Source organism: Telopea speciosissima, chromosome 1 (genome assembly GCF_018873765.1).
Source record: "Telopea speciosissima isolate NSW1024214 ecotype Mountain lineage chromosome 1, Tspe_v1, whole genome shotgun sequence".
Classification (NCBI taxonomy): Eukaryota; Viridiplantae; Streptophyta; class Magnoliopsida; order Proteales; family Proteaceae; genus Telopea; species Telopea speciosissima.
In genome coordinates this window covers 40080566-40212728 of record NC_057916.1, presented here as the reverse complement: position 1 = coordinate 40212728, position 132163 = coordinate 40080566, and the positions used below count along the sequence as shown (strand labels likewise).

General features: G+C 40.9%; 4 protein-coding genes and 2 non-coding genes across 7 annotated transcripts; 4 read left to right on the top strand and 2 right to left on the bottom strand.

Annotated features, from left to right (window-relative positions):
- Window positions 1-23623: 23623 nt before the first annotated feature.
- LOC122669047 (formin-like protein 5) lies at window positions 23624-75258 on the top strand. Of its 2 annotated transcripts, XR_006333958.1 has the most exons (7): window positions 23624-23871; window positions 23982-24522; window positions 24623-24828; window positions 29157-29392; window positions 58321-59194; window positions 59344-59454; window positions 75246-75258. XR_006333958.1 is itself a non-coding variant. In XM_043865678.1 (6 exons), the coding sequence occupies exons 1-5, from the start codon at window positions 23763-23765 to the stop codon at window positions 59182-59184; spliced, it is 1956 nt and encodes a 651-aa protein (XP_043721613.1). In that variant the 5' UTR covers window positions 23624-23762; the 3' UTR covers window positions 59185-59194; window positions 59344-59717. The 2 variants fall into 2 exon arrangements, 1 of the variants encoding a protein (XP_043721613.1); XM_043865678.1 differs by lacking the exon at window positions 75246-75258 and having other exon boundaries at window positions 59344-59717.
- TRNAL-CAA lies at window positions 61847-61930 on the bottom strand. The gene has a single exon. It is a non-coding gene; the product is annotated as a tRNA-Leu (tRNA).
- Window positions 68579-77152, top strand: LOC122649444 (STOREKEEPER protein-like). Its single transcript, XM_043842613.1, has 4 exons — window positions 68579-68584; window positions 69971-70820; window positions 77027-77037; window positions 77129-77152. Exons 1-4 carry the CDS (start codon window positions 68579-68581, stop codon window positions 77150-77152), a joined length of 891 nt encoding a protein of 296 aa, XP_043698548.1.
- Window positions 77153-91113: 13961 nt separating this feature from the next.
- LOC122657392 (probable histone H2A.3) lies at window positions 91114-91734 on the top strand. Its single transcript, XM_043852089.1, has 2 exons — window positions 91114-91374; window positions 91512-91734. The coding sequence occupies exons 1-2, from the start codon at window positions 91186-91188 to the stop codon at window positions 91731-91733; spliced, it is 411 nt and encodes a 136-aa protein (XP_043708024.1). The 5' UTR covers window positions 91114-91185; the 3' UTR covers window position 91734.
- A 26289-nt stretch (window positions 91735-118023) lies between these two features.
- On the bottom strand, window positions 118024-118130 carry LOC122649322. The gene has a single exon (XR_006331281.1). It is a non-coding gene; the product is annotated as a small nucleolar RNA R71 (small nucleolar RNA).
- A 12302-nt stretch (window positions 118131-130432) lies between these two features.
- Window positions 130433-130951, top strand: LOC122649420 (uncharacterized protein YagA-like). Its single transcript, XM_043842599.1, has one exon. The coding sequence runs from the start codon at window positions 130433-130435 to the stop codon at window positions 130949-130951; it is 519 nt and encodes a 172-aa protein (XP_043698534.1).
- Window positions 130952-132163: the final 1212 nt, after the last annotated feature.

Sequence of the window (132163 nt, the reverse complement as noted above, 5' to 3'; positions counted from 1 at the left end):
TTTGAACGCTTTTCTGAAATTGAAAATCTCTAAATTCTAATAATGTATACAGACGCAGGGATGATCCTTGGTTGCACCTACTACAAAAGAAATCAATTTGCTATAAGACCTCAAACAAAAGGTTGAGAGTTGTCATTCTAAAATTACTTTAACTAACTATGCTTTGAATGTGATGAACCCAAATTCACTCCAACCAATCAGACGTCGCCACGTGTCCCGGACCAAGAAAGGAAACCAAAACAGGGCCAGTGAAGGACCAACCGCAGGCACCATCCACCAACACCCACGGGCGCTGCCACCCTTGGGCGCCAACCCCCTTGGGGGTGTGGACCTCCCTGGGCGCCAACCCCCTTGGGGCGCGGACCTGGGTGCCAACCCCCTTGGGCGCCAACCGCTTGGACAAAGACCCCGGGCACGACTTCCCCGAACACGTCATCCCTGGGCACAGTCTCCCTCGAACATGACAGTCATCACCGCCATCAACAAGACACAGATTGCATCACCAAGGACTCTAGGCCACCGCCTATCGAGTCACGTACTCTAAACGGACTCATATACTGAGAATCTCATCTACCATATAGATGAGGTCTATCCATCAAGGATACCAAGTCTGCCATGACACTACTTCTTATGGGAAGACAACTACCAAGTCTATCAAGGACACTACGTCTCACGGGAAGACAACCTATCAAGGAGGAGCCCTGTTACTCAGGGACTCTATCACCTACGGCAAATACTCTACATCAACTGGGACTCTCCACTCCGCCATACACTACTATAAAAGGCAAGGTACACAGCCCCATCAGGGAGAGCTGAAGACATCTGAACTCACCTTGAATACTACTATTCATTCATCTGTTTGCTCAGAGAGATCTAACTTAGGCATCAGAGAGTCCAAGGCCGGAACCACACCAGTTCTCCTTTGTCACCTAGGGTCTTTTGCAGGTTACGGCACTCGAAGGACCATTGAGCGATTTCTTGATGCAACAGATTGGCGCCGTCTGTGGGAACGACGCTATCCATCATCTCTACTAGGTTGTTTCCATATCTGATCAGCCATGGCACCACGAGGCAAGAAGACCGCTCCCTCCACCAACAATGCCCAGAGGGAGGGGAATGGATCACCTCCTCCAGAGAGCTCACGTCGCAGAGTCAATAACCAGGACCATGTCTCTCTAGAGAGGGAGATCCCAGACGATGATCAAGTTGCGGTGGTCGAACCCAACAATGAAGTGGTGGTGGAGGTGGTACCTAACCCCAATGCCCCAGCAACTATGGGTCAAATCAATGACCTACAGCGACAGAAGATCAAGGTCAATCTGCTGAACGTGATCCAAAACCCTCGGGAGTCCCTCAGGGAGTATGTCAGTAGGTTTACCAAGGAGTCCTTAGAAGTCAGAGACCTGGATGACCAGACCCAGCATGCTGCTTTAGCTGGGGGCATCCGTGACATGGAACTGATCAAGGACCTGGCACGTCATAAGACCAGGACCATGAAAGAGCTCCTGGAGCGATGCAATGAGTTCGCCAACATGGCCGAGATAGTACAGTCACAGACGAAGGCAATCGAAGGCAAGACCCAAGACAACAAGAGGTCAGCACCAGATGACCGCAAGGAGAATAAAAGATCAAGGACTAAGCGATGACAAGAGAAAGGTGATAGCCCATCGGGAAGAAGTGATCGTCGATCAGAGAGAAGTAAGAGGACAAGCAGCCCAGAGTTCACACCCCTCAACACCACCAGGTCACAGATCCTCATGCAGATACAAGACCATGACCTAATCAAATGGCCACGACCCATGCTGGTAGGACCTGAGAAGCGTAACCCTTATAAGTACTGTCTCTTCCACAAGGACTATGGGCATGACACAGAGGAATGCTACCAACTGAAGAGGGAGATAGAAGGCCTTGTGAAAGTAGGAAGTTTGAACAAATACGTGAAGGGGAGACGTGATGGTCGTTCGGGCCAAGGAGATCGAGGACGTGACTGAGAAAGAGAACCAAGGAGGGAAGAAAGGAGAGCGGACCAAGATAGGGAGAGAGACCGCACTGATGAAAGAAGAGAGGTAGCAGAACCTAGCGGCACCAAGGGAGCCCCCATCCTCACCATACTTGGAGGACCGGGGCAAGAATCAACCAGAAAAGCCAAGGCCCACACCACATTCGTGGGAGTAGCAAAGAAGCCAAGCAAAATAGCAAGGACCAAGACGGTGATCTCCTTCTCGGATGCAGACTTGGAAGGCATAAGCTTTCCACATGAGGATACCCTGGTAGTGCAGGTGGAGATAGCCAACCGACCAGTGCACAGGGTGTTGATTGATATAAGGGTGTCCGTGGACGTACTCTCACTGGAAGCCTACCACCAATTTGGGTTTGGAGATGATCAACTTAAGCCAGAGCCCACCTACCTCCATGGATTCTCGGGCGCCACAGCTTCCATCAGAGGCAACATAGAACTACCCGTCACCTTTGGAGAACACCCTCGACAGGTGACCATCATGGTAAACTTCATGGTCGTCAGGTCCGTGGTGTCATTTAACGGCCTCCTAAGGCGACCATCTTTGATGGTCCTTAGAGGCATCGTATCTTCAATCCACCTGAAGGTGAAGTTCCCCACTGACAATGGAGTGGGTGAAGTACGAGGTGATCAGAAGAAGGCCAGAGAATGCTACGCCACCTTTATGAAGAAGAACAACGGCAACACCCAAGGAATGGCACTGTGCATGGAGAAACTGGTCAGTGACCAAAGAGATGAATTGACAAAGAAGAGAGGAAGACCGGTCGAGGACTTAGTTCCATGGCCACTCAGCAAGGATGACCCTTCCAAGGTAGTACAAATTAGCACACTCTTGAGCAATGAACAGAAAGAAGAGCTGGGGAACCTCCTCTAGACAAACATGGATGTCTTCGCATGGTCGACTGTAGACATGCCAGGCATACCCAGATCCATAGCAGAGCACAGACTACATGTAGCCCCAACCAGGAAGCCTGTCCAATAGAAGCGAAGGAATTTCGCCCTCGACCGACAGGCAGCCATAAAAAAGGAGGTCGAGAAGTTGACCCGAGCAGGGTTCATCAGAGAAGAAAAGTTCCCTACCTGGCTCACAAACGTGGTCATGGTACCCAAGCCTAACGGGAAGTGGAGGATGTGCATCGACTACACTGACTTGAACAAGGCATGTCCCAAGGATGAGTACCCACTACCCAGGATCGATCTATTGATCGATGCAACTGCAGGACATGAGATGCTGAGTTTCATGGACGCCTACTCTGACTACAACCAGATCCTCATGCATGAGGATGACGAGTCTTACACCGCCTTCCAAACGGACAAGGAGAATTATTGCTACCGTGTCATGCCGTTCGGACTGAAGAATGCAGGGGCCACCTACCAGAGGATGGTCAATAAGATGTTCGAGGAACAGATTGGGCCCAACATAGAGGTGTACGTGGATGACATGCTCGTGAAAAGTGTCTAAGCTCATCAACACCTGGTTGACCTGGAAGAAGTATTCGCCGTACTGAGAAGGAACCAGATGAAACTCAACCCTGTGAAGTGTACTTTCGAAGTAACGTCCAAAAAATTCCTAGGGTTCATGGTCTCAGTACAAGGAATAGAAGCCAACCCCTCCAAGATCAAGGCCATCCAGGAGATGGCACCCCCGAGAACAGTCAGGGAAGTACAAAGGTTGAATGGAAGGATCGCCGCCCTATCAAGGTTCGTGTCACGGTCCAGAGACAAGTGTCTGCCATTCTTCAAGACGCTGAAGAACCTCCGAAGTCCTAAAGACTTTGCATGGACGAAGGAGTGCTAGAAAGCGTTTGAAGACTTGAAGGTATACCTCGAGAACCCACCATTTCTTGGGCGCCCAGAGCCCAATGAAGAATTACAGATCTACTTGGCAGCAACCCCCCGTCGCAGTAAGTGCAGTGCTGCTAAAAGAAGAGGGCAAAATACAGAGGCCCATCTACTATGCGAGTCATGTCTTAATCGATGCAGAGACCAGGTATACAAGAATAGAGAAGGTAGCATACGCACTGGTAATCGTGGCAAGGAAGCTCAGACCATACTTCCAAGGCCATACCATCACAGTCCTCACTAACTTGCCACTGAAGAAGGTATTGCACAAGCTTGACGTCTCCGGACGGTTGATCGCCTGGGCGGTTGAGTTGAGTGAGCACAACATCAGGTTCCAACCCAGGACGGCCATTAAAGGCCAAGCTCTGGCAGACTTTGTAGCTGAGTGTACCCTGCCTGAGAACGAGGCAAAAGCACAGGAACCAGAGGAGCAGGATCGAGGATCGTGGGAGATGTTCGTGGATGATTTGAGTAATGCCACAGGAAGTGGAGCTGGTTTCATAATTACCAACCTCGAAGGATTCCGAATACAATATGCTCTTCGATTTGCCTTCCCAGCATCTAACAATGAAGCAGAGTACGAAGCACTATTGGCTAGACTCCAGGTGGCCAAAGCAATCCAAGTCACACATCTATCCATCTGGAGTGACTCCCAGCTTGTAGTGAACCAAGTGAACGGGGAGTATGAGGCAAAGGATGAGCACATGACATCATACCTAGCATGTGCTCAAGAATTGATTGGGCAGTTCATGAAGTTCGAGATGGTTCGAGTACCCAGGATTGAGAATGCTACTGCAGATGCACTGTCTAGGCTAGCCAACGATGAACTCAAGAACCTAGCCAGTGCAATGTATGTGGAAATATTGCATGAACCGGCATACCAGGAGAAGCTGGTCAATGAGATTGAGGAAGGGCCTAGCTGGATGGACCCTACACTCGACCACCTACAGAACGACGTCTTACCAGAAGATAAGATCGAGGCAAGGAAGATAAGGATGAGAGATGTAAAGTACACTATCCTGGACGGGGTGCTATACATGAGGGGGGCCACGGCATCGGTACTTCTGTGCTTAGGACCCAATGGAGCCCAATATGCCCTAGCAAAGGTACATGAGGGGATCTATAGAAGCCACATGGGAGGAAGACATCTAGCCTATAAAATCCTCCGCCAGGGGCTCTACTGGCCAAGAATGCAAGAGGAAGTCATACAGTACGTCAAGGCTTGCGAGTAATGTCAATTGTTCACCCCAGTACCCCATCTACCCGCCATCAAGCTGACATCAATCCTCAACCCCATTCCCTTTGATATGTGGGGGGTGGACATCTTGGGTGACTTCACAGCAGCATCAGGCAATCGTAAATACTTGGTGGTAGCCATCGACTATTTCACCAAGTGGGTGGAAGCCAAGCCACTAGCAAAAATTACAGAGAATGAAATGGAGAAGTTCGTCCGTGATGACATCATCTATAGGTTCGGCGTGCCAAAGATCATAGTCTCCGATAATGGGAAGCAATTCAACAACCCCAAGTTCAGCGCCTTCTGTCAGAGCTACAACATTGACTATCGGCCTGTTTCGGTAGCCTACCCACAGGCCAATGGTCAGGTGGAGGTCACCAACAGAATCCTGCTGGACGAAATAAAGAAAAGACTGGAAGGAGCCAAAGGGAAGTGGGTCGAAGAATTATTGAGTATTCTGTGGGCATACCGCACCACAGTAAGGACACCCACAGGAGAAAGCCCATTCTTCCTAGCCTATGGAACAGAAGCATTGGCACCGGCAGAGGTCCTCGCCATGTCCCACAGAGCACTACACTTCAATGAAAGAACTTACACAGATGGACTGCGAGCGAACCTAGACTTCCTGGATGAGGTGTGTGAGAAGGCACTGTTGAGGAACGTAGCCTACCAACAGCGAACAGCCAAGTACTACAATGCCAGGGTACGTGAACTGTTATTCCATTAGGGGGACCTAGTCCTAAGGAGGGCGAGTGAATCATAACCAAAGAAAGAAGGGAAGCTATCAGCAAATTGGGAAGGACCCTATATAGTTTCCAAGCAGATACGCCCAGGGACATACCACTTGAAAACTCCGGGGGGCAAGAAGGTAGACCATACCTGGAACTCAGAACACCCAAAGAAGTATTACCAGTAGAAGTAATAGCAGTAGAAGCGACAGCCCCATCGGCAGTAGCAGTCAAGTAGCAGTAGTAGCAGTAGCAGTAGATGGCATCACTGTTTCAAGGGCAATTTGAAAGATTTTCATTCAAAATAAAGAGTTGTTTCAAGAATACTTGTCTTCTTCTACCACTCAATCGAATAACCGCCACTGCACCAAGGCGTTATGTCAGGCGTTATGCCACCAAGGGCCCGTTGGCCACCAAGGTCCGTACACCACCAAGACAAGACATCCCTAAAGGACTACCGACCACATGGGGTGGCACAGATACGAGAACCATCAAAGCAACAAAGATCAAATGCAGGTCATATCAACATCACCAAAAGAAAAAGTCAAGTACATATAATCCCAGGAAGACAAAAAGTAAGCGTCACAATCCAAAAGTTCTCATCCAAAAAGTTCTCATCCACAAATTCAACATCCAAAAAGAACATCTATAAAATCATGGCGCATCTGATGGAGGAGCAGCCTCTGATCCAGTAGGAGACATCAGGTCAGCCTCAGCAGGAGAAGGAGCAGCACTAGCCTCTGGTGCGGCCACACCCTCCTCTGTCGTCATAGTACCATCCTCATGGGGGACGCGAGCCACTGCAGTAGTCTTGGGTAGTAGCGTGATAACCTCTGGGAACCCCGAGAAGTCATAATCAAGGGTCCTCTCTAGAATGCGAACCGCCAAGTCCCTAATGCCTCCATCATATATCTCCTGGTTGTACTGATGAAAGTACGCAGTGATCTCAGGTGAATGCCAATACGCCGCCACTGCCCGCTCCCCAGCCTCAGACAACTCTACCTCGTGCCTCTGCCTCAAAGCGCGAAGCTCCTCCTCTTAGGCCTGAACTCTAGATGAACTCTGAGCCGCTGCAGCGGTAGCCACCCTGAGCTCCTCCGACACATTCCGCTCATGTGCCACAGCCTCCTCACGGGCAGCTCTATGCCCCCGAAGCTCCCTCTCCACATTCTGCAATGCACGCTTTATCTGAATCTCACGGAAAGCATGACTCTCCAATCGAAGCACCGCCTCAGTAACATAATGCTGGACCTACAATCAACATAGCAGACAGTAAACATCCCAAGTACAAGAGAACCAATGACATAAAGAGAACGAGAAGAGTAACTCACAGAAGCCATGTCCTGGTAGAGACTCTACGAGAACATGGCGTCACTGAACCCCTGGAGAACAGAACGCTCTGCGGGAAGCCTTCCCATGTCCAACCACTCTCGACTCACACCACGAGTGGCCAATGTCGCTCCGTCCAGAAGATCCCACGTCAGCACCAAGGGGGAAGAGGTCGGTGGGTCGGTAGCAATTTCAGCGAAAGCAGAGGGCACCCCTTTCCCCCTAAAAGGGGGTGGAGCAGCAGACCCAGGGGTAGAGATAGGAGGAGACATCCAAGGAAGAATGACACGTGGCCCCGTCCTCACCGAGCTGGGGGGATCAGGACCCCCCTTCCTCTTGGTCCCAGCGATCGCAGGAGGAGAAGTAGAAGCTGGGGGTACCACACCAGGAGAACCACCCCCAGAAGCAGTAGCATGAGCGCTCCTCTTCTGTAGGTTGGAGCGAAAGAGGCTAAGATCCGGCCTGATGTCCACTGCACAACAACATCCAATGGAAAATACAAGGCAGGTCAAGCCAGGAGTACATAGAAGGAAGGTACATAAGTAAATACCAAAGAAGTCAAGTATCTTACCAGGACTCAACTTCCAAAGACACAAGAAGGCCTCAGAATCCAACTGACGGGCGTCGAACGAGTCGCATCCCTGACATCGCTGGAGGGAGTCGCGCTCAAAGTTGCTCAACTCCAGAGGGCGGTTCACCCTCTTGATATCAATAACCTCCCAGGTGGACCGCAAGGCACATCGAGGGACTATGGCAAAAAAGAAACGATCCCTCCAGTACTTCACTGAATTGGTGATCCCCACCAGAGGATCGAGCGCGGTAAGAGATCCCCTAGGGAGACGACGGGCGAAGTGGTAACACCCACCCTCCCCCTTCTTCAACACGTAGAAGTAAGAGAACAAGGGAACTGTAGCAGCGCGCCCCATCCGGGCAAAGAACACATAGAAGCCCAATATGACCCGCCAAGAGTTGGGCAACACCTACCCAGGGGTAAGGCACCAATGCTCCAACACCAGCTCCATAAAGCAGGAGATAGGGAAACGAAGACCATGAACAAAGAAAATGTGATACAGGCAGACCTCATCTCCTCGATGGGAGTAAGCTCGGTCGTCCGGTCCAGGGACACGAAGCACGACCTCAGGGGGTATATGGAACTCCCGACGAAGAGATGTCAAGTCCGAAGAAGTCAAGATGCTAGCAATATGGGCCAACTTACTCCTAGGATCGCCGACAGAAGTGGAAGCTTTAGAGGCCTGACTGCCCCTACTAGGGGCGAAACCTCCAGAGACCTCCTCCTCATCACTAGCGACGGGAGAAGGCAAAGAAGCAGAAGTATCTGCAAGGGAAGACGACCCCAAAGAAGACTCCTCGATAGATCCGACCCCGACCGAAGTCGGATCAAAATTGTCAGACGAAGACATGAACAGACAAGGAAGCGAACTGGCTACTTACTCTGAGCGAAGGACTCCCCAAAACCAAGCAACCGAGGAGAAGAGAAAGGAGATAACCTACAACCACCAATGCAGAACCAATCAGGAAAAAAAAAAAAAGAGGAGAAGAAAGAAGAAAAGAAGAGAAGAGCAATACACACCAAACACAGACAGGCGCAGATCGATGGAAGCCCACCACCTGGGCCCGGATCGATGGACGCCAACCACAAGGCGCGGACTACGGGCCCGAATCATCGGGCGCGGACTACGGGCCCGAATCATCGGGCGCGGACCGCTTGGGTGTAGATAGCCTGGGAGTGGATCGCCGCCTGGAAGCCAACCCCTAGGCGCGGATCGTCGGGCGCGGAAGCAGGTGGGGATCGTCGGGAGCGAACAGCCTGAGCGCGAATCGCCTGGGCATGGATTGCCATCGGGAAGCCAACCCCTAGGCGCGGACCGCTTGGGCGCGAATCGCCTGGGCGTGGATCGTCACTAGAAGCCAACCACCTTGGGCTCCGACCGCGGATGGCAAACGAATGTCGAAGCAGCAACAAGTGCAAGCCGATCGAGCAATGGGAAAACGTCACCAAGGGCAAGGCTAGTGTCTAAGAACTAAGCAAGATGCCCCTCATTATGGCCAAAGATCAAACACTTGGGGGGCACAATGAGTGGTCACCAGATCCAAAGCTCAAGTGAAAAGTGGAAGAGAAAAAGCTAGAAAGAGAGAGAGAAGTGAAAAGCAAAAAGTGAAATGATAGGATGAGGTAAAAGCATATATCTACAAAAAGAAGGAAAAAAGAAAAAAGAGACAAAAAGATGGAAAATGAGGAGTTTGAATCTATAACCTCTCCCTCACCAAGTTATTAACAAGCACACCCTCAGAGAAAAAATTATTCGCAGGGAACCCTCCAGTTGATACAATGAGGTGGAGGATACTCTCTTGAACACTCCGTTCCAAGAGAGTGGGGGGCAAATGATGAACCCAATTTCACTCCAACCAATCAGAGGTCGCCATGTGTCCCGGACCAAGAAAGGAAACCAAAACAGGGCCAGTGAAGGACCAACCGCAGGCACCATCCACCAACACCCATGGGCGCAGCCACCCTTGGGCGACAACCCCTTGGGGGGGTGGACCTCCCTGGGTGCCAACCCCCTTGGGTGCGGATGTCCTTAGGCGCCAACCCCTTGGACGAAGACCCCGGGCACGGCTTCCCCGAACACGTCATCCCACAGCACAGTCTCCCTCGAACACGGCAGTCATCACCACCATCAACAAGACACAGATCGCATCACCAAGGGCTCTAGGCCACCGCCTATCGAGTCACGTACTCTGAACGGACTCATATACTGAGAACCTCATCTACCACATAGATGAGGTCTATCCACCAATGATACCAAGTCTACCATGACACTACTTCATATGGGAAGACAACTACCAAGTCTATCAAGGACACTACGTCTCACGGGAAGACAACCTATCAAGGAGGAGCCCTGCTACTCAGGGACTCTATCACCTACGGTAAATACTCTACATCAACTGGGACTCTCCACACCGCCATACACTACTATAAAAGGCAAGGTACACAACCCCATTAGGGAGAGCTGAACACATCTGAACTCACCTTGAATACTACTATTCATTCATCTGTTTGCTCAGAGAGGTCTAAGCACACCGGTTCTCCTTTGTCACCCAGGGTCTTTTGCAGGTTACGGCACTCAAAGGACCGCTGACCGATTTCTTAACGCAACAGAATGGTTGAATAAAAAGCGTTTTAGTGGATTTGAACCACTATCTCTTAAAACATACTTATGTTCCAAATGCTCTACGAACTTGAGCTAAAGACCCATCAAGTAAAGTTTGTAATTTACAAGTAACCCTGAAACATTGACACAAAAATGATCCTATTTGATAAAATCTGTCATTAACCTACATAATCACCAACTTCTATCACTCAGAGACTTAGAGCCTTAGAGGTGAGTCTATACGCCATATAGACTGAAGCATTGTTTTCTTATAAGCCATATACAAGATGGACTCTAGTAAGGCCACAAGGAGAACAATAAATCAAATTGAAGGGTCCAAGAGCCTCAATTTTCATAAAATACTAGGATACATCTTACCCTCATATCTTAGAACAGAGAAACTACAAACAGAAAAACAAATAAAAGGGAAAGGGGAGGGGGAGATGAACTAAAAGAAATTACTTTCAAAACAGATGGTGCTTCTTCCCGAAAGCTGATTTTTTTTGTTTTTAGCTTCTTTCTTCTGATGATGCTCATGGATGGCAAATCCAACACTGCCCACTGCAACTATTGCTGCAATTCCCTCTTTGATCCAGCTCAGTTACAACCCCAACAACCCCCCCCAAGGTAAAAAAAACAAAGACCAAAACTGCCTCCTTTCCTAGTTAGATCTGCAGATCTAAGGCCTGAATATGTACTGGCTCAACCATTCAAATGTTTCTGAAATTTATAAGTAAAAGCTATACGCAGGTATTATATAGGACTCCCAAGTACCACTCCAAAAATGCAAATTCAAACTCTGATTACCATTCATCTCATTCATGCTCATACTTTGATGATAGTGACAAATTTAATGAAATTTAATGAAGTTCAATGAGGCCAGAGGTATAGATAGTGTAATTGGGCTTTGGGCTTAGTATTTTAATGGGTCAAGTTTTAGTGTTCTGGTTCATAAATCCCACTAATGGGGTTAAGTAGTAGACACATATCTAATGTTCTTTTGTCATATTTCTTTAATTGTAGGTTGTTGAGTAAAAGTGGGAGTCAGTCGGACCTAGTTTGATTATGATTTCTATTAGTTACAAAAGTGGTCTATATGAAAAGGTTTAAATGTGGACGTAAGGTTCTGTGCTGGTGGGTTTTTATAAAGGTTAAATCACGAAACACCCTCTGAAACCGAAATGAATCTTAAGTCATCCCCTCTTATTGAAAAATACCCATCCGTCCCCTTCTACACTAACGGCGTTATATTCAACCAAACCAAAAAATGAAATATCATATTTAACTTTAACCCATCCCTTTGTAACCCAACCCAATCCTAACTATGGTTTCAAACCCAACTCTCTCTCTCTCTCTCTCTTTTTGTAACTCTCGGAGATGGCAGCGACGGTGGTGGGATGGTGGTGCTTGCGCAACAACAACCTTGCCAACATCAACACATGCGATTTAATGAACTCATCCAATTTCTCGTCATCGTCTTTGAATCTTTTCAGACCCAGAACTACGAAAAGAGCTTCTTTGCCTATCAGTTTCTTTTCCCTCCAAAGTGGCCATCTTGGTCTACCATCATGGTAACTCCTGAAACTTCACCATCGATTCGATCATGAACCCCTCCTATTGCAGGACATGCCATAGTCTCTGAACATAATTCTATGGCCTTTTCTGGTACAGTAGGTTTGTATCTCAAGAGCTTAGCATATTCATTCAATAAATGAAACATGTAATCATACACATAATCCATCTTCATCTCGTCTTGTATGAACTTGCTTGCTGCCTTCCCAATGGCTTCTGCCTGGTAATCATCATTCAATGGCCGTTTAATGTTTCCAAATTTAAGAGAGAAGGGGGGGGGGGAATGTCACACAGAGAGAACAGAGACAGAGAGAGATTCACCTCTTTAGTGTGATAGTTTCCCCATTCCACGACGAACTTAAGGGATCTGCATTTGTCATCGTCCCGCATTTGCCAGTATTTCCCTTTGACATCGATTCCCTTGAACCCCCAACCCCATCCCTATTTGAATTCGACTTTTTTTAGGGCCACCGCTGAGTTTTACCCACACTTGAGACAACAGTCGTGGTCGCAGGAGGAGGATGATAGTTCGCCAGTATTTTCCCAGGCCGCCGGCCCTCTCATTCGACCACTACAAAAAGTGGCAGTGTGATGTTAAAACCCTAACTTCATTCTCAGTTTAGAGATTTGGGGAAGGACAAGAGGGAATATTCCCTCTCCGATTTCTTGTTTTAATAAAAAAAAAAGTTTTTTAGATTCAAGGGTAAAATAGTAATTATATACTAGTTAAGGGTAGTTTAGGATTTTAAAAAAATATAACCCACTAACTTCATAAGTTAACGGTATAAACCTAATGGCAAGGACTAATCTGTAATATAGGGTTCTAAAGCAAGGGGTGTTCTGAGTATTTTCCAATAAAATGAGGTGACTTGAGATTTGTTTCTGTTTTAAGGGGTGTTTTGTAATTTACTTTTTTATAAATTGAATTGTTTGAAGAAGGTTTTTGGTTTTTGTTTTGCTGCTCTACTTGCTGATGGTGCATAAATGAAGAACTATTCCAGGTTATAATATGTTCAACTGGTTGATCTGTTTCACTGTTCTTCCAGACCATATTGCCATTTGTTAATCCTTCCCAATTCCTCTTTACCTATGATAAAATAGTGGTAGTTTAATCGGTTTCAATTTCTTAACCCTACAAAATAGGGATGGGGACCTCAGGTTTATAAAATCGGGAGGGGGATGGAGAGGGAGAGGGCCAACGAGAGACTGCTGGGAGGAGGACAACTGAAGACCCTAAAATCGGGAGTAGCAGGCAATGGTTTCTCAAGCGTGCGCGCGCATACACACACATAGCGAGAGAGAGAGAGAGGAGTTCGTACCTGCAACAAAGGCGATGGAGACGAGTTGCAGGAGTGGGGTGAGGTTGCTTCGAGTGAGAGACGATTCTTCTAGTTCGTACCTTCAACAATGGCAGAGACAAGTTGTAGGAGTGGGGTGAGGTTGCTTCGGGTGAGAGAGGAACAACGTGTTAGAGGCTTGAGAGTTGCAGCGAATACCCCAGTTGAAGGAGAGTTGCAGGTTGAAGGAGTTATCCCAAACCGTCGAGTGAGAAGTGTGTGTTGAGTGAGAAGTGGACAGATATTGGGGCACACTTTTGTCCAATTGTTTTGAAAAACGTAAAAACAACTCCTACATGTTCCATCAAACCTATTCCATGGCCCATAAATTTCAATTTATGATTCAAAAACACTAAAAACAAAATAGGTTTATCAAGCGATTTTTAAGGTGTTTTTTCGTTTCTCAGAACAGGAAAACACCAAAAACAGTTTCTGAGAAGGTTATCAACTATCAAGCGGGCTCTTAGGTTTTTGAATGTAATGCAAAGTATGGCGCACCCTACTAGTGATGTAGTAGATTTATGAGATGTAATTGAGTTGGTTATAATTTCAATTTTAGTTTGAGAAGCCTTGTAAAGGGATGCCTCCATACTGTGTATTGCATTCTTGTATTAACTCAACATGTTACTTTAAATACCAAAATTAGGTTCCTTGAATGGAATCCTTACACACTTGATGTATGTTGCTTATTTTAGTGGTTTGGAGATGTTCATTCATCCTTATATATTTGTTCAAAAACGGTTGAACTCATACGTTTCCAAATCCGCACACCTGTGAGATTTGATTATGAGCATAGTGAAAATTTGTCTCACCGTGTGGGGTAGGGAACCATTGATTTTAATCAGGGTTTTTTTAACAAATTTTTTTGGGTGTACTAAATGTCCCTTTTGCACATTGTTAAATGTGGTGATGATTACCAAGAGTATTGTTGTTGACCTTACCAAAGGTAACAAATTAGATGGAACCAATTATGAAATGTGGCATCGCAAGATTCAATATTTGCTCAATGAACAAGACTACCTCGAACACTTGACCTCTGAAATGAAAACACCCGAAGAGGGTAAACATGGGCTAAAAGGGATCATAATGCGTACTTTATTATATTAAGCAGTATGCACGGTGATCTGATTGGTACATATGAGAGATGTACCATTGCCATGTCCATGTGGGACCAGGTAAAGATAGCCTAGGGAATACATCAACTACGATGTTAAGGGCCATGACCTTGAAGATTGAGATGTACTATAAGGATCCCAAACATACCATGCCTGAACACCTTAAGGTTGTCAAATACATGATCAGAAAATTAGAGGATGCTAGGTGTACCCTTATAGATGAGCAGTAGGTTCAAGTGGTCAGTAGGACAGTATCTTCAATAATATATTTAAATACCTGATTTTCGGGATGATCTCCCAAAGTATCAAAATGCAGTGTCTACTATAATATATTTAAATACCTGATCTAGGGTTGATAATTAGGATTAAGACATTAATTCTAACTAACATAAGCCTTAACCAAGGTAAGTCAAATCTCCCAAATTAGATTAATTAGGTGCACAACATGTATAAAAATAGTATACAACAAGAGTACGCATGGTTTATAAGAAGATTGGTTCCAACCAGGCATTCTGGAGGTGTTTAACATCTTCCCCAAACGTAATATGACACTTACCCAACAATCAGGAGCAGACCACAACCGTCCTTTAGAGTTAACATAGTCTCCTTCTTACAAAGGAAACATATCATTTGTGGGCCCTAGACCTTAATCTAGGTGCCAACTCCCTATCACCCCCTTTTACCCTTTCACCCTTTCACCCTCTCATGACGTGAGAGGGTACCACCATCATAGAGTGCAAACCCTAGGAGACTCGGTTCGCTTTGCTCCCCTAATCGGGTGCAATTGGATTTTCATCCATTGTTCCTTCATTATCAAAAGTTGGAACAAACATCCAAATATGGCAAATTGAACAAAGAATAGTCCATGGAGGTGACTTATTTACCTTGACAAAAGATGAGATTGGTGGAGTCCGTTTGAATCTCCATCTGTTTAAATCCCCTATTCTGTGTTCGCTCCACAGTTTTTTATTTCTTTGGGTAGAAATTTAGCTACACACTTACATGGTCTAGAAATGAAGTCGGCTAGATTTGGTATGATTTCTATTTCAAATTTGGATTGATTTCATGAAATAATCAACATGTTGCCAAATATTATTGTTACTGATTTTGGTATGATTTCTATTTACAAATAGATTTTTTGTCAAGAAATTGAAATTGTTTTGGTTACAACAATCTGAAATATTTCAAAAATAAGAAATCCATTTGGCAGTTCAACTTTTGAGAATAAAGTCTCTATATTTCTTTGGGAGAGGGTGGTCACGGTGGTGGTGGTAGGAATCGTTATCCTCTCAGGTTCCCTACCCAGTACAATTATCCAGTTCCTCTCATAGGGGGGCAGAAATGACGAGCTAACCCTCTGCCTGGGTGGGGTCCATCCCCCCCTCTTATTAGAGGCACCGGACAACCGTACCGGACAGGAAACCTGAGAGGAAAAAAATTCGTGGTGGTAACATTATTAGGAGATGAAGACTGGTGATGATTTATTTTTAACATGAAATTACTGTTTTACCCATCATAACCATCTCCTCATTAAAGAGCAAAAGTGAAATCAATTTTGAATTTCAAATTTGAAACAGCTCCTCAGTTATTTCAGAATTTCAATTTCATTGAATATGATGAAAATATCAAACCAAAGAATTTCTGAAATAGAAGTCACCCCATGAAATTGAAATAGAAATCATATCAAATGAGACAATTATCCCTCCAGGGTAAATACCATACTTATTTGGGCTTTATTATCATACATATAGATCATATCCCTGTCAACACTGGTAAAGCTGTTTGTAACCAACACGTTGTTGTAACCGGACATATTTGCCTATTCCATTCCACTAATCAACCTCTTAAAATATAGTGCATTTTTGTAATTTTACTCTCAACCTCCCTCTCCTCTCTCCTTCTCCCCATCTTCTCCGTCTGCAGAGATCTCCGTCATCGGATCCGGCTCCCCTGCCCTCCCTCTCCCCTCCCTCACCGGAACAGCCAACCACTTCTACACCCAAACAAAGATTTTCAAGCTATTCCAATACGCCGACAACTGTGCGATTTCTTCGAGGAATTCTCAAATATCAGAGAAGATTTTATAATGCTCATTGTAGGGTGGGTGCTTTCCCGAGAAGACTTGCCGCTGCAAGTTCACCATCTATCAATAAGGCATACAACCTTATATCGCTTGTAGCAAAGTTAATATTCCGATCCTCCTAGGAACCTCTCCTGATTGTGTGAAAGAAACAATGGTTGTAAGCTCTTCAAATATGTAAACCAATTAGGCAGTTGGAATGAAGACGTTTCAAGATCTCACTTTTTCGACCCAATTGCAAAAACAATTTGTTAACGCAAACCCAAGCTCGAAATTGCTTCGATCTTAAAAGAGAGAAATAGAGGGCTGAATAGACTCTTCCCAAATCCCTTTCTTGAGAACCCCAATTTCTGAACAATAATTGACACAATCCCTCACAAGTCTGCTGCTGCTGCAACCCCCATTACTCTCCATCTCCAACGACCTCACAACACCTTCGGATTGCCAATCGATCCTCTTCGCCTTCCTACCCTGTCCTCATCGGCCATCCTTGTCACCGTTCCTCGGAGAGAGCAGCTATGGATGGAGACAGGGGAGGCGAGTTGGGAAGGGTCCATTTCTGAAACAAACACAGGCTAGGGTTTTCACGCCGGCGGGAATCAGGACTCAGGAGGAAGAAAAACGAAAAAATAAAAAATAAAATAACATGTAAATGTGAAATTACATCAGGTGCCCCTCAACTAAAAACAATGCATTCTATTCAAGGACAAATAAGTCCGGTTACAGATCGCACCCTTTAACTTTTAATTAATTCGTGATTCATGATGGCATGGTTTGACCTGATTGAAATACAAGTCCAATCCAGGCTTTTAGAAATCGGATAAGAATCCGTCAATCAATTGTGATTCATGTCGTTTCTTACAATCTATTGTGAAGTTGGCCGTGAATGTTCTTTCTATCTATAAATTTTTTTAGGGTTTTTTACAAATGCCCCCTTAAAAATATTCATTTGTCCAAATGCCCTCCTACAACTTTTCTAATTATAAACTCCACTTTACTTCAAAACATTGTAGCATTTTGGTCCAAACCGTTAGAATGGAACGTTATGCACAAACGGTTGGACTTTTTTTACCATTCTACCCTTAATAGGGTAGAATGACCAACTTGCCCTCACTAACACTCAACCTGCAACTCATCTTCCAAACTCTAGCTATCTCCACCGTAATCCATGGCCAGAAACCCTTCCTCCCTAAATCGATTGATTCTTCCCTCCCTAAGGTCCATGCGATTTCTCCAAAATTCCCACTTGGCTAACAACGGTTTCACATTTCTGTCACAGTCTCAATAGAATTGGGTGAAGAAAATCTCTTCTTGTTCTCGAACATCTCGTTAGGGTTTATCCTAGCTAGGAGGAATAAATGTTGCGTCTACATGCATCTATGAGTGGAATATAGATTCCAGTTCCAAGTAATGGAACATGGGATGTTAATACATGATATTCAACTCGTTTCTTGAAATGTGAATTAGTTGATTCCCTAGTAATGATGAGCAAAACCTAAGGTTCTTGTAAATGGAGCTCCAGTAGGTTCTAGTGGCCACTCCTGGTTTACGCTAAAAAGAGAGGTTCTTAGATTGTTCAGATTCATTTCCATTCCCAGTTGCATGTGCCTCTAGGAAAGAAAATAGCTTTCGCTTCATCATCTTTGTCTTCTTATTACCTTTGAGACTCGATTTATAAAATTTTGTTCAACGTCAATTGCAGTTAGGTTTTCATCTAGGGAAACACTTAAGAAACTGTTTGCAATCCACTTTAAGTGGATTCAATTAATTCATTTTCGTTCATCAAAAAAAGAAAAATTAATTCATTTTTGTATCATTATCCAATCACACATGATGCTGATATCATGTAATCCAAATTCAAGAAGTCAAGTAGGAGTGGAGTCCATGAGAAAAGTTTTGCCATTGTTTTAACCTAAATTGTCAGTCTTGGTTCCTTAATTCGTTCTGAAATCTTAGAGTTTCTGGAAAGTAAACTTGCAATTTTTCACCCAATCTTTGCAAACCCCTCTTTCCCCAACCGAATCGAGATCGTCAACATAGGATCTCAATCTTTTCATATTTAATTACAGAAAAGTAACCGAAAAATCACAAAGAGAAGATTTAAACAGAACAGGAAAAACTAGATGGGAGCTTATAAAGTCTAGTTTGTCACATCTTTGCAAAACCTGCAATTTTTCACCCAATCTTTGCAAACCCCTCTTTCCCCAACTGAATCGAGATCATCAACATAGGATCTCAATCTTTTCATATTTGATTACAGAAAAGTAACCAAAAAATCACAAAGAGAAGATTTAAACAGAACAGGAACCTAGATGGGAGCTTAGACCATAATATAAAACAAATGGATTTGGGGAAGAAGGGTTTCTGGCCATGGATTACGGTGGAGATAGCTAGGGTTTGGAAGATGAGTTGCAGGGTTGAGTGTTAGTGAGGGCAAGTTGGTCATTCTACCCTATTAAGGGTAGTGGTCAAAAGTATTCTACCCTATTAACGGTAGAATGGTCAAAAAAGTGCAGCCGTTTGCACATAACGTTCCATTCTAATGGATTGGACCAAAATGCTACAATATTTTGAAAGTAAGGGGGAGTTTATAGTTAAAAAAGTTGTAGGGAGGCATTTGGATAAATGGGCATTTTCAGGGGGGCCATTTATAAAAAACCCATTTTTTTATTGTTTTTTTAATTAGTAAAATAACATAAAAAATCCAAGAAACTTATTTTTTTTTAGCAAGATCTATAAGTTTTTTTGGATAAAAAACTTTTAAAAAAATCACATATATACGTCTTTGTTTCTTTTATCTGATTCCAATTTTTAAGGCTCTAATGATTTTGATAAATTTTGATCCGATTTAATTCCAGATTTTTAAAATTGGGTCCAACCAGTCAACCTAGAATCTTAGCCCTATTATTCATTTACTCATCTTCTTAAAATAAAAAACTCACAAATAAAAAAACGGAACAAGATCGCTAACCGACCGTGTGATTCCTGTTCCCAAACATAGGACCACATGCTTTTATTGTTCAGCCTGTAGTGAACTAAAAAATTCCATTTCAATCGATACCCTTACGTGTGCTCTCATTGATCCCCACATTGGTTCAGACACTGCCCAAAAAAGATCTCTTGCCCAATAAAAATAATCAATGCAAATCTACACTGATTCATTTGACCAAGCTAGAGACTCCATTCTTCGTAAACAAGGATCCTGATATTGGGATTTAGTATTTGCACAGGTATCAATAACCGTTGATATAGATATTGATACCAGTATAGATATGGATTAGCAATATCAGGCCAAATCAGACGATTTTGCCCCTCAATAACTGTTGATATGTATTGTTTTTGGCTCTGTGCACCGATTCTAGGGTTTTTTAAGGTCAATTCTGACCAATTACAATCCGATCCAGGCCGGATTCCATCTTCGATTCCACATTTTAAAACCTTGATCATCTCCAATAATTCCATTTATACGCAGAGGGGATTTAGATCATCTACTGCTGAGCTGCCCGATAGGATCGTGCTGCCCAGACATAGTGAGGCAAGCAATGATTGCTTTACCCTCACTCGGATAAGGTGCTTGAATAGGGATAAGATGATCATTGCACGCCTCATCGTGTCTAGGCAACAGGATCCTACCGGGCAGCTGGGCAGTAGAGGATCCAAATTGTAGCAGAGGAGAAGAGTAGAAAGCAGAGTACATAAAGCTATGCAAGAGTATAAAGTCCAACTCAAGTAAAAAACCAAGGCGAGCACACATGAGGGAATGAGGAGGAATAAATCGTCCAATATAAAATAGTATTTAGTTCAAAAAATCAATTATTAAAAGAATAAGCTTTTTTGGATTTCAGTGTCGCTAACGATTTATATATATTAATAGGGTCTCCTCCATTACACTTTTCCACTTTCTACACGTCGCTCTCCTGATCTCCTCATCGCGTCGTTCCGTCAGTCGAAAAAAAGACAAAACTTTCTTCATCTTTTTTTCTACGGCGGCATTTTACGGCGTCGAAAAATCTCACATTTCAGACAATTTACTGGACAAAGAGTTTTCAGATTCGTGGATTCAATTTCTGCTCCGCCCTCTGCTTCTTCTACTTCTTGTTTGATCTGTTCAGAAAACCATTGTTTTCAGGCGAAACCGGTGAAATGGCCAGGTGTTTTGTGCTATTCTCTATGTTTTTCAAGGGAAAGCAGGAGCATTGTTGATCCTGAGGATATATAATTTCAGTTGGTTGCAGCTGGTTTCCATTGAGTTTTTCTGAGATTCTGGATATTATTTTGAAGGATTATAAACTCTGAAATTTCAATTCATAGAGCGCCATCTTTGTATTTCTGGTTAAATTTTATCTGCAAATGTTGAAGGAATGCAGAAGAGTTTGAGTACATAATCATATTGAAGATTCAGAGATTTTGCGGGCTTGCTTTGTTTGGGGAAAGAGAAACTCTCTGCGGTCATTTATTGATTCGTTTCTCAGCAACGCCTTTCGAGGCTTCCTTGTTTGTTTTATTTATTTCAGTTCGTTATTGGAGATTGAAGGAAGAACGTATCAATTTCAGTTCTTTGCTCGTCAGTTTATTTCATCGATGAGATGAGAAGGATAATATGCTTTTGGTGCGCCGATTTGGGAAGGGATGGATTTGAGACGAATAGGTTGTCTTATGATGCATGCCGTTCTTCTTTTCACGTTGGCGACAGGAAGTTCGGAAGGAGACAAGAAAAAGGGGAAATTCTCAGTGGGTGATAAAGTTGCTCCAGCTTCTCCAGAGATGGACGAAGAAGTGGTAGGAGCTCCCCCACACCTTCCCCTTCTCCTCTTTTTTAATTTTTCTTTTCCTTTTAACCATTTTCACCTTTTCCCCTTTCTCTTTTTCTTTTGGTTGCTTGGTGCGTCTTTTCTCATTTAAATGTAGCTGCTATTGTTTGATGCTGGTAGCAACATGAATTCTTAAATGGGTTTACTGTTTTGAGCTTAATTCAATCTTAACTTTTAACACTAGATGTCTCCCATGGCAAAGGATGCTGATTGCCTTTCTGACAGAAGCACTCTTTATTATGTTCTTAACCATCCTATGTGGTGTAAGCTACTGTATTTCGAAGTTTATACAACGGTGGAAGATGTATAGCATAAAGTAATGCACAAAAAATGACTTAATACGTCTAGGTCCTAGTTTGTAGGACCTGATAATCTATAGCTTCTAAGTTCTACAGTAGTTCGAATGAAAATCCTTCCACACTTATTCTCTACTTTGTTAGAAGTTGTTGACATTAAGTCTTTCCCAAGTTCTTAAGGAATTTTTGAGATTACGCAGCGCAATTTCATGCATGGATGTATCTTTTATTTGGGATGGGATTTTTTTGTTGAAGCAGCATCCTGAGTGATTGGTTATACAGTCACCCAAGTCAAAAGAATGTTTTTGACAACTTCAGTATTTTCATTCTTAGGCATAATCTATTTCAAATAAGATAGTTATGTGTTTCATTTGGGGAAAAAAAAAAAAGTTGGAAATGCTTGGGTTTGATTCATGCCAGGAATCCTACTAAAAGATAGACAAACATATTTTCTAATCTTAATTAGTGTTAGTAATCTGTCTAATTTAATCTAACTGGATGGGCCTTTCCTTCAACAAATCCTGTTTGCCAGCCTACTTTTGTAACTTACGAAAACAACTGCCTTTAATGCCTAATTGAGGTTCCGCCTAGAAAATATTAAACTTTGCCTTTCCTTGCTAACTAAATCTTTGGAAAAACAAAAGCTCAACTCATTTATAGCTTTCCTTGACCCTTTTCAGTTTTCAGTGTCTGAAAAGTTCATGCTGTGTCAAATAAAGACCTGCATGGTAGTTGGGTAGGCTCCATCTTCTTTCATCTCAATAAAGCTATGCTGCATTCCACACTGGTGTAAAAGGCCAAAAATGAGTGCAAAGTTACTCTCAATTTGTGCAAAAATAATATAAATAAAAGTGAGAGACAACCAGAATAATATAAATTATGTTGTTTTCACCAACAACGGTATTGTAAAAGAAATGATTGGCCCATCCAAAAAGAAAAATCTTGATATGCACAGAGGATGGGTTGATCCAGTGTATCGGTCCCATCCCATACCAATTTGGAAAAGGTGATCTGACCAATCCAATAGTAATCCTTAAACCCATAATTATCACTCCATCCTCAGTTAGAGAATCTACAACCATTAGATGAGCATGGAACTGAATGACACAAGATGTAATGTTTATCACTTGACTTAGTCATATGCCTCAAATTCGTAGAAAAGGCATATTGTTTGTTCATGTTAGACTCTCTTGATAGCTTCATAAGAAATTACTTTTCAAGGTTGCTTACTGCATGTGCATGAATAAGCTACATCTTTTAATGAGAGGAAGAATTGGTACTCTGGTAGTAGGCACAATACCATCCATTTGGGTTCTATATTTGTTCGAATAAAGTGCTTAGCTAATTTTAAGTGTCTAACTAACAAATCCTTTCTTATTCCAATTTTTTTTTAAAAAAAATCTTCCCATTCATTACCTTTTCGGACCTTTTAATTTTTTTATTCTACCAATAAAAATTCTATAATAATTTGCAACAATGGCTTTTATTAATGCATGTACCGATGTATGTCACATTTGACAAAGCTTGGTATTTACCCCACAACTAAGTACTGCTTTATTTATTTGTAAATTGGTAAATAAATGATAGGTAGAATTTCATTGCAGGCAGAGCAGTTATGGATCAAATGCAGGTCTGATTTGATGCACTTGAAAGAAGCTAATTTACTTCATCTGGAGGAAAGGGCCAGAGGCTACTCTGAGGTCAATTCAGAAGCATGGTTACCGGAACAAGGAAGACTACAGAAAACAATTAATTTGCTGCCTCCCCAAACAAAGCGAACTATTTTGGGTTGCTTAAGAACTAAAAATCATCTTTCTTACATTTCTGGAGATGCAAGGGTCTCTAGGAATTGGTACAAAAAACATTTTGGGTCTCTTTTTGATCGGCATAAATCTTCTAGACCCCATAAGGGTAATGAGATACTTCAAGACATTGCAATAACCCCTCGCTCTGCAGTTGAATTGCCTGCCTACAGTCTAGCACCATCTTCTGATCCAGTCCCTGCCAGCTCTCAGGCTCCTGATCCTGTACACCCTGTTCAACATCCAACACAACCATTTCCCCAACCAAATTCAGGAGATTCAATTCCGCAACCTTCAACTATTCATCATTCTTCTGTGAGTCCAGATTTGACACAACTACCATCAAAAAAGAACATTAGTAGCCCGAAAGCTGTTGTTGTTGCTGTTGTTGTAACTGCGGTGGGGACGTTTGCTTTTGCTGCAATGCTCTTTTTTTTCTATCGTAAATGTCATAGAAACAATGGTGGCTTCAAAGATGAACAAAAGGATGACTGGCCCCTGCTTACCTTAAGTTTAAGTGATTTCTCTACTGGTATGTATATACTTCTATTTTTGTTTTTATAGATTTTCAGTTGTTCAAGTTTAACTTCTATTCATTCTTATTTCCCCCCCTCCCCCCCACTAAATATATTGGACTTTCAGGTTCTTCACAGAAGTCTTTTGCCTTAGGAAATTCAATGAAAAAAGAGAAGATTGGAAGTCAATCTTTTAGTACAAATAGCCACAATGAAAGGGGTTCATCTTTGGATGGTAATTTGCCTATACAGGCTGATATTAATAATTCCTCAGTAACAGAAGCTCCTTCATCAGGAATGGTTGCTAGTGCTCCCAAGTCTAGTCATACCAGCAACATTCAAGCTGTGATTCCTCCTCAACCTTTAAAGTCTCCTCCTGGCCGGGCTGCTCCACCTCCTCCTGCCCCACCACCTATGCCACCTGCTATGAAGCCTAGACCTCCCCCTCCAGCCCCTCCACAAGGTGTTTTCCCTCCCCGAATACCACCACAAGCACCCATTGGCCCTAAGTTGGCTAGACCTTCAGTTCCTAAATCAAATCATCCAGAAAATACAGCTTCTGAAGGAGAAGCCCCAAAAACCAGGTTAAAGCCATTCTTCTGGGATAAGGTTCTCGCAAACCCTGATCATTCAATGGTCTGGCATCAGATTAAGGCAGGGTCCTTCCAGTAAGGGTCTAAATCTACTCAGTGTTTCTATAACACAAATAAATGATTGGATATCATAGGTTGTCAAAGAGACTGATAGAATTTATTCTAAATTTAACAGGTTCAATGAAGAGACGATAGAAAATCTATTTGGGTACAATGCTGCTAATGTGAAAAACAAAAATGAGCCCAAGAAAGGGGCATCATCTCCAGATGCTCCTCCTCAGTACATTCAGATTATTGATTCTAAGAAGGCACAAAACTTGGCAATTCTGCTGCGGGCATTGAATGTGACAGCAGAAGAAGTCCATGATGCACTTCAGGAAGGTACTGAATTGGATCTATTGCATTACTAAACAGTTGTCATTGGTTACTATATCTGCTCAACATGGCCAGGCCAGAATTCTAGAAAATCACTGATACTCCTGATAGAATTCCAATTTGCTTCTACTCTACACAACCTATAAAGAATAAAGAAATGGTGGATTATGTATGTTCATTTTCCAAGAATCTAAATGTTGAATGTTCTTTAAGGCATGTAAATGAGTGTAATCTGAAATGCATAAAGCTTATGGACTTCAATTAGAAGTTGTTAGATCAAGTTCTATCCATACAAAATGGATTAGTCTTTTCACTTATTTGGAATTTAAAGCTCATAGCCTTATGAGCCATATATAACTATCTGAAACCAAATTGTTTGTGAGCAGATTCTTTTTTTTTTTGGTGAGGTGTAAATTATTGTTCTTGTTCTCTTCCTTCAAATCTATCATTAAAAGGATGCAAAGTGCATATGGAGGCACACATGGTACACATACTGACATCAATGTCTTAGTGATGCAGTAAGGTAGGCTGAAACAAAGTCAACACTAGCAAACCTATGAGAAACTAGAATCACAGTGAACCTAGATCTGAGAAATATGGCAGAAACTTGAAGTAAATAGAACTTGCAAACAATAAACCTGATGAGGCTGAAATTAATGTATCATAGAGGTCCTATGGGGGTGAATGTGTGGTAAAAAATATCAAAGGAAACTAATGGTTAGATTAGGAGATATGATCATGGATAGAAAATAGAAACTAAGAAAAACTAGAAAATATCAAATAAAGAAAACTTGAATAGCTTTCAATCCACCAGTTGGTCGAGTGGAGTAGATGAAGTAAGGAATAACATAATCAACACTCAACCCAATCCAATGGATAGATTCTCAGAAAACTTCAGACACATATGCTGTAAAATACTCGTATCGCAGATCTGAAACAGTATGTAAAATTAATAGAAACAAAGGAGTCTATGAAAGCAACAACAAAGGATTATTAAGACACAAAACAAGTATGGAGCTCACCCAATAACAGTCCACGATAGAGGGAGAAAGTTGCTCGAAAACCTGCAGAACAGTAATGGAAGAAAGAGAAAAGAGAAGAAGAAGATGAGAAGATTAAAGGAGATATGAGCTACAAACTTCACCACCTATGGTCTGCAGGAAAGGCTTCACCATCAATCCCAAACCAAGGATTCGCCACCTTGGGTTGCCACTTGCTTCACCACAAGTTTTGTGACTGATTCACCACAGTATACACACTCAGATAGACGTAGTTTTCCATAACATCAAATCTGTGGGCTAGTGCACCCTTTGCTCTTTATTTAAATAACTAATGGACTGATTACAAGAATAGAAACCCCTCATGTGTAGGGAACTACTTCGCTGCAAAGCCAAACTAAAAGGTAATCCATCTAGAAAGGATCCTTAGCTATTACAAGGCAAATAGAAAGCAACTAAAATAGAAACTTCTACTAAACATAGCTTTTCACTAAGTAGCCTATTACATGAAATTAGATACTAAATATTTAGTTACTACTAACTTCCTTCTAAGAAACTATTACAAAATAGAAACTAAACTAAAGACAATCTCTACGAGAATATATTCAGCATCATCCAATCTCCAAGTGGGAACCACGCAAGATTTGATCTCCCCCATCAATCCCACACATGTAAGATAATAGAGCTGGTTGACAACCAGCCCAGCTGTCAAGGCAAAACCAGAACCAAGGAACCGTGAGCTGGTTCAAGTGGGCTTCTTCCTCCTATGGTAGCCCTGTACTGTATCACTTAGTCTGTGTATATAATACTTTTATAACATTCGTATATCCATGGAGGTTGATCAATCATCCTTAAAATCATGACGGAAGTCATACACGATAAGTATGATGAACCATACTGATAAACCCACAGAATACAGTTAGCAACTACAAATAATCAGACTGCCTAAAGGAGTTCATTTCAATCCACAGGGTTATGGGCAGAAATTTATAAGTAGAAGAAGATACTAAATCAACAATTATAAAATAAAGAGTATTTATAGCTTTAAGTTCCTCCTCTTTCTCCGGCCCCACCAGATAAGGATCATGCTTTAGAATATCAAATCAATTGACAACCAACTGTCCCATGTTTACTAGTTTGACTACATTTTTTTCCAAATGCATGAAAAGCTTTACTTTGGAGTGTATCCTAAAAAATCATAGTTGGCACGGCGACAAGGTGAGTCAAGGCGGTGGCCAGGTTCCTAGGTGACCTAGGCGTGCCATGTAAAGTTGGGGCTTTAGGCATAAAATACCATATTTCGTGTCCTTTAGGTTTAATTTTAAAGGAGGACTTGTGTGTAAAATAGAAAATTTGTTTCATATACTTATAAAAATACAAGGACTTCTTTGTAAAAGAAAACTTTCTCTTTTCACTCACTAATCACAAATAATCATTCGCCTTTGACTCCCTCTCCTCTGATGTTCATTGAAGGCCTGACTAGAAAGCAACAGGTATACCTCTCTCTCTTCTGCTTTCTTCGTCCTCCTCCAGCAGTGGCAGTGATGGTGGTTGCTGCTGCTGCTTCCTCCTCTTCTTCTTCGCCAGTAGTTGCATTAATAGAGGTCACTGCTGCTGCCGCTTGTGTGCTTCATCGTCTTCTTTTTCTTCTTCAGCACTGGACGGTGGTTGCTGCTGCTGCTTCCTCTTTTTATTCTTCCTCGGGACTGGCAGACACAACATCTTCACTGAATTTCATCTCTATCCACCAGAATTTTTATTCTCTACCCCCCAAATTTTCCCTCTGGATTTCAAGTTTGGATGCGTAGACAACTTTGCGACCGGTTGCATTAGAACTTGAAAGCCATCTTGTTGCCTAGGCGGCTCCTAGACAACTATGCCTAAAGTAAATCAATTTAAGATGTCTCTCCCCTCCCCCCCCGCCCAAAGATTCACTATGAAAATATATTTATCTAGAAAGGGCATACCCAGTGCAAGAGGCTCCCACCACTGCGGAGTTTGGGGAGGGTCATACTGTATGCAGCCTTACCCCTGTTTCACGGAGAGGCTGTTTCCTGTCTCGAACCTAACCAATATAATTTCAATTTTGGACCCAGTTTCTCTTCAACCATGGGATCTGACCTCTGATTGGACTAGAGAAGGTATTTTTGATCTCATACAATAGGGGGTGGGAGTTACTGATGTACCCAGAGTCCAATCATAGCGTCACATCACCACTGGTGAAGAGATCTAGCCATGGGTGAAGGAAACTTAATCTTTCAATTTTTATAGAAACAATATTTATGACTGGGGAGGATTAAATCCTTGCAATTATTTAAATTTTTATAACATCAGTCTTTAAAACTGTTTCTTAGACATATATTTTAGCATAAATCTGTATCTTGTAATAGATTTCTTTAGGTACTTTCAAGTAAGATAAAAGGTTTAGTGGACGGCTGTCTCAAACAGAAACCTATGGATGGCTGCACCTAGTTCTGCCTTTTGGAAGTGGGATGTGGCAATTCTGACTGTTGAATATCTGGGGAATTGGTCTGGATTGGCCACATGCCAACTTTCAAATCCAATTATATCCTCCCACGTAATGGCATGCACCCTTTTGGTAGTTTAAGCATTGGCGTGCAGTGTGCACCCTCTTGATATTTGGTTGGTATGGAATTTCCAATGCTATTTTGCCTCTTGCTCAACTCTGTTTGAGCTGAAACTTGATATGTGATCATGGGACATTTGGTCTACCTGTTACTAAATTTGAGAAATATCTGACCTGCAATGTGGCAGAACTAGGTACGCATCTATATATTCCATGGTGGGTTAGCCACTCAAGAAGCCTGAACCGAATATATAATATTAACTGTGTAAATGAATGGTTTTGTTGGTGATTGATTTGCTGAAAAGTGACTGTTAAACAAGAATTGTTGAATGTAAGTGGAATTAATCCATGAAAGTTTTAGAATTACTTAAGTTTGGGAAATTCTATTAATTCAAAATGAATCTTGTATATTTTTTTAATCTGACAAATTAGTACCAGTTTATAACTGGGGAGGTTTGAATCCTTACACTAGAATTATAAAAAGAAAAATGAAAAATAAAATGTTGGCCAATATTTAAAAAAAAAGGACTGAAATGTAAATTGTGGAATATTTCCAAAGATATTTGGGGTCTTAAATAATGAACATATGGTGGGAATAAAAACCATTTTTATGTTGAGTCAATATCTATGTTTCAGACATGTTTATATGAATCTTGTTCTTTTGGGTACAAGAGTACTTGTTTGCAATTGGCTTTAGTGCATTAGTAACATGTACTAACTACTAACTATTGTGCTTGTAACAAAATCAGGAAATGAGCTTCCAGTAGAGTTCCTCCAAACTTTGTTGAAGATGGCACCAACGGTAGATGAAGAACTGAAGCTCAGGCTATTCAGTGGTGATATTTCCCAACTTGGACCTGCAGAACGGTTCCTAAAAATGTTGATTGAAGTCCCTTTTGCTTTTAGACGCATAGAGGCTTTGGTTTTCATGAGTTCACTGCAAGAGGAAGTCTCAACTGTTAAAGAGTCTCTTGCAACTCTAGAGGTACGGTTTGGATCTCCTGATTGAGTCTGTTATCAGGTATCTATTTCATGTCTCACTGAGTAGAACTTCCTACTGTAATTCCATGGATGACTTGGCCCAAAAATCCATAGTTGTCAAAGTGCCATGGCGAGCCAGGCCCTGGGAAGGAGCCTTGGAGCTTAGGGAGAGAGCTCAGGCCACACTTTACTGGTCAAGGTATTTAGAAGACAGGTTTAGTTTATGACCTTTCAGACATTGTTAGTTCTTACTGTTTGCTAGTATCCTGAGCAAGTTATGTCAATATTTAACCTACATAGTAGTAACTTAAACCAAAGAGATGACATCAAGCATTCATAATCAATCAATGATCATCCAACATTCATAAAAAAAGCCATAAACAATCAAGGAAGCATTCATTTTTGCAATTATTACAATTTTAAGGCTTAGTTATATTCATTTTTCCTATTTTTCCAATTTTAACTCCCTCTAGAAATAGATTACCTGTAAAAAGGTGCACTATAAAAGCGTAAGACCATACATGAAAAAGGGGGGGGGGGGGAATGACGCAGGAGCACTTCCTTGGACTGGGTTGAACCTGTTTGAGATCCTATATTGAGAACTGGGTCCAAATTTGGGTCTTTGGTCTAGTAGGATATTAGTAGTCTATTTATTTATTTATTTGGATTTATCTTTTAATCTTATTTTTTTACTTTGAATAGGCTAGGTAGTGGTAGAGTTCCATTATACTTCAGTTTTAGAGGTTAGTTAGGAGTCTTTATTTCCCTCTTTAAATACAAGGTTGTAACCAACAAAAGCTTGAGATTGAAAGAATGAATTGGAAAGTTGAGTTTGCTACGCCTGCATGGACCCCTCCCCCTGTTCCAATGCTACCTAACATTCCCTCCTTTTGATTTTGATCTCTCTCGTCTCTCTCCTTTTCTCTCTATGATTTTGGGTGTGAGCATTTTAAACCTAAACGATCCAAACCCTTGAATCTCATTCCCCAAATCCGTTTCTGCTGGGAGTTATTGGTCTGCAAATAAAACCAGATCTAACCTATCGCCAGTTCAGATTTCAGACCTTAAAACCCTTGTCTTCACTTCCTGTTTTGAGTGATCATTAGTTGCATCTATTAGGGTTTTGATCAGAGAATCATACCTTGAAATTTCAGGCCAGTCCGTGACCATATGGGTGAGTTCACTAACTTGAAATCTTTCCTGACTTCCGCTGGTTTCAGGATAGCTCTTTGCTCGTTCGATGGTAGAACACATCCTATCGTGGCTTGTTTCTTAAAGTCCCCCTTTTGTAATACCTAGACTTCCCCTCCCTTCTTCCTTATTTCTAACTTGTCCTTATTTTAGTCTTTATTCCAAGTTTGCCCCTTCTATACAACTTCACTGTTACCCACATATTGTTCCTTTTCTTTGTTAGCTTAACATCCATTAATTACAAATTTGCCATCTACTTGATTATTTGAGTTGTGTGGTATCTGGGTGGGCCCATAACGAACCTGAATCGGGTTTTGTGACCTGGGTGTTAGAGTTATGTGTGTAAGGGTAGTTCTGTCATTGTCTTATTATAAGACATGACTTAGTTGTTATTTACTCGTTTTTTCTTCTTTCCTCCCTAGGGAGGCTTATGTTATTTACTCAACACACATAATCGATTCTCTCCCAATCTCTCTTCTCTTCTCTCCTTCTTCTTCCCTTTCTCTTAGCTGTTAACCCTTTGATATCTCATTAGAATCGATCCATTGAAGATTTAACTTGGTATCAGAGCTAGCATCTCTGGTTTGAGAGTCAGCTGAGCTCAGTGGTTGTCTTCTCCTCTCTTTGGAACCCAAGAAATGTAAAGGGTTCCATTAGAGGCTGTACTATGTGAGATAACTATACTTCTTACAGTCTTTGGAGTGCTATTCTTCAAACCAAGTCCATATGGAGAGAGTTTAGGAGCTGCTGAAGTGGTTTGAAGCTTTAGAAGGTGCCTGCCTAGCTACTGCCAGCTTGTGGAGTGATCGTCTCGATTCTCCTTCATCTCTCCATCTCTGTGAATGAGATCTAGTGCATTTGAATCGCCTAGAGGTGCTCTCTCAGACCCCTGACCTCTCAGTTGTTGAGAGGAGTGTTGCTTGGCTGGAAGCTGCTGTGAAGCCTTTGAAGATTACCCAGAATTTCCGCCAGCCTTGGGATGTTTGAGTTTTGATTCTGCCTTTGGCAGACTGTTTTGCCTTGAAACTAGGCTTATTTGAGTCGTATAGGAGTGCTGTTTTGAAGCCCTAAGAGCCTGATTTTTGAAGGGGAAGATTTGGAGACTATTGCTCCCTTTTTTGCTGCTGTACAGGTATCAGCAGCTCTGTTTCTGCTTCTTGTTTGACCTTTTTTTTTGAAGATTGCTGCATTGGATGGTTGTTTGTTGCTGAGAATGGAATGTTTGCACCTTGTTTTACTTGTTGGGTGTTATGAATTGAAGTTCCTTGGGTGTTAGAAGGATTTGGTTTGAGTTATGCAAGTTGTTTGCTCTCTGTATGCTTGCTGTTTTTTAGGCTTTGCCCCCAGCCTAGTTGATTTAGAACCATTTGTGTACTGGCTTACCTCTTTTATTTGGGTTGAGTGTACTCCCTAGTTGAGCAGCACATTAGTTTGATTGTTGAAGTGTCTGCATATGGTGTCTACTATGTCTGGGCAAGATTCTGAGGTCAGTGGACCAACTACAGCTAGCTGCTTGAGTAGTGGTGCCCAAATGATGGCTTCCTTTGATAACCCCAACACCCAAATCTCTGTTGTGAAATTGGACAATACCAACTACTTGGATTGGTCCTGTTCTGTGAAGTTGTCCCTGCAAAGTAGGAGAAAGTTGGGGTATAGTACTGGCTCTATTAAGGAGCCTGCCATTACTGATCTAGGCTATCTCAAGTGGGAGCATAGTTGTCATGGCGTCGCCATGGCGTCTTGGAGCGGCCATGGCGTCCTGGCGCCGCCATGGCGTCCTGGCGCTGGAGGTCTGTGCATACCGACCTACGCCATGGCGTCCTGTCTCTCTTTCCCTCTTCGATTTCTTCTTCCTGCCTCTCTTCCCCTCTTCGATTTCTTCTTCTTTAATTTTTTGTTTCTTCCCCAACCTTAGACCCACTCCCTGCTTCCCTAAATCTCCTATTTTAGCCTTGGTTTAGTAACCTGCAACTAAGACATCCGCCAGATCTGATTTCAGATCTCACCATTCGGTTGCCAGTAGAATTTTGGAGCTATTTCTCGTTGGGATCGACAGACCTTGGTGTTGTGATTTTGTTCCAGAAATTGCAGGGAGAATCGTCTTCATAAGGAGTTTCCTCTGCTGGAACTAGTCCAGTTCACCGCCTCTCTGCCTCTCTTTCTATCGTGTTATTGCAAGGTTGAAGAAGACATTAAGTCTTTAAAATTGCAAGTAAGGACAACTTATATTATTATTTATATAAAACCCCTTATATTCTCTATTGCTATTCTGTTTAGCCCATTCAGTTTTCTCTTTAAATCCATTAAATTACAGTTTTGCCACTCCTTTACAACTTCAGATTAATTACAATTCTGCCATTGTTCTTATAAATCTTGATTTATTTACTAGTTTGCCATTCAACTTTGCCATTCAACTTTGGATTTAATTACAATTCTGCCATGGTCGACATGATTGCCATGGCAACGCCATGGCGGGCGACGTGTCGATATATCGATCAGACACCCCTCGACCGACTTGGATCGCCATGACGCCGTGACAACTATGAGTGGGAGACTGAGAACTCCACTGTTATGACTTGGCTGATATTCTCCATGAAACCTGAGATAGGTAGGAGGTTTATGAGTAAGGAGACTGCGAAAGATATCTGGGACAGTGTCTCCAAGGTTATTGATAGAGGTGGTGATGCAGCCAAAGTGTATCAAATCCTCTAAAAAATAATCCATATGAAATAGGGTGATAGGAGTATATCTGAAAGAACTACCCTTACACACATAACTCTAACACTGGGTTCTGCATCAATTGGTATCAGAGCAAACTTGACAATGGATTCCTTTGTGTGCAAGTTTAGAGTTCGTTTGCCCAATTGAAAGCTTGCTAATTTAGTTATTGATGAAGGGTAAAGCGACAATTTCGTCTCGCGGTATAGGATCATGTCTTCGTCGAATTCTCCATTTCTCAGTATTGTGATGGTGTATATTGTGAAGTGTTTGATTCCCCTCAACGCATTATTAAATTGGGTCGAGAGTGGTTCATAGTACGAAAAGGTGTCTTTGATCATGACAAAAATTTGTGCACCCTACAACCTTTTCACATGCGCTAGACATTCTTTCTTCAAGGATTAGTTGATGAAGTTTGCTTAAAGCCAAAAGAGACAAATCTAGTGATGCAGCCTCAACAAGAACAGCCAATAATGGCAATGGAAGATGAGAAGATTGTGGAACAAATATCATCGGAAGCCAGTGGAGCAAAAGTCATTCCCCATCACGAGTTCGTTCTTCTTCACGACTTTCTGGCCATGGATTAATGTAGTCCTAGATAGGTAGGAGACCTACTAGGAGCCAAACAACAGGATCAAATAACAAAAGGGGCTGCTGGTTCGAATGGACAGCACTAGAATTTAGGTCAATTCCTAGGGTTTGGGTTGGATATTGGGAAAGGGATTTATAGGGTATTAATGGGCAGGTCTAGGGGGTCAATATGGTATAAAAAGGTTAGGGTTTGGATGAGTTTTGAAATTCTGCAATTTAGGGCAGAATTGGATTTAGGGTTTTGGGTTTGGGTTTTAATGGCGTGGAGGAATGGAGGGAATAGAGTGGGAGTTATGAGTTGGATTTTGGATCGAGTGTAGGGAGAGGTGTGGGGGATATAGGCTAGAAGTTTGATTTGGAATTGATGGACAGATTCAAAATTATGGAGGTTTCCTAGTAGAAGTAGGAGAGAGGGGTAAAACTATAATTTCAGACAATCGGCTGGGTGGATGGTGCTGAAATTTGAATCTAATCTCTCTTAGGGTTTGAGGAAGACTTGATCAAATTTTTAGCAGGTTCTAATGGTTAGATTTGGTTGGGCAGAATTCTCACGAAAATCACCTTGTATGTGACCTTCTAGAAGGAAGAAGAATAGTTGCAGAATTTCTTACTTGTTGCAGGTCTTCAATGGCAGCAGCTTTGAAGAACTAGAAGAAGGATCTCCCGATCTACAAGATGCAAGGAGTCGATCGGAGTCCACCAATCCCTCACCTTGATATTACTCACAAGGCAACCTTGATATTACTCACAAGGCACACTCACGATGGAGCAAAGGTAGCAAGCATAAAGCTGAGTTTTTATTAATCAAATTCGTATTCAATGCTGGCCTCCCTTACAAACTTATATAGAAGACTCAAAAATAGACTTAGACACTAAAAAGGAATGGCCTAACCCAATCCTAAACCTATTAGGCAACTTAAACTAACTAGGAAACTAAAATACTAAAAGAAATAGACTCAAAACATGGCTGGACTTATAGAGTCCTAATCCAGCCCAACTTACATCACATGACCACCTAAGTTGTCACGTGACCACTTAACCAGGTCACCTGATCACTTAAATTGAACCAATTGGATGCAACCAATTTGAACCGGTTCAATTAAAAAAACATAAAAATAAACTAAGTATTGGGCTAATCCCGTATGCAACCTATATACCCATATTTTAGGCCCATAAAAGTGACCTATTACATTAAAAACCCATGGGATCAAAGGCCCAACATGTATGTAACCCAACCCTAGACTTATTCCTAATAAAAGAAGCCCATTTTGGTGATAATTCTGCATCAACTCTCCCCAGCTTGAAAAAATTCGTCCTCGAATTTTGCAGTGATGAGGGGGAAACAACTTGTGAGTAGCAGCTTTAACCATTCCCAAACAAAATTCTTGTGAGGCAGGGACATTAAGAATAAAATCTTCAAGGCGTGGAGCTTTCTCTTCGAAGAACCATGGTGGCATAACAAACTCTATGTGTTCCTTTTCTAAATCAACAACAACTGTGAATGTCCTATCCATAGAGTCTTCAATGTTAGTAACGTTCTCATCTAATGCTTGAGACACATGCTCCACCTCTTCAAGAACAACATCTTGAAGGTCATTGTTCTCCTGTGGAATCACCTCTTCATTTCCCGTTGTATCAGCACAAGGACTTAGGCTCTCTTGAATGAAACCCTTTTGGAGCAGCTCTCCGACATGCTTCTTGAGTTCATCATGCTCTGTAGAATTCATTCTGTAGGCTGGCAGATTTGGTAAAGTAGAACCAGGCTCCAAATCAATTACATGCTGAATATTTCTCAGTGGGGGTAACTCGTTTGGCAGCTCCTTTGACACTACATCAGAAAAATCATGCAATAACTCCTTGATGGGCTGTGCTAACTTGACCTCAGGCTGGGCAGCAACTTGTTGTGTAACCACGTCTAGGATCAGACCTGAATCATAGCTGGTCTACTCAAATTCCTTCTGTGGTACAGCTAGGACTTTATTCTCACAATCTGTCCTCTTCTGGTTGGTGCGCATAATTTGTAGTTTGCGCATCTCGGAGGGTAGATTAAGAGGATTTAGAATGATCTGTTGTCCCTTGTGTTGAAACACACACTGATTTTTTCTTCCATAAATAGCAACATTATTGTCATATAACCAGGGTCTTCCTAATAACACATCAGTCATTTGCATTGGGATGATGTCGCACCAAACCTCTTCAGCATAGTGTTGGAGTTGTAAAGGAACATAACACCTTTCATTTACCTCTAATTTGTTGCCATTCAGCAGAGCAACCTTGTAAGGTAGAGGATACTTTTCACGCTTCAGACTGGCCTTCTGCACATATCTTTCAGAAACCACATTAACACAACTGCCACTATCAACAATAATCTGAGCAGTGCGTTCTCCAGCCTTCATACGAGTATAGAATATGCAGCTACGTCGCCAATCTTCACCTTCAGTCTCAACCATCAATATACGTGCTACAACATGTACTCCTCGGGTATCTTCATAATCTTCACCCAAGTCTTCATAGTAATCAGCCCCATCATCACTATCATATGAGGGTAGGGCAAATAAACCTTGTTCATTTGGTGGAGGTGGCAGGAATGGAATGCCATATACATCCACGGCTTTGATACCAATTAATGTAGTCCTAGATAGGTAGGAGACCTACTAGGAGCCAAACAACAAGATCAAATAACAAAAGGGGCTGCTGGTTCGAATGGACAGCACTAGAATTTAGGTCAATTCCTAGGGTTTGGGTTGGATATTGGGAAAGGGATTTGTAGGGTATTAATGGGCAGGTCTAGGGGGTCAATATGGTATAAAAAGGTTAGGGTTTGGATGAGTTTTGAAATTCTGCAATTTAGGGCAGAATTGGATTTAGGGTTTTGGGTTTGGGTTTTAATGGCGTGGAGGAATGGAGGGAATAGAGTGGGAGTTATGAGCTTGATTTTGGATCGAGTGTAGGGAGAGGTGTGGGGGATATAGGCTTGAAGTTTGGTTTGGAATTGATGGACAGATTCAAAATTATGGAGGTTTCCTAGTAGAAGTAGGAGAGAGGGGTAAAACTATAATTTCAGACAATCGGCTGGGTGGATGGTGCTGAAATTTGAATTGAGTCTCTCTTAGGGTTTGAGGAAGACTTGATCAAATTTTTAGCAGGTTCTAATGGTTAGATTTGGCTGGGCAGAATTCTCACGAAAATCACCTTGTATGTGACCTTCTAGAAGGAAGAAGAATAGTTGCAGAATTTCTTACTTGTTGCAGGTCTTCAAGGGTAGCAGCTTTGAAGAACTAGAAGAAGGACCTCCCGATCTACAAGATGCAAGGAGTCGATCGGAGTCCGCCAATCCCTCACCTTGATATTACTCACAAGGCACACTCACGATGGAGCAAAGGTAGCAAGCATAAAGCTGAGTTTTTATTAATCAAATTCGTATTCAATGCTGGCCTCCCTTACAAACTTATATAGAAGACTCAAAAATAGACTTAGACACTAAAAAGGAATGGCCTAACCCAATCCTAAACCTATTAGGCAACTTAAACTAACTAGGAAACTAAAATACTAAAAGAAATAGACTCAAAACATGGCTGGACTTATAGAGTCCTAATCCAGCCCAACTTACATCACATGACCACTTAACCAAGTCACATGATCACTTAAATTGAACCAATTGGATGCAACCAATTTGAACCGGTTCAATTAAAAAAACATAAAAATAAACTAAGTATTGGGCTAATCCCGTATGCAACCTATATACCCATATTTTAGGCATAAAAGTGACCTATTACATTAAAAACCCATGGGATCAAAGGCCCAACATGTATGTAACCCAACCCTAGACTTATTCCTAATAAAAGAAGCCCAGTTTGGTGATAAATCTGCATCATGGATGCAACCCCAAAGCTTCATATTTTGGATTTTATTCAAGTCCCAGTTCTGTGCTTTTATTTATACCGTTCTATAAAACTCAGGGGCAACTTTTTCTCAACAGCGGAAGAATTGGTGCAAGAGCACTTCCTTGGACCGGGCTGAACCCGTTTGAGAACTCAAATCGAGAACCGGATCCAAATTTGGGTCTTTGGTCTAGTAGGATATTAGTAGTCTATTTAGGCTCTGTATGGCAATGTTCAAAAGAAACAGATCTGGTGTTTTTGTGTTTTTTTTTTTTTTGGAATAAATTTGGAACAGAACATGTATGTGACGTCCAGTCTTTTTTTTGTGTTTTTTTTTTTAATGGAATGAACTTGGAGAATAAAAACACATTTTTTAGTCATTGGAGAAATAGATTTGATGTTGTTTATAAAAATCAGACTGGAGGAGTTATCTTAATGTAGTTCTAGATTGGTAAGAGACCGATTAGAAGCCAATAACCAGGATCTGCTATGAACTGTGTAATTCGGCTAAGCTAAAATAGGTGAAATTACGGTTAGGGTTTGATGTGTGCGCTATGTCAAGTTAAGGTAGGGGAGTCTATCAGTGAAGGTCCTGTTAAGTTCTAATGGGTCTAAGATAGTTAACCAGAATTGGCAGCAAGCTTTAGGGTTAGGGTTTCTGGGTTTATGAGAAGAGAATAGTGATGGAATCTAGAGTTTAGGAGGGGAATCTTGGGCAGAGTTTAGATTGAGTGTTCCTTGCAAGGAATGGAGAATTCGGTCTGGTTTTGGAGTGGTTCTAATGGCTGGTTTGGTTTGTGGAGGTTTTATATCTTGGAAAATTCAAACACAAAAAAGGGGGAAAGTTAGGGTTGGGGCTGTAGAGGATTAGGAGAAGAATGATGGGGGTTGGGAATGCTCACTATTGTTGCAGAAATTCCTTGGCAGCAGCTTGTTTGATGCTGAAAACTTGAATAAAAATCAAAATCAAAACTTGAAAGTAGAGCTTCAAAGGAACCACCTGGGCTTCACACCGCAAGGTGTCGATTGGATCAAATACCAATCACACCAGCCTTGATAAAAAACAAGACAAATCTTCACTGGTGAAGAAGAGCAACAAAGAGCTTTTCATTAATATCAAAATTCGTGTTCAATACTTGGCCCCTAACAAACCTTATATAAAAGACTAAAAAATAGACTCCTACACTAGAATGGAAAGGCCTAACCCAATCCTTAACCTATTAGGTAACTTAAACAGACTAGGAAACTGAAATAGACTCACACAGAGTCCTAATCCAGCCCCACTAAACACTTAAAAAGAAAACTACTAAAATCACTCAAATTAAACCATTGGTTGAATCGGTTTAAATTATGAACAAAAACACCAAAATAAAATTGAGTATGGAACTAAAACAACTAATCCCGTATGCAATCTAATTACCCATATTTTAGGTAATGTTGTTTTATTCACATAAGATTTTTTTTCCAAATTTTTTTTTTAATGAAGGTAAGAAAAACTAAGTTAAATAATGATGAATGCAAAAAAAAGAATCTATTGAATCTTTTAGAAAGAGTGGGGGCGGATGTAGCCAAGTGGATTGTGAATCCACCATGCGCTGGTTCAATTCTTGTCGTTCGCCCATTTTCTTGTATCTTTTGTAAAGACGAAGAAAGATATTCAATTTTCTCTCCTATTTTATTTAGTACAGACTAGAACCTGACCCCATATTCTCTCCCATAAATCCAACAAGGCTCCTGGCCCCGATGGTTTCAGTATGGGTTTCTTCTTGAGCTGCTGGGACCACATTAAAGCTGAGCTCATCACTGCTGTCCGCAGTTTCTTCTTTAACCCAAACCAACTGGCCCAGATCAATTAGACTTTCCTTTGCCTCATCCCTAAAAAAGATGGTGCATCCTCTATGTTTGACTTTAGGCCTATTTCTCTTTGCAATCTTCTTCATAAGTTCATTGCAAAGATCTTGGCCAACAGGATCCAGCTTGTTATCCTCTCCTTGGTAAGCCCGAACCAGTCTGCCTTCATCTCCGGCAGAAGCATTGCGGATAACATCATCCTCTGTTTCGAAATCGTGCGTGGGTTTGATAGAAAATCCCACTCGCCTACTGCCCTGATGAAGATCGATCTTCACAAAGCTTTTGACTCCCTCAGATGGGATTTCATAGGCGATGTGATGTCCCAGATGGGCTTTCCCCCCGGCTTTCGTTAGGTGGATTCTAGCTTGCATCTCCACCCCCTCCTTCTCTATTATCATTAATGGCTCCCCCGCGGGGTTTTTCCATGCTAAAGCTGGTATCCATCAAGGCTGCCCCCTCTCCCCTTTCCTCTTCTCCTTGGCCCTGGAAGTCCTCTCTAGGAGTATCCAGGCCAATACTGACCTTCATCTTATCTCTCCTCTTCCTAAATACAAGCACATCAACCTCACCCACCTTGCCTTTGCAGACGACCTGATGATCTTCTCCAAAGCTTCCACCTCCTCTATCTCTGCCATCATGTCTTCCCTTCAGCTCTTCCAGAGTCTTTCGGGGCTCCGTATCAACCTTCTTAAATCCAAACTCTTTCTTTCTGGGATCCTTGATGCTGCAAAAGACTCCTTCCTGCGCTTGACAGGCTTCTCCCTTGGCTCTCTCCCAGTGAAATATCTGGGCCTCCCCCTCATCCCTGCCAGACTCTCCAGTCACCACTGCACTCCCATTCTTGACAATATTCACAAGCGTCTCTAACTCTGGAAAGGCAAGCTTCTCTCCTATGCTGGCCGGTTTGAGTGCATTTAATCTGTCCTCCAATCTTCTTACATCTACTGGTGCGGCATCTTTTCCATTCCTAAAGCTACCACCAAAGCTATGGTAAACCTTTTCTGCGCGTTCCTTTGGAAAGGAAAGGAAACCTCCAAATTCCTACATCCTATCAGTTGGAAAGCTATCTGTCTTCCCATAGCTGAAGGAGGCCTGGGCATTCGCTACATTCAGGACTCCAATACTGCGGGAATTCTTAAGCTAATCTAGAAAATCTCCTCCAAGCATGATTCCATTGGGTTAAATGGGTGTACTCCCACCTCCTAAAAAATGACTCCATTTGGACCGTCCCCCATTCACTGGGATTCCTTCTACATTTGGCGCAAGATTCTCCTCCTGCGCCCCACTGCGCTCAAAGTCATCTCCTCTTCTATTGTTGATGGTTTCTCCACCTCCCTTTGGTTTGACCTTTGGCACCCTTTAGGAGTTCTCTATAATCACCTTGGGGCTATGGCAATCCACTCTGCCGGCATTCCCAAGTCCGCCCATCTCTCCTCCATTATCTCTCATGGCTCTTGGTCCCCCCCTCCCCCCTATCCCCATCCTCTCCCAGATCTGGCCTTCCCTCCCCCCTCCCCCCCTCCTCCCCTTCCCCTGCAAATAAGGTTATTTGGCTCCCCTCATCTACTGGCCTCTTTACCTTCAGTTCTGCCTGGAATTTTGTTAGATACCAAGCTCCCAATGTCCTTTGGCACAATCTGGTCTGGTTTAAAGGCCACATCCCTCTCCATAGCTTCCTTGTTTGGAGAACCCTCAACCACTGCCTCCCCACCCAAGCTTTCCCTATTCATCGTAGAATTCCGGCCTCCCCCCCTTGTATCTTTTGTTGGTCTGGATCCGAAGACATTGACCACCTTTTCTTTGCTTGCTCATTTTCCCGTTGCATTTGGAAAAAAGCTCTTTCGTTTATTTGGCCTCATAGCAGGAGACCCCTCCTCTTTGAAAGAGAGTGGCTCTGGCTGACCATGACCTTCCCCGGAGGCTCTATTTGCGATGCTATTGGGATGCTAGTTTTTGGCGCAGCTCTCTATCACATCTGGTTGGAGAGAAACCTTAGAAGATGGACTTCCAAATCTCGGTCTTTCGACTTGATTTGGAAAGCCATCTCATTTGATGTTTCTACGAAGCTTGATTTTCTTCCTCACAAGTCTTTGTTAGATTCTCCCAGGAATAGGCATATTGTTAGTGCCTGGGGTCTTGACAGCTCTATTTTACAGCCCCCCACTTAGTTGGTTTGAGGCTTGTCTTCCCCCCCACCCCTTTTCTCTTTCCCCCGCCCCTCTCGGGCTTTGGTAATACAATTTTTATTTACCAAAAAAAAAAAAAAGACTAGAACCTGAATAAGTCTAGTCCCGGGCAGGATCAAAAATAAAATCTCCAAAGAACAAGAAAGAGAGCAATAGAAACAAAAATCATATGAGGGAACCAAGAGAACAATGGAAACTCAAGTGAGGGAACAATTTCCTTGGTTGAAGTTACAAATAAAAAAAAAAACCACAAATTTGTAACCTATTGAAGCAACATGATCTTGATGTAATAATCTTTAAGAAATCAATGTGACAATCAGTTGAAAGAAATCCTAGCAGCTTGTAGCACTCTTAAACTCAATTTGGATTTGGAATCAAGAACCGATGGAAGGGGATGTGATGTAGCCTAGGTGAAATAACTTCCACTTAGAACCAGTTCTGTCTAAGGGTTGGCCGAATGGGCAGACTAGGGTTATTAGGGCAAAATTTAGGGTTAGGGCTGAGTAATGACAAGGGGGTTTATAGGGTTTTAAAAGGCAGGTTTCAGAGGTCTTAATGGTATAAAGATATTAGGGTTTGGAGATGTTTTGAATTTCTGCAATTTTGGGCAGAATCGGGTCACAGGCTTTAGGGTTTAATGGATTGAAGAGATGAAGGGGTTAGAGGGGGAATTATAGGCTAGGGCTGAGGTCGAGTGGGGGGAATGATGTAGGGAAGGTGGGCTGAGAATAGGGTTTGAAGGTGATGGTTAGATCTGGAATTATAATGGAATCCTAGTTGAAGTAGGAGTTGCAGGTTTAATGGGGTTGAGGATTGAATGGATAAGTTGCAGGGTTAAGGTGCAGGAGCAGCAACAGCTTGAAGATAGAAGAAGACCTCCTGACCTTCACAGTGCAAGGAGTCGTAGGAGAACCCACCCTTTAACCACCTTGAGTCCACAAGGATGCAGCTCGCAGGGGAGCAGAAGCAGCAGCTCGAAGGCAGCAACTCAGATCTGAAATTAGAAGTTTTTTTTTTTAATTAGAAGTGGGGGAGCCTGCCCACGATTTCTTCTATTTATAATAAAAGGGGGGGGCCAAAAGGCCTTACAAAGATATGTAGATTTGAACTAGGAGTCCTAGTTCTAAATCCTAAAACCAATCCTAATCAGATTAGGAGTAGTGACTTCCCTTAACCTGAATCCTAATAAAAACAATATAAAAACAGTAGACTCATACTCTAACTAAGAGTACAAGTGTAACAAACAAATAAACAAAAAAACATCATCCCTCTAAAATCGTGGAGGGGAATAAAAGACTGTTTTAACCCTAATAAAAACTAAATATATAAAATAAGGCTCCAACGAAAATCAAAGGCTGCTCTTCTTCTTCCTGCGTAAACTTGGATCTGCATCAGGATGGGGGAAGGGAATGGCTATCTTAGCCTTGGCATCTCACCCAACCTATCTCAGGATTTTTTGAAAGGCTAAAGCCAAATTTTCATTAATAAAATTTGTGTACCATGCTGGCCTCCCTTACAAACTTATATAGAAGACTCAAAAATAGACTTAGACACTAAAAAGGAAAGGCCTAACCCTATCCTTAACCATAGTTGTCAAGGCATCGCGAAGGCGTCACCTAGGCGTCTAGGCGGATTTCTAGGTGCCTAGGCGGCTGCTGCGTTATTGTAGGGCGCCTTGTATTGGTTTAATTGGTAGCGAACCAGGTTCTGGCACTTATTTATGCCAAATATCATTTAAGTAAATGTTTTTTTATTATTCATAAATAAGCAAATACCCCCCTATTTGAATCTAATAAAAATAGTTAAAAAACCAAATTCCAAAAGGATAAAAAGTCAACCCCCCAACTCAAGAAAAAAAATGGATTTTTGGCGGTAGTGAAATTTTCAACTTTCTAATGTTGAGGTTTTTCTCAAACAAAAACATTTCATAATTCTTAATATGGCAAAACATTGCTAAAAAACCAAAAGTGCGGTAAAATATTCATTTGTTTTGATATCTAAAAAAATATTTTCATTCAGAGCGATTTTGACACCCTTCGCGCACACCGAATAAGGTTTGACCAGAACATAACTCCTTCAATCTACATCAGATTTAAGCAATTTTGGATTTGTTGGAAAGCTGGTTTTAGGCTCTACCTAATACAAAAAGTCTCATGTAAAAATAAAATTATTTGATCAATCAAAATTTCTTAGAGAACAAGAACATTTCTCTAAATCGAGAGCAGGTTAATTACTTATTGATAACATCATATTTGCTAAGAACAATATAAACCAAATGTGTGTTTTGATTGTTTGACACATATAACTGATATATTCAAAAAAAATAAATATACTAGAACGCGATTTAGGCCACCTAGGCACCGCTTAGGGAGGACCTCAAACGCCTTGGATCGCCTAGAGACTTGACAACTATGTCCTTAACTAATAAGGTAACCTAAATTGACTAAGAAAGTGAAATAATAAAGAAAACAAACTCAAGATAGGACTCTAACTAAACTAAGGAAGTAAATTTCGTTTTACTATTTTCTACCCATATTTTAGGCCCATTAAATTGGCCAATTACAAAATAAACCCACGGGATCAAAGTCCCAATACATATATGATGCAAACCCGAATGGGTAAGCAAAGCCAAGATCGAATCTGGAAGAGAATAGGGGTAGGTGTTGGACAGCTTGGGTTATATTTGGTTAGTTCTGATCCGGCTGTGTTGATGTTTGAATGATGAAGGTGGAAATGGTGCAGATGGTGATGGATGATGAATGATGAAGATAGTAGGATAACTTTGGCAAGCTAGAGTCACACTAGTTGCCCAACCATTGGAGTCCCACCTAGTCCCGCTGTAGGAATCTCACCTAAGCCCTCTTGAGTCACACAAGAAAATATTCAGATTGTTGTAAAAATTCATTGGGTGCCTTTGAGAGCAGCCCATGGTTTGCATTATATAGGAGTGGGGAGACTTTAAAAGCCTTGAGTACATCAAGTAGCATTAAAGTAGGCTCTTATAATTCCAAAGCCCCTTTGGAATTCCCCATACATATATACCAAATCCTAGATATAGAAAACTACCCCCAAGACCTAGAAACTAAAACCAATAAAACATTAAAGACATAATACATAATTCTAGGAATATGAAAAGATTATAAATATGCCTAGGAAATATGAAAATAAACTACTACTAAGCCTAATCCCGTATGCCCCCCTTGTACCCACATTTTAGGCCCATTAAAGTGGCCCATTACAAAGAAAACACATGGAATCAAAGGCCCAATGCATATATAACCCCACCCAAGGCTTATTTCCAATAAAATAAGCCCATGATGTACTTATCTGTATCAATTTACTTTGATGCAAACCCGAATGAGTAAGCAAGCCAAGATCGAATCTGGAAGAGAATAGGGGTAGGTGTTGGACAGCTTGGGTCAGATTTGGTTAGTTCTGATCCAAGCTGTCCAACACCTACTTCTATTTTCTTCCATATTCAATCTTGGCTTGCTTACCCATTCGGGTTTGCATCAAATTGGTATCAGAGCATGGCTGGACAAGAGAATAACCTTGATTCAAATTCCTTCATAATCAAGACCAGAGTTCGACTGCCTAACGGAAGAACAGCCTTGTTGGTTGTTGGTGAACGATAGCGTGACAACACCATTTCACAAACCATTGTGGATGTGTTGTCTCAGACAGGCAAGATAGTCATCAAGACTGCCAATCAAGTGATCGTTGAATTTGAAATGACTTCATGCTATGACAATGCTCAATGTCAAATCTTTCCAAGTTCAAAGAGAATTATCAGAGTTGGTCGTGATTGGCTAGAACAGCGAAAGGGTGAGCTTGATCCGATTGACAATATTTGTATCCTAAGACCCTGGCATCTACACAAAACTCAAAATTTGAGAGGATTAAATCTAATAATGACCACACCAACCGTGCAACCACAGGAAGAACTGACTAGATCAACACAAGAAGAAGAAACAATTATTGAAGCATCATCAACAACAGTTGAACAAATTGGAGATTCTACCGAGACAGCCTATGTTGAAGAAATTCAAGCAGAAGACCAAGCTGAAACAGTAAATGAGAAAGTGATCGATAAGTTCAGCACTTCCATTGAAGCAAAGATTGTTGATGCCAATCCAAAGATTTTTATAGATACTTTTTCCAATATTGAGATAAAGAATAGTGAAATAGTTTCTGAAGAATATGTGGTTACTCCCTTTGTAACTGAGATTGAACCAGGGGTGGAGACTGAGAATATTGATTTTATTTTTCCTCCCAATTGTTTTGACGAATGTGAACCACAATTGCACGACTACATCCCCTACTTCAGAGAGCTGCCAGAGCATTGTTTTGGATTAAAGTCTGATCTCCATCATACCAAGCTGATCCCTTCCTTGATCAAAACTCAAGGTCGAATTTTCCAAAGAAGGGGAAAATTGATGCAGATAAGTCACATAATGGGCTTATTTTATTGGAAATAAGCCTTGGGTGGGGTTATGCATGCATTGGGCCTTGGATTCCCTGTGTTTTCTTTGTAATGGGCCACTTTAATGGGCCTAAAATGTGGGTACAAGGGAGGCATATGGGATTAGGCTTAGAAGTAGTTTATTTTCATATTTCCTAGGCATAATTATAAGCTTTTTCCTATTCGTAGGCTGTTAGTGAAGTCTTTTAATTTTTCTAAGTATTAGTCTAGAGTCTAGTGTTAATCTTTTCATATTCTTAGATTCATTTATTATGTCTTTAATATTTTATTGCTTTTAGTTTCTAGGTCTGGGGGGTAGTTTTCCATGTCTAGGATTTGTTATCTATGTATGGGGAATTCCAAAGGGGCTTTGGAATTCTAAGAGTCTACTTTAATGCTACTTGATTTACTCAAGGCGTTTAAAGCCTCCCCCACTCCTATATAATGCAAACCATGGGCTGCTCTCAAAGGCACCCAACGAATTTTTACAACAAACAATCTGAATATTTTCTTGTGACTCAAGAGGGCTTAGGTGAGATTCCTACAGCGGGCCTAGGTGGGATTCCTATGGCTGGGCAACTAGTGGGACTCTAGCTTGCCAAAGTTATTCTATTATCTTCATCATTCATCATCCATCACTATCTGCACCATTTCCACCTTCATCATTCAAACACCAACACAGCAGGATTAGAACTAACCAAATTTAACCCAAGCTGTCCAACACCTACCCCTATTCTCTTCCAGATTCGATCTTGGCTTACTTACCCTTTCAGGTTTGCAAGACCATGAAAACTATGAACTTCGGTCAGGGTCTTGGGAATAGGCCAATCCACCACACTCTTAAATTTTCTCCGGGTCAGCTTCAACTCCCTTTGAAGAAATAATGAATCCAAGGAAGATCACCTTAGGCAGCATAAAAGAACACTTCTTGAGGTTGATGTAGAGCTTTTCATCATGTAGCACTCTCATAACGCGCCTCAAGTGTTTAACATGTTCTTCTTGCCTGTGGCTGTAGATGAGTATATCATCACAAATTACACAACAAGAAACTTCCCCATAAAAGTACTTGGTGCATTAGTGAGACCAAAAAGCATAACACGCCACTCATACAACCCATCTTTAGTTTTAAAGGCTGTTTTCCATTCATTGCCAGGGCATATGCTGATCTGGTGGTCTTCAAATCTATCTTAGAAAAGATATAAGACCCGGTCAGCATGTCCAACATGTCGTCTAGATGTGGAATAGGGAACCTACACTTGACCGTAATTTTATTTATGGCGCAGGTGTCGATGCACATCCTCCAAGACCCATCCTTCTTTGGTGTCAACAATGCTGGAACAGCACAAGGGCTCATGCTTTCCATGATGAAGCCTTTGCGCTGCAACTCATCCACTTGACTCTTCAACTCAGCATGCTCATTTGGGCTAAGGCGATAAGTGGGCAGATTGGGTAGCACCGATCCAGGCACTAAGTCTATAGCATGCTGGATGTCTCTCATGGGTGTAGTTCATCAAGCAGGTCCTCCGGTACAAGGTCTTCAAAGTCAGACAACAGCTCCTTTATAGATTTAGGAACTTGCACTTCTTTCACTGGTTCAATTTCTTTTGTCACAAGATCTAAGATCAGGCCTGTTTCTTCACTTGTAGACATAAATTCATGGTAGGGAAGTGCTAATATCTTCTTTCCAGCCTGCTGTCCCTTACTTTGGCGCGTCTCCTTCTTTGGCTCTTCTTTGGGCTGCTTGGAAAGGGACTTTATTATCTGCTATTCTTTGCTTGGGCTGCACTTGGCTTGGGTTTCATCAGTGGGATGTTAAGGGGGGTCAACACCAAGGGCTTCCCTTTGAAGTCAAAGAAACATTGGTTCTTTGTGCCACCCACTAGAACATTGTTGTCATACAAAGACGGTCGTCCAAGCAACACATCGGTGAGCACCATGGGGATCACGCCGCACCAAACATCTTCTTCATAACCTGAAAATTTTAAAGGGACAGAACAACGTGGATTAACCTCCAAAGTATCACTATTCAGCAACGATACCTTATATGGCCGCGGATGTGGTTCCACTTTGAGCTGTCCATCCACCACAAAAGCTTGTGAAACAACGTTCACGCAGCTGCCACTATCAACAATGACTTGAGCTGTAGTTGGTCCACAGGTCATAAGTGTATAAACAATGCAATGGCACTGCTGGGCTTAATTGGTGAATTTTGATTGTGACAATAGTTTGGTTTTGTGCATATGTCTCTTTGATTGCAAAGCGAGAGAAAGAGGGAATTAGGTGTCCTAACATGCGAAATAATAAAAAATCCCTTTTCAAGGATGGTAATTGGTTTGTATCCGGTGAAAGGGATTGAATTGAAAAATATGAGCGTTATTTCATTTGATGGCTAGATTCCTCTATGTGTTTTATGGACCCTTTGATCTTTTGGCTAGTAGTTGAGACCAATTTGTTTGTGGCAAGGCAAGGCATGAAAGTGGAAGTGAATGAGAAAAAAGAAGAAGCAATGAACAGAAAAGAAAGTGGAATTCCTTGGGACTAGACAGGGCACTGTGCCTCATGAAGCAGGGTGACTTGATCGAAATTCCTTGGAAAGAAACTAAAAAAAAAAAAAAAAAAAAAAAAAACTCTTTCATCAATGTCTCAATGTCTTATGGATATATGCAAAAAGCGAAGCTATCAAGTATTTGGGTGTCTGGTGTATGCTCCACCATGTCATTCAGAGAACAGTAATGGAGTAGAAATAGAGTTTGTGGTTGAGAAAGAAAAAAACTTTTGCCTTAATGCCTGGAAAAAAAAAAGAAGTATGGTCAACAATACTCAATGCCTAAGTCTTTGGTTCCATCGATGCTACGGGGGGTTTACTTGAAGGTGAGTAGTGTTCAGAAAATATGAGGAGATCCCTTGAACTTGATGCATACTTGTTACTTGAATTGATGTGGGGTGATAAAATTCAAGTGTGGGGGAACCTTTGGCTCCTTGATCTTTAGTTGAACACTTTTGGGATTATGTACACTGTCCTACTTATGCTATGATTAAAATTTGCAGCATTCATTTACAATTGAATTTTGGGTGTATATTCACTGCAAACACCCACGAGACACAACTCGTCCACTAGGGGTAACCTAGGGGTTCAAAGGCTTGTTGCACATGCTAAGTGCAACCGTGATTCCTACGAAAGTGAGTTAGGATTTTCTGCATTCTAGATTAGTTTTTCTTTTGCTTTACTTGAGGACAAGTAACGTTCAAGTGTGGGGGAATCTGATGAGCACATTTATGTGTGAAATCTTAGGGCATAAAGCATACATTTTACCATATTGGACAGAGTTACTCGGTGCTTTCTTATGCTTTTCAGGTTTTAGGTGAATTCTTGTGAAAATGGAGGAGATGATGCTAAGGAAATGTTTTTAAGGTGTTTAAAGGTGTTAATGGCTTGGATGCATAGCCCATCGAGTCGGCTTGCAGCGGTTTAAACGGCACATGATTCGAGTTGAAACGAAGAAGTTACGGCCGTTTCCGTAACCTACGAAAATGGTCTATAGGGGTTTATTTGTAATTATTGACAGTCGGCTGGGGACAAAGTGAAGCGAAAGTTCAGATTGCAGGGGCCTTAACAGAATTATTAGAAGTTACATTCTTGTACCCGAAAGATTCCATTTGGAGGGCTCTGGACAGTCCAACTTCAACTTGAGATATCTTGGGCTCCCGAACTCCAAATTGGACGAAATTTGGGTCTATTTTGGGTGATTTTTCGCAAGGAACACAATGGTGAGGCCTATATAAACACCCCATGCTCCACGTTTTCTGAAGGAAAAAATGGGTATTTTATTTATTCTTGAAGGAATCCTAGTCATCACCCTTACTCTCTCTCTCCTCCAACTTCTCAAGGGCACTTCTGGAATTTTATTTGGGATAAATTTATTTTGAAAGATATTCTCTCACCTATGAAAAGTTGAAAAATCAAAGATGCTTTGATTTTATTGCTTGGAGAAGATATCTACAAAGAAAAGGAAGCACTTGTTAGAATTGGAAGTTTACTTTTCTAGAAATAGAAGGTCTATGTAAACAATTTTCTCTTCTTCTTCTTTCTATTTTTTTCTTTTTTCTTAGGATTCAAGGCATTGTAAAAGAGAAAGGAGAAGAGAATATTCTCTTTTCTTAGGGAATATTTCTCCTACACTTCCCTCTTCTCTCTTCTCCTCTCTTCCTCTTATAAATACCCCTTGCCCTTTGGGTTGTAAGAAGTTAGTGAGTTTTTTAGTTCAGTTTTTTAGTTAGTTTCTAGTTCAATTTTAATTCAGTTTTTTAGTGTAATTTTTACTTCATTCACTTAGTGAAATTTTCTCTTCTTTTCCTATTTTTGGCTTAAGTTCTTAGTTTTGATTTCAAGTTCTTAGTTTTGATTTCATAAGTCTAGTTTAATGGTTGTAATAGTTTTAGTTTAAAGCTTCCTAGTCTAAGTTCCTATGTTGATGACAAGACATGGAGATTTAGAAGAGGAAGCCATGGTGAGTTTATTCAAGTATTCAAGCACATAAAGGTATCTCATTCTCTAAACCCTTAATCTCATTCTCCCTTTCCTCTATCTCTCTCTATCTTCTTCTTCTTCTCCCTCTATTTCTTTTATTTTTTTTATATGGTTGTGGTATGTGGATGCACTTTTATTCCCTTATTTCTTTTTATGTGATTATGAAGTGTGGCTGCGTTTTTATTATTCCTTTCAATTCGCTTTAGTTTGATAGGTTAGATGCTCATGCGTTAGGACGCCAATTTAATCCCTTAATTTTGTTAGATGCTTATGAGTTAGGATGCATTAATTTTCATTAGTTTAATTAGTTTAATTTAACATTTTAATTTGGTCCACTTTGCATTACTTTTAAGTTAATTTGTTTAAACATTTCCTCCAAAATCATGGTTGCCTTAGCATAGGTCCATCTTTCCCCCAAAGTCTTATAAGGAAGTGTATCTCCCGTTATTCTAAATTAACCACCTATCCCAAATTGAGGTCTCTCATAAAAAAAAAAAAATTTAAAGAAAAATAAAAGACTAGAAAAAAAAAATACTAAAAGTAAGAGGGACCCAAGGTAGATAGTGCATCTATCCCTCAGAAATCGAAACAATGGTTCCAAAGCTGTAAGGTTGCCATATAGGTTGATAGCAAGGGAACCCGTATAGTCTTCACGAGCCACCTACGGGCGACTCCAAATGGATTCTGATGTAGGGTGGAGGACTACTATACGTTTATGTTCCAACGCTCTCACTATGTCGTTTTCCTGTTATCAAGAGTGGTCACCTCCAAAGATAAGTCACATGCCAATCCAAACCACCCAACGAATCAAGGGGCACCAAGATTGGTTGGGTTTGGGCATATGAAGGACTTTAGATTGGGCGCACACTATTGAAACAAAAAAGAAACAAGAGGAGGTTTTCAAAATTTTTTTTTTTTTTTTTTTTTTTAAAAAAAAAAAAAGAAAGAGAAGAAAGAGAAGAAACTAAAGCACTTCGAATTACTTAAAAATAAAAAAATAAAGTGGTCAATAATCTCCCAACGGCGCCAAAAACTTGTTTGAGTTAAAATAATACATAGCGTACGGGTCAATCGTAGCTACGGGTCGAACACGAGGAGATATACGCCACTCTATTTAATTAACTTAAAAGTAATGCAAAGTGGACCAAATTAAAATGTTAAATTAAACTAATTAAACTAATGAAAATTAATGCATCCTAACTCATAAGCATCTAACAAAATTAAGGGATTAAATTGGCGTCCTAACGCATGAGCATCTAACCTATCAAACTAAAGCGAATTGAAAGGAATAATAAAAACGCAGCCACACTTCATAATCACATAAAAAGAAATAAGGGAATAAAAGTGCATCCACATACCACAACCATATAAAAAAATAAAAGAAATAGAGGGAGAAGAAGAAGAAGATAGAGAGAGATAGAGGAAAGGGAGAATGAGATTAAGGGTTTAGAGAATGAGATACCTTTATGTGCTTGAATACTTGAATAAACTCACCATGGCTTCCTCTTCTAAATCTCCATGTCTTGTCATCAACATAGGAACTTAGACTAGGAAGCTTTAAACTAAAACTATTACAACCATTAAACTAGACTTATGAAATCAAAACTAAGAACTTAAGCCAAAAATAGGAAAAGAAGAGAAAATTTCACTAAGTGAATGAAGTAAAAATTACACTAAAAAACTGAATTAAAATTGAACTAGAAACTAACTAAAAAACTGAACTAAAAAACTCACTAACTTCTTACAACCCAAAGGGCAAGGGGTATTTATAAGAGGAAGAGAGGAGAAGAGAGAAGAGGGAAGTGTAGGAGAAATATTCCCTAAGAAAAGAGAATATTCTCTTCTCCTTTCTCTTTTACAATGCCTTGAATCCTAAGAAAAAAGAAAAAAATAGAAAGAAGAAGAAGAGAAAATTGTTTACATAGACCTTCTATTTCTAGAAAAGTAAACTTCCAATTCTAACAAGTGCTTCCTTTTCTTTGTAGATATCTTCTCCAAGCAATAAAATCAAAGCATCTTTGATTTTTCAACTTTTCATAGGTAAGAGAATATCTTTCAAAATAAATTTATCCCAAATAAAATTCCAGAAGTGCCCTTGAGAAGTTGGAGGAGAGAGAGAGTAAGGGTGATGACTAGGATTCCTTCAAGAATAAATAAAATACCCATTTTTTCCTTCAGAAAACGTGGAGCATGGGGTGTTTATATAGGCCTCACCATTGTGTTCCTTGCGAAAAATCACCCAAAATAGACCCAAATTTCGTCCAATTTGGAGTTCGGGAGCCTAAGATATCTCAAGTTGAAGTTGGACTGTCCAGAGCCCTCCAAATGGAATCTTTCGGGTACAAGAATGTAACTTCTAATAATTCTGTTAAGGCCCCTGCAATCTGAACTTTCGCTTCACTTTGTCCCCAGCCGACTGTCAATAATTACAAATAAACCCCTATAGACCATTTTCGTGCTTCGTTACGGAAACGGCCGTAACTTCTTCGTTTCAACTCGGAATCATGTGCCGTTTAAACCGTTGCGAAGCCGACTCGATGGGCTATGCATCCAAGCCATTAACACCTTTAAACACCTTAAAAACATTTCCTTAGCATCATCTCCTCCATTTTCACAAGAATTCACCTAAAACCTGAAAAGCATAAGAAAGCACCGAGTAACTCTGTCCAATATGGTAAAATGTATGCTTTATGCCCTAAGATTTCACACATAAATGTGCTCATCAGGCACCTCCAATCTTCGCCCTTTTATTCAGCAACCAGAATTCTTGTGACAATGTTCACCTCATAGAAGTTGTCTTTACCACCATTGTCCCAAAGGGCACCATCATCTTCCCCTTCATGGTCAGGGTCAACAGCCCATGTAGCATCAAGTTGGGGCTCACAAACAAGCATCTCCGGGTTGTTTTCGATTGCTGAATTAACAATGTTTGTCTTGCTTCTTTTGGGGCAGTACTTGGCAACATGTCCTATGCCGTCACAATGAAAACAACGTGTAGAGCTGTTCTCCCTACTATCCATAGGGGCCTTGCTTTTCTCTTGAGCAGTGTAAACAGGTCAGTGTAGGCTGTCCACTAGGGTGAGAAGGTGTGTAGGGCTTCTTTGTATCAGTAGCTTGAGAATTGTAGCGTCTAGGGGCTGCCTTCAATAAACCCTCCACTTCAAGGGCCTTCTCAAAGCAATCATTGAGACTCTCAATTGGCACTACTCCCATCTTGTCACGAATTTCAATATTTAATCCCAATTTGAAATGGGACAGAAGCTGATCGTCTTCCTCTTCTACTCCAGTATGGGCAACCAAATTGTTGAATTTGTCCATGTACTCCTCTACAGACAAGGTGCCTTGACGAAGAGTGTTGAGCTGGTCATGCAACCTTCTACGGAAGATTGAAGGTAGAAATTTCTCCTTCAAGTGATCTTTCACCTCCTCCCAAGTAGTAGGTTCATTGTTTTGGCGGCGCAGTTTTTCTTCATAATTTCTCCACCACTCTATTGCTGGTTCAATCAGCCTGGAATGGGCCAGCTTGAGTTTACGCTCCTCCGTCAAAGTAGTCGTCAAACGTGCACAACCAATCATAAAAAACAATAGGGTCAGATTTCCCATTGTAGTCTCTAAGCTCCAGCTTGACCTTGTGTTTATCATCTTGACGCCTAGCACCATAACCACTAGCTTCATTATCATCCTGGTATTGGTAGTGTGACACTCTTTGGGACAGACGAGGAGGATAGTTAGAACGAGGTGGTGGTCTTCCAATAGTAGGCTGCCTAGAGTTTTCCTTCACTTCCAGCACATCGTTCTTCAACGAAGCAATCTCTACCATCAACTGTCGGAAACCTATAGCAAGATCTTCATTAGTAGGCTGCCTAGAGTTTTCCTTCACTTCCAGCACATCGTTCTTGAAGGAAGCAATTTCTATCATCAACTGTAAGACAGCTACAGCAAGATCTTCATTAGTACTCAATGGAGCATGGTGAGGATGGTTGGAACTCTCCTCATCACCCATGGCTCTAATACCAAATAATGTAAGACTAGGATACTAGTCCCAAAAAACCCACAAAAATTCAAATAGGAACAGAACCAGAATTAGAAACTTAGGGTTATGATCAAACCAGCCAAGTGATGGTCACCCCATTTGGATCGAGTGTAGTAGGGGAAAGCTTGCCTCCAAAATTGGTTCAATTCTGATGGTCTGATGTAGAGATATAAAAGAGTTACCAAAATAGAAGGTTTGAAGAAACCTTCCAAAACAATGCTGTTTTGGGCTTCCAGCAGCAACCGAGTGTAAGGCTTGGTGAATGAAGCCTGGTCTCCAACTTTGGATCAATTCTGATGGTTAGAATTGGAGATGGAAGGGTGAAAATGAAAATAGAAAGTGAGTGGATTATGGAAGTTTCAGGCAGTGGAATGGAATGGAAGTGACAATCGAGTGTAGGGAATGGAAGGGGAAATCTGAGTTTCAAAACCCAGCAGGGTTGGTGATGATTTGAAGGTGATATGGAATTAGAAAGTTTCAGTCAGAAGAGATGCAGAGGTGTACAGCAGCTTCAATCAATGGATTTCCCAGCAGCAGCAATCACAGTGAATGAGAGAAGTCTTCAGCCTTGAATATTGTTCACCAGCAACAGCAGCAACCACTAGGAACCGCAACAACACACTTGAGTAGCTTTCTGGGCAGAGGGAAGATCACACAGCAGTCCTGGCTCGATGGAAGAGAAGAAGAACGGAGAAGGTGACAGTGGGGGGGTTGGGATAGGTGGATTTGGCTATCCCAGCCAGGCTCCTTCAGCCCTTCAAGTCTCAAAACTTGAGAAGAAAACATACTTGCAGAAAAAAGCTAATTTTCATTCAACTTGTAAATCATGGGGAGTGGCTACAACATCCTTACAATTAATAAACGGCAAGACTTGCTCCTCAAGAAAAAAAGAAAATAGAAACTTGACTTATTAACTCAATCTAAGAATTAGAAACTACTCTAATTACTGACTGAACTAAAATAGAAACATAGTAGATACTTCACTCCTTCGAGTGGGGACCACTATAGGTGAAATTGATCCACACTTGAGTTACAAAATTTTGTCAATTATCTTGACAAATATACCCCCACGATTCTGGGTTTGAGAGACCCAACAACTCTCAGCCCTATTGGGCTGGCCCAACGGGTTGGTCCACTAGTTGGTGAAGTGAACCAGCTCTTCTCCCATGTGTACCCTTAGAGTATTTAAAAACTTGGCTTATGCATCAGGGAGAGGTCAGATATTGTTTCAATTGAGTCCTCTGATACTGCCAGTGGAAAGGGGGAGAGACCTGACATTCCACCGGCGTCATAGGAAAAAAGTATCCACGCACTTATTCTTGATGGAAGGAAAAGCCCATCTTCGATCCACCATGTCCATCTATGCTACCTACTCTAGCTCCTTTATCACAGACATCGGGTAATTCTTCTTCATCAGATGATTATAATGTTCCTATTGCTATTAGGAAGGGAGTTAGAACTTGCACCCAACACCCTATTTCTAACTTTGTCTTCTATGAATCAATGTCTCCATCCTAGCGTGCCTTTGTCTCTTTGTTATTGGTGATTTCGAAGAAGAGGTATACATGGATTGCTGTAAAGTGTGTAGGTTATGGAAATCCCTCTATGGTCTTAAGCAGTCACCTCGGGCTTGGTTTGGCCGGCTTCAAAAGGCTATGCAGAAGTTTGGGTACAAGCAAAGTCATGTTGATCACACCTTGTTTGTCAAACACAAGGATGGTAAGGTTACGGCCATTATCGTCTATGTCGACGATATAGTATAACAGGCAATGATGATGCAGAAACCTCCTTGTTGAAAGCTCAGTTAGCTACAAAATTCGAGACCAAGGATTTCAGACCTCTCAGATACTTCCTTGGGATTGAAGTAGCCCGATCCGGCAAGGGTATCTTCATTTCCCAAAGAAAGTATGTCCTAGACCTTTTTAGTGAGACAGGTACACTCGGATGTAAACCTACGGAATCTCCTATTGAGGTTAACCATTAATTCAGCTACAAAGGGGGTGATTCGGTAGTTAAAGAGAGATATCAGCGACTTTTAGGAAGGTTGATATATCTCTCCATATACGGCCAGATATTGCTTATGTTGTAGGGGTTGTTAGCCGATTTCTATATGATCCACAGATTGCTCATCTCGAGGCAGTATATCGGATTCTGAGGTACTTGAAATCAGCACTAGGAAAGGGCATTTATTTTCAACAATAGAAATCTGAAGTCGGAATCCTTTACCCATGCTGACTAGGCCGATTCTATTGATGATCAATGCTCTACTTCAGGATATTGTACGTTCCTCTGAGGGAATTTGGTTACTTGGCGAAGTAAGAAGTAACCAGTGGTATCTAGATCTGGTGCAGAAGCAGAATACTGAGCAATGGCCTAGGGTGTATGTGAGCTTATATGGCTCAAAGTGTTACTTAGTGATTTGGGGGTGACATCTGAAGAACCTATGAGACTCTACTGTGATAATAAGGCAGCGATTAGCATAGCCCATAACCCAGTCTAGTACGACAGGACCAAGCATATTGAGATGGATACACACTTCATCAATGAGAAGCTTAAACAAGACTCAATCTGCATCCCATTTGTCATGTTCGAGAATCAATTAGCTGATGTATGGACAAAGGGTTTGACTTCTAAGTCATTCCATCCTAATGTATTCAAGTTGGGCCATATAAGCTCACATTCTATGCACCGACTTGACGGGGAGTGTTAAGTATAAGGGTTACGACTATACTGTTTAGATTTATTATATGTTGGGATAAGGCTTGTGACTCAGCCTTACCTAACATTCCTTATTTCTAATCTATTATCCTCTTTATAAATAAAAATGGCCTTTTTCATTCCAGACAAGCCAAATCATTCTCTGAATCTTCTCTTCTCAACTAATAGTTCTTACAAATATCTAGTTGATGTATAACATGAGTGTAGTTCAGTTAGGGTTGATATGGATGGTTGGCCAGACAAAGAAGGATAGAATAAGAGTGAGTTTGTTTCAAGGAAATTGGGAGTGGCACCAGTAGGTGACAAAGTGAGGGAAAATAGATTAAGATAAAAAAGTTAACTTATGGGAGAAGGACAAGGGAAAGACAAATATTAATTGGGTTGAAGTGGTGTGGAAATATGGACTGCTTCTTAGTTACAGCTGTATGGCCTTAAATAGAGTGGAATTGTGTAAAGGATTCATGTAGAACTCTAAGTAGGTCTGATTAGACTTGTGAGTTTTGTGCTTGTCGGCTTGTGTGGACTGGGAGGAAGGGAGAAAGATATGGTACGTTTTTTTTCAATGGTAATGGTTCATTCATAAACATAAACCAAGATTTGTGTTGAAAGTTTTACTGAGTTCTCCTATATTCCATCCATATATACGTGAAAACAGAATTAATTTCTTTGTTTACGTGTACATAATACAAACTCTAATTATCTTCTATAGCTTATGTCAATGAAATTCATTGCTGATTAACATTTGTTCTTCTGGTGTTCTGTTTGTATGGTAGGTAGCTAGCAAGGAACTTAAAAGCAGCCGGCTATTCCTGAAACTCCTGGAGGCCGTCCTAAAAACTGGTAATCGCATGAATGATGGTACTTTCCGTGGTGGAGCACAGGCATTTAAGCTCGACACGCTCTTGAAACTGGCTGATGTCAAAGGAATTGATGGCAAGACCACACTCTTGCACTTTGTTGTGCAGGAGATTATCCGCTCTGAAGGTGTACGGGCTGCCCGTGTGGCCCGAGAGAGCCAAAGCATGTCCAGTGTGAAATTAGACGACCTTTTTAAGGATTGTACCCAAGAAACAGAACATCATTATCGCAGTCTTGGTCTCCTGGTTGTTTCAGGTTTGAGTGGTGAGCTGGAAAATGTCAGAAAGGCAGCAACATTGGATGCTGATGCCATAACAGGAACACTGGCCAAATTTGACTACTCATTAGTGAGGACAAAGGATTTTCTATGCAATGATATGGAGAGTCTAGAGGACGACTCTGGGTTCCACAGAACACTCAAGAGTTTTGTAGAACATTCAGAAATTGACATAACTTGGCTGCAAGAGGAAGAAAAGAGGATTGTGGCTCTCATAAAGAACACAGCAAATTACTTCCATGGGGATGCGGCAAAGAATGAGGGCTTGCGTTTGTTTGTGATTGTTCGGGATTTCCTGATAATGTTGGATAAAGCATGCAAAGAGGTGAGAGAAGCACAAAAGCCAACAAAAATTCCAAAAAACAAGTCAAGTCCGGCTTTGCAGTCTTCTCCAGATTCCCGTCATTCACTGTCTCCAGACATACGTCAGAAGCTTTTTCCAGTAATCAAGGGCCAGCGTATGGATGTATTTAGTTCAGATGACGAGAGCACATCTCCTTAGTTTTTCATTGGTAGGAGGTATGTGTGTTCTTTTTCTTGGATTTTTTTTTTTTTGGGAGGGGGGGCTTTTCCATAAACAATAAACCCATTTGTAGAAGTTGAAGCGTCTAATTAGTCTTTGAACCAAGTTTCACTTGTTATCCTCCGACATTTTTTTCAGGAGGCTCTGAAATCGCAGTGAAAGTTCTACCAGATGCTGCACTCATGTGTCCATTTTGAATTCTGGCCTATAGAAATTTGTATAGCTCTGAGTTTTGTCCTTGATTCTTTTGTAACTGTTGACAATTAACTCTCTCAAAGATCAGTTTCGTAGTCCTAGCAATGGCATCTATGACCTCCTCAGGCATTTGAAGGTTGGTGAAACAACTAGTACATATTGCATCCACATGAAACTAACATTGCTGTAGTCATCACCATCACTGTCAGACGAAGAATATGGATTTTCCAAAGGCTTTTGGTCCATGTTTTATTAGGCCTTTGTGGGGTTCCAACTTGTCAATGAAAATTTAGAGGTAATGATTTGCCTTTCTATTTAGTTTTGTAATTTTTTAATTCTTATTTTTTGCAAAAGGAAGAAAAAGGAACCTAGTGAGGTTCTGTTGAATTCAAGAATTTGTTCCCCTTCCATCTTTAGTTCAGAGAAAATTGTTTGATTGCTCCGGGTGTTCTATTGGCTGTTCAGCGTGTGTCTGGTTGGCAACATTGAAGTTTTAAGTCGGTGAATGGGCCAATCCGGGATTGGGATTACAGTTGGCGGACACTGATCCAGCCGATGCTGACCAATACTACTGATATTCACTGAAAGGTTAACCATTATCTCCCAGGTGGATCGGTAGAGTCTGAGAATGAAAATCCTTGGGTGTTGGTTTTTCTTCCCTGTGCCCCCTCTTTGTACTAGCTCTCTGGGTTTGTAGCACATGGAAAGGCACAATGCATCTCCAAATGAGATAAAAATAAGTAATTGTTATTCCTTAATTATTTTGTCAAGAGATTAATGGACTAGTCATTACTTAAAAGCTGCTTAAAAATATTTTTTCTAGAATGACTGTAAACCTGCAAATTCTGGGGGGAGGGGATGGGGAGATGTTTAGTTGTACACAATTTATCATACACAGCCGCTAAAACTGAAGCAATAATTTTTTGAATCAAGGGGAATTTGCAAGGATATAAGATGCATACCATTTTCCGGTTCCATTTGGTTGTGTTGGTGGCTTTGCTTCTTCACTCATGGCTTGGTGGGAAGTGCTGCTCCAGCCCGGATGATGCTGAAAGAATGTTCGCAATTTGGAAATCTCATATTCAAAGATTTAAATAAAATGAGGTGGAAAGAAGATTGCAGCTGTGGTGGTATGGATGCAAAATGCAGTTCTGGTTACAAACTTTGGACTTCCATCATGTAACATGTATATTGAACAGATCTAAGCTGACAGACCATGTTATCAGCCATGAATCAAAATTGGGACCTTAATTTCAATTATGGGAAAAGGATGGGCATGTGGTGGAAGGATTCTTCAGTTCAGAATCTGGTTACAAATTAAGTAATGGTAGTGATGATCCTCCATGTACGGTGGTGGAAAGGGGGTTGCAGGTGGCTAAAAAAACCCGGAATTTTCAAATTTTGAATCCTGTTTCGGACATAGAGAGTGCTTTTAAGGATGTTGTGCGCGCGACAATATATTTCGCTCCACATTATTCTTGGGATTCAATTTTGCATATTGGTGTTGGTAGTCGTAGATCCTTATTGTCAAAGGAATATAGGAATAGATTTCATTCTTTGGCAGAATTAGAGGGAGATTGTAATATTGTATTCACGATTCTCAGAAGGATGATTAAAAGAGATGTGCATTTTTTTCATTAGATTTCTCAATTTATTTTGATACCATGGAATGGAAGAATCAGATTAGACTCAAACTTACATGCAAGTAGATTAGAGACACTTTCTACCCAAAAAAAAAGAGTAGATTAGAGACAAGCTTTTACTTGTGAAAAAAAATAATATTTGGGATCCAACAGCCTGCCTTGGATCCTTTTGTTTCGAGGATATGCACACACTTGTGTTCTAGTCTTCTCATTGGTTAGAAATTTGAAGACTACAAGAACGAGAGACGCTGCCGTTACTTCCTCATGTCCAGCCAAGCTTTTCATAAAGAAGCAATAACTCAATAAGCAGAGGTTTCCCACGTTTAAGAAATTAGTAAGCTACTAATAAAAAGAGGAGGGTCGGGAGATGAATCATCCATTAGGGGATTTACATATTTATCGATAAGAGAGTGTCAGTGTGAATCACATGAGTCATTTTGATTTCTTTTGCTTAGTTTTATGCACTTTCTTTTTCCCATTACTTAAACTAGGAAAAATAAAGATCATGCACTTTTGTTTGCATCATTTTTCGTAGCAGTTGGCATTTGTAGGTCCCTCCATTAAGTGTTTATCAGCAAAGCCAAATGAAATTTGACCAAAACTAGTGGATAAAATCAATCCAAAAATCAAAGGAACTTTGATAACATTTTACTTTGCTAACACATAGGATCCATCTTCTTACCAGCAAAGTACCCAATGCCTGACTCTTGGATCCTTTGATCGAAGAACTACCACAAGGTTTCGGGCTTTCTTTTGCCTTTCTGAAATTATTTACCCAAAATACCAAAAAAATAGAATAAAATTGTCAGAAGTGGGATTTGAACCCACGCCCTCTCACGAGGACCAGAACTTGAGTCTGGCGCCTTAGACCACTCGGCCATCCTGACCATGCACAATGTATGCTGATATATTTTATAGAAAATATCATTCCCCTCCCCTCTAAGTTTGCCTAATATCAATCCAATACCCAAGTTTTGAAAAATATCTACCCCCTCCCCTACTTTATAAGGATTATATCAATCGTACCCTAACCGTTAAAAATAACCATTAACTGATGATGTGGACAGGTCTAATTTATTTAAAACCCCAAATTACCCTTAAGTTATTTTAATTCCAATTTTACCCCTCCAATCCCAAAATCCCCTTCTTTTTTCTTTTTTTTTTTTTTTTATCGTTTTTCCCTCAAAATAAAATCCCATTTTCTTTTTTTTTCTATTTTTCTTCTTCTTTGTTCATAGGTTTCTTCTTCGTTGCAGGGAGTGCTTCAGGTTTCTCCGACTTCTTCTTCTTCTTCTTCTTCTCCGTTCACAAGTTTCTCTGTCTGGGTTTCTTTTTGGAAGATCCGGATCTGGGTTTCCGTTTATCTTGGAACGAAACCAACCAAAACCAAAAGAGCCATGGAGAAGAGAATGTGTGAAAAGCATCGTGTATGCGGGCCTCGACGCCATTGTCACCTGCTTCGCCCTAATCTCTTCCATCGACGCCATTGTCACCTATTTCGCCCTCATCTCTTCCATCCCACAACCACCGCACCCGGAAAAAAAAAGACAAAAAACCAAACTTCAAAGAGGGCGTCTCTTTCTAGTTTCTACACCTCCACTTATTCTAGATCTTAGTTGGGAAGTTAGGACCTCAGCCTTCCTCAGCCCACGTTGATTCCATCCCAAACCCATATGCCTTCCATTTTTCTAATCCAATCTATTATTCAGATTTCCAAATTTTCAAACGGAAAAAAATTGCAAACTTATATTAAATAATACACAACTTCGTCACCCGAGCCAAGCACACCGGATTTCAACTAGCAACACCAGGCAGTTGCAGCACCTTCAAAGTTCAAACCTCCAACTTTTTCAGAGGAATCTCTCCTTCTTTCTCTCACTTCCTCTTGAAATTTGACAGATCCATCACGCCCAGTAGACTGGAAGGCCAAACAGAAGAAGCGAAACAGAACCAGGAATCCAAATCTTACGAAACGATTTGAGGCAAAGGATGTAATTAAAGAGACGAAAACCAGATTAATTAACCTCCTAGTTGTAGTCACCAACCATAAACAAAAGAAAAGCAAAAAAAAGATCGAATGGATTGGAGTTCGATCATTCAACAATCCGGCGAAAGGAACAGATTTGTTTTTTTTGGTAGAAGTAAAAGGGTAATATAGTCTTTTCATTAGCAAGGGAGAAAGACATATGCTTTCAATAGATATTAAAAAGGATAATTTTGTCTTTACACAAGTTTTTTTTAACACCGTTATATACTTAGGGTACGGTTGATATAATCTATATAAAGTAGGGGAGGGGGTAGATATTTTTCAGAACTTGGGTACTGGATTGATATTAGGCAAACTTAGAGGGGAGGGGGATGATATTTTCCCTATATTTTATTATAAATCAAATAACCTGAAACAGTCTTTATGAATTTCATAGAGGGCAAGAAACAATAAAACATGTTTGGATCATTACTCATATTATCACACATTAAGGGTACAAAACCAAAATTTCATAGCTATTGATCGGAATCTCCTATGTTGCAAGATGGTTAGGGCCTGCATGATAACACTTCTATTTGTTTATTTCTCTGTTTTTTTGTTCATGAGAACAAAAAAAAAATAGTTGAAATCTGTTTGTTAACACCGGTTCATTACTTTGTTACTGAGAATGAATTGGGACAAAAAAGTAGTTGCGAAATAGAAAAAAAGAAGCTCCAATTTGGAACTTCTCTATTCTAGAAATAAAACAGAGATATAAGGGTGTGGGGGTATTCAATCTATCTCCACGACTCTCATCTATGTGAGACACCACCACTGACACCACCTCTACCTCCACCACCACCACCACCACTACCACCTCCTCCACCACCATTGCCACCGGTACCACCTCCACCATTGCCACCGCCACCTCTTCCACCACCACCACCTCCTCCACGTCCACGTTCACGTCCACCGCCACCACCACCACTAACTCCACCTCCACCTCCATCACCAACATCTACACCACCATCACCTCTTCCACCGCCACAACCACCAACTCCACCACCACCGCCATCTCCACTACTACCACCACCTCCTCCACGTCCACTGCCACCACCACCAACACCACCACCACCACCACTACCACCACCAATTCCTCCACCACCTCCGCCACCTCTACCACCTCCACCATCACCACTACCTCCACCAAATTTTTGGGTATGCAATGGCATTTTTGAAAATTTATTGAAGTTCTAAAAATAGCAATCCCTACACAGACAAAACGTGTTTCAGTTACTTTTTTAGCCCAGAAATAGTTATCAAACATGTTTTTATGTCAAGAAGTTTGTCCCAGTAATAGAAATAGAAAAAGTCACTTCTGGAATAGAAACATGGCCCAAAAACAAAAGTGTTATCATGCAGGCCCCTAGTCTCCATCTGCGCGCTACTTGTAAAAAGTTCAAACTATCTACCTTACATGTTTATTTGTAATAGATTATAACACAGGTAATGCAATGAATTTAGAGATGTAAATGGATATTCAAAAATCCGTATCGATCCGAGTTCGTATCCGTTTAGGAGAATCCGAATCCATCCGAAATTAATTGGATACGAATATGATAATCCCCCTATCCGATTGATTATTATCCTATTCGTTTAGCAATCCTATAGTAATAAAATATCTGGAATATATCTCTGTGTCTGTTTATCCTTTTAAGTTACCTTATTGGATTTTGTTATCTTATTTTTATAATTTTATAAGTTAATATAATGTGATTCTTTTTCTGTATTTTCTATTGGTTTATATATATTGTTTTATGCAATGTGATACATGGAATCACATATCTATGTGAGAAAAATCAAAGACTAAAAAGAGTAGAAGAAATGGTAGTTGTTGAACTCTCAAGTCTCAATCCTAACCCCCTTCATAAAAACGGTAAAGATGTCAACAAATAGTCAAAATTTCTTATTCGATCTGTGTTCATATCCATTTAGGAGAATCCCCAAAAATCACTATCCGAAAACTATCTGAATCCATCCAAAAACCGACAGGATATTATCTAAATCCGTCCGAATACAAACGGGTACGAATATGATAATGCCACTATCTGAACGAATTCGATCCATTTACATCTCTAAATGAATTATTTGGCCTAACTGCCCAACAAATTTGAATTCCAAAAATTTGACCATTGAAATTGGTTTGTGAATAATTAAGGAACTAAATAATATGTCTACGAATTAATTTTTTTTTACAAATTTTCGATAAGAAATTAAGAGAGTAGATCATCTTTTCGTGTCAATTTAAACATAAATGATTTAAAAGAATAATCAATTTTTTTGTCATATTCCATTTTTTACCAAAATTTCAAATTTAAATGCAAGTTGAACCCAATTTATTCTCCTTCCAATTTATTTTCGAATCGGATTGTTTTGATTCTCTAGCAGGTCAGATTTTACACCTTTAAAACAAAAAGGAAAAGAGAAACTTCATGACTCGTGAATAGATAAGGAACATTAAAATAAAATAAAATAAAAATGTTTGACATGTTGGGGTAAACAACGTTCTATTTCCGATGTAATATACAAAATCATATGTGACGCACAAAATTGTATACCCATAGAATTGTATATGACACACGAAAACATATGTGCAGGTACAACGAGAATAAGAAATAGAATAAATATATACACAAGAGGCAAGGGATTTGCGTGATTTAGCAAAACCGCCTACATCCACGGAGTCCCAAAAATCGAAATTCTTGATCAAGGGAGGAACAATATCACCCTTGTTCAATAAGATACCAAAATGGATGATTAACTCATTCCATACTACAGATAATCGCAGGAAATCCTTTGATAGCCAACTTCTACTAAGAATTAAGAGCAAAGAAACGGTATAACCCTTGTGATTTGATGCCCAAACCCAAGCCCCAATGTACATTCTCTCATCTCCCATTCATCCTTCATTGGCTCCTCACTTAGTCCTTGTACACACATTACACTCTTTGGACTCTCCCTTGGATCCTCACGTCTTGGCTCCTCTGTTGGGCCATCAATACCCTCTTTGGTAGACACCTCTCTCTCTCTCTCTCTCTCTATAGGACACATGTTCTACCCTTGGAAGACTGCACTTGTTTGGAGATTGCACTCTCTTGGAAGACTCCACCCCACTTGAAGACTTCATCCACTTTGGAAGACTCCACCTCTTCCACTCTCTTGGAGACTCCACCTTTTCCACTCTCTTAAAAAACTATATACTCTTGGAGGCTTCACCATCTTTACCTTGGTGTTTCTACACTTTCCCCATTAAAAGACCCTAATGAACACCTAACTAAACCATTGAACCAAACCCTTCAATCGATCTAGATAAAAGATTCAAACCAACACGACTTATATACCTTAATATAATCTAACTGGTTTATTTTATGAATTTGGTTTTCTTAAACGGATATTATAGAAAAGAATCTCTTTATTGGTACCTAATCTATCATGTGGAAATTAGATAGGGGTTGAAACTTTGTGAATCGATAGATCCCAAGGTCATTTCCTTGCATACCAAAATTTAGATCAATCTGAGTTTGCCAAGTGGCGGAACAAGGAATTGAAAATATGGAACTATCAAAAGAATGCACAAACTACAATGCATGGATATAAATGATAGAGTATAATATCAGATAGGATTGTAAATAATTAAAAAGAAAAGTTTCTCTGAGCAGTCGGGGCAGGGTACGCTAACACCTCTGCGTCTATCTCTCTCCTCACTTGAAATGACTTTGTTGTCCACCTATATACGATACTGTTTTGTTGTACTTCATAGGTGTGCTTTCCTATGTCACTTGCTTAGAGAACCTGTAAACGCTGAAAATTACCACCCTCCCCCGATGATGACAACAACTGGACATAGACAAACATCGACGCCTCACTCATGAAGGACTCGCCCAATGGAAACCCCCATTAGTCCAAAAAATCAGCCAAAAGAAGCCCCAAAAGCACTTTTTTGGACTATGGCATTGTGGAGGCCACAGATGGCCTCTACGGCACCATGGAGTATGGGGACCCTCTATAAATAAAGGGCCCCTTGGAAAAGGAGCCCTTGAGTCTCGGGAAGCAAGCTTTTGTCACCATTTTTCAGTTTATTAGGGAGGGAGAGCCTTCTTTTAGCCCGCCTCGGTGCCAAACCCCCATCTTGATATTTGCACTATTGTTACTCTGTGTGTATCCCGAGTGACCCGAATCCGCTATTTTACCTTTCAACCCCTGTTTTTTCCTACCTTTTCCATCAATCCCTCTTAGGTAGCCCATCAAACCCTTTGTAACACCGTTACTCTTTCCATAGTATGAGTGTCAAGGCTCTTTAGCCCCTTGTGACGCCGTTTATCTATCCGTACTATGAGTGTCAAACCCCTTAAGCCCTTGTGACCTTAGTAAATATGCGTATTTATACATGTATAATATGCATATCCGAACATTTTAATGAAAAAAAAAATATATATATATATATATACAATTGCTTGTTTAGTTCGTTGCTGCTTCGCTAGTAGAGTGCAGGCTCCTAGGAGGTCATGATTTTGACTATCCCGTCTTCACCTTGTGTCATAAGGTACTCTCTTCCCCCCCCCCCACTCCCTCCCACTTCTCTCTCTCATGTAGTACCTTCTTTCGGGCCTCCTCCACTCGAACTTCCATATCTCCCTCGTCCGGACTCGGATCGATGCAATTCCAACTACATATGAAAGCTGATTTAGTGATCAATTCTCTTGTACATCTTACAAGCTCAATTAGTCTTTTGTCCCACTCAAAGTTACCTCAAGGAGGACTTGACTGTCCAACAATAGATTGATATGCCACCACAGACCAGTGTAGCTCTGTCACTGCCACAAGCCCTTAGACATTTCCAACTCACTCTGGAGTCCTGCCACCTTATGAGATATTGCCCAGCAGTTGCCAATAATGACAACTTACACTTTGACACTGCCACATGCCCAATAGGAATTCTCAGAGGATGAGTTCAGGAGAGAAGAAGGCCAAGGTTAGGTAACGATTCAAAGAAGAGGATGGATGAGTTGGGATGTGTGTTTGCACAAAGGATGAATTTGAAGGGGATTTCATCAGTTACATTCTATGTAGTTAAATCAACTGTTATCTATCAAGAAAGTGTTGTCAACTTTAAGTCCGACGATCCCTCGTAGATATGAAGTAATGTTCTTGCATGGTGGGAGCTCGACACGTGGATTCCGCTCAAACTGGAGACTTGTGCTACCCTTTCACTCATTGTCTCTCTCTCTCTCTCTCTTGCGGTTTATCAATTTTTTATCATTTCATTTCTTCTTAAATCTCTCATATTTCTCTCTTTTTAAAAAAAAATTAGTTCTCATCTTTTTATTATTCTTTTAATTTTTTTTAACCCTGTTTCAGCACAATAGTTTTACGTATCAGTCTTAATCAATACCAATAAAAATTAAAAAATAATAAAATATTCGTAAAATCGATATCATCTCCAAACGATCTGATACCAACACATGACGATCAAACATAGTGTGATATGACGATTTAGCGATTTGGTACAATGACGGTGATTTGACACCATGATGGCGATTTGGCGATATGACCATTTGATGCCATGGCGGCAAAATGACGCTATGACGATTCGGCCCCATGGCGACAATATGGCGCTATAACGATTTGGCGATATGATGGTTTTGCAATATAATGTCATGGCGGTGATTTGGCGATATGACACTATGACAGCGATTTGACGACATGACAATTCGATTGGGGATGAAACCGATCCAATACCAATTTTTATCAATATTTTTATTGGTTTCTAATCTTTATCGGTATCGGATTGCTATTGATCGAGACCAATACCTAAACCTATTGTGTCGAATTAAAATAAAAAATAAAGAAATGTAAAAGAATTGATAAATAGAGAATAGGAGAGTGAGGAACGGAATTTTGCTCAACCAGGAATGTTTTTGCTACAAGGCTGGCAGCCAAGGAAATAGAATCTTAAAGGGTATTTTAGAAAATACTAAAACCTACGAGGGTATTTATGAATCCAAAGGGGAAATGAATTATTCCATTTACTTGGTTGCTAAACAAAATTTTTTTCGGAGAGAGAAAGAGTGAAAAAAGATACCCCAAGGGACAGCACAATTGGCAAGGGATGAGGCCAAAGGAAGCTGAAGATCCTGAGTTTGACTCCGCCTCCCCCCCATGGGGCCACCCGCTTGGGAGAAAACTCCCTGGTGAACATGGGGGCCCCAGTATCTCCTAATTCATGTGTGTTGCAAGATCGTGCACGTACCCTAGGGGATTTAATCGATTGAAGGCCAGATACCTCGTATAACAAACAAACAACAAAAAAAAAAAAAAAAAAATTGAAAAACAGAGACAGGGGGCAGTAATTAGAATCGAGCTTCCACAGTATATGAAAGACCTGATCCGAACTTGCCAACTTTCACATGACAAAACTAGATCTCCTCGGTAGTCCCCCACCCCCCTAACAAATCTTCTTTAGCACGCTAGTGTGTCCAGCCCAGCGCACATTAATTGGACGGCTAGGCACACCCAACACGCATCTCAGCGCGCTGCGCAGCCGTCCGTCCAGATGCGCACTGCAGAGGATCTGGTTCCACAAGGCTGGGCCAGCGCGCATGCCCGCAAGCGTTGTCGCAACCATCCATGAGGGCGACAAAAGGCCGCCGCACCTCTTAAACCTCAGCGAGCCTAGAAACCCTAAATCCCACACCCCATAAATGCCTGAGTCACCCGCAAAGATCCTTTCAGGTTCCACCTCTGCCGTCCGAAAATCCATTTGAGTTCTTATTCCTTGCGGGTGTGGATACTGAAGATAAAGAAAATGGCCCCAAAACGCCCATCTCCCCTGGAAGAGCCACCAACTGCTTCTTCATCTTCTGAGGAAGAAGAACAGGAAGAAGAAGTAGATCAAGAACAGGAAGAAGAAGACGATGAAGACGATGATGAAGAGGGCGATGAAGACGAGCAAGTGAATGCTACCCCTCAGCCTTCGGTCAAGAAGAACCCTTCTTCCGTCAATAAAACTCCTGTCAAGGCCGTCCATCCTCCCACTCCAAGTTCTGGATCTGGCCCTGATACTCAGCTCTCGGACGGCGAAGACGATGGAGATTCTAGTACAGAATCCGGATCTGATTCTGAATCTCCAGAAAAGCCCGCTCGCCCTTCCCGCAGTGCTGATCCAAACATAAAACCTATTTCCTCCAAGCCAATGGACGACGGCCCTAAGTCAAAGAAGCCTGCGGCGATGCCCTCTGCTGCTTCCTCTCTGGCTGCCCTTCCGGCTAAGTCTAGGGTCGCAGCTAAGCGCCCTGCCGAGTCAGACATCGATAAGAGCAAGAATTCCAAGAGAGGGAAGAGGAAGCCTTCGGATGACGAATTGGACGCAGGTGTATCTGAGGATGCTGAGAAGAAACCTGGGGACGATCGGAAGAAACAGCTGTTTCAGAGGGTGTGGACAGAGGATGATGAGCTTGCCATCTTGAAGGGCATGCTTGATTACTTCTCCATGAAAGGGACCGATCCATCTACCGACATGAATGCCTTCCATGAGTACATTAAGAAATCATTCCATGTCGAGTTCACCCGGAATCAGTTGGCTGACAAAATCCGAAGGCTAAAGAAGAAGTATCGGAATAATGTCGGCAAGGGAAAGGACCCGGTTTTCTCAAAGCCACATGAACATAAAGCCTTCGAGCTATCCAAGAAGATATGGGGGGCTGACGCTGCTAATGATGTTGTCAACGATCAGACTGCTAAAAATGTTGTTTGTTCACCGCAATCACATACTATTCAACCTGCGTTAGAGTTTCCGAAGGTTGCAGTGAAGGGAGGAGAGGGAGTCGATTGGTCTTTATATCCACATTTGGCCCAGGCATTCCAGAATAAGAAAGAGGCTTGGATGATGCACATGCCAAAGATGGAGGACAGTTTTATGGAAGAAGGTGCCTGTCGGTTGGGTAGTTCGAAATTGAAAGAACTGGAACAGAAGTGGAGAAACTTGAGGATGGCGGAGCTTGATCTTTTCTTCAAGCGTATGGAGTTACTGCGGGAGCAGGTGAAGCTGTTTCAAGATGCAGCCAATCCAAAAAAATGATATGAGTTATTTTCAGGTAATTAGTTGTTTTTGGGGCATTTCGAGGTGATTGGTGAGGTTTCAATCATCTCAGAAGAGGATAGGGTAAGTTCTGTTTCAGACTTGGTGTAACTAATTGTTATCTTAAACAGTTATTCTGGCAGTGAATATTTCTTTCCTGTAATTGAGGTTTCTCTTGCGTTATACTCTCTACTTAATGTTTGGGTCCTTCATTGTTGCCCATGTTTTTAGTATGTTATATAATTATTTGTACTATTTTATTTTTATGCCTTGCCTGTTCTATGGTATGTGCTCTTGCCATGCTCATTAGTTATAATACAACTACTCAGCCTTGTCCCGACTAAATGGGGTAGGCTACATGGATCTTTTCAAAACAAAGTAGGGAAAACTGAGATCCTCACAAAGTAGGGAATGCTGGTTAGTTATAATATGCTATTTAATTGCCAGCTGGATTTAACTGCTTGCTTGGTTGTAGATTTGATTTTTACTTGGTATGCTATTGGCTGCAGTTGGGGTGGATACTGAAAATTTTGTAGCTCATCTTTAGAATTATAAGGCTGGTTGCTCTGCTTTGTGATTGAATGTTGTCAGTGAAGAGTGATGTTTATCTTTAATATGTTGCACTGAGTAACTGCTATTCTTGGTCCTGCGAACTTTCTTCTGCATTTTTTGGAGCAATGTTTGGTTCCATTTTCCAGTAGTATATCATATGACAGGGACTTATAATGAAGATTTGAAGGAGCTTGCCTTGTTATGGCGCTATACCCTCTTCAGGCAGAGGGTGGAGGGGAAGTTCTTGTTCTTGTTCTTATTGCTACATTTTGGTGTTTGTGGGAAGAAAAAAAATTCTAGATGAGTACTGAGAGGTGCAGACTGTTAATGACAGAATTACTAAGAAGGTGGTCATTTGCCGAAGTGGAGGATTCCTTTAGGGAAGTTCCTATTGGAATGATCAATGGTGATGGGAGCCTCTAATATTTTAAAGAGGGAAATAAAGACTCCTAATTAACTCTAAAACTGAAATATAATGAAACTCTACCACTACCTAGCCTATTCAAAGTAAAACAAAAGACTACAAGATAAATTCAAGTAAATAACAATAAGAGAACGTGCTACCTGATTGCGTGCGGCGCAAGGCCCCTGCATCTATACATAGGGCCGCGCAAAATGACTGCCACGCCCTTAGGAGCCTTTCCATCCTATGTCTGGGCGCTGGGGGGGCCGACTAGGTAGCGTTCTTTCTCCCAATAAAGAAATAGATTACTAATATCCTACTACATTAAAGACCCAAGATTTTGGACTTGGTTCTCGATCTGGGTTCTCAAACAGGTTCAACCCAGTCCAAGGAAGTGTTGCTGCATCATAAGGCTACTGTGCTCATTTTAGTTTTAATAACATTTGCTAAGGTGTGTCGGCGATTTTGATGTCCTACTTGTTGTTCGTGTTATTTAATATATTAAGTTTAGACTCATTGGTTTGAAGCCTTAGTTTCAAATAGCATAGAGGTTAGGTCCTAAAAGTCAAAAAGTTAATTTTTAAATTATCAATGAAGTGCTTTGTTAGTTATACTGTTGATAATTTCTGATTATGAATGCAATTCCTAACACTGTTGAGGTCAAGACGTACTAATGATTTCAATTTTGAGTTCAATGAGTCTTACTGAATCACTGTAATTTTAACATTACTAAAATAGATTTTTATCTAAATCACTGAAATAATTTTGACTTTATTGTTGATTGAAATTTGAAATTGTGGGCTATGAAAATCCTTGAAAGAAGTACATTAAAGTAACTTATGTCTTCAATTCTTATAATGGTCATCAAGCAGTTGGAGGGGTCTGGTCATCTATGTTCAAATGTGTCATTAATAGGTTCCAGCTTTTTCAGTTTGTCGTAAATAAAAAAAAAGTACATTAAAGTAACTTATGGCTTCAATTCTTATAATGATCATCAAACAGTTGGAAGGGTCTGGTCTTCGATGTCATCTATGTTCAAATGTGTCATTAATAGGTTCAACTTTTTCAGTTTGTCATAAATACTAGAGTTTGTAGGAAGCCTGTAAAAATGGGTAGCCATGTTCCTTTATGGGCTTGTAGTAGAGAGTTTAAGCAAATGATAATTCATTTGAGGTGGAGTTATCAGTTATGAAATCCTAGAATCTCTCTCTTTCTCCTCCTCCTTACCTCATGCCCTATTACTTTATTTGCTCCTTTTCCTTTATGGTACAGCCACTGTGACTGAACTATAACACACAGATTCTTGTACTTTGCTTCTGATCCTTATCCTTAACAATCTTACAACTGTTACATCAATCAATTCCTATTTCTCTTCCTTTAAAACCTATATGGTTTATCCTTTCATAATTCCATGTGTTAGTAGCACCACGTAGACCCCTTTCTGATGCTGCATCATTTTAGTATCTATTATAGTAAACATGTGAAATGCTCATGTACCTTCCCCCCACCTCTCCCAAATAACATGTGTAATATAATGGTGCCAAAGTGTTATTACTTTGTACATGTTTGCATGTTGCACAATCAAACTGAAAATGCATGGGTGGAGACTAGGTGCATCGTGAGTATTACATAGACTAAGAGTCTAGGATGACCCAGAATTCTTTTCCTTAAAGTCCAATTCTATGTGAAAAAAATACATAAATTCAGGTATATGTATTGTAATATGTACTAAATATGTACTAAAGTTAAATAGTTTTTTTTTAATATGATGTAATCTTTAGTTCAACTGAAATTCCATTTATAAAATACCTAATAGGCAAGGTAGAGTTGATTGTCAGAGGAGAGTTAAATCTCAATGGTTCTGTATGCCACATTTTATGTGGACTTGACTCCATGCATGATTGTAAAGTTGAAGATGTGAAGCTATGGAATAGGCTCTGATTTGTTGAAGATATTCTTATATTGTGAAGCCTTAAATTTCTTTTCCTGCGATTGAGAAGGTAGAAGAAGACTATTTATGGAAAATTTTCCTGTGGATGGATGTTTCCTTTTCTACCTACCACAATTCGGGGACATAATTTCCTCCACAGGTTACTGCTTTTGTGGCTACACTAGTGCGTGGTAAATTATAGTAATGGGATTTCCCTCAAAGGCAAGAGATTGGCTTAGCATATAGGTGGCCTGGATCAAGTAGCTAAAGTGCAAGACATTTCATTATGTGGCCTTGTGTGTTGCATGTTCTACTTTGTTATTTTTTGAAGTTTTTAAAAATAATTAGAGACATGCATAGTGGGGAGTTTAGATTGACATTAGCGGGTAGTGTTAGTGGGTAGGTTGGAGTTGGGTTGTTATCTTAGTAGTCATCGTGAGTGTAAGTTAGGGCTGATCTTATCTCACTTTATTTGAAATGTTATTTAAGTGGAATGAAATTATGTGTGTGGAAGGAGTTGGAAAAACTTAAAAACTCTCTGAGTTACAAGGTTGGTCTCCTCAGTAAGACCAATCCTTATCTTTTATCCTTGCAGGATAGTAACAAAAGGAATCCAACTAAGTTTGTACCCTTGTGGTATCAAAGCCTGGGAATGGACCAATGGGTGGAGAAGTTGGAGCTCGATATTAGCTCTCTCGTGAGTGGGCAGCAACAGATAATGGAGAAAATCATGAGCTTTTTTGAGCGGTTACCTGTGAAAGAGGGGAGGGAAATTTTTGTTGTTCCTACGAGAGGTATTGGTGGCAGAATTGGCTCCAATGGTACACACGCACACAACGCTCCTTCACGCCCAAGCTCGGCAAGTTGGATTTTCCTTGCTATAATGGCGGTGAAGATATGACTAGTTGGGTGTGTTGCATCGAACAATTTTTCTAATTTCATAATACTCTAAAAGATGATCGGGTGGTGTTAGTCTTTTTACCTTGGGGGAGAGGCACGTCTGTAGTACCAGTTACTTCGGCAGGAGATGAATATCATATCATGGTCAGATTTTTTGCTTCCAGTCTTCACTCTCGATTTGGTCCCTCACAATTCCAAGACTTTTTTGGAGAATGAAGTAAACTTTACCAGTCCGGATCTGTGCATGATTACCAAACCTAGTTTGAGAAACTTTTATCTAAAGTGGGTTCACTACCACAGGGTCGACAGGGCAGTTGTTTTGTAGCTTGCTTAAAGGATAGCATAAAGGTTGACGTATTAGCCGGATGACTAGAGAATCCTTGTCTCAGAGTGAAGCAACTCCTTTAGATCTCAAGGACAATACCTCGACTAACAAGGAACACACTAGCCCTTCAACTCTTCCTTTTAGAAGGATGTCTCAAATTGAGCTGCAAGAGAGACGCGTTAAGGTTATTTGCTATAATTGCAACAAAAAGTTCATCTTAGGACATCGATGCAAGAAGTTATTTTTAATTGAGGCTTGTTTTGAGGATGATGATGATGACGATGTTATTATGGATCACGGATAAAGAAATTCCGGTTTATGGTCTTGGGACGAGACCAAATTATAAGGGCGAGGGGATGTTATATGTTCTACTTTGTTATTTTTTTCAAGTTTTAAAAAATAATTAGAGACATGCATAGTGGGGAATTTAGAGTGACATTAGTGGGTAATGTTGAGTATAGAGATATGTTAGGAGGGTTGACTGAGTCCTTAGAAAGTAGACGTTGTGGGTTGTTATCTTAGTAGTCGTTGAGTTTTAGTTAGGGCTGATCTTATCTCTTTGGATTTGAAGGGCTATTTAAGTGGAATGAAATTGTGTGAGGATGTTCACCCCCCAAAAAAAAAGTTATGTGCGTGGGAGGATTTGGAAAAAAATAAATAACTCTGAGTTATGAGGTCGGTCTTGTCAGCAAGACCAATCCTTATCTTTTGCTCTCTGCAGGATATGTAACAAAAGAAATCCACCCCAGTTCGTTCCATTGTGTTTCATTGGGAGGACAGATCCTTTGGAAGATTGAACATTTGCAGTAGTCTGGGGCTTAGGGAAGGAAACAGGAAGAATTTTCATGGAAGGAGTATTCAACTGCCTTGGATTTGAAGGGATATATACTATCAATTGGGTCTCAATGGATAGATTGATAGGTAAGACTAGTTTTCAATCATGGATGTTGCATTTATTGTTTTTTTTTTTTAAATACACAGTAGTAACCTATACTCTAAATGTATTTTACCCATAGTAAAATTCTCATATTTGTGCCACGCCGGGCAGGAAAAGTGCTTATTATGAAGGCATGCTTATTAAACTCCATGTTTAAGTTTGTGTAGATGGTGTTTGTCAATGGGTATCCAATCACTGAAATTGGTTTTTTAGGGCATGTTTAATGACTGGTTTTCATATATGATAAAAATTGTAGTAATGATATCATCAAGTTCTCAGTTGAACTACCTGTTGGTTCGTTGCGGTTTGGTATGCATTCACAGAATAAGGTTTGGGTCTATAACACATTTGAAACCTGATTCTTCTCTATTTTGTTGCTTCAGAATGTGTTCTAGACCTAGAATTCCATGAATACACAACCTTAGATAATATGAGTTGAGTACCTATTATCCTGTTGACAGCTTGGGTTTTTGAGCTACTAAGTTTTAATTGTGTATTGAATGGTATATTTCTGTGGATTTTTGTGCGAATTTTATCTGCTGAACTAAATACAACTGCATTTGATCCTTTTTATTTTGAAGTGGACATTGTAATCCTTGAAATATTAAATGGTGTCTGCATTCGTTGGTAGTCTTAACACTCTTCTCCTTGCATTTTTGGGCTGCTGGTGGATGTCATTCTCATCTGCGGTAGTGTCTAGCAAAGCAATTGAGGCAGTACTCTCTCTCTCTCTCTCTCTCTCTCTCTCTCTCTCTCTCTCATTAGGGGGTAAAGAATTACTGCACAAATTCGAAACTTCTCAACCTTTTTTTTTATTTTATGTTTACGGTAAGGCAATGGAAAGGTTGAAATCCGGTTTGTAAGATCTTCAATGCAATCCTGAAATGTGTAGAAAATTCTGTTCTTTTTAATTGTGGGGAAACCTGTAATTGCAGTTTGTAGGAAAGCCTGTTGGATGAAATAACTTTTCTTTCTTAGGCCAGATTTGGTATGATTTCTATTCCATTCTGGATTAATTTCATGTAATAGTTCACAAATAGATTTTTGCCAAGAGATTGAAATTGTTTTGGTTGCATCAGCCTGAAATATTTCAAGAATAAGAATAGGTAGTTCAATTTTTTAGAATAAATTCTCTATATTTGTTTGGGAGAGGAGGGTGGTATTTTATTTTTAACATGAAATTATTGCTTTGCCCATCAAATTAACCTGGTGTTCATTAAAGAGCAAGAGTGAAATCAATTTCAATTTCAAAATTGAAACAACTCCTCAGCTATTTCAATCAGAAATCATACCAAATCAGGCCTTACTATCCCAGACACGTGGGTGGGTGAAATGACCACCCTTGTTCTCCTGAATGTCCGAAATGATCGTTCTGCCCTATGTGTCTCGGCACAGCTTGTGTCCCTGTGTCCTTCCGGGTAGAGAACGTTGCCCCTATTTTGTGGGAAAAGTTCTTTGAGCCAGAGGCTACACTAGCACCTCTTTTGTGATCTTTGTTATCATCATATGAAATGACCTTGTTGCCCTCCAATGTATGATTTTATTTTTCATGTCTCGTTAGTGTATTTGTCTATGCCGCTTGCTTAGAGAACCCTCTCCGTTTATGACTATAAAATCCTTTTGATAGCCTTAAAAATACACTTTCTCCAAAAATGCTCGGATTATGTTCAGAATGATGTGATTTTCTTGTCCATGAGCTTTTTTTCTCATATTTATTTACCCCATGGTGTTAATCATACATTAATTACCCTTATACATAAGCTGGATAAACTTATGAAGCTTTCCCTTTTGAGGAGTTTTGATTAATAAACCTTTGCATTGTCGCTTACAAGATCATGGCAAAATTGTTGGCTACCAGGTTTTGAAAGGTGCGTTTTTTATATCATTTCCCTCTTTCAATTTGTTTTCATTAAAAGTAGGCAAATTTTTGATAATATCATTGTTGCTTATGAAATTATTCATTTTATGTGTCATTGTAAAGACAAACAAGGTTGGCATGTCCAAAGCTTATGAACAGCTTGAATGGGATTATGTTCGGAACCTCCTGGAATTTTCTAGTTTTTTCTGAACGTTTGTGTGATTTTAATTAGTTATCTTATTTACTCTATTTCCTATTATATCAAGATTAAAGGTTTTGTTTTGTTTTGTTTTTTTTCGGTTTTTTTGTTTTTTGGAACCATCTAGGAGTATTCATCAAGGGTGTCTCCCGAGTCCCTTTCTATTTATTATAGTCATGGAGGATTTTCTCGATTAATGTCTGTTATAGAGAGTTGGAAAATGTTTAAAGGCATTAAGATCGGTAGTCTTTTACCAAACAAAAAAATAAAGATCGGTGTAAATGACAATTTTGTGTTATTTGGTGCTAATTAATTTGGATGATGTGTCATCCAGACCGTTTTAACTTTTTTTCATTATTTCTTGGGCTAGCAATTCAGAAGTAGTAAAAGTGACGTTTTCTTCAACAAAAATACCTCTACAAGCCTTAGCACTCAGGTTTGCTATCAGCTTGGTATGAAGGAAAAATGAATCGAAATTGGCTTAGATAGTGCTATATCTGTATCCGTATCTGCATCCGAGATTAGCTTTCAGACAGATTCAGATAGTGCTAAACGGATACGGAATGGATATTTTAGCCGTTTACAATGTAAATATAGTTTTTCGGATAGCTATAGCCTATGTGTATCCACCCACGTCCTTTTAACTTTCGGACGGATTCGGATAGTGCTAAATAGATACGAAAAACGGATTTCGATTATTCATTTACACCCCTAGAAATGTCTTCACCTTCCTTGACCTTAGTCCCCATTTATTGGGATTCAGGAATAAGAGTAGACTTTGACTAGGGTCCAATCTAAGCTTGCTAATTGGAGAATTTCTCTATTTTCTCAAGCTGGCCGTAGAACTCTCACTAAATATGTTTTCAGTTCGATCTATACATAGTTACATATGTACTTAATGTCTTGTTTTCTATTTCCAAAACATATTTGTCTTAAATTGGATTCTATTATTACCAAATTTCGGCGTTGTGAAGGTAACAATAAGAAGAAATTGACTTTGATTCCTTAGAATGATTGTTGCAAACCCAAATCTCTTGAAAATTTGGAATTTGGATTCAATTTTGTTCACAATAAAAGCCTTCTAATTAATCTTGGGTGGCGGCTCCTCAAGAATTCCTCAAGTCTATGGGCCAGAATTTTAAAAGCAAAGTTTTTTCTCCCTATGGATTTCTATTTTCCAGAAATGGGAATTTTCCTCTGATTCTTTCTATTTTTACTTACCATATAACAAATATGATCTCTAAAATTCCTCTTGCTCTCATTGAGCATTCTGATTTCCTTTTCGGCCCTTATGCAAAAAATGGCCTTTTGACTACCAAGACTGTCATCTTGGTTTCCAACTAAACTTTCTAAACCACATGATGGAAACTTTGATTGCAATAGCACTCCCCATTTTAGATATATCTGGAATCATGTTTGGTCTTCTAAAGTTCATCTAAAATTTAGATTTTTTTTTTTTTTTTTTTGGAAACTCTTGCATGAGGGTTTGTCAACAAAAGATAAGTTGTCACTTTTATTCATTGATTATTATTCTGATTTTTGTAGTGAGATTGTGAGAATAAAGAATTCATTTAGCATTATTTATATCCTGTCCTTTCTCAAAGCGAATTTGGACCACAGACCCATTGGGATTAAGTACTGAATTTTTTTTAAAAAAAATCTTTGGATTGGTATGAAAAGGCCAAATGTAATAATCTTTTATCTATTTTTTCCATAACATGCTACTTTATTTTGACTGTTAGGAACCAATGTGTTATTTCTTCTTCTAAGTCCAATTGGTTGACGAAAAGAAATGAGGAATGATCGTGGGAGATACTTACCATTTTGTGGGATATACGAAATTTGACTAAGTTTTTATCCAAGGTCTGTTATATAAAACAAAATCGGGTAGAATTTCGATAGCTCATAACTTAGTAGTTAGAACAAGAACTGGAGTAGTTTAAAAATGTTTTTTTTTTCTTTTTTCCTTCACTCTTGAAGCAAATCAACCTCACTCCTTGGTCCAATTCAAGGTAAGTTATGCGACTCATGCCATAACTCTATTCTCCTCTCTATCTTTTACCCCATGGCCCTCACTCCTTGTTATGAAATCTCTTTCTTTCTTTTTTGTCAATTATATCAAACATGTTCTTTTCTCACCCTAGTGCTCCCTTAAAAGCAAAAACTTGAAGAAATACTTTCTCCATGAAGCACTCTTACAAAACAGAAGTACGCCTTGGCTACTGTACATACGAAGCCTACTTGTTTGATTTTAGTACTTTAAACGTCTTGTTTGATCTAAGTGAATCATCTTTTCAATCTACTTAAATTTAAGTAGTTAAGGGTTGTAGCACTTGTAGGCATTTTTGGAAATTTTTTTTTTTTGGGGGGAGTGTCATCAAATCGAAATAGATACGACTATTGGATTGGACCACTGACCACTGAATGTTTAAAAAGCTTTAACAGTCCTAGTTATTATCAGAAATTCAGAGGGGGCCAAGTTTTCGCACACCCACGGTCAAGGAATTCAGATGGTGCGGAGAAGGTAAGCGCAATAGTAGGGGAGTATTTTCCACCATTCAGAAATAGGGGCTATCATTTATATCCAATGATGGATATTGTTTTCCTTCACACAACATGAAGGAAAACTTTCTCTTATAAGAATAACTAAGCTGTAGAATTGTTGACTATAGTGAAATTTTTCATGACCTAAGGTGAAGAGAAAATCTCTTCATTCAAGGTGACTTAGATGCAATGATTGGAGCCTTTGAATAATAAATCTCATCATCAACTCTTGCCCCTACTTTATTCTTTTTTGATTCATTTCGTTATTAGATGAACCTCATTAAAATTTTAATGGAAGAAAAGGTCATTTATCTTCATTTCTTCTATTTTGAGCTCATCCAAATTCTAACTACATGATGACTCAAAAATTCCTGAAGCTGGTGCTACATTTCCTTAGCCTCCACATTTTCCCATGGCATCTACCACTCACTTGTATGCTTTCATCTGTACAACTACACATCATCATCATGCATTGTTGGGAATTGGACCCAATTGTGCAGTACATTCAGATCGGGTATGAAACCTTTGCATTTAAATTTTAGAAAATCATAACGAATTGAAACATGAAATGTTAGGCTATCTTAAAACTGCAAACAAAGTTCCTCCTCCAAATAGTAGGTTTTTCCACGTTTGAGCAACAATAGGAATTGAAGCAATCAATATTATGAATTTTTAATTCGATGCAAACGAACAAAACCAACTATCACCAAAACTAGGGATTCAAAATCCCAAAAGTCTAGCACCACCACCAATACCCAAGGAAAGAGAGAGAGAGAGAGAGAGAGAGGTTGGTAAATTCATTCCAACCTCCCTCACTATCATGTCTTAAATAGTGGAGCCCCATTAGGGCTCTAAGTTATGCTCAAAATTTAGTTTCCTAAATTGTACGTGACACTTCGGTGATTCCTAAGATTTACACACTCTATCTTGCTTCTAAAAAGGGAAGAGATAGAATTTAAAAGAGATTACTTATCTCTTCTAATTATGGTTGATGATTTAATTCAATTAAAATATATCATAATTAAAGAATACTTAACATATTATTATTTTTCCGATAATTGTCGTGCATAATTATACTCTTTAATTTGCACATATGCCACTTCACTGAACAATATCTCATAATGAACTATAGGGCATGTAATTCAATACCGTCAAACCCCAATTCATTGTATATGTTCTTATCAGAGATCCTGTGATCACAATCAAACGCTAAAAACCCGATCAAACATCATTAAAGTAAAATAATAATACATTTGATAATAAGAAAATAAGTTTGTAAAAAAAATTATAAAAACGCCACTAGATCCAGATTCCAATTTGATTGATCACAAACTTCTTTCTACTTGATATTCCCCAATGAAGGATAGTGGATTCCATGTTAAACATCTTTTTCATTCACGATGCGCCATCACAAATCCAACACACCGATATGTAGTTGGGAAAACATCAATCTTTTGGTGTACCAAAACTCGTAATGTAACACCGTAACAATAAGGATCTCTCAAGTCAATGGGTCAATTGGCGACAAATATGTTCTCATCCTTATATTACAAACAGTAACACATGAGATTTGAACCAAATTCTATTCTATACACATACTCGATGTGTAATTATATTTATGTCATGAAATCAACATTTCTAGTGACATACAAAGTAACAATCATATAAATAGGATGTCCGGTCCTATCCCTAGTTGAGAACGGTTTTAGGTGAAAACCCATGGAACAATCTTTGTAAGCCCGTTAAATAAATTCACGCATAATAAAAATATATTATTTTATTCAAAATAGGTTCGGGTTTAATGGATACATATTCCAATACGCATCCCAAAGTCTCTCACAATTTCTTCCAAAACACTGAGCATTACATTGACCACCTCATTATACCATAACAGTCCACAATGCAATCTTAATTGCACATGAAAAATATTAGCTATCAATAGTTCAGCTCAACTCCAAGGAGCTCAATGGTCTTCACAATTGCACAATTGTTCTTCTAGTGATACAAATATCAATTGTTATTGCCAATGCTAACTGTCATATAAGCCTCTCAAGCTATGCCATCTCATCCATCTAGTCAGACACTGACATTGAACATGATGCCCATGATGAAAGTAACATCTCCATAGATATTGGAATGGCCTTCTAGTCTAGCTGATCATATGCTTACCAACTCACTGCTATCTACTGTAATACTCAAGCCTCGGCCACTATACTAATACTGTTTGTTGCCATAACCCATTTGCTCACACAGAAGCAAACTGCCATATTATTTGTTGTCTATGCATGATTGATATGCCAACCAGATGCATCGATTTAAGCTCACCTCTCTCAGCTCATGCTTCACATGTCACATCTGCCAATTTATTTGTCTTGCTCTTCTCTTCCACATGTATCAGCAATATTAGAACCATTGTGTGAGTGTGTTGACCAACTGTTTGTGTTGACAACTATAAATTGGTACTGGGCTTGGGCCCAATAAGGACTGCCCACAAGAGGTAGGTCGCGACTCGTGTGATGGAGGGGGGCAGTCACTTAAGTGACCTACCCCTTTCCCTGTTGATCTCTATGACTCCCAATGGGAGTCGACATAGGGTGGGTCGCTCATAGGGGGTTTGGCTATAAATAAGTCTTTATAGCACAAACCCTAACATATACGATATAACATCATTATGGATTTTCTCTCCTCCTCTTCGATTTTTGCGTTTCCTAGGGTTTCTATCGTTGCCTAGGGTTTTGTGGTATGGAGTTCTCTATGGAGAAGCCTATAGAGATCGTGATCTGCTCGTAACTGCAAGCTGCATTCGATCATCCCTTCCGCTGCGATTCTCCACTCCGTTAAGGTAAGGTCTAAACCTCTGTGATTAATGGATTTGGAATGCTCGAATGATAACAACAATGTAAACTCCAACAGCTGAGGCCCCAACACTTTACACCTCAAATGAAAATTAAGGGAGGTATAACCAGTGAATTAAATCCAAACAAGGGAGTGTGATGATTACATACTGAGCTAACCTTAAAGGAGTTGTACTGCAGACCACTCCATACTTAGTGTGAAGGTCTCCAACTCGGATTCAATCGTCCAAGATTGAAGGTCACAACACACTCTCTTGCTCACTCAGAAGAAGAAAACTCAATTGTACAAAGTCTCCCCTTAAGCAAAACTTGGAAATGATCTCCCAAACGTGAGAGGAATGCTATTTATAGATTTAGGAATGAGCAAACAAAGTCGAGAACCAAATAATGCATACTAACGTAATGAATCAAATTAACTTGATGATAGATCTACTATGGTTACAATTAATGGACATAAGAATAAGTTGGCAGCGGATACACACTCCCACCACCAACCCATATTAAAATCTATGGCAGTTAGTATTTACACATATCCATACCCAAACTACTAATTATGGTGGGGCACGGTGGCTTGACACGTTGAGCTGTCCGATCATGTAATTAGCTCCTCTGGTCATTTGAGTTGTGTATGGCAACATTTTTATTCCAAATTAGTGTTTCTTAAGTCAAAAGTACTTTTTGTGTTTCTGTTTTTTTTTTTTGGGTGCGAAAATCTATTCATTTCCACGATTCAAAAAAGAGGTTACAATATCCAAAATTTCCCCATTAAATGGGGGGACCAAGAAGACACTTTTGGGTCTAGAAAGAGCCCACTTCGAGACACAATATGCCAAGCCATTCTCTGTCCGGTTAAGGTGATCAAAACAACAAAAGAAAAATACAGATTTGAGGGAAACAATATCCTGCACAATACAAAAAATAGAGGAGGGAGGGGGAGAAGGGGAGGGGGACAGACATTTGATGAGGGAGAGACAATCCGAATATAGAGATACCGAGGTAATCCCCAACCTGCAAGCAGACAAGAGGGCTAAACGGATTGCTAGTGCCTCACCAACTACTGTCGGCGCCAAGGAAAAATGTTCAGAAGCAATCAAACAAATATCTCCACCTGGATCAAATGCAACACAGCCCGCACAAAGAGCTCTAGGGCTATCAGAAGTAGCAGCATCCACAAAAAAGGAGAAGGCTCTCTCAGGCCGACTATGGGCAGCAGGGGGCGAGGTCCCAAGCAGACAAGAAATGGAGGATCTCGAAGAGTGTGAGAGAACATCCTCAATCTCTTTATCAATCGAGGAAATCCAAGTCCTGGAAGGGGGGATCGAAGACTTGAAACAGCGCACATTCCTTCTCTTCCAAATCTCCCAGGAGACTATAGCATGGGAGGTAAAGCACACTCTTCGATCATTCTTAGGAGCTCTAGGGGGGGCGCTCCACTTCAGAATCCACTCCGAAAGGGAGAGCTTGGGAAAGGAATCCACTCTCAATGCCACTGTCGATGCAAACCAAGCTTGCTTTGCCACAGGGCAGTAGAAGAGGGCATGCTCAGTAGATTCAGCTTCAGCACCATATCCACCACAAACATCTGAGGCAACAATCTGACGTTGCTTTAAGTTCTGTAACACTCCAATGGCACCAAGGCAAGCTTTCCACAAAAAGGTCTTAACTTTAGGGGGAGCAAGGGAGTTCCAAATACTGTTCCAGACCTATTTTGGAGTAAGGCTGGCCTTCTTTGCTGACTTTGGATAGCAGCTCACCTGTTGAGAACCCAACCTATACGCTGACTTCATCGAGAAAGTGCCATTTGGAGATAGGCCCCAGCATAACTTGTCCCTGCATCCTTCAGAACTAATAGGGATCTGTAAGATACAAGTAACCTCGAATGGCAATAGGAAAGATCGCAGCTTCCCAACGTCCCATTTACCTTGGGAATCAAAGAGGTCAGAAACACACTGAAAGGGACAATCCGGAGATCTAGGAAGGTGAAGCCAAAAATCTTCAATCGATGGAATCCATGGGTCGTCCCAAATATGGATAGAGAGGCCATCTCCGATAATCCACAAAAGCCCCCGATCCAACAGCTGCTTACCAAACAAAATACTCCTCCAGGCCCAAGAGGGCCTACCCCCGCTTGGGCCAATAAGAAGAACGACGATGGGTAGTAAATACTCTTTAACAATCTCGCCCACAAGGATTCTTCATTGGATATCAGCTGTCACCCCAGCTTTGCTAAGAGAGCTTGGTTTTGGATATACATATCTTTAAAGCCAAGACCTCCATCAAGCTTTGGAAGTTGAATGCAATCCTTACCAACCCAATGAATCTTCCTCTCTTTTTTTTTCTGGCCCTAAAAAAAACTGCAACTCACTTTACTTATGTCATCCAGGAGCCCATGGGGGATCTTGAAGTGAGACATATGGTAGGAGGGAGAAGCCGTCACCACTGCCTTAATAAGAACCTCTCTGCCCGCCTGTGAAAGCAACTGCTCTTTCCAACCAGCAATCTTGGCAATGGTCCTATCCTTAATAATTTGAAACGTTGCCTTCTTGTTCCAACCAATCTGTGATGGAAGATCGAGGTAGATTCTGGGGCTAATAAGGCCTTCCACATTGACAATTCTAGCAAAAATACATCTCATTCTCTGGGGAGTGTTCGGACTAAAGGATGCAGAAGACTTATGACCATTCACAGCTTGTCTTGAAGCTTCGCAGTAGAGAGAAAGAGCATCCCTAAGACTTCTGAGAGAGCTGTGATCTACCTGGAGGAAGATAAGATAGTCATCAGCGAAGAAAAAACGCGTGAGCAGAGGGCTAGTAGGCTTGATCCTTAACCCACTCAGGCTGCCACTATCAATCGCACCCGTAATCAAGGATGTGAGGCACTCAGTGCAGAGGACAAACAAGCTAGGAGAGAAATGATCTCCTTGCCTGATACCACGGGATGGTAAGATGGCTCCCTTCTGGACACCGTTGAGGAGGAAAGAGTAAGACACCGTACTCACACACTGGTGGATAAGCTGGACCCACTTCTCACACAGACCCATCTTCTGCAGAATCCTAGACAAGAAGGACCACTCAATTCTGTCATAAGCTTTGCGCATATCGAGCTTCATTGCTGCCACATAATTTCTTCCCCTCTTAACCTGTCTGATATGGTGAAAGACCTCGTGCGCAATCAGGACATTTTCAGAAATACTCCTTCCTTCAAGAAAAGCCATTGGCTCTGGGGCCATAATCACATCAAGGCATCTCTTCAGTCTTTTGGCCAAGACTTTAGCAAAAATACGATATACCACATTGCAAAGGCTGATAGGGCCGAACTGGTCAACTCTCTCTGCTTCCTTAACTTTCGGGATGAGAAGGATATGTGTCCTATTCAACTCCTTGAGGAGGAAGCCCGAGTTGAAAAAGGATCTTATAGCCTTACAAACTTCTGGACCAACTGTCGACCAATAAGCCTGAAAAAACACAGGGGGGAGACCATTTGGACCAGGGGCCTTCAGGGGCTTAGTACTAAAGACAGCCGCTTTGACTTCATCATCAGAGATAGGCAAACACAGAGCAATATTCATATCATCAGTGAAACTCGGACCAATAAATTGAAGAGCTCTCTCCAGGCTTTGAGAAGCATCAGATTAGAAGAGATGGTTGAAGAAGGAAAAGATCTCTCTATCAATGTCACCTTCCTTCTCAAGCCATTCCCCTTGCTGGGACAACAACCTGTTGATTTTGTTTCTGCTTCTCCTTTGAAGGGTAGATGAGTGGAAAAAATTTGTATTTCTGTCCCCCTCATTTAGCCAAAGGATCCTAGATTTTTATTTCCATAGAGATTCCTGCTGGTTCAGAAGGAACTGGAGGTCCAGCTGAGCTTTAGATTTCAATTCAGTAAAATGAGGATGCCAAGGCATAGCTTGGATATCTCTGATAACACTCATATGCTTATCCACCTCTAAATCCACATCAGAAGCATGGAGCTTCTTCCCCTTTGCAAGCCTGGATCGAACCTCTTTGATCTTCCTTGACACTTGGAACATATCAGAGCCCTGCCAAGTTTTCTTCCACCCACTAACAACTTCCTTCTTACAGCCAGATAAAGCCCTCCACCTGTCTTCAAAACGGAATAGCCTTTTACCAGAGGGAGGGGGAGGATGCAATTCAATCACAAGAGGGGAGTGGTCCGAACCACAAGCCGACTCCACTAAAACTCTTGCATCAGGAAAATTTTGCCTCCAAGAGAGGGAGCACAGAGCACGGTCGAGTCTTTCTCTAATCAAATCTTGCCCTCTTCTCCTGTTGGACTAAGTGAAGAAAGGACCACTTGAACACATATCCATAAGGCTACAGCCATCAACGAAGGATAGGAAATCTGAGATCTGTCCAGCAGGTTTTAAGCGCCCTCTTTGTTTTTCTTCAGTAGAAAGAACCTCATTGAAATCCCCACAAATCAGCCAAGTGGAGGAAACAAAGGACCCCATAACAGAAAGTTGCTTCCAAAAATCCAGCCTATCAGAGGTCTTCGGAGGACCATAAACACAGGAAAGCTTCCAGCATTCACTTGAACCAATCAGTCTAGCATCATAGTTAATAATACGGGGAGAGCAAAGAGTAACCTACAAATTAACATTCATGTTCCACATAATACATAAACCCCCACTAAGGCCAACAGGGTCAACAATAACATGGTTAGGGAGGTAGAGTGATTTACAAAGCAGTTTAATCTTGTTAGAATCGAACTTGGTTTCCATAAGAAAAATAACATCAGGGCGAACTTTAGACTTTAAAGTCTTTAGAACCTGAACTGTCAAGGGCCGCCCCAGCCCTTGGCAGTTCCAACATAATAGTTTCATAATTCTTCGCAAGATCAATGGCTTCACGGTCCCGTGGATTCAATCTCAGCATCAAAGGGAGAATGGGGGTGATAAGGTGAAAACTTGGCAGCACACTTCCATTTCCTGTTGGTAGATATAGGGCCTCCTGAGTAGCTTCTGCCCTCTCCAAGCTGGGGGTCCAATAAACTGGTGGAACTCACATCTGTCAAGGCATCCGAGGATCTATTGTCATCACCATCAACTTCAGGGTGTAGGACGTGGTACAGGGATGGTATGAGATGGTGTGTAAGATGTGTGGAAGATGGCATCGATTGGGAAGGGGAAGGGTTGTTAAAAAATTTGGGGGGAGGATCATTGGTAGAAACAGAGCTTTCTGTAGGTGGTTCACTGGTCTTAGAAGAGAGGGGTTTAAACAAATAGAATGGAAGGAGTGCATTTGGTAAGGGAGGAGTGGGCCCATCAGAAGGAGTGGGGTGGAGAGACACACTAACCACCAGCCGACCCAAAGCTTCAAGGAACTCCAGCCGGAGGTTATGGGCTTTTGGAGGGGGAGGCCCCCAAGAAGGTCCAAAGAAAGGGCCAAGAAGTGACGATAGAACCTGGTTTGGGTAGGTGGGTCCAAAGGTTGAGCCAGCTTTAGTGACATCAGCCCTCAGGGACCCCACACTCAAGTCTTCTCCATTGTTATGCAAGGGGGGTGAAAACCCTAGACTCATCGGCGGCGAGGACAGCATCAACGCCCTCGAAGGCACCCCAACCTCGCCTGAGTGGAGGTTAATCTGCAAGTTAGGCTCATCCCTAGCACTGGTCAGTCCTCCAAAAGGCAAATCTTGCTCTGTCCTCTGTCTATTAAAGCTCCTCTCAAAACCCCTATCTCTTTCTCTCCGCTTTGAAGCTTTGAGCAATGGGGAGAAAGTTCTCCTCTCTCTTTCACTGCAAAGACGGTTACCTGCACAACCGTGGCTGAGGTTGTGGAATTCCACCTAACGGAAGCATTCACGGCAATGTGACTCTGTGTGGCCTAGTCTTCCACAGAAGTAACAAAAGGTCTCCAGGCGTTCATATCTGAACTCTACCTCAGTGAAAATGTCCTTGGTTCTTTAGAGTTTTGCTCCCTTACACAGAGGGATTCTTGCGTCAATCCACAGAAGGATCCTTACAAAATTATTTGAGGGATTGGGTCCCATACACACATGTCCTTCAATAGGTTTCCTAGCCCTAGAAGCAAGCTTAGCCGCAATAGTGAAATTCCTAAAAGCAGGTGGCAATCCATGATTTGGACCAACGTCTTCAAAATGTAAAAGATGTCGAGGCGACAATCGATGTTGGGGGACCATAGTTTAATGGATACCCAGTGTCCCAACACTATCCACGGTCCATTGTTTACTGCTCTCTGTACATCAAAGCGGTTAAGTAATTTAATAAGAAAACACCCATTTCCTTGGGGTTCAACCGTCATTCCTTCCATAGAGCCCCAAGCTTTCATCAGTGAGCCACGAACTGCATCTGGGTGGGGCTGCTTGTCCGGAATCACCATAGCGACAAGCGTGTTTTTCCATTCGTCCTTCAAGGAGTTTAGAACTTCCTCATCTATGGTAACAGGGTCTTCATTATTGACATTTCCAAAAGATCCCAAGTGGTCTTCCTCAATAACTTCCTTAGAAGCCATAGCATTTAAGGCAAGTCACGGAGAGATGGTTGCAGGTGTTGTGTAATTACTGCAGCACGTAGACGACAAGAGATTGAGAGAGTGGAAGAGAAAAGAAGTTGGCACTGCCGGCTAGAATGAGAGGAGATAGTGGCTCACCACATCTCAAAACACAGTAAGTCGTAACTTGACTATGGAATTAGTAATTTGAAATACTTTTGTACCAACAAATGTTGTATGATAAAATTGGAAAAAATATATTTTTGCCTCTAAAAAAAGGACAAAAACATGTAAGAAATGCATACTAACATAAGTATATCTTCTGTTCTATGATGGTGGTGGTGAAGGCGGTGGATGGTGGCAATGGTGATGGCGGTGGTGACATCGATGATAGGGTGGTGGGAAAGTCGAGAGTTGATACTCCTAATAGTTGGGTATTTTTTGTTGCCCAATTTTATTTTTAATTTTTAAAAACAAGTTGAATCTTTTTTGTTGCCCAATTTTATTTATATTTTAAAAAAAACCACTTTCAATTTGTTTTTCAAAAGAACAACTGTTTTTTAACCCAAATTTTTATTCTTAAAAAATAAAAAATAAACTAACTACATACATGTTCTGTTCCAAAATAACATAAAAACACAAAAAATTAATTTTTTAAGGAAAACCTAGGTGTGAGTGTGACGCGCTCATATGTCTTGCTTGTTACTCTTTAGTCTCGGTGCATCGGCAAGCACACTGCTATTATGTACCACAGAGGGCAACTTCGACTTTTTCCCTTTTTCATAAATCCCACTTTGGCTCTTTCGCTCCAAAATACAAGATCCAAGTATACGGGACGTATTTCCCTCCATATCAGACCGTCCATGTTAATTTCAAAGAACGGTCAGAGATTGCGATCCGCGTCCTTGCTGCTGATTGGCTACTCTATTCTGAATCCCACGTATAAATAAGAGATGAGGCAATTTCCTCACTCATCCTTCACGACTCTCTCCCTCTTTTCCCCGAAAACCCTCGTTTAACATAGTTCTGCAAATCTTCTCTCTTTTCTTTTTATATTTTCGATATGGCCGGAAGGGGAAAGTCTCTAGGCGCTGGAGCGGCAAAGAAGGCAACATCTCGTAGCAGCAAGGCCGGACTTCAGTTTCCCGTTGGTAGAATTGCTAGATTTCTGAAAGCCGGCAAGTACGCGGAGCGAGTTGGTGCTGGTGCTCCTGTTTATCTTGCAGCCGTTCTTGAATACCTGGCAGCAGAGGTGGGTTTCGTATTTCCTTTATCGATTGGGGTTTTTATTTTCCTCTCCTGATTACTGGTTAGGGTTTAATTTACTTTGGAAAAAAGTAATCATGTTTAACTGATTTGTTCTTCTTCGATGTTAATGTTGATATGTAGGTATTGGAATTAGCGGGGAACGCGGCTAGGGATAATAAGAAGACTCGGATTGTACCTAGGCATATTCAGTTGGCGGTGAGAAACGATGAAGAACTGAGCAAGTTGCTTGGTGCTGTTACTATAGCTAATGGTGGTGTGATGCCCAACATTCACAATCTCTTGTTGCCGAAGAAGGCTGGTTCTGGCTCTTCAAAGTCTGCTGCTGTTGATGACGATAGTTAGATTAATTGTTTCAAAGTCTGGAAGAAAAGGAGATGTAAAGGGATTGAAGCATCGATTGGGTAGCCATGGATTCCAATTCTTTGTTATCTTATAACCCTTTTTTCACAGATTGGTTGGCTGTATTGTTCAAATCAGTTCTTGCTGGGTAGTTGTTTTTCTTTCTTTGTTTAGAGTGTTTGTGTTAGTTTTTGAGTTAAACAGTGTAGATGAATTAGTTTCGAATCATCAATATATGTAATTTCTTGTGAATCTAGGAAGAATTTAGAATTCTTTTCTATTTTCTGCACTTGGTCTTATGTGTGTTTTGTTTCCAATTTGGGGAAGAACCGTCGTGGTAAAGAAGTGGGTAGTTCTTGGAAATAAGAACAACGAAAAGGTTAAACAAAGTCTCCTCTTTTGTTCCAAGTAGTGATCTCATAGGTTAGGACAATTTTTATGCACAAATTGCTTAACCAATTAAGGGTTAAGGCATATTTATCTGTGATGGATTAATTCAAATTCATCTTGGCCGTACTGATCTGGATTGATTCAAATTGGACAGATTTTGTTTTGGTTGTCAAATCAAGTTGTTTTTTAATACATTTTCAAATATTAGGGTTTGATTATTAATACAAAAAATTTTGTTTCAAGGTTATTTTACCAATATTGACCCTGTCAATCTTGCCAGGGGTATGTTAGTCACTTCAGAGGCACTCCACCACCTCATGCATCTCCCTCCCTTGGTCCTAAGTCCCTATGCTTGATTTACCACGGGAAAAATCATCACCTATGCTTTTCTGCCTGGTACAATTCTCTAGTACCTCTAATAAGAGGGGGATGGATAGTGGATTCCACTTGAGTAGTGTGTTTAGGTAGGGCTAAGGTGGTTATTTTTTGTCTTCTATGAGAGGAATTGTAGGAACTGTATTAGGTAGGGAACCATAGTAGATAAATATTCCCCTACCATACAAAATTATCTCCCCTTCTTCTATTTAAGTTGCATCTGAAACCATGGTAGGTTTTAATATGATGCAGTCTTCATTGTTAAAAACTGCCACAAAAGTGTCAAAACATAACAAAGAGTTCATAAGCTTCAAGCATATTCATATCCACCTATATTCTAGGTGGATTTTACATTTTTGAGATGATAAAATTATTTGGAAAAGAATCTACGGGCAGGGTAGGGATAGGGGAGGAAGAGGTGGGGTTGTAGGTATTTTTATTTGCTCTATTTTTCCAAGTTCTTATAATAGAGGGGAGTGGATCCTACTTTGGCAGTGTATTCGGGTAGGGGTAGGGGTAGGTCATTTTCATAAAGAGGATAAACTTGTTAATAGGGAAAAGAAAGGGTAATTTAAGTATTTTAAAAGATTAGGGAAGTAGGAGATGCAAAAGTTATGAAAGTAAGGGAATATCAAAAGAAAAAGGGCAAAGTTCATGGACATCCCCTCCAAGTATTCAATATGTCATGGATTTATCAAATGTGGTCAAAAGACTTACCAAACTTGGTCAAAATAGCAACTTTTCAAAGGTGAAATATCCATTTTACCCCTTAGTTATTTAAATAAAAAAACTGTCATTATTTGTTTAAATACCCAACCTCTGCTCAGATTTTACCCCTTTCCTTCTCCGTCTCCGACACCCATCTTCCTCCTTTGCTCAGACTCTCCCTCTCCCTTCCGGCCTTCCCCGACTTCTCAGTCTATCGTTCACCATTTTCCAAAATTAGAAGCCCACCGATGGACATGTACCATCATAGAATCTGATCTTAAAACCCTGCGGATGATCTGTTTTAGAGTTGTTTTCTGATCTGAATCGATTCATAATTGAGGGGATCCATCCATCAACTCAGGGCAGGGTTTTGGGGTATCAAAGATGCCCCCAAAAGGGGCACCCGACCAGGGTGTAGGGAAGCTCTGATCCTTAGATCTGGTTCTACTCAAATTCTCATAACACCTGCTATTTTTGGTTTCAGGTTTGATGTGTGTTAAATTAATTTGAATCCAGCCATCAGATTTGGAATAAACTTTGGTGTAATATAGGGTTATCCAAGAGTGCTACTCAACCCAAGTTTTGTGCAGATCCGATTCTCAGATTTGTTTCTATTTAAAATCTTGTAAGTTCTGACTTTGTGATTTTCAGATCTGAAGTTTGGTTGATTAATCTCAATCCTACCATTGGACTAGATCCATATTTTTAGCAATCGAGGAGTGAAACTCGATCTGAGTTTTGGGGGGATCTAACCTACTGATTTGATTTGATTTCAATTCTTCTATTTGCTGATCGGAAAGCTTATTATTTGCCTGAAATTGACGATAATCTCCCGCCTGGGTCTGCTGGGTCACAGTGGAGGTTCCTCCCGAGAAACCGTTAGGATTCAGAGTGTAGCAGATCACATCCCCAGAAGTGATGTCGAGAGACTGGAGAGATTCCTCATGTATGAGTTTGCAGCAGGTGGAGGGAGGGTGCGTGATGGCCACATCGTCTAGTTCCTCTTCTCTACTTCCATCCTACTTCCCTGCTTTCCTGGTGTGACATGTGTCCTGACAACCATCCAACGGTTGTCTTTTAAAAAATTCAAAAATTTTTGAATGACATTCCTCATCTGTTTAAACCGTTTTAAATCTCAAACCAACCCATCCCACCGGTTTAAAACAAACCAAACCGGTCTTAACTCTCTCAAAACAAACCCATTTCACTCTTGCCTAGGGTTTCAGATCAAACGAAAATTTCGAAAGCAGAACCTCTCACTCATCCCTCCCCTCTCACAACTCCTCAGTGGCGACGGCGACGCAGACGGCTTCGGTGACATTCTCTCAACCTCTCACTCATCCCTCCCCTCTCACAACTCAGTGGCGACGGCGACGGCGACGGCGATGGCGTCAGTGACATTCTCTCAAGCTCTCATTCATCCCTCCCCTCTCACAACCCCTCAGTGGCGACGGCGACGACGACGGTGACATTCTCTCAATCTCTCTCACAACTCCAAGGACCTTGAAAGCTATTTGGAAAGAAAACCAGCGAAGTAGCAGGGTAAGTCGTGACCAAATCTGCCTGCTATTGAGACTGCGACGGCAACGGGGACGGCGATGGCGACATCCCCTCTCTCACCCTGCTCCTGATGCTCTCCGGTGTACTCGCTGTAAGCTAAATCACGAACTCTTCTCTTACTCACCCTGCTACTGCTGCTTTTGCTTTCTTGCTGAAAATTTTCTGCTTTTCAGAGGATTCTCTTGATACAAGGTATTTTGAGTTTGTTAATTTTATTTTCTGAGTACACCATTGTTTCATTGTTTTTTTGTTGATTTTTTCTTTCTTATCACTCGGGTTCCCAGATCCAGAACCTCTCCTGTCTTAAAACCCTCCCTTTCTCGCTCATCCCTGTCACAACTCCTCGGTGGCGACGGCGACGGCGACCAGCGAAGAACTTAGGTTAGAAACTCAATAAAATTCCAGAACTGGAGACATATATATTTGGATTTTCATTTTTTTTTTGGGTGGAAGTTTTGCCTGATTTGCTAGCGGAGTTATGGTTACCTGTGTTTGATATCCTTTTTTTGGGTTGACCAATGATCTGAGCCAATACGGTTCATATACCCTTTGCAGTGCCTTGGAAGGACAGTGGAAAAGGTTTGCATCTGTTTCTATAGACGCTTGCTTTCTCTACTGGTGAATATTATTGGAGGCTAACAACCATATTATAGAGATGTATCTCCTAAGAGTACAGTAATTGTGAACTTTTAAATGCATTAGAAAAATATAAAATGGGCTTGCATTCAAAATAAGTATTTGAGTGGATAACCCAGAATGTCTCAGAACTAGTAATAAAAAGAAACGATGGAGAGGAAAGTCCATTAAGTGAAGTAGTTGAAGTGATTTTTTTTTTTTTTTTTTTTTTTAAGATTATGACAATAGTTTTGTATAATTCGTATAGTTTGCTCAAAGCATATTATTTTGTATCTGCCTGATTTTGTCATTCAGATTGAGGACTAGTCAAATCTGACTGTTTTTGCTGTAAGGCTAAATTTTTTTCGATGTTTGTTGATTGTTCCTTATTTGTATATGTCAATGTCTGGTTTACCTGCTTATGACATAAAGATATGAGATTTGTGTGTGGGGCATCTGTGTGAAAATGTTTGACTGGCCAAATGATGTTTATATCTTTTCTTCCAACACTGCATGCATGGTGTTTCACTCCCCATCTCCTTTGTTAAATAACTGGACTCTTAGATGTCAAATCGATCACGACCAGCCAAGAAAGGATTACTTTTTGGCCTGTAATAGTGATGAGCAGTGTTGTTTGAGCTTCCCTAGTGGCTGTGTGATGAAGATATGCCTTGACAGTCTTGATGGAGTTGCTTTTCTTTGAGATGTTTATCTTGTTTGATTGCTGGACTAAAGTAACTGGAGTTTGAAAAGCTTTGTTTTTTTTTTTTTTTTAGCTTGTTTGGGTAGAGTGTGTACTCCGCATCGGATTGGGTATCATTCCCATTTCTTGTGTATTCCTAGATTATGTCAGTTGTGTATTCATTGGTATGATATCTAATTCAATTTTTTTTTAATTTTGCGAGGACATTGAACTCTACAAAACCTATGTGTTCTTGTGGACAAGGTGAAATGGTATTGAAGCAAGCGTATACTCAACGAAACTATGGTAGATGGTTCTATAAATGCCCTGCAAATGAGGATCATCCAAATTCCTTCATGTGGGTGAGCTACTACAAGCCCGACGAATCTGCATCATCCACTCCTGATTGTGATATTGCCCATGCTCGTGCACCAAGATATCAAGCACATCGGGACGATAGTCAAAATTATGTGGTGTGCCATATCTGAAAAATGGATTTAATAGTTCTATGGCGTATATATGTTTCTGTTGCAATTATGTATCTTTTATTTCGGGGTTAAACTTCTTTTGTATTATTGAAGTTGAAAACATTACCCCCCTATGTTAAACTGAGTCCTTGAATATTTTAGAATGGGTTTTAGAGAAATAGTTGTAAGGGAAACTATGTAGCTTGTTCAATATGTATTCCTTAGCTTCTATTTGTTCTGGAGAAGTGGAGAGTATGAATTTTCGATTTTTCATTTTAATAACTGCTAGCTCAAATTATTCTGATACTCTAATGCTTGTTAGATAGGAACAAATATGCCCCCAATGTAACTTATCTCAGAAACTTGAGTTTTTCACATCTTTGATTTCCTTTTCAAATGCAAGCAATTTGTTATTGGGGGTAGCCTGATGCAGCATAATTGGTTCTTCTTTTTTAATTTGTGGGAAAACCCAGTGTGGTTGATATCTGTGAATTATATAACGCACCTTTTTCTAATTTCTTGTGTCCGGCCTCTTCCCACTTTGATATCCCATTTATTACCACTGTGAGCTTTTTATTCCATGCTAATATCATTATCACTATGAGGGCATTTGGGGGGGGGGGGGGTCGTGGTTGTGGGCACTGAGATGTTAAAAGTCAATGCCTTTGTACGCCCTAAACAAAGCCGGGTAGACCTGGTTTTGGTTCTCTAGCTATCTCAAATGCGATATGTTGGGTTGACTTGTATATTATCATTCACGTCAAGAATTCAGAGCCAGAGAAAGTGTTTTTTAGTCAAAAGCCAAGGTTTTTTATGCCAAGCTCGTGGAGAAATACTCGAGGGAGGAGGGACATTGTAAATAGTTTATATGTTCTAACTTCTAAATATGTTATCAATCACTGCATGCATTTCCTCTCAAAAAGGAATATGAACATTGCATTTGCATCACACGAGCTCAACAGAATTTTTAAGAGATTTGATCTGTAGAAATGCATTAACGTATATGCAAACATGCAATAAGACATATGTGTGGTCTGTCTTGGGAGGTAAAGTCCTTTAGAAATTAGTTTATGCTCCATCTAATAAGAAAGGGAGCATTCTGTGAACCCCAATAGCTTTTTTCTGTTCAGTTAACACTTTTGGCATCCTACTTCTTCTCTATTGTTTTATAGTACAATAGCATTTTGCAAAGTTTTCCAGCTTCTGAACATGGAGAGGACATAACCAAATTGTGGAGAATTGAACAAAATCCTAGAAAACGGAGCTATTTTTCATAACACTATTCTTCATCATTGTCCAAGCTTCCTTGAAACGGTCTCTATGCTGCAATAATGAATACAAAAAATAATCAAAAGTTGAGAAACTTATTATCACAGTCATTGGATGAAAATTAAAAAAAGAATTTAGCAACTTATCATCAATGTCACAGTTTCACCTGTTTGTTGTCTTGGAGATAAATCAACTCGAGGTGTTGTTGAACCCTGCGAAGAACCTATTGCCTACAAATGCAAAAAGTGCAAAATGGAATTAATATTAAAAATATTAGTATCACATATTATTATTAAATATAGGTTTATTTGATTATACCAATAAAAGTGATGTGAAAAGCCGGTTCTCCGTATATTGAGATACACCACGAACATTTGATGTAGCAAGGCTTTGAGATGGTTCTTCTAGTGTTTCCATGCTAACTGAGGTTTGGCTTCTAACTGTTTTATTATATTTCTTCTGCTTTCCCATAGTTTTAATGAAGGCCTTATGTCTTTTGCCACCACCTTTCCTACCTTCTTTTTTTTTTAACACCAAATCCATGTAAGCTTCAGAGCATTGAACTGAATCTTCTATAGTAGGACATGCTACAGTCAATGTTGCAAGCTCTTTAGCCAAAATATCAACATTAATGTTGGCCATCTCAAAACCAGCGTCTGTATTAGATGCTTGGTTTACTAGCTTAACATATTTAGGCATAAGATGCCTAAAACGCTGTGTATGACTCAGCTGGACATCTTCCATCACTTCTTTTTCCTTACTATCCTCCACCAATATGTCTTTTGCTGCTCGTGTCCATCTCCTCAAAATATATTTTTCAGGAATACATTTTATCTCGAGCACATCTAAAACTTTCAGGATATGGCAACATAGGATGCCATATGTCTCAAATTTCCTGCAACTGCATTCTAAAACCTGCTCATGTATCTTGTACAAGACTGTATGTTCTCCTTCCACAAATTCACCTTCTTCATCAACCATTCCAACAATGTATTGGTGGAAGACATCATTTACAGTACGATATTTTACAGAGCAAGCAAGAAACATGTCATGCTCCCTCCTAAATTCATTGAATATGTAAGGGGTATAAACTTTTCCTGCTTGTTTCAGTACTGGTGCATTGCAACCCATGGTCCTAGGAAGCGTATTTCTTGCTTCAAACTCAGCCTTCAATTCATTAGCACGCTTATCCTCCACAACTCGTTCAAATTGCTTAAAAAACCGTATAAGATCCAATGTGGGTCTCAAATAATCTTTCAAATCACTGTTAATACTTTCACTTAGCTGTGTGCTCCTGACACCAAGTGTGAAAGTGTATTTCATATAATAGCGTGCCCATTTATGTTTATTACTATAAATCCGAGCTAACCATGAATTATTCCCAAGTTGGTAATCATCCAGTAAAATTTTTCATGCATTCTCAAATTCCTCTTCATTTTCATATTGGAATATGCATTTATTCAAATCTTTAAGAAATGATGATCCATGTTTAGTCAAATTACCAAGATGTTTTATCCCATTTTGCATTAGGTGCTAGGTACACAATCCATGCCATGTTTCAGGTAAAACCTCAGCTATTGGCCTTAACATTGCAGCATCTTGATCAGAAAAATGGTTTTGGGCTTCTTCTGTCCATGAGTTTCCAAAAATGTCTCAAACAACCATTTGAAGGAAGGAACTGTCTCATTATATAGTAGTGTAGCTCCGAATATGGTCGCACCCCTATGATGGTTGAATCCTGCAAAAATCCCAAATGGCCTGTACTCTTTGTTTGTGCAAAACGTAGTGTCAAAGATAACATCACCAAACACTGCATAATCTATGAGCATCCTCGGATCTGCCCAAAATATGTTTGTTATCTGTTCTCCATTATCCAGTTGCAAAGAGTATGTAAATGATGGGTTGTTCCTTGCCTGATTTTCAAAATATGCTAGCAAACTCCCAGCTTCACCGAAGGCTAGATCATGCTGACGTTTGGTTCGAAGGTAATTATTCAGATCTACCCTAATGCAACCTAGGTTTTCGCTACCACCAACTTGCATGCCCATCAAATCAAAAGTGGCCTTGGGCCTGATACCGGAATCATCAGCCAAATCTATTCCATGTGCAACTATATTTGAGATTTGGCGTTGAGACTGCATCAAATGAGAAGTTGCTGGTGTATGCAATTCATGGTTGTGGTCATCAAAAAAATCTTTACATTCATATTGACCATCTTTCACCCTAGATATACACATTCTTGCAAGACAATCAGTTCTGGTTTCTGCACGAGGTTCCTTTGTGTTTATATCTCTCTTATCCTTTTTTCGACGTCCATGCTTATTACATACAAATCTCCTTTGTTTAATGATTGTCGGATCTTCCTTGCTCCTATGTGCATGATCTCTCCTAATACTAAAACCAACATTTCTACCATACTGATTATAAAAGCAATATGCAGCATTTTCAGATTCGAAAGTCATGCTAATCCGAGGTATGTCCTGGATATACACATCTTCAATACTATTATCAACCGGTGAAAGCACTGGGTTGGACATAGGACCTACTGCAATTCATAGACATGTGAAACAAAAGGAACTACATGTCTAATCCATAAAAATAAAAAAAAAGTAACTACATAAAATATTAAAAATCAGTACGGATCAAACAAATAACAAAAAAAGTCAAAATCCTCAAAATAAAAATAAAGGTTGTACCCAGTGCACAAGGCTGCCGTGTTCAGTAGGGTCTAGGGAGTGTCAAGATCCCGAAAATATTGATAAAAAAACACAAAAAAGAATGGCAAGTATCGGATCAGATAGGTCGATCCAACCGACATGTAATGATGTCTTTAGATAAGATAGAGTTTAATGTAGTTAAAACACTCTAATTCCTTCCCCATGGCTGGTGGGATTCTAGCAAGTCCAGGTGAGAGGCCTGGTCGTATCCGCTTTTTCTAAACCTCGTCTTCACTACTAACTACTAACTACTAACTACTTGAATTCCTAGTTTTTAGGATCTGAACTTGCTAATTCTAAAGCAGCACTGGTTCATAAGATCCAACCGTTGGATAAGGCTCTTCTTTGGTGGAGCTATTTTTAACCATTAGTAAGACCTTCAACCAGAATTTTACTTCAATCTGAATTGTTAATTGCTATATAATCAGATTTTTCTTGAATCTGGAATGTTTTATTTTTGCATAGTAGACACAGAACATGATTGGAGAGAGGGCACAGAGCAATACATGTTCATTGAGAAGTGCCTGGCATCAGCTAATAGACAAAAGCAGCCATGGCTTATCTTTCTTGCACATTGAGTACTGGGTTATTCTTCTGGTAGGGACATTTGAGGAACCAATGGGAAGAGAGAGCCTCCAAAAACTTTAGCAGAAGTACAAGGTTGACCTGGCTTTCTATGGACATGTCCATAATTATGAAAGGACTTGTCCTATCTATGAGGTACTACTTATAATCTTCTCCATGGATCTTTGCTGCATCACAGCATCCATGAATACATATCAATTATTGATGATTCTCGTTTCTATTACAGAGTGTTTGCACGATGACGGAGAAGTCATACTACCACAGTAGTTCTGGAATTTTATTGAGTTTCAAACTAATAACGGCTTCCGTTGCACCAGTAACAATCCATTACTAAGAAAATTATTGGAATCAAAATGGCATGAGGATGTCATTACGGTCAAATTGGTTTAGCTATGAAATCAATTTCATGAATTAATAAGGATCATTGTAGCAATGGCCTTACCCGAGTGATAAGAAAGAAAAAATCAACAAAAAAACAAAGAAACAATGGTGAAGTAGCAGTAAATTAACAGGAAAGCAGTAAAATTAAGAGAAGAGAAGAGAATAAACTCAAAATACCTTGTATCAAGAGAATCCTCTGAAAAGCAATAAATTTTCAGCAGGAAAGCAGAGCAGCAGTAGTAGGGTGAGTAAGAGAAGAGATCGTGATTTATCTTACGGCGAGTACACCGGAGAGCATCAGGAGCAGGGTGAGAGAGGGGATGTCGCCATCGTCGTCCCCGTCGCCATCGCCGTCGCCACTGAGGAGTTGTGAGAGGGGAGGGATGAGTGAGAGGTTCTGCTTTCGAAATTTTCGTTTGATCTGAAACCCTAGGCAAGAGTGAAATGGGTTTGTTTTGAGGGAGTTAAGACCGGTTTGGTTTGTGTTAAACCGGTGGGATGGGTTGGTTTGAGGTTTAAAACGGTTCAAACAGATGAGGAATGTCATTCAAAAAATTTTGAATTTTTTAAAAGACAACCGTTGGATGGTTGCCAGGACATGTGTCACACCAGGAAAGCAGGGAAGTAGGATGGAAGTAGAGAAGAGGAAGTAGAGGATGTGGATCCGTCAGCTCCCTCTGAGTTGCAGGTATCCAACAATGAAGGGTTTGTATTTGGGGTTTTACCCTTAAGGGTATTATGTTAAGTTCACTCTATGGTAAGAGTAATTTCACCTTTGTTTTTCAGGTAAATGGGCGTTTTACCCTTAAGGGGTATTATGGTAAGTTTATCCCTTCTAAGGGTAATTTGGCCTTATGAAAAAACTAACAGCAACTTAACCGCAAAAGCCTTATGGAGTGGACTAAGTTGAAATATAATCATAAAATAAGGGTAGTCAGTGATAATTTTTTTCAAGTTTGGTAAGTCCATGACATATTGAATACTTACAGGGGGTGTCTGTGAAATTTGCCAGAAGAAAAAAAGTATAAGGTGATAGATTTAGTTAAGCAGAAATAAAAGAAACTACGTTATTTCTGATTGGGGAGGTACTTCAATATGCAAGGAGGATTGGAACAAGTCTACTTTGTAATCCATCAATTAATGTTATTCATAATACTTTAATGTTATTCATAATACTTTATGTTAAGTGATTAATTGAACACTAATTAATCTGATTACACTTAATGAGACTAGACCTAAATGATTGGTTAAGTACATTATGAAGTCCTAATTACTTTAATCATTTAAATAATTTTAACTAGTTATACATTAATTGATTGAATAACTATGTTAATTATACTAATCAAATATGCTAACTGTACTAACTATTCTACTTTTAAGTGATTAACTATACTAACTATATTTAACTAATTATATTAATCATAACATTTATATTAGTTAACTACTTGTACTAACTATACTATATTAACTGCCTAATAAAACGTTTACCAAAAAAAAAAACTAGCTAAATAAGTCAAAGCATGGGCTACGAGGGAGGGATAACCCTGTCAAACCGAGATATAGGGTAGGCCCATCATAAAGAAAAAATGATATTATGGCCCAGGTAGTGACACATCTATTCCGAATCGTTGATAATGGATAATTGCAATGAAGGTGATGATGGGCTCTTTGTGGCAAGCCCAGATGAATGATGAAACAGATCACGTGGCAGGCCAATGGGAGGAGCATTTCCTCCTAACCAAAGATTTTGTGACATGTGGATGGCACAAAAGTTTGGTGGGTGATAAAATTAAGTGTACACAGTATGAGATTAATGCTTTATTATCATCCCATTAGAACTTCTAATTCTCAAGTGTGTCACAGCTTTTCCATTTTGTCCAAATAAAGCTGTACTTTATATGGTCTGTGTATTTTTTCCTCTTCTAAGTGTCAAGTATGTCGGTGTTCTCCTATTTTCATTCAAATAAAGTTATGCTCCTTAAATATCTAAATGTGTACGATATCATATTTTATGATAGGGAAATGGTTCTTTGAGCCACTGGGGCAGGATACACTAGTATCACTATGTCTATCTTTCTTCTCCAAACATGAAATGATCTCATTACCCTCTCATGCATGATACCGTTTTGACACAACTCATTGGTGTGTTCCTCTATGCTACTTGCTCAAAGAATCCTCTCCCTTTACGATATTGTTGATCTTCTAGAATTGAAACTCCCATGCCACCTAATTGACCGTTAGATTGTGGTGGGAGACATCTCAACCATTTGTTGTTGCTGCCTTCGATCACTTGACTTCCTTTGTTGCTACACTGTCACAATCCCATTGTTGCGACTCTCAACATTCTTGAGTCTTCTTCACACATTCTTCCTTAGATATTTCTCCCAGTCTCTCTAATTGCCTCTGGGGGAAGTGATTCAACTCGTAGTTTGAAAAACGATTGCGTGAGATCTGGTCCATGATTATGATCTCTCCCCACCCCCATTTAGTTGGGATATGGCTGACTTGAATTGAGTATTATGATCTCTTCGATATCTGTTGGGCTTAGAGTTGCTTTGCCTTGGAAAATCCCCTCCACCTGAGGGAAGAGCTTGTGATCCTTGGGCTCCAAGCATGGATTTAGTAATCGGTATCAGATACCTGATACTGATACAATATCAATATAGATCAACACATACATGTCAGGATCAGACAAATTTGCCCATGTGTTTCAATAAAAATCGATTTATTTTACTTTTTTACCCTTGGCCTGTATGGATCCATCGATATAAGATTGACTAGGAATCTTGTATCGATGGACCATCCTGCGGCACAGTAGAGGCCACATGGCATACATGGCACATGTGGCCTTTGCTGTGCCGCAAGATGTGCATCGCATACCTTGCAATACGACAAAGGATTTTTATTAGATATCAACCCTCATACCTTTGGCCATTACCAGACATTGGAGCACTTCACGAAAGAAAGCCAAGGAGCACCGGAGAAAGATAGAGAACAATGACATTTGCATAATAGAGGTTGATCCTAGACAATGACAAGACAAGGATTGCTGGGCCTAATGGAGGTAAGTGCATCTCCATTGAATCCTTGATTTGGATTTGAAGTTACACATGAAGCTCGAGTTACTGTTGCCTGATTGCTTGCACAATAGGTAGCTGTGCTTCTAGACGCGGCTGAGCCGATGGCAATACTGCTTGGATTTGAGAAGCATCTCGAGATTAGATTTTAACTGGTTATTGAGATTGAATCCATGACAACGGTGTCGACAGGGGATGGGTGGGTGGGTTTAAATATACACTACATTTTGACATCTTGGAAGTACATCTTGGCAATGATGATTAGGACTTAGTTCTCTCCTCTAGCAACCAAATGGTAGAGTTTATCATCTCATCGCTAACCCATTTCCTACACCCAAACCTTCCCAAATTGAGCCTAAAATCTCTAGGTCAATGTTATTTAATCATTTCTGGCCCTCATGCAAAATTTCATCCGAATCTAGCATCTTTTGCACAAATGATCGTTTTGTCCTTGGTATGTTCCTATATTTCCGACCCACCTCCGATTGATCTAAAACTCTATATTAGTCTCATATGACTATTTTATGCTTGCATGTTAAATTTTGTTAAATTCAATGTCATTTGATATTTTTTCTAATAAAAATTACCAATTTACCCTCAACATTTTTCTCAGTATCCGAACCATTTGATTCAGCCCAAAACCTTTCTGATGACATTTTTTTGGGCTTTTAGGATGCTTGCACGTAAAATTTCATTTGAATCCGATACCATTCGAATCTCGATCAAAGTGAAACGTTGTTTTCGAGGGTTTTTGATTTTCATGCCTCGGTGAAATCTATTCAAACTAGCCGTATAGATGGATAGATCTTGGAGAGTGCTTCGTGGAAATATGTAATCAGTTCGCTTTTGGTTTTTCCCTGATAAACTGTCTATTCTAAACTGTTAAATAGAATATCAACCGAATAAAACAATTTAAATTGAGTAACCAAACCGTAAATCGAATAAAATCAATTACAAATTAATTAAATCAAATAACAATATCAATTATGAATCGTTAAAAAAAATATAGCAACAACAAACTGAAATTGAACCGGTAATAAGTCATATAATCGGAACTGATTAGAAAGCGATTTCAATTTAAGAAGTTGAAATTAATTAATATTTGATTCAAATTCTAGCAATTACAACATGAACCAAATGGAATCGAACCGATATTTTCTTTTGGTAAAGAATCCAATCAAACTGATTAAGATCCTTAAAAGAGAGTACGACATGTCCTTAGGTTTCCAAGTTTAGTAGCTTATTATGTGGCTCCTTAGATCAGAACAGTCCTCTAGAATGGTAATCATGTGGGAGGATATTCAATTAGTTGACTATAGTTGAGTGGGCATATTTTTGATTGGATTAGGGAGGGGTGTTTTCGACCACTTGTATACAATAATAAGGGTTGGAGCTCATGATGGAATAAGCTAAATGGATGTTTCTTTATCGTAATTGTTGGAGTATGTCCATCAAACCCAAATTGATTTGAATAAATAATTTATTTTATTATGCATGAATTTTATTTATAGGTTTATAAGTTTTTTCCACGGGTTTTTACCCATAATCGTGTTAAGAAAACAACGCCCAGAATGACGATTTGCAGAAGAAAAACGAAAATAGAGAGAGCACACACAACGCACAACACAAAGATTTACGTGGTTCACCTCCAAAATGGAAGCTACGTCCACGACCGAGCAATAGAACAAGTTTCATTATTTTCTCTGGAAATGTTACAAACCCTCATAACCCTATCTCAAAGAGATAAGAACAATATATAAGAAAATCCTAACCTCAGAAAGTACACAAATGCCCCTAGCCCAAAAATGCCAAAAAAACTTGAGCCGGACCAAAGCATAACACATGGTTCAAAAGTACTCATTTCAAAGATGTCGACGAGCCCAACACAACTCCATGCCATTTTTTGGCATTCCGAGGTCGTTTCGAGGCCGAAACGGCCCACCGAAGGTCTCAACCGCACTTTCTGGACCAAATCAGGCTTCACCAACAACAATCTCCCACTTGAAGACTGATTCCAACACTCCAGAGAAAAACCAGAACCCTTAACACCTATTGCTCGAGCAGCACCACCAATCATCATCCATGAAGATTGAACAAAGTCCCAACTTTTCCCTGTCAACTCCCTTTGTCAACATATCAGCAGGATTCTTACTACCATCTATCTTGTCAAGCTTCAGTTGCCCATCCACCAAAACAGACCGAATGAAGTGATACCTCAACTGAATGTGCTTTATCCTTGAATGAAAGGCTGAGTTCCTTGCGAGATGAATAGCACTTTGTCTGTCACTCTATAATATGCTATTCTCTTGTACCCTGCCCAACTCCTCCATAAACCCCTGAAGCCAAATCATCTCTTTACTTGCTTCAGTTACAGCAACATACTCTGCCTCCGTGGTTGAAAGAGCAACCATCTTGTGTAGCTTAGAAATCCAGCTAACTGCAGTTCCACCTACAGTGAAAACATATCTTGTAGTACTCCTTCCACCATCTCTGTCTCATGAATGATCTGAGTCAACAAAGCCTTGTACATCAACATTAGTACCACCAAAGCATAAGCAGTAGTTGGATGAACCTCTTAAATACCTAAGTATCCATTGGACTGCTTTCCAATGCTCCTTTCCTGGGTTTTGTAGATACCTACTAACAACTCCCATTGCATGTGAAATGCCAGGCCTTGTACTCACCATTGCATACATCAAGCTCCCAACTGCTGATGAATATGAAACTTTTGCCATGAACTCTTTCTCCTCCTTTGTAGAAGGACACAAATCCTTTGAAAGCTTGAAATGAGCCACCAATGAAGTAGTCACTGGCTTCGCCTTGTCCATGTTGAATCTCTTCAACACCTTCTCCACATACTCTTCTTGGGATAGCCACAACTTCTTCTCTTTTCTGTCTCTCCTTATTTGCATGCCAAGGATCTGCTTTGCTTCACCTAAATCCTTAATGTCAAAGACTTTGGACAGATTTTTCTTAAAATCACTTATTCTTTGCATGTTATTTCCTGCAACCAACATATCATCTACATACAATGTAAGAATAGTAAAATCTCCATTTTCAAACTTTTGAAGATAAACACAATGGTCAGAGTAACATCTTTCAAATTTTCTGTCCTGTATAAATTTGTCAAATTTCAAGTACCATTGCCTTGGAGCTTGCTTGAGGCCATACAAGCTCCTGTTCAGTTTACACACCAACTTCTCCTTGCCCTTCACTTCAAATCCTTCAAGTTGATGCATGCAAATTTCTTCATTCAAATCTCTATGGAGAAATGCAGTTTTAGCATCTAATTGCTTTAGATGTAAATCTTTTACAGCTACAATGCTCAACACAATGCGGATTGAAGTCATCTTAACAACAGGGGAGAAAATTTCTTGAAAATCAATACCTTTCTTTTGTGCAAACCCCTTTACTACAAGTCTTGCTTTGTACCTCTTTGTTCCTCCAGCTTCACTTTTCACTCTGTATACCCATTTATTGTGCAATGCCTTCTTTTCAGCTGGCAACTTCACCAGATTCTAAGTCTTGTTCTTCTTTAATGAGTCTAGCTCTTCTTTCATAGCTTGCTCTCACTTGACCTTGGACTTATCCTGCATTGCCTCATGAAAACATTCTGGCTCACCAGAATTAGTAAACAAAATAAAGTTCAAAGAAGGAGAATATCTTCTGGGAGGTCTGATTGTCCTTATTGATCCTCTCAGAACAGGAGTTTCTGGTTCCTGCTCTTAAAGACCATCATGATCATCATTATTTCTGCTCCCAGACTCACCATCTGAATCTCCAACCTCACCATATGAGATTCCAGATTCATCATTCAAACTTTCTGGAATTTCTTGTGCATTAGGTATAGTCTCACCTACAGTCTCATCAAGTTCAAAGAACTCTGTTTCTTCTTTTCCCTTCTGTTGCTGCCTATCCTTGTACATGCAATTCTCTTTGAATATAACATTTCTACTCTTGATGATTTTGTCATGTTCATAATCCCATAAACGATAACCAAAAGCATCTCCACCATATCCAATAAAAGCACACTTAACAGATTTAGAATCTAATTTCTGCTTATTTTCTTTATCAACAAGGGCATAAGCAATGCAACCAAAAGTTTTCAGAAAAGAATAATTCACCTATTTTCCAGTCCATGCCTCCTTTGGAATACCTCCATCCAATGCACTAGATGGGCTTCTATTGATCAAGAACACTGCTGTGTCAACAGCTGCTGCCCAGAACTGTAGTGGCAATCCAGAATGGATCCTCATAATCTTTGCATGTTACAGAATGGTTCTATTCATTCTTTTTGCAACTCCATTTTCTTGTGGTGTCCTTGGTACTGTTTCTAATCTCCTGATTCCATTGAGAGCACAATATTCTTTGAAACCTCCATCACTGTACTCCCCATCATTGTCAGTTTTAAGACAACTTTGTTTCCTGTTTCAGATTCTACAAGGGCTTTCCATTTCTTGAAAACATAAAAAACATCAGATTTATTTTTGATAGCAAAAACCCATGTTTTTCTGGTTGCATTATCTATAAACGAAACAAAGTAAGATTTACCATCAAAAGATATTACTTGAGTTGCTCCCCAAACATCTAAATGAATTAGTTCTAACTTCTCTAGTTTATTTTCTCTTCCTCCTTTGTGGGAACTGACTCTCTTTTGTTTCCCATACACAGTCTTCACAGAACTCAAAGTCAATATTCTTCAGGTTAGGCAATAGGTTCCTTGAGTGAGCTTCTTCATGTCTGTCTCACTCAAGTGTCCAAGTCTGTGATGCCAGAATGTGGTATTCTCATCTGCAAAAGCTACTGGAATAATATTATCATTAGTACCAACAAACATATACAAGGTACCATGTAAGTTTCCCTTGACCACAATCAGAGACCCCTTTGTAATTTTCCATTGGCCATTATCAAAGCCAATACTGTACCCTTCATTGACCAGCTTGATTGTCGAGATGAGGTTCTTCTTCAAATCAAGGACATGTCGTGCGCTTTCAGTAAGGGTGTCAATATCTAACAGAAACTGAAAATCGAATCCAAAACGAGCCGAATTAACCGAGCCGAGCCGAACCAAATTAATTCGGTTTGGTTTCGGTTCAAATATTGGATATATTAATTCGGTTCGGTTCGGTTTCGGTTCCATGTCCAAAACCGTCGGTTTGAACCGAAACCGAACCGAATACCCATTTAATCCCCAAACCCTATTTCTTTTAATTGGGTAAAAGATATTTAATAAGATAATTAAGTAATTAAAGATTTAAAGTAAGTAATCAAAATCGTATTTGTTTTTTGGTAATTGTTTATCACTATAACTCTAATTCTCTAACCGATTAGCTTTTCATATTCCCTTTCCTATTTTATTGCTTTTATTTTAGTCTTACTCTTTTACTTCAAGTTAATCTTACAATTCTTTCAAATTCAAACGTTCCATTTTCTCCTAAGTCCGAATGATCCAAATATCTAATCGGCAAGGCATTTTGAAATTTACTAAAAACAAAGTAGTATTGTCAATTTGAAGGTTTGATGGTGTTGTCATTCCATAAAAAAAAAGGAACCATATACAAGAACCGAATTATATTGCAGTAAAAACCAAATGAGACCTGAATGAAAACCGTTTTATGAAACCGAAATAGAACCGAGACCGAACCGAACCGAGGGGGGTTCGGATTCGGTTGCAAGTACAAAACCGAGTCGGGTATCGGTTCGGTTTTGGGTCACACCTACAATGCATGGAACCGAACCGAAACCGGACTGAATACCCGAAACCGAACCGATTGACACCCTTAGCTTTCAGTTTCAAGTGTCCACCATTTGACAATTTTAGAAAAATTGTCCATTTTTCTGCAGTCTTACACACTTGTCCATTTTCCACAGTGACATGTCCAAAATCACCATGAACATAATCACAACAATATTGCTTATGCGAAGTACAATGAAAGGACACTCCAGAGTCAATAAACCAAACTTCAGATTTAATATCTACTGATGCAGATAAACCTAAATCATTGTATACCTGTTCATTTGTAGAAACCATGTTTGCTTTTTCCTCATTTGACTGCTTACCCTTTTCATCCTTGTTCTTCCCTTTCCAGCAATCTTTCTTCAAATGACCCGGTTTGTTGCAGGTCTAGCACTTTCCAAACTTTCCATAATTTTTTTCTTTTTCTCTTCCTTTCGACTGTGATCTTCCTCTAAATTGGGACTTTCTCCCACCCGAGCCACTTCCTTTTTCTTACTGTCTTCTTCTTATTTCTACTGACAGAGCAGTAGTAGATGAGGTTGCCTCAGAACTCTTTCTGCGCATCTCATCCATCACTCAGTATGCAATTGACAACATCATTGAAAACTAAATTTTCAGTGATAGTATTGCTCACTGCCATAACCAGGTTGTTCCAACTTTCTGACAGAGAACACAGGAACAGCAAAGCCCTAAGCTCATCATCAAAAGTAACATCGACAGATTGCAGTTGACTGGTGACCATATTAAACTCATTTAAATGGTCAACAACAGATCCAGAATCAGACATAGTCATATTAAACATTTTCTTTATGAGAAATACTTTGTTAGAAGCAGAGGGTTTTTCATATAACTTAGCTAGGGTAGTCATCACTCAAGCGGTAGTTGTCTCTTGCGTGATGTTGAAGGCCACCTGCGACGTGAGTGACAACCTCACCGTAGCCAACGCCTTCCGATCAAGGATCTTCCACTCTTCTTCCTTCATCGCCTCTGTTTTCTTTCCTTCAAGTGGTTGATACAAATCCTTCTAAAAAAGAAGATCTTCCATCTGCATCTTCCACCACTGAAAGTTCTGACCGTTGAACTTCTCAATCCTCGTCTTTCCATCTTCTGCCATCGCTCCCACTCAAGCTAAACACGAAAAAAAAACCTTCGATCTGCTTCCTGAATCAAAGCTCTGATACCAGTTGTTAAGAAAACAACGCCCAGAATGGCGATTTGCAGAAGAAAAATGAAAATAGAGAGAACACACACAACACACAACACAGAGATTTACGGGGTTCACCTCCAAGATGAAAGCTACGTCCACAGCCGAGCAGTTGAACAGGTTTCACTATTTTCTCTGGAAATGTTACAAACTCTCATAACCCTATCTCAAAGAGATAAGAACAATATATAAGAAAATGTTAACCCCAGAAAGTACACAAATACCCCTAGCTAAAAAATGCCAAAAAAATCTGAGCCGGACCAAAACATAACACATGGCTCAAAAGTACTCATTTCGAAGATCTCGACAAGCCCAACACAACTCTTTTGGTGTGGAGCCCCGCCATTTTTTGGCATTCCGAGGTCGTTTGGAGGTCAAAACAGCCCTCCGAAGGTCTCAACCACACTTTCTGGACCAAATCAGGCTTCACCAACAACAAATCGTTCTTGACTAGAGGTAGGATCGGACATCCTGTTCATATGGTTTTTACATTGCATGTCACTAAAAATGATGATTTTAGGATATACATGTAATCACATTAATTCTGTGTATAGAAATGAATCTGGTACAATTCTCACATGTGTTACTGCCTGTGGTATTAGGACGAGATGCGTACCTGTCATCAGTTGACTATTTGACCTGAGAAATCTTCATCATTACGGTATTACGTTATGAATTTGGTGCACCAATGGTTGATGTCTCATGGACTATATATAGGTGTATTGGATTTGTGATTGCATATGGTGAACGAAAAAGTTGCTCAACACAGAATCCATTAATTACTTTTGACTGGGGAATATCAAAAAGAGAGAGTCTGTGATAAATTATATTGGAATCTAGATCCAATGGCTTTTTGTAAATTGTTTATAAAATTATTTTCTTATTATCATTATAATTTTATTTTTTAATGATGTTTGATCGTGTTTTTGACGTCCGATTATGATCATCGAGTCTCTAATAAGGACATGTATGATGAATTGAGGTTTGACAGTATTTAATTTAGTAGAGGGTCTTATATGTAAATTAAAGAGTTTAATTATGCATGACAATTATTGGGAACATAAAATAGGTTGGTTATCTTTTTAATTATGAAAATTTTATTTGATAAAATTTTCAAAGATACCGAATCCTTTTTAAATTCTAACTCTTCCTAGTTTAGAAGCAAGATAGATTGTAAATTCTAAACTTCACCAAAAAGTCTCCAAATCAGTTTAGGAAATTCGAAGTTGAGATTCTCATCAACCCTAATGGGTTTAGCTATTTAAAGATACAAGGGGGGGTGGGGGGAATTAGGATTGACTGAATTTTGATGTCCCCCCTCTTGGTCGATCCCCTTGTCCCTCTCATCACTCTCTCTCTTTCTCTTTGAGGTATGGTGTGATTAGGGTTTGGGTTTTTGAAACCTTAAATTTTGGTGATAAGGTAACCTATTCTTTCCCGTTTCGTTTCGTTTCGTTATGAGTTGATTTCAAATTTGAATACAAAGGTTATATACTCGATCCATATCTATTGCGTAATCAGATCACGGATTCCAACAGTAATTACACCGTATAAGGGCGAATAGGATTGTACACTTGGAACTCTTAACATATGTTTGATCCAAATCTGATTCAAGCCTGGTTGAGCCCACACGACTCATGGGCAGGCTCAAGTTGCACCCGTAAGATCTCATTGCCCTTAAAAATATTCTATTTATTTGAATTCATGGGGGATATCCAATTGTGTTTCAAATATGATATCATATTATTTACACCATGAAAACCCTATTATTTATGGCAAAAAGCCTCTAAATCTAGCATTCTTATTTGTGTCATATGGAGAGGTGATGTTGCCATTTTGATCGTTGGATATATTCACCACATGTCAAATTTCAAGTTTAAGCACATACTTGTGTTTGCGGCCCAAACCCATTGGTTCTGGTCAGGTTGGGCCAAAGGGGCCAGGGTTGGAGGGCATCGTTGGGGCCGAAAGCAAGGGGAGAGGTTGGAACGTGGTTGTGCCCTGTCAGTTATGGGCTGGCCCACGTGTCAAAGACGCAGACATCGGTGAATGCAGGGCTGCGTCGCTCAGGGAGTATGGAGAAGTCTCACGGTACTGGGCCCCACCACTGCTTTGGTAGTTGGAGGCAGAGTAGGGATAGTGACACACGTGGCGGTGCCTGGTTGGGGCTGAGGAGCATGGACCAAAAAGAGTGGCCTTGGTGGGGGTAACCGTACGGATTGATAACTGCTGGTGCTTATCTTATAAAAGGAAGGCAATGGATCTAGAGAAGACACACAAACACACCTAACAACCAGCATTTGCTTTGGTCTCTTTACGTTCATGCTTTACTTGTTTTGTTTTTGCATTCTTTATTACTGTTCTTGTCTTTATTTGGGGCTGAAAGGAATGTACGGTCACATACTCAGGGAGACGAGGGTATATGCACAGAGCTCACGGTTGTACCTGGTATGATTGATTATTGTATTCATTATTTCAGTTTCATTATTGTTTGTGTCCTAAATCTTTCTCTTCTTGTAATAGATCAACAACATTTCGGGCTGTAGTCCGTAGTTGTTGGCTTAACCCAAAAGACCTTAGAGCTACTCAGGCAGGAGGGAAACCTACTAGCCCGGTAAGGAGTCAGATTAGGCTGTTCTCGGCCTTGTTTGAACTTGCGCAAAGGTTCTGGCACGCCCACACTACTTGCACCACGTGCATATCCCCGTGTGTGAGTGTTTGGGGTTTTTATCACCAAAATATTTTGGCACGCCCGGTGGGACCCTCATAAGCCAACGACTGCTATGGTCAAACAAAAGAAGGGGCCTGGACGTCCTCGTATTCAGAAGGAAACCATGGTGGATGAAGAAATGGAGAATCCTACGGCGGTCGATTTTGCAGACCAAGCCGAGGATGAACCATGCGGTTCACATGGCTGCAATGCCAGTTATGACTCAGCGCATCAGCTGGCAGTTATGGTACATGATGCTGTAGACCCCCTCGTGGGCAGTATACAGCAGGTGGTGGTCTTCTTTCGACCCATTTTTGACGACCTACGACATATGATGGCCGTGGTAAAAAAATCCGTGGCCGGCCAGCAAAATCAGTTTGAGGAGTTTCGTGAAACCCTCGTTGCCTTGAGGCAGCAGGTCACAACGATTGCACCTCCTGATGGGGCTGCCACAGCGGCCGAAGGTAGAGGACCTGAGTTAGGATGAACGAGGTTGCCCGTACAGGCCGAATATGGCGGTAGCTCGAGTCAGAACCCTGTGGTTGGGGATTGGCCTAGAATTAGTTTGCCATCGACGACTTTTGTCAACCCCCTATATCAGGCTGCCTCACCCGACGCCGTTAATCCCATAGGGAGTTACATGGTCAATGGCCCTCCCACGAGCATCCCCGGAGGTATCAGTCACACTGTCGCCTTAGGGGCAGGAAACGTGCCCGCGACAGTTGTCCCCATAGGGGCTCAGTGGCCAACTGCTGCAAGCGCTGCCTAGGCAGGGGGCAACAGGTCGGGCCCAGGATCAATAGCCACGGGGGCAAACGCTGTTCCCCTAGTGGGATACCCACCTCCAGGGCGAAGTCATTTGGGCGTCGGACTCCCAGGGTATAGAGCTCCAGGGGTAAGCGTCAGGGAAAATGTCCCCGAATTCGAGCAGAGACCGGAGGCGTTTCCGAGTGTCCAACCAGGCCCGGCTTATCATGGTAGCCCGTGGCCGTTCGACGCGGTGGGGCACCCTGCTGTACCAGGGGCACCAGTGGTTATCGACCGTAGGGAGCTGACCAGGATCATCCAGGATAGCATTAATCCCTTTTACAGGATGACCCCACGTTCTGCTTACAGGAAGCCCTACCCCGAATACTTCGACGCGGTGGACTTAGGCAGGAACCCCAAAATCCCAGAATTCACTAAGTTCTCGGGTGAGGACAAGGTGCCCACCATTGAGCACATAGCCTACTTCACAGTATAGTGCGGCAACTTGGGCGGGGTGGAACCGGCCAAACTCAGCCTATTCCCCAACTCCCTAACGGGGTCGGCCTTCACCTGGTACTTCAACCTGCCCGCTAACTCGGTCCAGAGTTGGCAAGAAATGGAGGAACTCTTTCACACTCAGTTCTATAGCACTGAGCCGGAGGTCACCATAGGAGACTGATGATCACATTTATGTGTGAAATTATCCCATTTAATTCTGCATTTTATCTGCTTAGAATGGAGGTACCTTGGGTATTTTCTGTCTTTTTCAGGATACATGGGTATTTTTGGCATATTGAAAGAATTGGAGAAAAAGTGCATTTTTGAAGACTAAATTGAGAAACCAGATTGGAGGAGTTCAATGCTACACAGGCACCAGTCTACCTATGGATCGACTCACATGCGATCAAGGGCGAGATGGGAAGAAGCTTCACTGAAGACCCAAGGGCATAATCATAATTTCATAAAATTTGGATATTTTCAGAAGATATTCGATATTGGGCTCATACTGTCCGGAGTATTAATTGGAGCAACTTTAATTCTTAGATTGGGGCAACCCGGGACCAAGAAAGAGAGATATTCTCAAAATGAGAATTTTAATTAACTTGATAATTTACATTAAACTCTCTCTCTCCTCCCTAATATCTCCCTCTCATCTACTACGGATTATTTCTCTATCACTCCAACTTCAATTTTCTGTCTTCTCCCTCTCAAATCCTTAATGGGTCCTACCATTCCTAATTATATTTCACTTCTCTCTCCCTCCTCTTATATCTATTCTATCCAAATCCCTCACGGATTCTAGATATCCATCATTATTTCTATCTCTCGTGCTTTCCTTTTTTTTTCTTTTTTTTATTATTAAATCTCTTATAGATATATAAACCCACGGACAGATTGCCATTGAAGGGAATTCCATTATGAAAATCCTCTCTAACCGTGCCCTCTCTTCATCTCTATTTTTCTCCTTCTTTCTTCTTTTGTATTTTTTTTTTTTAATTTTATCTTTTGGATCTTGGGTTCGGCAAGGGGAGGAGAATCACCGTTTCAGCTTCATCTCCATGGATCGTCGTCACCATTGCTGTCCTTTGTCGCCTTCCACCATGATTGGCTAAGTTTCCTCTATCTTTAGGTGTAGATGAACTAATGGTTTTTGCTATTCAAAATTCTGGTTTGTATGCTTGATTGCTTGATGTTGAGACCCCATCCCTATTTGGATGATTTTAATAGATGTATTTAGTTGGAAAATTCTATTTCTGTGATTCATTATTTTTCATTCAAGCAATAGTATTTTGTTCTTATGTGGTTGTACCGATGATGGATTATAGCTAAACGAACTAAGCATGCCAAGCCCTATAAGCGAAGGACGATAGTACTCGTCAAGATAGTCCATACCTAGGAGGAACCCTACATTCTGTGGTATTATTAGGCATGTGGTTATAATAAACCGAAGCATGCAACTGAATTGAATAGCAACCCATTAGGGATTCGAATCGTAAAGATAATCTTCTCCCGTATTTGCACAACGTTGTTAGTTTAGATTTGTTTCTTTCATTCGTAGTTTTAAAATCAGATTTATTACAAATTAATTTTCATTATTTTCATCTTATCATCTTAGTAATTTAGCCTTTCAGTTCTCCGTAGATCGACCCCTTACTTACTACTTGCTAGATTAGTTTAGGATTTTATTTTTGACCGGTTAATGACAAGATCAAATTTTGGCGCCATTGCCAGAGAACCGAAGCACGGTTGCTAAGATTGATTGAGTTGTTTTGTGTTACTTTGTTTTAGTTTTAATTTCATAATTGGAGAATTTTTATTATTTGTAAGTACTTTAGTAGGTTAATTTTAGTATACTTAACATTCTCTTTGTTTATGCAGGAAGCCAATTAGATCTAGTAGGACAAGCTGTCCATTTGGTTTATTTTTAATTCCTAGACTTTATGTAATTAGGATTATTTTATGTAATTTTTTTATTTTATTCCAGCATTAGATTGGGTGTTTAGGTTTAATTTTAATTTCCCCTACCCCTTAAGATCATATGTGTAACCGTTCATCGGGGACAACACATGGAATTACGCAACCGCCAACACCAGGTAAGTATTTTCGTTAGTTTTAAATTAGTTATTTTTTTTTTTACTTTTTAGTTCAGATTTTTATTTTTAAGTGTTTTTTTTAAATAATAATAAAATAGGCGACGAAAACCAGTCAAGAAGGCCGCTGAGTGAGCACTTCAGTCCAACTGCCTATACCCCTGCATCTTGTATTCAGCTGCCTGCCATTCAGGCTGCTCAATATGAGATCAAGTCCAGCATCATACAGATGTTACCATCCTGTTATGGACTTGCTAATGAGGAGCCTTACAAGCATCTTGATGAGTTCTTAGAGGTGTGCTCTACAGTCAAAATCCAAAACCTCTCTGAAGATGCCCTAAAGTTACTCCTATTTCCATTCTCTTTAAAGGACAAAGCCAAACACTGGTTTCATTCCCTAGATTCGGTTAACATTTCTACATGGGTGGGGATGCAGCAAGAATTCTTAAAAGTTTTTTTCCCCATTGGCCGGACTAATAGCCTTAGAAGAGCCATTACTAGTTTCTCCCAATTAGAGGGCGAACAATTTCGTGAAGCGTGGGAGAGACTCAAGGAATTACTTAGGAAGTGCCCCCACCACGCTGTCCCTAAATGGCAGTTAGTCCAGTGCTTTTATGATGGCCTCCATGACCGATATAGGTAGATGGTGGACTCCTCTTGTGGTGGAACATTGATGCACAAGAATGAGACGGAAGCATGGGATCTTTTTGAAACCCTAAGTGAGAATTTCCAACATCATGCTTCAGCCTCTCGGACTGAGATTCCACACATTGGGCAACCAAAGAAGGGTGGTCCCTATGAGATCAATCCAACTGTAGAGATGGCTGCTAAGGTTGATATGTTGTCCAAGAAATTGGACTATTTGATGTCTATAGGGCAGCATCCTATGTCCCCTTTCCCAATGAGTTTCTTTCTAGCCAATCAAACTGAAGCCTGTGCCCTATGTGCTAGCCCTAGTCACTATGTGACAAACTGTCCTTTGGCTGCACAATACCGTGAGTTTATTCAGGAACAGGTGCAAACGGCTCAAAGTTTTCCTACACCGAGTAATGATCCCTTTTCCAGTACTTATAACCTGGGATGGCAAAACCACCCAAACTTTTCATAGAGAAACTCAATACCTAATAATCCTCCAAACCCACCATATAGACCCATTTAATGTTCAAACCAATGCCTATATGGGTGGACAACCACCATATCCTCAACCCTAACAGAATGAATCCTTTGAGGAAAAGGTGTTAAAAACATTAAGAGGACTCGAGTAGAACACACAATTGCTTCACTCACATACTCAGTCCATTAATAAGCTAGAGAACCAACTGGGTCAGCTAGCCGATGCTATAAGTAGGAGGGAGGCTGGCCAATTGCCAAGTCAGCCAATAGGTAACCCAAATAGTCAAACGGGTCGAGGGAAAGAGCAAGTCCAGTCGGTCACAGTCCTAAGGAGTGGCAAAAGAGTGGATGGGATGCTGCCCACTAGTTCTCAAGGTCAAGGAGAGGCTGAGTCAACCCGAGAGAAATCCGGTGGTGATGTAGACACATATGATTCCATTACTGAAACACCACCTATGAAACTCACTCATTAGTTCCCAAGGAAGGGGCTGCACATTCCTATTGTGGAGGGACCATCACCTGATTCTTACAATCCAAAGGTCCCTTTTCCCTAAGCCCTTCAGACACCATCTTCTCCCCTTAAGGGTAAACAAGGTGAAAAGATGCAAGAGATGATCGACTTGTTCCAACAAGTATGCATCAATCTCCCCCTCTTGGATGCCATGAAGCAAGTTCCTGCTTACGCTAAGTTTTTGAAAGACCTCTGCACCCAAAAGCGTAAGTTGAGAACTCAAATCCCTAAGACTGTCCATTTGACTGAACAGGTTAGCTCTATAATTTCCAGCCACCTACCCCCTAAGCTTAAGGATCCATGTGCGCCTCTTATTTCCTGCATCATTGGAGATCTCTCCATAAGTAGGGCACTACTTGATTTAGGGGCTAGTGTGAATATTTTGCCTAGTTCAGTCTATGACAGATTTGGTTTAGGAGATTTGAAACCCACTGAGGTCATCCTTCAGTTGGCTGACCGTTCAATCAAAACACCTCGTGGGTTGTTAGAAGATGTTTTAGTGAAGGTGGAAGAATTATACTTTCCTGTGGACTTCCTTGTCCTGGATATGGATACAGCCACCACAGCCAAGCTTCCCCCTATCATTTTAGGGCCCCCGTTCTTAGCTACTACAAATGCTTGCATAAATTGTAGATCGGGTGCCATGGACATCACTTTTGGGAATAAGAAACTTAGGCTCAACATCTTCAATGCATCCTTAGGTTCCATTTGAGAGGAAGAGTGTTTTGCATTGGATTTATTAGATGAAGTTGTGGCTGATCACACTTCACACATGCTTATTGATGACCCTTTGCAACATTATGGAGATGAGTCTGAGGTATACACTAAAGAGGTGCATACTTTGCTAGATTCCTCACCCTCTTTAGAACAGCCACCCTGGACAGTTAGGTTTGAGCCGCTTCCTCCTTTGGTTACATCTCCCCAACCTTCTTCTAAACCAACTCCTTGGTATGATTTGATCCTTGACCCTCCGTGAGTCACTCTGTCGTTTGGCTGAAGACGTTAAACTTAGCGCTCTTGGGAGGCAACCCACTATTTTTTTTTTCTTTATTTAGTACTTTTGTTTTTGTGTTTGTTTATTTTTGTTTTTTTTTTAGGTAGCTACTACTGCTTGCTGGATGCACTATTCTGTCGTATATTGCTGATTTCTGGTACACTCCTTCACTTAACCCTGTTTTTATTCTTCTGCATGCATTAAGGACACTGCAAACTTTAAGTGTGGGGGGGGGTGTGTGAGAGCGATTGGCAGATTTTTATTTTTTGGCTTTTGGTACGTTTTACATGTCTCTCTGTTACTTTGATGCACAATGCGGGATAAGGAGACTTAGGAACCCTAATCTGAAGTGATGAAAACCCTGTTGAGAGGACAGTAGCTAGTATGTATCCTACGGTGGGTTTTGACTCAGACAATAAGAGCCCCATCTTGTCGAAGGGACAGACCACTTGGCTATTTTGTGTTTCTTTGAGCTTTTGGTTAGGAGCTGAGACCAAGTTTAGTTTTAGCATGGCATAAAATAAAAAAATAAAAAAAAAATTTCATGAGAGTTTAGTCCTGTTGCTTCAACTTAGTAACCGGGGCATCTAGGCCACAAGCCCGGAGTCTCACGTAAAACGGTTGGAGTGGCCTGTTAGGTTATTATTACTTGTATTCTTAAATCTAGTTCGGGTTTGTAGCCTTTTTAGTTCGAGTGAGTACGCCCGAGGAGTGTTTCACACTCAATCCCCTAAAGCCATCTAGCTTGGGAGTGGTTGGCTTAAAGCTTGTTACATGAGCCTTCTAGAAAGCTTAAAAAGCCAGAACATTGCACGGATTTGAGAATCACGTAATAAAAAAATAAAAAAATAAAAAAATAAAAAAATAAAAAAATAACAAGTAAGAGTTGAATTCCTTGGATCTAGACAGGGCACTCCGCCTCAGGAAGCGAGGTGACTTAATCGAAACTCCTTGGGGTGAAATCTCTGAAAAAGAACTCTAGCATCACTATCCTTATGGATATATGTAAGAAACAAAGCTACCAAGTAGCTCGGGTGTCTTGTGTAGTGACCCTGCATGGCATTTAAGGAATAGTAGTGGAGTAACAAATGGAGTTCATTGTGAAAAAAAAAAAAGAAAAAGAAAGAGAGAGGAGAAGAAATGTCATTGCCTTGGTACAATTGTATGGTAAAAAATGCTCCGAAGCCTAAAGTCCTTGGTGCCCTCGACGTCATGAGTGGTCTTACCTTAGGTAAGTTGGTGTTTGGAAGATATGGAGAGATTCCCTAATTAGGATGTGTGCCTGTGGCTAGAATCAATACTGGGTAATAAAGAGCTCAAGTGTGGGGGTACCTTTGTCTTCTTGATCTTAAGTAGGGCATCTTAGTTTCGGGTTTGGTGTGTGCTTCTTACCCATTGTCAAAATTTAAAATTGCATCATAAATTTTGTGTGTATATTCCCTGCAAACACTCATGAGACAAAACTCGTCCACTAGGGGTAACCTAGGGGTTTAAAGGCTTGTTGCACATGCTAAGTGCAACCGTGATTCCTACGAAAGTGAGTTAGGTTTTATTTTGTTGTTTTCTTTATTTTCTTTTTGCTCGAGGGCTAGCAAAATCTAAGTGTGGGGATATTTGATGAGCACATTTATGTGTGAAATTATCCCATTTAATTCTGCATTTTATCTGCTTAGAATGGAGGTACCTTGGGTATTTTCTGTCTTTTTCAGGATACAGGGGTATTTTTGGCATATTGAAAGAATTGGAGAAAAAGTGCATTTTTGAAGACTAAATTGAGAAAACCAGATTGGATCGACTCACATGCGATCAAGGGCGAGATGGGAAGAAGCTTCACTGAAGACCCAAGGGCATAATCGTAATTTCATAAAATTTGGATATTTTCAGAAGATATTCGATATTGGGCTCATACCGTCTGGAGTATTAATTGGAGCAACTTTAATTCTCAGATTGGGACCACCCGGGACCAAGAAAGAGAGATATTCTCAAAAAGAGAATTTTAATTAACTTGATAATTTACATTAAACTCTCTCTCTCCTCCCTAATATCTCCCTCTCATCTACTACGGATTATTTCTCTATCACTCCATCTTCAATTTTCTCTCCTTCTCCCTCTCAAATCCTTAATGGGTCCTACCATTCCTAATTATATTTCACTTCTCTCTCCCTCCTCTTATATCTATTCTATCCAAATCCCTCATGGATTCTGGATATCCATCATTATTTCTATCTCTCGTGCTTTACTTTTTTTATTATTAAATCTCTTATAGATATATAAACCCATGGACAGATTTCCATTGAAGGGAATTCTATTATGAAAATCCTCTCTAACCGTGCTCTCTCTTCTTCTCTATTTTTCTCCTTCTTTCGTCTTTATTTTTTTATTATTTTATCTTTTGGATCTTGGGTTCGGCAAGGGGAGGAGAATCACCGTTTCAGCTTCATCTCAATGGATCGTCGTCACCATTGCTGTCCTTTGTCGCCTTCCACCATGATTGGCTAAGTTTCCTCTATCTTTAGGTGTAGATGAGCTAATGGTTTTTGCTATTCAAAATTCTGATTTGTATGCTTGATTGCTTGATGTTGAGACCCCATCCCTATTTGGATGATTTTAATAGATGTATTTAGTTGAAAAATTCTGCTTCTGTGATTCAATATTTTTCATTCAAGCAATGGTATTTTGTTCTTATGTGGTTGTACCGATGATGGATTATAGCTGAACGAACTAAGCGTGCCAAGCCCTATAAGCGAAGGATGATAGTACTCGTCAAGATAGTCCATACCTAAAAGGAACCCTACATTCTGTGGTATTATTAGGCCTGTGGTTATAATAAATCGAAGCATGCAACTGAATTGAATAGCAACCCATTAGGGATTCGAACCCTAAAGATAGTCTTCTCCCGTATTTGCACAGCGTTGTTAGTTTAGATTTGTTTCTTTCATTCGTAGTTTTAAAATCAGATTTATTACAAATTAATTTTCATTATTTTCATCTTATCATCTTAGTAATTTAGCCTTCTAGTTCCCCGTAGATCGACCCCTTACTTACTACTTGCTAGATTAGTTTAGGGTTTTATTTTTGACCGATTAACCACACGATCAGAGACCTGGCCAAAATGACCCAAGAGCCAGGTGAAGTTGTCGAGGGGTTCATCACCCGGTTCAAGATGGCCAGGTATAAATGTCCAACTGCTTTGCCCGAGGCCGAGTATGCAAGGATGGCCTTGGGGGGACTCAGTTTTGACCTTCGAAAGAGGTTTGCTGGCCAGTACTTTGTCGACCTTAGGCAGTTGGTGCTGCAGACTGCGCCCTATGAGCAACTCCTGAAGGAGGAGGGCCAGGTAAAAGTGCCCTCCATCGGGACGTATTACAAGGACATAGCTGGTCGCGCTTTCCCATTACTAGGGAGTAGCGACCAGAAATAAGTTGATTACGTAGAATTTGAGGTGGACGCTGCAGAAATAGCAAAGGGAAAGCCCTACGTATGTAAGGCCTTAGCTAGGCCGAATGACCAGGCTAAGCAGGCCGAGCAATCCAAGACAGCACCTTAGAGGATCTTCGACTCAAAGGTCATGTACTCCTTTGAAATTTAGAAGGCCGAGTTGATTTTTGACTAGTTGCTCAAGGACAAGCAGATTAAGCTGCCACCGGGGCACCAGATACCCCCCAGTTACGAGCTAAAAGACCAAAAGTACTGTTAGTGGCACAATACCCATACCCATTCTACTACTAACTGTGTGGTTTTACGAAATGCCTTGCAGAAAGCAATTATCGCTAGGTGCCTTCAGTTTCCAGGGAAGGAGAAAGGGGTCATGATGGTCGATGAAGACCCCTTCCTAGTTAACATGGTCAGTGTTGACTTTTTGAAGCTGGCCGGACCAAGGGGGAACTCGGCGCCAGCATGGAACTTTGGGCTGATAAGTGCCCCGCCTAGGCTGAATTTGCCAGCACGATCGTAGGGATCTCGGCTGAACCCATGGGCAGCTCCTTTCCAGAGTCAGGCTAGTGGCTGCCGTGTAATGAATGGGCTGGAAGTTACGACAGGCCGAACGACGCAGGGATTCTTGACCCCACCTAAAAGGCCTAATGCGTCTGTCATGGGCCGGTCTAGTAATATGCCAGTTCTGGCTGAAAAATAGGCAGTGGCCCAAAAGCGGAGGAGGCGTAGCAAGCAGCCCGTCGGGAACACCCGCTATGAGTTTAATCCCCTAGGAGACGTGGGGAGAGGAGAAGAATACGGGACTGGCACACCCATGCTGAATGAAGCACCAAGGCTGCATCAGGAAGTCTATCCTAGTTGTAGTCAGCCAATTGGGGGATAACGGAATGGAACCACAACCCGATCAGGCCGGACGTCTTCCGATCAGGGCTAACGGCCTACCCCGAGAGCCAAAGAGGAGGTTAATCTAGCGCTTGCACAAGACAGGAGGTGAGTTTCTCATCAAGCGACCCACACTTCCAGGCCATCGGCCAAAGACCGGCTTGGAAGGGTCTCAGTAAGAAGGCGCCTGACATATGAACAGTACGGGCTAGATTACTCTCGTACAGAGCATTCCAGATGGGAGGCCCCTCAACACCAAGGAGGCCACAGGCCGAGGATGGTTGTTCCTAAGACAGATGGAGAAGAGTGGAAGGTTGCAAGACACCCGAAGTTCCCGGCCAACCTTGAACCCACTCACATGACTTGAGCACAGAAAAGGAGGCGACAGAGAAAGAGGGCAGCCCAGAGACAGAACCAGCAGGCCCAGGTCAACCAAGGCTGCGGGAATGCGCCCCCCTAGGATCAAGTTGAGGGAGGCGTGAGCTCCGTAGAACAGAGCCAGGTGATCAATGGGCCATCAAGGGCAGAAGACCCAAGCACTACTATTGAAGGAGAAGGAGCCCTGGAGCCAGATATGTCGAACTACAAGGCCAAAGACAGCAACCCAGATGTTTTTGGGGACATAGTGACAAGCGCCAGCCCAAGAATTGACAGTGTAGACACCAGTGGCCCCATCCACTCACCGGATATCAACTTCGGCGGGTTAGTTGAAATGATGTTCGGTACGATACCAACCCAGGTGCAGATCTCGATGGTGTACCTCTTGCCAAGGACGTTCCAGTATCAGCTCGCTCAGGTGACGGAGCTAGAAGGAGACGTGGACGAAGGGGATTCATTCCCCGGAGTCCTTGGGATAGAATTGGTTCCCACTAAAGAACAGGCCGAGAAGAGGGTAGACTGTGATGAACCGGACCAACAAGGCCCGAAAGACAACGTTAGAACGGTCATCACCAGGGAAACAGAGTACACTTTTGACACCCCAATACCAAGAGGGAAGGTGGCCGACATATTTGAAGAACCAACCCGGGAGATGACGCGGCATTTGAAGCCGTTGTATATACAGTCTCACATGGATGGCAAACCGGTAGCCAGGGTTTTAGTTGACAATGGGGCAGTAGTGAATATCTTACCCTCAAGAATGATGAAACATCTCGGTAGGGACGAGATTGATCTGCTACCCGCTGATGTCTCTGTCATAAACTTCCTAGGTGGTTCCACTAGACCAAGAGGAGTGCTCCCGATCGATCTGAAAGTTGGAGATCATACGTTCTTAACGACCTTCTTTGTCATGGATGCCATGGCTAACTACAAGGCCCTCTTAGGGCGGGACTGGATCCATGCAAACTCTTGTGTCCCGTCGTCTTTACACCAATTTTTGGTGCTCTGGCGTAAAGGAGGAAAGATTGAGTTGGTGATGGCCATTCATGGTTGATGCTAGTCATGCAGAGGCCGCTTTGTATGACGGGTGCATAGGCCCTATCTAGTTCACTGGAGCAGATGAGCATGGGAGACCTACATCCCTGGTTACCTCATCTACGGCCGTGGAAGAAGTTTTCTAGTTAAAAGGACCGTGGACAGTAGCTCTGTCGAATCTCAGAGAACGATGGAGGAAGACTGACCAAGATTACTTATGAAGACAAACCAAGCAGCTGTGACAGACATAATGCACCGGCTGGAGATCGCAAGCCTGGAGCAGAGGATGTCTCATGAAGCGAGCATGGTGGGAGAAATCTCGGCTAAGGAGCAGATGATGGACGGTCACGAGGTCAGGCTGCAGGACCTGCCACCTGCGCCGCTAAAGATGGAGGAAACACTTGCAGAAGTTCAAGACCTGTTGGTCGAGGTAGACTTAGGGACGACTGAGGATCATCGGCCTATCTTTGTTAGCGGGCTCCTCCCACCCGAGTTAAGGGAGGATATTGTAAGTTTATTGAAGGAATTTAAAGATTGTTTTGCTTGGGATTATTCTGAGATGCCTGGTCTAGACCGAAAGTTAGTTGAACATCGGTTACCCATAAAAGATAACTGCAGGCCGGTAAAATAACTACCCAGATGAATGGCACCGGACGTCGTCCTGAGAGTCAAGGACGAAATTGAACGGTTGCTCAAGGCGGGTTTCATTAGGACCGCCAGGTACGTGGAGTGGGTGTTAAACATAGTTTCGGTCATAAAGAAGAGCGGGAAGCTAAGAGTGTGCATTGACTTTAGAAACCTGAACAAGGCCACTATTTGAGTTAAAATAATACAGCAAGCGTACGGGTCAATCGTAGCTACGGGTCGAACACGAAGAGATATACGCCACTCTATTTAACTAACTTAAAAGTAATGCAAAGTGAACCAAATTAAAGTGTTAAATTAAACTAATTAAATTAATGAAAATTAATGCATCCTAACTCATAAGTATCTAACAAAATTAAGGGATTAAATTGGCGTCCTAACACATGAGCATCTAACCTATCAGACTAACGCAAATTGAAAGGAATAAAAATATAGCCACACATAATAACCACATAAAAAGGAATAAGGGAATAAAAGTGCATCCACAAACCACAACCCTATAAAAAAAATATAAAAGAAATAGAGGGAGAAGAAGAAGAAGATAGATAGAGATAGAGGAGAGGGAGAATGAGATTAAGGGTTTAGAGAATGAGATACCTTGATGTGCTTGAATACTTAAATATACTCACCATGGCTTCCTCTTCTAAATCTCCATGTCTTGTCATCAACATAGGAACTTAGACTAGGAAGCTTTAAACTAAAACTATTACAACCATTAAACTAGATTTATGAAATCAAAATTAAGAACTTGAAATCAAAACTAAGAACTTAAGCCAAAAATAGGAAAAGAAGAGAAAATTTCACTAAGTGAATGAAGTAAAAATTACACTAAAAAACTGAATTAAAATTGAACTAAAAACTAATTAAAAACTGAACTAAAAACTAATTAAAAACTGAACTAAAAAACTAACTTCTTATAACCCAAAGGGCAAGGGGTATTTATAGGGGGAAGAGAAGAGAAGAGATAAGAGGGAAGTGTAGGAGAAATATTCCCTAAGAAAAGAGAATATTTTCTTCTCCTTCCTCTTTTACAATGCCTTGAATCCTAAGAAAAAAAGGAAAAAAATAGAAAGAAGAAGAAGAGAAAATTGTTTACATAGAACTTCTATTTCTAGAAAAATAAACTTCCAATTATAACAAGTGCTTCCTTTTCTTTGTAGATATCTTCTCTAAGCAATAAAATCAAAGATGCTTTGACTTTTCAACTTTCCATAGGTGAGAGAATATCTTTCAAAATAAATCTATCTCAAGTAGAATTTCAGAAGTGCCCTTGAGAAGTTGGAGGAGAGAGAGAGTAAGGGTGATGACTAGGATTCCTTCAAGAATAAATAAAATACCCATTCTGTCTTTCAGAAAACGTGGAGCATGGGGTGTTTATATAGGTCTCACCATTGTGTTCCTTGCGAAAAATCACCCAAAATAGACTCAAATTTCGTCCAATTTGGAGTTCGGGAGCCCAAGATATCTCAAGTTGAAGTTGGACTGTCCAGAGCCCTCCAAATGGAATCTTTCGGGTACAGGAAATATAACTTCTGGTTATTGCGTTAAGGCCCCTAGAATCCGAACTTCTGCTTCATTGTGTCCCCGGCCGACTGTCAATAATTATAAATAAACCCTTACAGGCCATTTTCGCTCGTCTTTACGAAAACGGCCGTAACTTCTTCGTTTCAACTCGGAATTAAGTGCCGTTTAAGCCGTTAAGAAGCTGACTCGATGGGCTACGCATCCATGCCATTAACACCTCTAAAGAGCTTAAAAACATTTTCTTAGCATCATCTCCTCCATTTTCACAAGAATTCACCTAAAACCTGAAAAGCACAAGAAAGCACCGAGTAACTCTGTCCAATGTGGTAAAATGTATGCTTTATGCCCTAAGATTTCACACATAAATGTGCTCATCAGCCACCCTCAAGGACGAGTATCTGATGCCAGTGGCCGACATGCTGGTTAACGCAGCTGTGAAGAATCGCATCATGTCTTTTATGGATGGCCACATCGGGTACAATCAGATCTTCATCGTAGAGGAGGATGTCCCAAAGACAGCCTTCCGTTGCCCAGGTGCTCTGGGGATGTATGAGTGGCTAGTCATGCCGTTCGGGCTAAAGAACGTCAGCGCCACCTACCAAAGAGGGATGAATACTATTTTCCATGACTTGATTGACACCTTTGTAGTGGTCTACATTGACGACATTGTGGTCAAGTCAAAGCATGAGCACGAACAACTTGACCACTTGAGAAGGGTGTTCTCCAGAATGAGGGCTCACGACCTGAAGATGAATCCATTGAAGTGTACCTTTGGAGTGGCAGCCGGCAATTTCCTCGGATTCTTGGTTCATCAGAAAGGAATTAAGGTTGACAAAAACAAGGCCAAGGCTATCCAGGACGCGAGGCCACCTTCAAACAAAAAGGAGCTACAGAAGTTTTTGGGATAGGTGAACTTCCTCAAGCGCTTCATTTCTAACTCCGCAGGTCGGACAAAGGTTTTCTCCTCGCTGCTTAACTTGAAAGCCGGCGAAGACTTCAGATGGGATGGTGCTCACCAGGAGGCATTTGACCAGATAAAGGCTTACTTAACAAGGCCTCCAGTTCTAATGTCTCCAAGAAAAGGGGTACCTCTAAAATTGTATGTATCCACAGTGGAAGGTTCAATAGGGAGTCTACTTGCATAGGACAACGAGGCCAGGAAAGAACAGGCTGTGTTCTACCTAAGTCGGGCCTTGACAAAAGTAGAACGGAAGTATCCGACCATTGAGAAGCTCTGCCTGGTGTTGTTCTTCTCCTGCAATAAGCTTAGGTACTATCTCTTGCCGGCTACGGTAAATGTCGTTTTCCAGATCGACGTCATCAAGTACATGCTCACGTGCCCAATTTCTAGGGGAAGGGTTAGAAAGTGGACTCTCGTTCTTACCGAGTTCTCTCTCCAATATGTGCCTCAGAAAGCAGTCAAGGGACAGGCGTTAGCAGACTTCTTGTCGATCATCCTCCCATGGAGGCAGTAAGGGATATGATGGAGGTACCCCTCATCGGCCTGACACCATGGAAGCTTTTCTTCGATGGATCCAGGACCGAGCAAGCTGTTGGGGTAGGGGTTGTCCTACGTTCACCAGAGGGGACAAAGACTCAAGTGGCCTTCCAGCTCGATTTCCCTTATTTTAACAACCAAGCCGAGTATGAGGCCCTCATACTGGGGATGAGGCTGCTTCTTGGATTTAAGGCTGACACCGTAGAGATCATCGGAGACTCGCAGTTGGTAATCAAGCGACTGGCCGGGGAGTATCGGTGTGAGAGCAAACATTTGGTGGAATATCTTGCGCAGGCCAAGAGGCTAATCGAGGGGTTCCGGGACATGGTGGTTCGCCACATCCCACGGTCAAGGAATCAGGCCGCGAACTGGTTGGCCCAGGTGGCTTTCAGCATCGGTCTGTTAGAAGGCAGTCTAAAAAAAACCATCGTCATCAAAAGGCAGACACGGTCTACAATCCATGAGGGCAGCCATCTGGAAGTTAACCACATCAAAGACACGTAGCCTGATTGGCGAACACCAATCGTCCAGTATTTGGGTAACCCGGGGCCAGAGTTTGATAGAAGGATCAAGGACAGAGCCACGAGATACGTGTTGATTGGAGAGGACCTTTATAAGAAGGGCAAGGATGACCTGCTGGTCAAATGTGTCAGCCTGAATGAGGCAACATTGGTCATGGCCGAAGTCCACGAGGGCATATGTAGAGCGCACCAGGCTGGCCCTAAGATGAGATGGTTGATTCGGCGTCATGGGTATTATTGGCCAACAATGATGACCGACTGTGTTAGATACGCTAAAGGATGTTGGGCATGTCAGACCCATGGACCAGTGCAGCTGTTGCCAGCAACGGAGTTTAATCCAGTGGTTAAGCTATGGCCATGGCTATGGACCTTATAGGGAAGGTTACCCCACCGACTACGCAGGGGCATTGCTTCATTATTGTGGCCACTGACTATTTTACCAAGTGGGTTGAGGCCGTGGCAATGAAGGGAGTCAATCAGGCTGAGGTCATCCAATTCCTCAAGAGTCATATCATTCACAGGTTTGGGCTTCCAGAGACTGTTACGTGTGACAATGGGAGCATTTTTGTTGGAGATGAGGTGGTTGCATTTGCAGCTAAATTGGGAATAACATTCACCCATTCCACCCCATACTACACGCAAGGCAATGGACAGGCCGAGGCAAGTAACAAGATTCTCAAGGGGTGTTTGGCGAAGGTTGTGGATGACAACCCACGAAGATGGGCATACATGCTCTCTGAAGTACTGTGGGCATTCAGGACATCACAGTGGGCCAGCATGGGTACTATGCCCTTTTCTTTAACATATGGCCACGACGTAGTGCTACCCGTTGAAGTTAGTGTAAAGTCAACATGGGTGGAAATCCAGTAGGGGCTCACACCAACAACCTATAGAGAGGCCATGATGGCCGAGCTCGATGACCTAAAGGAGGAACATTTGGCCGCGCTGGACAGGATGCAAGTTCAGAAGAAAAAGGTGGGGACAATTTACAACAGAAGGATTAGCCCAAAGCACTTCCAGGAAGGGGGCATCGTCCTGAAGGCCGTGCTTCCAGTTGGGGTGAAGGACCCCAGGTTGGGCAAGTGGTCCCCAAAGTGGGAAGGACCGTTTACGATCTGCCAGGTGCTTCGTGGTGGGGATTACAGGCTACATGACTTGGAGGGATGCATCCAGATCAGGCCTATCAACTGTAAGTTCCTTAAAACCTTCCATCCCATGATTTGGGACTTAGGATAGATGGAACAACAGTGGAGCGCCCCAAGAGCAAGGCCGTGAATTGATAGAAAGAAAGCAAGCTTTACTCACAAGGGAAACAAACACGGCCTAAGTAGGCCAAACGAAGGGAAAGGCAGAAAACAAATAAAGTACCACTATTCATCTAACAATGGCGGGGGGGGGGGGGGGGAAGGCACGCATGCCTACTTGAAAAAGTCCTGAGGGGTGGATTCCTAAATTTCACTCCACTTCTTCTCCATAACTGACAGGCGTTCATTGGCTATGGCCAGGCTGGCTTAGTGGCCTAGCCTCAGTGCTTTCTACTGCTTGACTTGGGCCTTGGCAGAGGTTGCCTCTACGGACATAGCTTTGGAGCTGAGAAGTTTCTTTCTGACTTCCTGGTCCAGAAATGGCCCTCTCAGACCGAAGGGTTGCTAGCTGGGCTTCTAAAACTTGGATGTCCTAGTCCATTCGGGCTAGATGGTCTTGCCCTTCTCGTACCCCATCCAGGATCATCTTGAGGTCATCTCGTAACCTCCATATTTTCTCGTCCATGGCATCGCTCTCTTTGAGAAGGGCTTTGTAGGTCTGAACATTCTTGAGGGCGAGGGGGGCCGAGGTGGTCACATCAAACATGAAGGCAATGGCCCGGCTAACCATTCTTTGACTGCGATGGGAAGGTCTGGCGATGACAGTAGGGTCTGAAGTGCCTCGGTGATGGTCGTTAGGTTCCCAGCACCCACAGTGTCGCAAAAAGGGGACTGCAGGAAAGAGTGCAGGAGTGCTTTTGCCTTGGCCACATGGGCAGGAATGGATCCGGGACCCGAGGCATCACCAGTCTCTTTCTCATCTTTAGAGGAACTCAGG

What these genes read in the sequence shown, in the direction of transcription:
- LOC122669047 (XM_043865678.1), top strand. Translation starts at nt 23,763, where the DNA reads ATGCTCTTTTTTTTCTATCGTAAATGTCATAGAAACAATGGTGGCTTC. An exon ending in TTTAAGTGATTTCTCTACTG is followed by an intron (nt 23,872 to 23,981) that starts GTATGTATATAC and finishes TTGGACTTTCAG; the next exon opens with GTTCTTCACAGAAGTCTTTT. An exon ending in AGTCTCTTGCAACTCTAGAG is followed by an intron (nt 29,393 to 58,320) that starts GTACGGTTTGGA and finishes TTTGTATGGTAG; the next exon opens with GTAGCTAGCAAGGAACTTAA.
- LOC122649420 (XM_043842599.1), top strand. Translation starts at nt 130,433, where the DNA reads ATGGCCATGGCTATGGACCTTATAGGGAAGGTTACCCCACCGACTACG.
- LOC122657392 (XM_043852089.1), top strand. Translation starts at nt 91,186, where the DNA reads ATGGCCGGAAGGGGAAAGTCTCTAGGCGCTGGAGCGGCAAAGAAGGCA. An exon ending in TTGAATACCTGGCAGCAGAG is followed by an intron (nt 91,375 to 91,511) that starts GTGGGTTTCGTA and finishes GTTGATATGTAG; the next exon opens with GTATTGGAATTAGCGGGGAA.